Source organism: Boleophthalmus pectinirostris, unplaced genomic scaffold (assembly GCF_026225935.1).
Source record: "Boleophthalmus pectinirostris isolate CB_2022bp ecotype Guang Dong unplaced genomic scaffold, ASM2622593v1 HiC_scaffold_4, whole genome shotgun sequence".
NCBI classification, from domain to species: domain Eukaryota; kingdom Metazoa; phylum Chordata; class Actinopteri; order Gobiiformes; family Gobiidae; genus Boleophthalmus; species Boleophthalmus pectinirostris.
In genome coordinates, this window is record NW_026571353.1 from 4,502,511 (window position 1) to 4,646,689 (window position 144,179).

General features: G+C 40.0%; 4 protein-coding genes across 4 annotated transcripts in view; 2 read left to right on the forward strand and 2 right to left on the reverse strand.

Moving 5' to 3' along the window:
• Positions 1–3,933: 3,933 nt before the first annotated feature.
• Positions 3,934–33,368, forward strand: LOC110163224 (zinc metalloproteinase-disintegrin-like batroxstatin-1; the record flags this gene model as incomplete). Its single annotated transcript, XM_020928151.2, has 17 exons — positions 3,934–4,254; positions 5,548–5,610; positions 5,707–5,778; positions 6,634–6,803; positions 7,303–7,384; positions 8,644–8,777; positions 8,908–9,085; positions 18,065–18,154; positions 20,413–20,608; positions 21,823–21,928; positions 22,160–22,316; positions 23,604–23,684; positions 24,927–25,020; positions 25,807–25,909; positions 25,999–26,059; positions 27,752–27,844; positions 32,375–33,368. Coding segments are annotated over 17 exons (2,034 nt in total), but the record flags the coding sequence as incomplete, so codon positions are not given.
• Positions 28,129–31,169, reverse strand: LOC129411280 (zinc finger MYM-type protein 1-like). Its single transcript, XM_055161708.1, has one exon. It carries the CDS (start codon positions 30,711–30,713, stop codon positions 28,566–28,568), a length of 2,148 nt encoding a protein of 715 aa, XP_055017683.1. The 5' UTR covers positions 30,714–31,169; the 3' UTR covers positions 28,129–28,565.
• Positions 33,369–52,091: 18,723 nt separating the features above from the next.
• Positions 52,092–117,332, forward strand: LOC110163219 (disintegrin and metalloproteinase domain-containing protein 28-like). Its single transcript, XM_055162152.1, has 20 exons — positions 52,092–52,204; positions 59,200–59,288; positions 59,364–59,440; positions 78,848–78,926; positions 86,608–86,684; positions 89,625–89,802; positions 92,592–92,654; positions 93,757–93,828; positions 95,077–95,243; positions 96,753–96,834; positions 101,201–101,331; positions 103,696–103,876; positions 107,409–107,498; positions 108,875–109,070; positions 109,257–109,362; positions 111,579–111,735; positions 115,337–115,417; positions 115,522–115,630; positions 116,833–116,956; positions 117,106–117,332. Exons 1-19 carry the CDS (start codon positions 52,147–52,149, stop codon positions 116,916–116,918), a joined length of 2,079 nt encoding a protein of 692 aa, XP_055018127.1. The 5' UTR covers positions 52,092–52,146; the 3' UTR covers positions 116,919–116,956; positions 117,106–117,332.
• Positions 117,333–132,038: 14,706 nt separating this feature from the next.
• The window catches only part of ppp3cca (protein phosphatase 3, catalytic subunit, gamma isozyme, a), a 93,952-nt gene continuing 81,811 nt past the window's right edge, over positions 132,039–144,179 (reverse strand). The window contains exons 11-13 of the mRNA XM_055161587.1: positions 141,378–141,462; positions 138,578–138,675; positions 132,039–132,448 (exon numbers count right to left, since the gene is read on the reverse strand). Coding sequence (XP_055017562.1) covers positions 132,294–132,448; positions 138,578–138,675; positions 141,378–141,462 — 338 coding nt within the window. The 3' untranslated portion in view covers positions 132,039–132,293. The remainder of the gene's footprint in view (positions 132,449–138,577; positions 138,676–141,377; positions 141,463–144,179) is intronic.

A 144,179-nucleotide genomic window follows, 5' to 3' on the forward strand; every position in this document is an offset into this window, starting at 1 on the left:
CCATCAGACCCTCTCCTCTCTGGGCACCAGCGACCACTCCTCCCCCATCCTCTCCTCAGCCAACTGGGCCAGATGTTCATTACAAGTCTATTTCTTCCCTCTGAAATGATATCTATTAGCAAGGAGGCCAGTTGGAGCTAAGCATGCATGGCCAGCTATTGTCTTATTGGCCCATATAGTGTAGAAAGGAGAGACAGTGTGGGGACAGATTAAAGGTTGGCACGGTTACGGTCAGCAGTATGTTAAACGTAAGTGAGATGAAGAGTACAGTGATGGGGCTAATTAGGAAATGATGGCCACAAGGAACACGTCCAATAATGTGATCTATAAAGCACAATTGGGAGTTAATGTCAGCTGGTGCAATATAGAATGGATAACTGGATTTTAAGTATAAACCATTTTGCAAGAAACCAGAAGAAATTAGTTTGACCTACTGTTATTGTTATAGAATGAACTTTTAACTTAAAATCACTATGAAGATTATGTGTTTAATCCACCCCAGTTCAACCCCAAACTTAAAATTGTAAGAATAAGAATTATTTTTTGCCATTATTCCTCACCAGATTTAACAATTTAAATGTTACACTCATAATGTCATAGTGCACCACACTCAAATCATAACTAATTTAAATGGTCACAATTAGCAAAATGTAATTATTTATTCTATAAAGATCTACTGAAATAGTTTAGCTTTTTATATTTAAGTCTTCATTGTAATGTTAAAAGAGCTGTATGTAGCCAAGGCTTTGACAAGTTTAAAAACTATCACAGTTGAAGCTGGGTTGCCAGTGCCTTAACATGGACAGGCCACACATACAAGGGACACATACAAGTTTTCCTCATTCTCTCTGTATATGGACAGGCTCACTGAGCTGCAGAAGCTGCACTAGCACTGATTTATGTTTGGCGGTAGGTGTTGGGGTTTGGGTAGTAGTAGTGAGTAGTGAGGTTTGAGAGAGTCCTTTTAGGCTTAAACCAACTGGATTTCATTCTTGGCTACTGCTTACCCAAAGAAGAAACTCATGTGAGGCTCTTTCTGCTTTCATTTTTCTATAGCCCCTCAGCACTGATGTAATGTCAGACAATCATTAATAACAATTACACAATAAACATTTTCCTTTCTTTGTATAGATGAGAGAAAAGCGAGGAGAGGTTTAATTACCCCTCTGTAGCCCTGACTCTAACTGCAGGCTGGATTTCATAAAAAGCAGCTCCACTGTCACTGTCACTCCGATCACAGGCCAATAACTGCTGGAGCTGGAATCATAATTAAACATGTTATGTACTGAACATCAAACCTCACACCAAGAATAAGACATGCAATTAATCTCTATCTAAAAATAAGATCTGAAAAAGAAAGTGTTGTGTGAAGGTTTCATAAACTCAGACAAGAAGATTATACTGTACATGAGCTGCAACTCCCAAACTTTTCCATAAGATAAATTACAGACATACTTTCATTATGGGGGTTATATTTTGAAACTTATGAAATCACACATTTTAAAGATTTAATACAAATGCCATGATTTTACTTTATTACAGTTGGAATATATGGTTTTATTTCAGTCCACCTCTGTGTTTGATGCTATACCATATACCACCAATTACTGCACATTTAAAAGGAGCTAGATAAATATTCCATATGCACTTCAGAACAGGTTTGTGGAGGTGCACCATGTGACCTTTCCAGTGGGTGGTCCAGCACCTGCTTGTCTCACATGGAAATATGATTGCCTTTGCCTAGAACGTTCCGCAGTATGGCATTAAATGAATGAACGATATCACTGAATTATAGGTTAATTAATTCTCCATTCGCTGCTGGAAAAACCTGCAAGGCCAAGTTACAGACCTGACCTGTAAACAGTTTAATGCCATGCCGTGGAAGACAAGTAGCAGACTCTCTATTAAAAAAGTTACACTGTGCACCTTTAAAGGGCCCATACTGCACTATTTTCTTATACTCATAAAACACATATCTGGTTTTGTGTTTTGCTTCTATGACACATGTTTAAACACACACATTCTGGATATTTAGGCCAAGTTCTTCTCTCAAACACCCTGTTCCACTTTGTGATGTCATATTGTAATACAGGATGCCCTCCATACACCTTCACAAGAATAATTTGGATAATTTCAGCCTTGAATTTGCTGAATAAAAGGTAAAAGGTAGCTGTTAACTTCAATCACTACATGACATCACAAGGTGGAGCAGAGCATTTTGAGGTTTGGAGATGTAGACAGTCTCATAATAAATAAGTGTGTGAATGAAAACAAAACAACTCCAGGTATGGTTTGGATGAGGTATCAACATGTCTTAAAGCCCATAAGAGTTAATTTTGCATAATAAAAGACCTTTAATATGGAATAAGACCCCACTGAGATACAATATTTTGTAATTAGCAAAGAACATTTTATTGCCTGAAATTGCCATTATAATGTCACTAATTCCACAGCCCAACTACAAACATTTCATTTCAAATCTTATAGCCAATTTTGCTTCCCAATACATCCTCTGTACTATACTGAGAGCCTTATCCCACTGACAACACAAGAAAAACAGTAGCTATTTGATACCACTTTTGCTATGACACTTTATTCTGTGTATATGTAGCAAGATTTACAATACTTGGGTTTGATGCACTCTCTCGAGGCACAAACCTTGAGTCTCGTCTTTATTGGTATAAGATTGAGTTGGTGGATGTGTTTTTCCGATTAGTGTCTTTTTGTGGTTTATCTTGCGGAGAAAGGGGTGGGTGTTATGGCTCCACGGGGGGCACTGGTGTAGGAGGAGTGATTACAGATAGTAGTGAGGCTCTGTTCTAAGTGTGTATATTAAAAGTGTCAATAGCTCTGTGATGGAACACTCCAGTGGTTATAACTGCTATATGTACAGGGACATATCAAGAAGAAAAGCTTTATTTCTCCATTCATTTCGCCATATAGTAGAATGAATTAGGAATATTACTTTGATTTTGAATGACTAATTTCATAGTTTGCTTTTTATGATAACACCATGCATTTTTTTTGTTAAATGATCAAGATAATAGATATAAAAAATAATAATAATAATAAAATACACTGGAGCTTTGGAGAATTGTATAAATTAATAAAAGTTAAAGATTTCGCCAGTTCGAACAGTGTGAGAACATGAACTGTGAACTTTTAAACCCTGCAATTTGGTCATACAGTTTGAGTTGGGGCTGAGTGAAACAATCGAAAATGTCGCACAGTGCACGCCCAGCATTAGTAAGTTCATTTAGAGCAGAGGTCTCAAACCTGTAGCTCCACCCCCTTCCAAGTAGCTCGCCAAGGGATTTCTGAATTAAACATATTGTGCTAAATAAGTAAAATGTGAATAATTAAATGTCTATTACCATGGTACATGTATCATTTTGATGCCTAACTTTGTACACTACTAAATGTATAATGGTTTATGTTTTATAGACATTTAACTGTACCTCATCTAAGGCCCTTATATGTACTAAATGTCTTGTTTCTTGTTTCGTTTTAGAAGTATTATCTGTTCCATAAGGATGTGTTATTGCACAAGTTGTAGGGAGTATTATCTGTCCATCTATAGTCTGGTGCAGTGGGTGAGTTGTTGTACAGTTGTAGGGAGTATTATCTGTTACGTAAGGGTGAGTTGTTGTACAGTTGTAGGGAGTATTATCTGTCCATCTATAGTCTGGTGCAGTGGTGAGTTGTTGTACAGTTGTAGGGAGTATTATCTGTCTCTGTATAGTCTGGTGCAGTGGGTGAGTTGTTGTACAGTTGTAGGGAGTATTATCTGTCCATCTATAGTCTGGTGCAGTGGGTGAGTTGTTGTACAGTTGTAGGGAGTGTCTCTGTATAGTCTGGTGCAGTGGGTGAGTTGTTGTACAGTTGTAGGGAGTATTATCTGTCTCTGTATAGTCTGGTGCAGTGGGTGAGTTGTTGTACAGTTGTAGGGAGTATTATCTGTCTCTGTATAGTCTGGTGCAGTGGGTGAGCAGGAGTTTGTCCAGTGTCCTCGTGTCCCTCAGAGTAAATCAGTGGCGGTCGCCCCGTCCTTCTTGTCCTTCTTTCAGAGGATACTTCCGGACGTCAGAGCAGAGGTTCCTGATTGAACCTTTAACCTCTGACCCTGAGGGGGATCACGCCGTGAGCCCCTTCAATGAAGAAGAACGCTCCACTCCGGCCGTGTGCGGAGTCACCAACACCACGTGGGACGATGACTATGAACCACCAACCAGCCGGAGCCGCTCCAGATCAGGCGTGAGTAAACCAACAGAGGTTATCCAGGTGACATCAACAGTACACATTTTTAGAACGAGAAGCAACATTATATGGGTGTCAATGGTAAGTAATGTGAAAACTCAGGGCCTGTTTACACAAGAACGCTTGCAGGTAAAAACAACAAAATATTTTATCGGAAGTGCCTTTCGTTTAGATGGTGACGGCGTTTTTGGGGTTTAAAAACGCAAAAATCTGAAACCACCCTTCAGCGTGGAAAAGTTGTCGCTGTAGATTTTCCGTCTACACTCCCCACGATGCAAAACTCTGATGAGATCTGCTCACGTTGCGTACGCGTTTACGTCACATACATACAGTACACAGAAACGACAAAATATTTTATCAGAAGTGTCTTTCGTTTAGACGGTGACGGCATTTTTGGGGCTTAAAAATGCAAAAATCTAAAACCACCCTTCAGAGTGGAGAAGTTGTCGCTGTTGCGTTTCCGTCTACACTGCCCACGATGCAAAACTCTTGTCAGATGTGCTCAGGTCGCGTACACACATGTCACACATATACAGTACACAGAAACAAACATGTCGGTCTGGTCCCGGACCTGGATCAGTCCTGGTTCAGTCCGTACGCAGTGCAAAAGTTTGGCATTGCAGTCACGGAAGTCGCGTAAACGGGAAACTGCCGTTATCTGTTCTTTTCCATTCTTCATTTAAGCACAAAATCGAAAACTGAAAAAAAGGATCGTTATCCGTTTTTTCATTTTGGTTTTGGAGACAAATAGCGAAGAAAACTGTTGTATTTTCGTTTTCTTATTTTTGGTTTTATATTGAAAAACGAATGAACGAATGATACACGGATTCACATTCCAAGCGAAGCTATAATTTCCATGGAGACAACGAGGTAGAGGACCCTTCACCAGGAGAGTTGCACAGTGCACCTTTTAAAGAACAATTTTTAATCTGTTTGTAACGTTGTTCCCTCGTCAAAAACATACCTGTAGTTGTATTTCTCTTTATTCACCTTTGTTTCAGTAATCCTATTTACGAGGTCTTCTTGCTCTAAGCTTGTATTATCATAGTTAATATTTTCCCAGATTGTTACATCATAGATAGAAATTTCTGAGCAGTTTTTAAGTCCATAAATTATTGTCAGAGTTGTTCCCGTTAAATTTCTGTCATCAAATTTAATCCATTACAACTGCAAGCTGGTCATGTTGCTTAAATGTACTGATTCATTTACATTTCTGAGACATTGCTACAAGACAAAGATTCTAAAACCCGTTTTTCCTGATAATAATGAATAATTCTTGTGTATTTTCAGGGGATCACCATTGTTCAGCAGCAGAAATACCTGGAACTGTATCTGGTGGCTGATAACAGACTGGTATGTAGTTGATTATAGGAACCTAAAATGTGTTACATTGTGTGAGTAGTGTGTTCCTTGAATTTTCTGAAGTAAGACTGTGCGGTTTTGTTTCAGTACCTGAAAATGAAGCAAGACGTGGCGGAACTGAGAAGAGAGATATTTGAAGTGGTCAACTTTGTTAACATGGTGAGTAAAACAATCAGTAAGATTTTCTCTTTCTCTTTAGTCAGTGATTAGCTTGGACTGACCTACAGCCAGTCCTCTGCCAGTAAAAAGTGTGTGATTAGGAGCAGAGTTCAGATTTTGGAGGAAGAACTTGGACTATTTTTTTATGTTCAATGACACTGATTAATAGAGGTACACAAAAATCGTACATACCTCAGTTTTGAGGTCAGTTCATTTACGGTACAGTACGGGAACAAAATGCTAAATCATTTGCTTGTTGTTTATTCAACAATTTGTTTTAACATTATGCAAACGGGAAAATAGAATAAATGCAAAGTGCTGTTTGGTTATACAAATAAGTTCAATGAAATATTCTCAAATATCAACAAATGTATGAAATATTATAAAAAATAAATTCCTTGTAAACATTAAACAAAATTTTTCACAAAGTAAAACACAGCACTAACAGTTTCAACATGAACTTTTACTCAGTATTCAGATTTTTTTTGCCCAGAAAAAACAACTTGACCACAGTGTCTGCAGTAAGTGCAGATCTGCTGACAGGGAAGGGGCGGGGGCAGAGATTCCGTGCCAGCGAAAGACAAAAGCGCTGCTTTTTTTTTGAGCTGGTAAAAAAAAAAAAAAAAAAACACTTAGAAAATAGAGCCCAAATGACCTGCCTCTTTTTTTTTTTTTTTTCTCTTGCCTCTCAGGGCTTCCGTAATTTACATATAAAGTTACATATAAATAAAAGTGAGTGGTCTTTGCTTTCATTCATTTTTAATAAGTTGTTTATTTAATATGTTTAGTTTTAAGAGACAGTGAGCTATCATTCTTCTGTGCATGGGAATCTTGAAATGTGGTGCTTTGTTCCAGGCATACAAACCTCTGCGGACCTTCGTGGCTCTGGTGGGGCTGGAGGTCTGGTCCAGAGAAGACCAGATTACAGTCACTCCTCCAGCCGGAGCAAACTTGGACGCCTTCATGAAGTGGAGGAACACAGAGCTGGTCAAAAAAAAGAAGCATGACAACGCCCATCTGCTCAGGTCTGACACATCAGCGAGCTCATTATGTAAACATTATGCAAAACTACTGTTCCGAGCTTTACGGTGTTGTCCCCTCATCAAAACTGTACTCGGAGTATTGTATTTCATTCACACTTGTTTCATTAATCCAAAATCATCTTCTTTGAACACTCAAAATTGTTAGTTTTGCACAAATTTTTGAGTCACTGATAAAAATCTGGGTTTTCCTTTGCAGTTTTTAAGCACAAAAATCATCACTGGACTCCTTCTGCGGTCAAACTGTGTTCACAACAAAAGCATTTGTTTATAGAACTGGGCTTCATTTGACTGGAGGCAAACACTATGGGTGACGTCACACTCCCTCAGTCCAATTCTGTGCACACTCTGCTCACACCGTATTGTTTACTTTGGGAAGACCCACCTTGCCTGTGTGAAGTCTTGCCCAAGTGCACAATGGCAGAAATCACAGGTAGGAGCTTGGAGCCAATCACTGACATACAGTATTATTGTTTGTTTTCAGTGGAATAGACTTTGAAGGATCCACCGTTGGACTGGCCTTCATCGGAACACTTTGCTCGGGACACTCAGTCGGAGTGGTGCAGGTAACTAATACTTTATAACAGTTATGTGCATGTCACTTACTCGCCTCCATGGAGATATTATTGATTTACTCCATAGTGTGGCATTAAACTTATCTATCTCCATGGAGACAAGCAAGAGGCACATCCAGGCTAAGTTAAGGGTCACATTTTTTTCAATATAAACACCAGTAACTGAATAAATGCCACATCAGAGGTTCATTTTGATTTTATATGAGAATGAATAAAATAAGACAGAGAGGTTTAATTTTTTCTTGGAAAATTCGACGCATCTTTGTTTCCAGTGTCTTAACCTGCAGAGGACACATACAAGTTTGTCTCATTCTCAGTTTATGGACAGGCCTCATGTGAAAACTCAGAGCCTGCAGAATTCCCTCCCTGAGCTGCAGAGGCTGCACTAGCACTGACTCAGGCTTGGTGCAGGTGCTGGTCCAGGTTTCTGTCCAATGTTTTTGTAGTCAAGAATAAATCAGCATTACAATTATTACCAATAAAAACTATATTGGATTTGAACATATTCACCTCGTTTCTGGTGGCACAGATTAGATCAGGTCAGATTTATGGAATGTAAGAAACAAAACCTGAAACCAACCTCCAGCCGTAGTGTTTCTGTCTACACTGTCCAAGACGCAAAACTCTGGTCAGATGTGCTCAGGTCACGTACATGTTTATGTCACACACAGACAGTACACACAAACAAACATCAATCAATCAATCAAACTTTATTTATAAAGTGCTTTTCATACAAAAATGCAACACAAAAGGCTTTACAGTGATTAAAAACAATCCCACATTTCCATCCACCCACTTACCCAACCCCCACAGCTGCCCGACTCCACACAACCAAACAACCCAGACACACACACACACACACACACACACTAACATGGTAAAATACATAAAATCACCTATAGTAAAATGTGAGGCTGAATACAGGTGAACCAGTTGAGAAAGCACCATCAGAGGAACATGTCTGATCATTTTCATGTGTCGGACCTTCAAGCTGCAGCCCCAATAAACTTACAGGAGGCTCCCAACAAATGTACAGAATCTGCAGAGATACAGAACAGAGAAGGATCTGCAATCACCTCTGTCAAATTCTGGATGCACCAGTTGGTCGCAGGCGAGTCAGGCGGATCTGGACGAGACCTGGAGAACCAACTTTGTGGAAGGAGTAGCTGATAACAGAACACAGATTTATGGAATGTAAAAAACAAAATCTTCCGTATGGTTCCTTAAAGCCTGGACTCTTGTCTGTGTAGGACCACAGTGACCGGGCGATAGCAGTGGGGGCGACTCTGGCTCATGAGATGGGGCACAATCTGGGCATGAACCACGACGACTCCAGCGCCTGTGTGTGCCAAGGAGACAGCTGCATCATGGCGCCCTCTCTAAGGTGAACAAGACACAATATTCATCATGAAATTAATGCTGCGTAGGCCTGTGTCCAGATTAAAATATAACTTCATGTTTTATAAAGTGTTATTGAGTATTGAAGTTATTTGAACTCTGTTTCATGTGTTTAGTTGGAACGTTCCTCGGAGCTTCAGCAGCTGCAGTGGAACCAACTATGAGAAGTACCTCCTGAACCGCAGTCCCGGCTGCCTCCTCGACAGACCTGAATACAGAGCCCTGGTGATCCCCGGTGTCTGTGGGAACGGCTTTGTGGAGGCTGGAGAGCAGTGTGACTGTGGCACTGTGGAGGTAAAACACCTTTTGTCCACTGACCAGAAGGTTCTTGGTTGAATTTCCAAATCCAACTTTTTCACTGTATTGTCTGCATTTTCTTTTCTTGCAGCATATTTTTACTCCAACTTGTAATATTTTTTAATTGAAGTAACAGTACTCTTACTTGGAGTGACAAAAAATTTCTGTGGACAATATGAAATTAATCCTTTTTTTTTTTTTTTCCGGGCACGTTAACGCGTAAATTTTGCGTTAACTAATTAATTAATTTTTTATTTTTTTTTTTTTTTTTTTGTAAACACCTGTTGCTCATTGGCTTTTCTTTTATTTTGAAAAAGTCCACCGTGTTTCTTTAAGTTTGATGTCTTTTCTTTACACTTTGTTCTCTTTTTTCTGACCACATGAGAGGCAACGTGTCCTTGCCTCTGCGGCCCGCAGCCGTGGGCTCTGAGCTTCCATGGGCTCCAGCTTTGACTGGTCTTTCTCTTTGTTCTCCTTCTTCCAGACGCCCCTGAGGCGTACAAATAGAGGTTTGCAGTGCGGTTTTTGTCGCTGCGGTCTGGTTTACATAATACTATTACAGGGTATTCACTAAGGCCCGGTAGATTTCATGATATGATCCCGCCCATAGCTCAGTCACTGATTTCCCCAGATACCACTGGAAGAAAAACTGTGATTGGTCCATTTCCATTCCATTATATTAACCCTTTGTTTCCCAAGAAATATCAGCCCAAGTTTATAACAATGATCTAGAAATTATTACTACAGTAGTGTTTATTACTCACTGAATAAAAAATATTGAAAAAATATATTAGTAGTACAAAAATTCATTCAGTATTTTTTCTTGAGCCTTCAGAATACCTTGAAGACTCTGCGGGTTCAACTCTGAAAGAAATACTGTTTGAACAACAAATGTTTGGCTCTTTCATTTACATTTCCAATAAAAGTCACTATACTCTACTTTTTAATTCATTCATTGGTTTTGCGTATAACATGCGATTAATCGTGATTAATAACACTCAAACTCATGCAATTAATCCAATTAATATTTTGTATTTTTGCCCAGCCCTACTTTATTTTGAACACTGCAGACAAAAGTAAAAGAAAATATAATGTAGTTTTCCTCATTTTTGTCTCTATCCTGTCCAGATTTAGTGCATTATATTATTTTTGGGGGTTGAGTTTAACAACCCCAGCCTCAGTTGTGAAGCCTCAGTCTTTCCGGAGTGATATTTGAAAAGAGACAGCGCAGGTTTAACCTGATTCTTAGAAAGATTCATCCGTTTTATTCGTTTTATTGCGTATGTATGTGTGTCCCCTCTGGGCACCCATAACCCCAGTAGAAATCCATGCAGTGATTTATTTGCAGAGATGGGTAGAGTAGCCAAAAATTCATGGAAGTGTAACTTCAAATACGGTTATTCAAATAGAACTACACATGTAAGAATAAAAAAGTACTTGGGAAAACTACTACTCAAGTAAGTGTAACGTAACATTTGTTTTATAGTTTGGAGGTAATTTAATTTGAAAGACAAACACTGAACAAAGCACAAAATCTGGTATTTTCAAAGGAGAGATTAAAAAATAATTTAAAAAAAAAACAAAATAAAGAAGCATATCTGAGCATTGCAAGAAACTCAAACGTTCAAATCATTTCATATCGTCAGAGTACTGTTACTTCAATAAAAATATGACTCATGTAGGAGTGAAGTACCTTTTATTTTAAAAGTAAATGTAACTGAGTCGTAGACACCTCTGACAATGATTTCTCACGGCCTGTTTACACGAGCTTGTGGGTTAAAACGAAAAACTATTTTATGAGAAGTGTCTTTAGTTTAGACGGTCACACGTTTTTGTGACTTAAAATCTGACACCACCCTCCAGAGTGGAAAAGTTGCATGCACTCCGCCGTAGTGTTTCCGTCTACACTGCCCAAGACGCAAAACTCTGGTCAGATGTGCTCAGGTCACGTACGCATTTACGTCACACACATACAGAACACACAAACAAACATGTCGGATCATTTCCAGGCATCAGACCTTCAAGATGCTCTAATAAACTTACAGGAGACTCCCAACAAATGTATAGAATCTGCAGAGATACTATTAGTGAACAGAGAAGGATCTGCAATCACCTCTGTCAAATTCTGGATGCACCAGTTCGTTGTAAGTGAGTCAGACGGATCTGGACGAGACCCGGAGAAGCAGTCGATGGTGGGACAACTTTGTGGAAGGAGTACCTGATGAAAATGGTTGCTTTAAGTACCAGCATACCCAATCAAATTCCACACACTTTTGCTTCACCGTATGCACTCAGATTTAATCTCGAAAATGCTTGTCTAAACGCGGATTAAAAAGTGAAGACAGGACGCTACTTTTGCATCTTCTGCTCAGACCGTCATCATATGAACTTAGGCTACGTTCAGACTGCAGCCTGAAGTGACCCAAATCCGATTTTTTGGCCCCTATGTTCCTGTATCTGATCTTTTAATGACAGTCTGAACCACACAGATCAGATTTTTTCAAATGTGACCCAGGACATTTGGATATGTGCTCATGGAACTGATACATATCTGATCTTTTGACATGAGACTTCAGTCTGAACGGCCAAAGCGCATTCATCCACCTACATGTTATCACACGGTGGACTTGGCTATTGTGTGGTAACAAGCACCTGTTGCAAGAGCCAATACAGCGCAACACCGACATGTTTGCTCATGGAAATAAGCCACCGAAGATGTGTTTCCTCCTGCGAGAGTGGCACAAGTAGGCACTCACAAATGTACACAAACGTTCTTCTCTTCATACGAAAATTGTTAATGAACTCCATGTCACTGAAGTGAAGCACATCACCACTCACCACTCTTGGCTCCGTCTCCACATCCACACGTTCCTTTCCCACAAAACACCACGACCAAAAACCTCGTCCTTCTCCTTCTCAATCTCCTCCTTAAAACAAGTAAGTTGTTCATGTTCTGGCTCCAGTACGAGAGGAACTTTAAAATCTCCAGTTGCTCAATGCTCACGTCCACGTTTGGACAACTTCTGTAAACACAGAGACGCTCACTGCGGTTGACGTCGTCGTGTCTCCAGTGCACATGCGGGACACTTTTTCGCCGTTTAAAGTTCACGCTGGAGATCACATACAAGTCACATTTAATTGGAAATATGAACGACCTCGCAAAAACATCGGATTTCACACAAATAATTGAGCATTAAGCCCTGCAGTCTGAACGTAGCCTTAGCCTGATATTTGAAAAGAAACAGCTCTGATTTAACCCAGTTCTTATAGAGAGAGAGCCTGTTTTATTGCATGTATGTTTGTCCCCTCTGGGCACCCATAACTCACTCCCACTCCATGCAGTGGTTTACATGTCTGTAGTTGTAAAAAGAGTATGAAAAATCTGACACTAAACGATACTAAAATTAATATCAAAACTAGATACTCAATGGTGTAGGTATGGATCCTAAAAGAGTCACATTCACAGGACAGAAATGAACGTTTAGAATGATCTTGAGCTGTATCAGAACAAGAGCACAAAGACCAGTACACACCCACGGACCACATAAGGCCACATAGTAATATAAAAGAAAGTACTACCATTTAATGTTGAAAACCACCTTCTATTGTCTAAATAAATAGTGTACATTTTTGTTTATTTTTTAGGCTAATACTTTCTAATCTGTACATGCTGAGTAATTTGTGAGGCATCTCCACAGTCCCTGTTTAAACCTGCACATGCCTGGAACTGCACTTTTATTAGAACAAGGCTCGATAGACTTGTTTATTGCACAACGCCATTATTTTATATTACGCCAAGTATTGAAGCGTTCGTTCCATGGAAGCGATTTGAATAAACAAATTCAATTAAACAAGGCTACAGTGATAGAGGACTACTGGAAACTATGCAAAGTGAAATATTAGTCACAGTTTATTATTATTATTATTATTATACACTACCCAGTACCCATAAAATACTCTTCCAACAGTGTAATAATCTGTAATAACATGTAATTATGTAGACTTTTAAGTCCATTGAGAGTTCAACTGCTCAGTACAGTCTGATTAAATGTTCTTAGGGGTTTATTGGTCTAATCTCTCATTCATCCAGAAGTGATCCACTGGTATGTTTGATTCCAAAAAGGAAAAAATAAAGGTGTCTTTCGTTTAGATGGTGATGGTGTTTTTGGGGCTTAAAAATGAAAAAACCTGAAATCACCCTCCAGAGTGGAAAAGTTGAATACGCTCCACCGTAGTGTGTCCATCTACACTGCCCAAGATGCAAAACTCTGGTCAGATCTGCTCAGGTCACACATTACGTCACATACATCACCACCATCATCGTATGCATGCAGATTCCTCCCGAAAACGCTCGTCTAATAAATAAAACGTCATATACGGTATTTTCCAGACTATAAGTCACTCCAGAGTATAAGTCGCACCAGCCAAAAAATGCGCAATGAAGAAGAAAAAACATATATAAGTCACACCAGACTATAAGTTGCACTTTTTTATTTTGTAAAATCAGAGACCAGGAACCGACATTTCATCTTGAAAGTCAAGTTCTAGAAATAACAACAGAACAGAGAACAAGAGACTGAATAGGTGTTAAAATGTTAAAAAATAAAATAAATAAAGTAACATATGAACAGTTCTTCAGACAATTATAGTATAAACAACAGAACAGAACAAGTTTACCAAACTCATGATCTCACTCCAAATCACTAAATCCATTGAATTCTTCATCCTCTGTGTCACTTCTGCGTGACTTCCAGAGATAAACCATAGATCCATGAGGTAAACAGAGCGCCGCTTATCCTTCTGTGTAGCTGGCATCAGACTCAAGCATCAGTTCCAGTTAGAATTATTCGGGCCTTTCTGAATCCCAACAGGATGTTTCTTGTAGTCATTGAAGTTCAGGTTTTGTCGATTCATCCAGTGACTTCCAGGAAAGTTTCATGGTGCATCCTCCCAGTTGCCGTGAAGTTGTGTTCTCCATCCACGCTTTCCACCAGTCCCTCACAAGTTTCTCTCTCACTCCAAACTTTCTTTCTGCTGCTCGATTACCATTTTCAACTGAATATTTCATGACTTGCAGCAGGACAGAAGCTCTTTCTGCAGGAGACATGAGCAGTAGAGTGAAGTGACAGTGGTACAGGAGGAACAGGAGCAGCAGATACTCACACACAAGACTAGAACCTCTCACCGCTTCAGTGTGAACATTTTAATATATAAGTCACAGGAAACACCCAAACCATGAAAAAAAGTGCAACTTATAGTCCGAAAAATATGGTAAACGTAACCTTAGTAAACTATTCCCATCTTAAAAGTGCACTGTGTAACTATCTGGAGGAGATGTTCATGAAATAGGATTCATAGCAAAGGAGAAATTCAACTCAAATTAAATTCAAATCAAATGTTTCGCAGCTCGTCCAAGCTTCTTCTTCAGTTCTGGTCATGCTGGTGGACACTGCTTCTTTTTACCCATAAAAGCAGAAATAAGACCAACTATGAGTACACTTTATTTAAGCTTACTTGAATACTAGCGGTTATCATGTAGCCTGAGTAATTCCTTAAATCCACTGTAGCCTTCTCAGACATAGCTCGACATTCCTTGTTTGGGAAGTGTGTCAAGTCTAAACTGTTCTATCTTCACCAGGTATCTGTAACAAGAACATTCCTCTTCTGTGCTTCACCAAAATGTGGACGTGTCTCTGCCCGTCTCTCCATAAAACCCACCTGCAGGGCACACTTCAGACCGCACACTTCTCTTTAGGCCTAGATACAAAACACCTCACCTCAGCCTATCCTAGTGTTACTGCTAAAAGCCTTATTAGTACTCGGAATGACTCAGAGAAGATGTGCCGACCAGATGGAGAGGGTGAAAGATGGATTCAACTTTTTGTTTCTATGAAAATGTCATTGCTCTGCCTGGAATGTTCCACAGCTCTATCTTACATTTATACAATTACAGGTGGTTTTAGAGCTCAAAAATACCTAGAAAAACAAACATATGCATCACGAATTTCGGGCTTCCAGTCATTGCGCAATGCGTACTGAAAAGGGTTTCCCCGTATGCATTGCGCAATTTTCTGAAAAAGTGAGCATCCAGTCTTTTCTAGTCTTTTGAACCACATCACTTTTGTTTCTGGTTCTGATATTGTCATATTTTACTTTTGGGATTCGGACATTGTAATTGTGTAGTTGTTGGATCCTAACAGCGGAAAACGGCTTGAGAAATTTGCTTGCAAACTTCATAATTGCAAAAGGGAATCAGATGTGTGTGACTGCAAACCTCTGTTCAAACTGTTTCTCTTCCCAACGGAATTTAAAAATAGTGAAAGGTGAAGGTGATGGGCAGGATTGATCCACAGGAAGAACCAAAAAGGAAAACTTTGTCTGCCTAAATCATCCTGAGTTTGCAGTGAACATTTTGTATGTGGAGCGACAACAAAAGCCAATCCCAATCCCTCACTCAAACTTGCTATGAATTTAAAAAGTCAACTTCAAAGCAAAAGGCACCAGCTGTTCACCAAGAAACACCTTCCACTGCAAAGAGACCAAGACGTGATGTTACTGTAAAACCACAAGAACAAGAAAGTGCAGCTCAGTCTGTTTGTCTTCTGCTTTTGTTCTCGTTCCACATACAAAATGTTCGCTGCAAACTCGGGATGATTTAGGCAGTCAAATGTTTTCTTTTTGGTCCTTCCTATGGATCAATCCTGCCCATCGCCTTCACCTTTCACTATTTTTCAATTCCGTTGGGAAGAGAAACAGTTTGAACAGAGGTTTGAGTCACACACATCTGATTCCCTTTTGCATTTATGAAGTTTGCGACCTTCTGAAGCCCGAGCCGTTTTCCGCTGTTACGACATCCAACAACCACACAATTACGATGTCTGAATCCCAAAACTAAAATATGACAATATCAGAACCAGAAACAAAATGGATATGGTTCAAAAAACTAGAAAAGATCGACTTTGTTAATAGACGCATCCCACTGGGAAATTAAACATGGTGGTTTGATGCTCACTTTTGCAGAAAATTTCAATGACCGGAAGTCCAAAATTCATGATGCATCTATTGTGATTGTGAGCATGGTCACCTCTCCACAAATCTGACCCCTATCTTGGTCTGGTTTGGTCTCCATGAAGACAGAAAGGTTTAGTACCGTACTGTGCAACCAAAAATGTCGCAAAATGCACATTTAAAGTTGGACTAACCAGCTAAACTCTGCCCACAACCACATTTCAAACAGAATCTTCTAAACCGGGCAGAACCTGGAGGACTAAAAGAAAAAGTAAAAAAGGAAAAGAGTGAGAGAGGAATAGGTGTGATGGGTCCAACAGATATCCACACTTCAAATCTTCAAATTCTTCTCCTAATCAGCGCAGTTCTTCGTGATGTCACATAGTACTTGGAATTGCGGTTGTGACTGGAGGCAGCACACGCTCACTATTGACCAGAAAACTTGACCAGAAAACTGTACATTCACGTAGTTTGCACTGAACCTGCCAAAAATGAGGTGCTTATGTCTAATTCAAGGTGCTGTACAAGACTTAAAAACTTGAAAAAATAGGAGTCGTTCATTTGAAACAGTTTTAATAGAGAGTTCTTCCTCACCAGTGTTGGGAAGGTGACTTTTCAAATGTATTCCCCTACAGATTACAGATTACACACCCCAGAATGTAGTTTGTAACAGAATCCATTAATTTACTTAAAGTGAGTAATGTAATCTGAATACTTTGGATTACTTGATATTGTCATGTTTTTTAAAACTACATGAATGTAGCAACACATCCTGAAAATTCTTGTTTGTTTTCTTCAAACTGGCCCTGGTTTAGTCCTGGTTTAGTCCTGGTTTAGTCCTGGTTTAGTCCTGGTTTAGTCCTGGTTTAGTCCTGTTTAGTCCTGGTTTAGACCTGGTTTAGTCCTGGTTTAGTCCTGGTTTTAGTCCTGGTTTAGTCCTGGTTTAGACCTGGTTTAGTCCTGGTTTAGTTCTGGTTTAGTCCTGGTTTAGTCCTGGATTTAGTCCTGGTTTTAGTCCTGGTTTAGTCCTGGTTTTAGTCCTGGTTTTAGTCTTGGTTTAGTCCTGGTTTAGTCCTGGCTTAAGTCCTGGTTTAGTCCTGGTTTAGTCCTGGTTTTAGTCCTGGTTTTAGTCCTGTTTAGTCCTTTAGTCCTGTTTTAGTCCTGGTTAGTCCTGGTTTTAGTCCTGGTTTAGTTCTGGTTTTAGTCCTGGTTTAGTCTGGTTTAGTCCTGGTTAAGTCCTGGTTTTAGTCCTGGTTTAGTCCTGGTTTTAGTCTGGTTTTCCTGGTTTTAGTCCTGGTTTAGTCCTGGTTTTAGTCCTGGTTTAGTCCTGGTTTTAGTCCTGGTTTAGTCCTGGTTTAGTCCTGGTTTAGTTCTGGTTTAGTCCTGGTTTTAGTCCTGGTTTTAGTCCTGGTTTAGTCCTGGTTTAGTCCTGGTTTTAGTCCTGGTTTTAGTCCTGGTTAGTCCTGGTTTTAGTCCTGGTTTAGTCCTGGTTTTAGTCCTGGTTTAGTCCTGGTTTTAGTCCTGGTTTAGTCCTGGTTTAAGTCCTGGTTTAGTCCTGGTTTAGTCCTGGTTTAGTCCTGGTTTTAGTCCTGGTTTAGTTCTGGTTTAGCCCAAAATGTGAAAACAAGAAAATACCGCCATGTAATCCATTTATTTCAACAAAGTAACTGTAATCCGATTACCACTCACTGAAACAGTGACTGTAACTGAATACAGTTACTCATAATTAGTTTTTTAATTTCTCTGATTACGTAACTCCAGTACATGTAATCTGTTACTCCCCAACACTGTTCCTTGTGCATTCTGAACATTCTAATAATTCACTGTGATGATCTTATGAGCGTTTTTTACAACTCTTAGAAAACAGTGCAGAGTTTTAATCTCAAGAGTTGCTTATACAATATATCTGTGCTGCGAACACAACCCAACTGCTTGTAAATGTTTGCTTTGTTTTGTTTGTTTTGACAGGAGTGCACCAACCGCTGCTGTAACGCCTCCACCTGTGCCTTCAGTGAGGGCTCACAGTGTGCAGAGGGAGAGTGCTGTCAGGACTGTAGGGTCAGTATATAATTATCACTGTGCAGCTACGGTTGTGTTTCAGGTGACACCACAGCGTTCTGTAGGACAATATTATTGAATACAGTTAAAATTGATATTGTTCAGCTGCAGATTTTTGTTGCATTATAACATGGTCTCGGGTTGAGTCAATAACAGAAATGATCAGGTTCCATGTTTCTGAATTCACCTGATATTTTATGGTTATGGAGTAAGAAAGCTTTCAAAAATATTTGTGCGCACAGAATAGAAATCGGTGCGTATTTGGGAAATCGGTGCGTATTTGTAAATATTTGTAAACTCTCAAATAAGTCCAGTCGTACATAAAATAAATTGTGTGTATTTTATCCCTCAGAATATGAACTGAAAAGTTACGACGTCAAGAATTACAATCACGAAATGAAAATTTACGATTACGCTTTCATCAGTACAAATACGAATTCACAGACGCGAATTTACTGTCAAAAATACATCATCACTTCACAGACATTATTTATCGAGCAGAAGAAACATCGATCAAGATCAAGACTGTGCATGTTTAAGTTTGTAGCAGAGGGTAAAAACAGAGTAATGGCACAAACAAGGAGCTACAACAGCGACCAACAAGTGGGTTCATTCAAATTTATTGTAAAAATGTTTTGTCTTGCCACATCGTATTTGGGAACCAAACGCTGCTGTGTAATATTGTGTAGAAACACCTCCTCTGAACAGGAAATTGCACATAGATCTTAGTAGAAACATAGAGGAGTCAGTTGGTGAACATCAGATATAACGTTATCACAAGGCTAATGAGCAAATATCAGCGTTTTCTGTATGTTTAAATTAAAACATTCAAGGCTACAGCCACAGCAAGCAGTTAGTCAAGTCTAAACCTTCACCTCAGCTGCATTTCTCGCATGAAATGTGACCAAAAGTTCCTTGGGACGCTGAAATGTGCCAGTTTACACCAAACGCTGCCAAACTGACAAAACATTTTTACAATAAATTTGAATGAACCCACTTGTTGATCGCTGTTGTAGCTCCTTGTTGTGCCATTACTCTGTTTTTACCCTCTGCTACAAACTTAAACATGCACAGTCTTGATCTTGATCGATGTTTCTTCTGCTCGATAAATAATGTCTGTGAAGTGATGATGTATTTTTGACAGTAAATTCGCGTCTGTGAATTCGTATTTGTACTAATGAAAGAGTAATCTTAAATTTTTATGTTGTGATTGTAATTCTTGACGTCGTAACTTTTCAGTTCATATTCTGATGGATAAAATCCACACAATTTATTTTATGTACGACTGGACTCATTTGAGAGTTTACAAATATTTATTTTATGCTCAACTACAGACAAATATGCACCGATTTCCCAAATACCCACGGATTTCTATTCTATGCGCACAAATATTTTTGAAAGCTTTCTTACTCCATACATGGTCAAGTACAATGTAATTTACAAGAAAACCTGGCCCCCCATCTGAGAGTTTGACATCATCACATTCTAGAATCTGAAACCCACCAATAAACTTTTCAAATGGATGGACAGAGGTAACTGTTCCAAATCAAAAGTGAACTCTCACACATAATGGATATAACTGTGGGTAACTTTTCAAGTGAGGGGTCAGCTACCTTGGAGTTAAAGTTTCCATGGAGATGTTGGTCTGGATTTGTTAAATTTAAACTTAAAGGCAGACCCAAAGTTATATTGTGTACTTTTTGCTGCAGTCGGGTCGTCAAAGTAAAAATAACCCTTTGCTTTGTTTTGCTGCAGCCTAAATGGAGAAATGACTTAAACGGCTTAAACTGTTTTGAAATACAACAATTATGATGCAAGTTAAGCAGTTTTAAGTACTTCATGTACTACAGTCCCTTTCCCACAATGTTACAATATATCTTACATAACTACACAACGGCAACAATTACCAGTGTTCTACAGTAGTGCGTCAAATACAGGTTTTCTTATTCTACTGCATCGACATCTCTACAGAAAAGAGCATTTTCAAATCTGAAGAAATGATGTTGTACTCAGATGGAGGATTTTGGTTGTTATAGAAATTCTCTTCCATTTGACCCTCTGTTAATGCCAGTGTCAGGAGCAGTGAGTGCAAAAACAGACACAAAGAGAATATGAATCTCCCCACACTGTCACTTACTCCGGTCTTTGCAGATGTCCATCTAGATTTGTTGGAGCATGTTCACAATCTCATGTCTCTTTGTCTGTCTGTGTGTGTGTGTGTGTGTGTGTTGTGTGTGTTGTGTGTGTGTGTGTGTCAGATCGCGGGGCGCTCTCGTGAGTGTCGTCCTCAGCAGGATGAGTGTGACCTGGCTGAATACTGTGATGGAGAGAGCGCGCTCTGTCCAGAGGACGTGTTCAGTGTGAACGGTCTGCCCTGTGACAGCGAAAAGGGATTCTGCTACAACGGACAGTGTCCCCAGAGACAGACCCAGTGTGTGAAGATGTACGGACCAGGTGAGCAACAGAGCTACTCACTGGGGACTATGGATGGGCACGATCGGTCGACTAATCGATAATTGATCATTAAGAATTTTGTCGATTACGTTCATTTCTAATCGATAAACCGAATGTAGGTTTCTGTGTGTATATGAAGCTACGTCTGACAGAGCAAAACACTGGAGTTGTGGCCTCAGTCCCACGTTTGGGCTCTGGCTCCTCCTTGTCGACACTGTTCCACTCAGTGAGTGTGTTTACATGCACATCTGTATCCCGGTTTTGTCATGGTGCATGTAAACGCTGTAGCCTGGTTACTGCAACATAAAGTGCTGCTCTAAACCTGCACATGTACGATCTCTTAAAACATCGCAACACACACACAGAACACACTCACACACTCTTCAGCATCAACATCCTCTGTCACAGAAAGAACACTCATATTCCACTGAGTCGTGTCCTTTAGTCCGACAAAATCTGAACCGCATCATCGCACAAGAGCTTTTTTCTTTGCTTAGTTTATGCAAATTACCTATAAAAGTTTTAAATTTTGTTTCAATGAGTCTTGCATAAAGCTGCATTAAACACATTCTAATGTCAAACAGGCTGATGTGGCTCTAGAGTGTTTATGGTTTATATGTTGTAAAGTTGAGTTTATTTATGCAGATTAGTAATAGTAATAATAATGATGATACTTATTATATAAAAACGTTAATGATGAATCGAAAATTGATCATTAATTCTCCCGACGATCGATTAATACAATTTCATCGTATGCCCATCCCTAATGGGAACATGAGTGAACACAGAGCAATAGTGGGAGTGACCAGAACCAGCTGCATCACAAATACATTAAATATTGTGTACATTTTTGGTCAGTAGATGGTTGAACTTCTAAAAAAAACTCCTGTTACCATGGAAATCCACCATGTTTGTGGCAGTGCAAAAGTCTCAGAGTGTTATATTAACCAAACAACGCTACAGCCAGTATTTAACACCTTAAAATCTCCATTGTCTAACATGAGGCTCACTGATTATTCTAAGAGGTGTGAAGTCACAGTCCTGAGCTCTACTGTGTTCTCTGACTGTTTTTGAGAGCCCCCTGGTGGTTGTATAACAGAACACAACCATGACATTAGAAACATTTGGAAGTGTAAACACAGTCAGGTTTCTACACTTTGAACACACAGTTTTTTATAGTTTTTTTTTTGACCGTCTTTACTGCTCTCCCTCAGGTGCCATCGAGGCTCGCTCTGGCTGCTTCGACCAGAACACCAGAGGAACTTACTACGCCTTCTGCAAACGCCCTGCAAGAGACCAGTTTATCCCCTGCCAGAAACAGTGAGGACCACACCAGCATCTCACGCACGTCACATATTGGCTTCACTATACACATACACTATTTCCTGACCTGTGTTTTAATGTTGTTTACTCATCAAAAACAAAACTCATCTCCAGGTCTGTTTGTGATGAGGAAACATTAGAACATACAGTAGATCACAAAAGAGTGTGATATGAGCTCTTTAAATCATTTTACATTCGCTGAACCTTCTTGCGTCTGTTCCTCTGCAGAGATATCTTCTGTGGAAAGCTCTTTTGTCAATATGGAAACGACAATCCCAACTATGGGCGGATGGTGCGAGTCAGCGACTGTAAAGCCACGTTCTATGACGACTACACCAGTGACTTTGGACAGGTGGACACTGGGACCGTGTGTGGAGACGGGAAGGTACGGTGTATCGAAAATGAATCGAAATCGCAGGTCTTTATTAGAAATCGCAGAGACTGGATTCAATTTCACTTATTCATAAAATCTGCTAACCTCAACACCAATCACTCGTGCTCACACTAGTCATAGGGAAGATGCAGAACTAGGGATGGGCATGATTAATCAATAATTGATCATTAACCCTCTCCAGGCAGGCGTTGCAGATTTGCAACAGCTAAATGCCAATTACCTACTTACTCCACATCTACATTTTATGAGCTTTTTTTACTCAGGAGCCTTTTTTCCCATCTATGCTGATAAACGTGGAGGATGCAGACTGTGTAAGAACGGCTACACGCAAACGGCCTGCCAGAAGTGCAAAATACTTTTGTTGTTTACAAAGGATAAAAATTGTTTCTTGCACCACACAAAAAAGTGATGTTGTTCTGCCACTGTAAAGCTGTTACACTGAGCTTTATGTTTTCATTGTTATGAAAAGTGGTAAACACATAAAGTTAGTGTTCATATCATTTTCGGTCTTCAGTGTTAATTTACCACACCAGACCAATGGCCAAATCTGAAACATCCCAGAACGCACTGGATGTGAAGGTCTCTCTCAAAAAAAAAGTCAGGATTGTATATTACTGCCCCATATGATAATTTTTCCCAAATATCAGATTTTTTCCTGTTACTAAAATTTAATTTGAGCCTGAGAGGTTTAAGAATTTCATCGATTACGTTCATTTTAATCGACAAACCGAATGTAGGTTGCTGTGTGTAGCGTAGGGTGACCAAACGTCCGTGTCTGGGGACAAACAGGGGTGTGTACATGTGTCTCTGCATCAGAAAAGGAGCGAGACACAAACAGTGGGTCAGTCTGCAATGTACCGAAGCACAAATGCATATTTAACGATGACTTGTACAAGAAATCCCACGCTTTCTGTTCCGGTCTGGACAGTTTATTTATGCAGATTAGTGCAGATAGTAATAATAATGATGATCATTTTAATTTTAATTAAGAAAATTTAATTGAATGCCCATCCCTAGTCAGAACACTAGCATGCTAACAACACACCAGACAATAGATTTCCTGATAATAGCAATGCTTTTGAACTAGACACAGACGGCACAAAGCAGTCTCATTGTGATAGTTAAAGGTTCTTTTATGATGTACTGTACACTGTACCAGCACATTTTATTAAAAAAAAAAAAGCCTCTTTAAAATAAACTCATTCCTATTAACTCAAAGCCACATAAACTCATGTATCATTATTTATGTATGATTGAAACCTGTGTTTTATTTTGTAGGTGTGCAGTGAGAATGAGTGTGTGGACTTGGAAATAGCGTACAGGAACACCAACTGCTCTGCCAAATGTCCAGGACACGCGGTGAGGACATAGTCCAATACAATCATTAGATTTCTTTCTGCAGAGTTGGAATGACACTCTGTGTCTCTGTGTCTCTGTGTCTCTGTGTCTGTGTCTCTGTGTCCCTGTGTCTCTGTGTCTCTGTGTCTGTGTCTCTGTGTCTCTGTGTCTCTGTGTCCTCTGTGTCCCTGTGTCTCTGTGTCTCTGTGTCTCTGTGTCCCTGTGTCTCTGTGTCTCTGTGTCTCTGTGTCTCTGTGTCTCTGTGTCTCTGTGTCTCTGTGTCCCTGTGTCCTGTGTGTCCTGTGTCTCTGTGTCTCTGTGTCTCTGTGTCCCTGTGTCCCTGTGTCTCTGTGTCCTGTGTCCCTGTGTCTCTGTGTCTCTGTGTCTCTGTGTCTCTGTGTCTCTGTGTCCCTGTGTCTCTGTGTCCCTGTGTCTGTGTCTGTGTCCCTGTGTCCCTGTGTCTCTGTGTCTCTGTGTCCCTGTGTCCTGTGTCTCTGTGTCTCTGTGTCCCTGTGTCCCTGTGTCTCTGTGTCTCTGTGTCCCTGTGTCTCTGTGTCTCTGTGTCTCTGTGTCTCTGTGTCTGTGTCTCTGTGTCCCTGTGTCCCTGTGTCTCTGTGTCCTGTGTCCCTGTGTCCCTGTGTCTCTGTGTCTCTGTGTCCCTGTGTCTCTGTGTCTCTGTGTCTCTGTGTCCCTGTGTCCCTGTGTCCCTGTGTCTCTGTGTTTCTGTGTCTCTGTGTCCCTGTGTCTCTGTGTCTCTGTGTCCCTGTGTCTCTGTGTCTCTGTGTCCTGTGTCTCTGTGTCCCTGTGTCTGTGTCTCTGTGTCCCTGTGTCTCTGTGTCTCTGTGTCCCTGTGTCTCTGTGTCCCTGTGTCTCTGTGTCTCTGTGTCTCTGTGTCCCTGTGTCTCTGTGTCTCTGTGTCTCTGTGTCCTCTGTGTCTCTGTGTCTGTGTCTCTGTGTCTCTGTGTCTCTGTGTCCCTGTGTCTCTGTGTCCCTGTGTCCCTGTGTCTCTGTGTCTCTGTGTCTCTGTGTCTCTGTGTCTCTGTGTCCCTGTGTCTCTGTGTCTCTGTGTCTCTGTGTCTCTGTGTCTGTGTCTCTGTGTCCCTGTGTCTCTGTGTCCCTGTGTCTCTGTGTGTCTGTGTCTCTGTGTCTCTGTGTCTCTGTGTTTCTGTGTCTCTGTGTCTCTGTGTTTCTGTGTCTCTGTGTCTCTGTGTCCCTGTGTCTCTGTGTTTCTGTGTCCCTGTGTCTCTGTGTCCCCGTGTGCAGGTGTGTAACCACAGAAGTGAGTGTCAGTGTGAACCTGGCTGGATGCCTCCCAACTGTGACACAAGGGACGGAGAATTCTCAACCATTTCCACTGGTGAGATTTTTATTTAAGGATTTGATTGAATAAAAATGTAAAACTGTGAAAAAAAAATACAATACATAGAACAAGGGAAACTAACAGTTATAGAATTTTTTTTTAAAAACCACATGGTTTCTGTTGCGCAAGGAACAAATCTTTGGCTTTGGCATCAGGCCTGGCACCTGGAGATCGTCTCTACAAAGTTTTTCTAAAGGAAATACCAAGACTGTCATGTCTCAACTCTCATATTAAACCCACATGTATTATACTGAGCCTTTAAAGGTGCATTGTGTAACTTTTCTGGCAGAGGGTTCGTCAAATGCTTTTCTTCTTTGGGGATGTTATTGTTTTATCTGGAATGTTTCACAATATGACATTTCTACCTTCATGGAGACCAAACCAGACCAAGTTACAGGTCAGATCTGTGGACAGGCGACCCCACTCACAGTCAGAATGTCTTTTCTAGGTATTTTTGAGTTATAAAACCACCTGTAATTGAATAAATGTTGGGTAGAGCTGTTTAATGTCACACTGTGGAACATTTCCGGCAGAGCAATAACATTTCCATAGAAACAAGCAGGTGACAGACCCCCAAACAAAAAGTTACATCGTGCACCTTGGTACTGAAATTTTACAATGTTGTTGATTTAAGTATCTTCAAAGTTGTGTGTAAGACAAAGAGCAAATGTTAATATTCACACCAGTTCTGTTCTTTCTTTGATTTTTTTCTTGGAGTTTGTGGCCTGTAAAATCTGTTGAAATAATACTAAATAACACTGACATTCCTCGTGTGTCCTCCAGGGGTGATAGTGGGCATCTTTTTGGCCCTCCTGGTGATTCTCGGGATCATCGCAGTAATCATGTTCTTCATTTGGAAAAAACGCCAGGGCCCAGTGTTACCGACGTGAGTCTGAATCTTTAAGTCAAATCCAAGAAATACTGAAGCTTCAGATCCTCAGAATAATCCAGAATAATGCATGTTTGTGTCTACAGCTCTCAAATCCAGAGGAAGCCATACCTCACTCAGAAACCAGTGCAGCCCTCACCCCCTGTGGTAAAGATCTACAACAGTTTACAATACTAAAAAGTTTTTTAAAAGGGCCCATCTCATGCAAAATCAACTTTTCAGAGTTTTCTACCTTCCAAGAGTGATGTGTGGGTCTTGTATTTGTCGCCCAAGTGTTTTTTAGATTGATTTGGCGTTTTTATTAACAAATTGCAGTGTATTTCTGCCTCCCTCCCACGTGACAACGAACTAAAGCTGCTACAACGATGACGCGGCAGAAAGCAGAAAGTGCTTCACACCTGTCCCCCTCCATCACTCCACCACCTCCACCCTGCATCAGCTGACATTTCCCACATGAACATCTAAACAAAAGCGACTGCATAAGCTCCTGTTCTACAGCAGTGAACATGATATAATAAGTTTATCTACTAGTGTTTATTCAAATCAAATCAAACTTTATTTATAAAGCACTTTTCATACAAAACTGTAACACAAAGTGCTTTACAGTGATTAAAAACAATCCCACATTTCCATCCACCCACCAACCCAACCCCCACACAACCAAACAACCCAGACACGCACACACATCCACGCACACACACCCATGCACACACAAACACAAACACACACAAACACGGTAAAATACATAAAACCGGACATAGTAGAATGTGAGGCTGAAAACAGGTGAACCATCAGAGGAGCCGTCTACACCAGGAGCAGAGAGACGTCCACCTCCACCAGGAACCACCACATGGTCCAGGGGAGAGATGAAGCCCAAACACCAACCCTCCACCAGGAGCCCACAGGACAGAACCCGACAGCCACAGCCGACCTCCGCTCCTGATGCAGAGGCTCCTACAGAGGAAACACTGGAAATCCTAAAAATAAGCCTAAAATAAATAAATATAATAAAATATATACACTAGAAACAAGTAAAAGTATAAGATTTCAATCAAAAGCTAAATTAAAAAGGTGGGTCTTGAGCCTGTTCTTAAAAATATGAACGTTCTGCAGCCCTGAGCTCCTCCAGCTGCAGTTCCATAGACGAGGGCCGTAGTTCTGGAAAGACGCCTCTCCGTGAGTGTGTGTCCTGACTTTGGGAATGAGCAGGAGCTGCTGCCGGAGGAGCGCAGGGTCCACGAGGGTTTGTAAGGTAAAAGAAATTCTGACAGATAAGAAGGCCCAAGACCATTAAGACATTTAAAAAAACAGTAAAATAACTTTAAAATCGATTATTAAAACTTTACCAATCAATAATGTTCAGTTGATGTGGACGCGGTGCTTGAGCTTTGTGCACCTCAAAGTCCTGAACGCGCTGTATCTCCATGATGAATAAAAGTTTATTCTACCATTATCAGGGTGCACGTCTGTCTCCCCCTCCCTCCCTGAGATGGGCGGAGGAAGGGCGGCTCACTCGTCGCCTGCGTCACGTTTGGAGGGCGGAGCCTGTGCTTTCTCAGGACGGGCGGGGGGAGGAGCAATAGTCGACCTTTCATAGTTCCTGGTCTGTGACGCCTCCAAGAAATCAGTAAGATTTCAGAACTATTGTGTAATGGATGTTCCAAAACCTAAACTGTGCTTGTTTATGTGCAGAAGATACAATGTGAAAAGAGTTATTTTACATGAGATGGGCCATTTAAGTTTCGTCTTTTTTTTTTTTTTTGGACTTTCTTATTCATGTATGTAATCATTATCATTTAGCTTTTGATTTGAATTATTTAATGTGGTGCTTGTGTACAGCCTACTAAACCGAAGCCCAGATCAGCGCCTCCTCCGCCGCCGCCTGCCGTCATCAGGCCCAAACCGCAGCAGAACTTCGCAGCCGCCAGACAGGTGACTCCACACACCCAGACACAACAAACTGCAGCAAACGAATCGAATCTATAACAATAGAACACTTTTCAGCTTAGACAGCACCTAAGTCAGTCGATGCACAATTCAGTCTCATGTGAAAACTCAACCTCCAGAATCGACATTTTTCACAGCGTCCAGAAGTCCCTCCCTGTAAGGTTGTGGAACTTCTGGTTTTCTATGGCAAAATATCTGTATAAATGTCTCACATATTCTTCAGCAGCTTCATAAATCTGACAAGGTATGTAGAAATCGCAGTGGCGGGCCGTGCATTTCAACCTTAGGCCTTCAGTGACGCCCCATACATTAACTTCACCTCAATATAGGCTAGTCAAGCAGCACTTTATTTCAGGAGCATTTAAAACCATCAAGTATGCATTCACAATTAAGATTAGGAAACTAAGTTCACAGATATTGTCAAAAATAAAAAGGTGATTTAAAAATACTAAACAAAATGCCACCAAAATTACGCTGTGTGATCTTAAACAAGTCTGTCTAATAAATTGCGCAATGTCGCCGTTTCATATAAGACACCAACCAGACAATAACAAAACAAACTATTCTTTGAAAATAAAGTTAAGAGATCGTTTGCATTTTTGAGAATAGGCTATACAACAGCAAATAACTGAAAATATTGCAATGACAAGAAGAAATTGAAAATAAAATGCATTTACTCACCAACATAGTTCTCAACAGCGTCTGCTTATTTGAAAATAAAGTCGAGCCTCCTTTCTTTTCTCAAGAACACTTCAGTGGCTCTGTTGTACAGTTTATCGGCGCGTTTTAGGTCCATCAGTAAGTCCTTTTCTATGGACATGGAGGCTAATGCTGAAAGCCGTTTCTGTCCGGTCGTGTTTCTGGCATAAGTTTTAATACGCTTTAACGTTGAAAATGACCGCTCGACAGATGCAGTGGATACAGGGATAGTAACAGCCAAACAGGCCAGTGCGTAAAGTTGTCCCAAACTCTCACTCAGATTTTTGCTCCGAAGAAAATCATGAAGATCAGCTGGACTTCTCCCTTCAAAATCAACCATGGCATACATTACAGTCAGTTCTGTTTTAAGTCGGGGAAGATCAAATAATGATCCGTGGCTCTGTGTTAAGCTGGAGAAGGCTGTTTGTGGAAATTTTTTCCTGTATATCTGAAAGTGCTGAGGGTCGAGAAGGGAGAGAAACATCAGCCTTTCGTGGTCCTGAAATCGAGTCCGTGTCTGGGAAAGAATGTTGTCCAGAATGCTGGTGTGGAGACGTTGGTAGTGTGCGCGCAGGTCGTCTTGTGTCGCGCCCTGGCCTCTGCGCGCGCTTGGACCACCTGAGATGCGCACTGTTTCTTCGTATATTTCACTGAATTTGTCCCTTGCTCGCTCAACTGTGTCACAAAATTCGTTCACCCTTGCCATGCAAAATTGCACATCCAGTGATTTTGTCTGAAGTATTCCAAAAAGCACATCAGCATACTCAAAAATCCCATTGAATATGTTGAGCAAAAAACAAAACTCAAAATCACCCAGACGTGCAGTAAATCCATCGGCAGAAAGCACAGTGTCCTGATCATACTCATCATGGTGCTCCAATATGTGATCAAACAGTTCCTTCAACGCAAGTCTCTTCTCATAAACTGCATTCACCAATCTTGATGTATATTGCCACCGCGTCGGCACAACTTGAGGAAAACGCCGCTTGCATATGTTGTCTAGTAGTTTAGTGCGCTTCGGGGATCTGGAGAAGAATGCAGCGAGGCCATTCACATTGGCTAAAAAGACCTTACACTCTTTAAGCTTTGAGGCCCCTTGCATCAGTACTAAATTTAGACGATGCGCATAACAATGAATGAATAAGGCCATAGGTGCCTTTTCTTTAACTTTAGCCTGCACCCCATTCAACCCGGATGCCATTACCACTGCACCGTCATAACACTGTGCCACAACTTTGTCCAGAGAACATTCATATTCCTCAAATAAATGGAAAATAAGAACGGCAATGTCATCAGCTCGTTTGCCACTGGTTACATCCTCAAATTTTATGAAACGCTCCTTGACACCTGTGTCCGTCATATAGCGCAGGACGAGTGATAGCTGTGCCATGTTACCCACGTCAGTGGTTTCATCAACCATCACTGCGACAAAGGGGGCTTTTTTGATCTCCAGTTTGATCTCGTCTCCCATCACTTCAGCAATAGCATAAATTAGGTCATTCTGTATTTTTCCTGATGTCCCAGTAAACACCCTGTTAGTTGTCAGGTGGTAATGCAAGTCTGCGTCATGTTCTGCGAGAAAAGAAAGAAGTTCCACGTAGTTACCTCTATTTAAGGACTGGGCGCCTTCATCGTTTCCCCTGAATGAAAGTTCCTGTTTACCCAAAAACATGACACAATCCATCAGTCTTTTTAATATCTCCCTATTTTTTTTCACTTTTTCGTTGTGGAGCTCCGTCTCCCGGCGTACTTGTTCGCTGAGCTGCAGATCTACTCGAATGTCCCCAAACGTTTTTAAACGCACCGTAGCTTGTAAGTGCCCAGCCGTGCTCTGATGCTTCGTTGCTGCCTTGGTAAAACAACTTAAGTTGGCAAACCCAGTGTGGCTCCAAACACCAAATCGATCAGTTGCAAGCAATAGGCATTCCCAGCAGTACAATTTGCAGCGTTTCTCAGAGGCTGTAAGCCACGGGTACCGTTCATAATTGGTTGTCTGAAAATGTCGGACAAACCCTTTTCCTTGCTGGGATAGGCTAGCTAGCGCAGGGGTTAAGCGACCTCTTCTTACGATATCCAACTTTTCCTGAAAGGGCCGTCTTGAAAATGGCGTGGAAAGTAGATCTGCAACCAGATCAATGTCTTCTCCTTCGGCCATTATGGGTTAAAAATACAGCTGGCTCTTGAATTTCCGTGTTTATTTCAATTCTCCAGATTGCCGCTTGTCAGGCCCTAGCAAGTGCTAATCCAATCACCGAACGCGCACGGGTCGAGTTCAGCGTAAGACCTTCTAGCTAGCCTTGGTACGCAGAATCGAGATCTGATTGGCTATTGCAACCTGACTGTGCCCGTTCACTTACAGTGCACAGGGGCCTGCTCTGTTTATTCTGAAGGTCTCAAGCAAATTTAATTTACTTGACAACACAAGCTAGCTGAAATATAATTGGTTAAAAACTCTACCATAAAAAACACTATTGGAAGCCACTCGACTAAGTGGAAATAATATGACGTAAAGAATACAGAGAATAGAGAATCATTTTGTTTACATATTTATGAAAATAAAATAACATAAATTTACTTTTCTTGAGCATGTTTAGGCCAGCAGAGAAGGCCTTGCTGGCCCTGACGGCCCACCACTGGTAATAAGTAATTCATTAATAAGTAACTTGTGAACTCAGACTAATTTAAGAATTTAAATAAAAAATCAGTTTCATGATGAGTAATTAGCAGATTAGATTAGTGCAGTTTGAATGTTCACAGATTACACGTCTCACCTTTAAACTGCACAAATCTCTCTGTTTATGCTCATATGGACATCATGAAATAGATTTTTAATTGTAATTCTTGAATCAGTCTGAAGTGAGGATGAACAAATTCCTTCTGTTTTATTCATGACCATAACCTTAATTTTGTTCAGTGTGTCACTAATGCGTCGTCGTTGTTCTATTTTCATCTTTCTTCCCTTGATAGTTGTGGATAAATTCTTGATGTTAGAATGGCGAGGAGAAAATTCAGTTTGTCGACTGGACAAAAGTTAGTTTGGTTGAAGACGTTTCGCAGCTCATCCAAGCTGCTTCTTCAGTTCTGGTCAGAATGCTGGTGCCAGAATGCTTCCTTTTAAATAAGGAAGGATATAATAAAGTGTCACCAGCGTCTGACCAGAACTGAAGAAGCAGCTTGGATGAGCTGCGAAACGTCTTCAACCAAACTAACTTTTGTCCAGTCGACAAACTGAATTTTCTCCTCGACATGAATTCTACCTGGACGACTGAGGGATTCTTCACACATCATGTAAATGTTTAGATGTTGTTAGAATGTACTTTGTGGACTTTGTTGGTTGAAGATTTGGTGATGGGGCAGATTTATGAAGCTGCTGGAAAATACACCACACATTTTCACAGATATTTTGCCATAGAAAAGCATTAACCAGAAGTTCTTCAAACCTACAGGGAAGGACTTCTGGCTGTTGTGAAAAATGTCTATTCCCTCCCTGAGCTGCAGAGGCTGCACTAACACTGACTGATGCAGGTGCTGGGGTTTAGGAAGTGACTGTTCAGATCACAGAGACATTTTAGGTTTAAACCCACTGGATTTCAGCGTTGAAACTGGCAACACAAATGAGAGACTTTTGCTTATCAAACTTATTTGGGTTATAACAGAACATGAGGGGTGACGTCACACGCTCTTAGTCCACTTCTATTATACACACTTTGCTTTGAACAGAGGAACATTTTGCAGTGTAAAGTGGTTTGACACATGAGTTTTTTTATGGAATATGGAAGAGCAGCCTGACACCCACATCATCATCTTGTTTTCCAGGCTTTGAGACCAGTTCCTCCACCTAAAGTCTGACAGCACCCCCTGATGGCCACCATAGAGACACCTGCACATTTCAAGCTGCTGTTGTAGATGGATTTTTCAGAATAAGACTGGAGAATACAGCAGAATGGACTGTTACTTTTAAAAAGACTCTTATTTTGAAAGGCACTTTTTATACTTGGACCAAAAATGGACTGTTTCTTTTTTGTTATGAGCCTTTGTTATGAAATATTGCACATGTCTAACACTGTAATGTTTAAAACGACTGAAATTATTGATATTAATATTTGTGTCTGTGGGACAAAAATGTAAAAAAAAAATGAATTTCTATTATTTTTTGTCAATATTTGTGAAGCCAGTGTTCATCTTGTACCAGGATTTTACATCGAGCTCAGAGGAAAACATAACTCCACACATTCACATTTCACTGAAAATCTTATTGCTCTCCTAGAATCCTAGAATGTTCCTGAACTTTTTTATCACCATGGAGACAAGCTGATGACGCCACCAGGCCAAGTCACAGTCCAGATCTGTGGAGAGGCGAGCATGCATTTTAAGATACACTACTGGTCAAAAGTTTTAGAACACCACACTTTTTCCATTTTTTTTACTGTTGACCAAAACATTTTCTAAACTTTTGATTGATGTGTGTCCATCTTTGGCAGATAGAACAGCTGAACACACTCGTGGCTCGTTCTTTTTACAACAAAAATCAAATATTGTTCAGAAGGTTCTTCTTAAGTCTGTTGCAGAAGTTTCCATAAATGTGGCACTTGTAGGTTGCTTCACTCTTCTGTCCAGTTCATCCCAAATCAGCTCCATGGGGTTTAAGTCTGGACACTGTGCGTTTTGGCAGAGCTTGGTCTTGTGTTTTGTTCTTTTATCTTTTTTTTAACCTCTGTCTGTTCAGTTTTTACCTTTGTATAATTTCAAGTTCTTCATTGGACTTGCACGACTTGAACTGCAATAAATAACTGGAAAAATGATTAATAAATGCATTTATTTATTAATAAATGCAGAATAGACGAGGGAAATGACGTCCTGGAAAATTCTAGTCAAACTAATTACATCTCCATGGAGACCAGATAGTGGTGGGCCTGAGCAGAAAGGTTACCTACTGTAGCTTTAAAGGTGCACTTGTAGAGAGTTCTTACGGCCTGTGTCCCAATAGGTGGGTTTCACGTGACGTCACAGGCTACGTTTGTCATCACGCAAAATCAGATGGAGGGCAGGAAGTGAACTGACTGGAGGAAAATGCCGATGTGTTGTGTAGTTTACGGCTGTGCCAATTGTTCTAACCCAGAGAAGGAAAAGCGATTTTTTTAGAGTACCGAATATAGTCGTCCACAAGGGTCAGAAATGGGAAAAGCCGACAGAACAACGCCATAAAAAGTGGATTACAAACCTGTTCGCGATCGGGAGGAGCAGAATTCGCTAATGCTCGTGTCTGCAGTGAACACTTCGTCAAAGGTTTGTTACAAAGCTGAATTGTTTTTTGTGGTTTACCTAAACATAAATGAATCATTAACGACTAACGGCTAACGACGTTTGTTGACATTAAATAGTTCAGATAGAGGTCACTGCCGATACACTGCAGTTTTTCCCATAACATCTATACACATAAAATAAGAGAAACACTCACCCCGCGAAGACCAAACCATAATCATGATTTAGGCGTTTTGCACCGAGGTTGAGGACCCATCCACTGACAAAAAAAGTTCTATGCCTCCAAACTTTTGTACTTTGCCTTCATCTGTGGTCTGGTGTAGAACGATGTCTGAAGAGTTAAATAGTTCGTGATCTCCTCTGCCTCGATTGTCGGCAAATCTTTTACTTCAGTCAAAAATTCTCTCATTTTCAATAAGATCAGGGTCACGCCCAATATATTTGTCGACTAACTGCTCGTACATTTGCCTCGTTACTGGCTCTAAATCCTGACAATAAGAACTCATCTCCATATCTGTGTTCTCCAGAGTCGTGTTTGTCGGGTTTGTCTTCACTTCCTGCCCTCCACCTGAAATTCGCGCATCATCATGATCACGTGACTGAAACCCTCCAATTCGAGGGCTGCAGCCTCTGAAGGCTGGTTTTAAGGCCGCATACGTCACTTCTGGTGAAACAAGGCCTGTCCCATTTCATTTTTATGTCATGCAGCCTTCAAATGCAGCCCTAAAACCGGCCTCGTTTCCATGGAGATGGGGCCACGAACGGAGGACACACGAGTATCCTTCGCAACCTTCTGTATCCCAGCATGCACTGCACGCTACTTCTTCTATGGGAGAAAATGGAGTCCGTGAGCTCATCCACTAGTTCTGGCAGTTGTAATTTTACTTTTAAATGTAAGTACTGGGTTACCTCACTTACAACTGTGCTACATGAAACTTCAGAAACTGTTAGGGCCTGGCTCCACTGCCCTATTCCACGTATTTTGCCTTACGCGAAACTAGTTTTTGGACACGTAACTTTTACAATGCACTGGAAGTAATGAGAGCGGCTCTAAGGCACGTGTGTCATGCACGTGCAGTGGAGCAATGCCCTTAATTTACACCTGTATAAAGCAGTCGTTACAGCTACGTTTACGGCTGTTGTGGTGTTAGTAGCGTTATCCCTTACACTTGTATATTAGCGTAACTGTCATAATGTTGGATATTCTACACTGCTTATATATAATTATTTATATTCCATTTGTAAGAAAATTGTGTTGGTCTTGGGTCTTCCCCGGGGCCTCCTCCCAGTGGGACATGCCCGGAACACCTCCCGAGGGAGGCGCCCAGGAGGCATCCGGAACAGATGCCCGAGCACCCAGCCCACGTCCACCGAGACCCAGGACACGCTGGAGGGACTATGTCTCTGGGCTGGGGCTGGGAACACCTCAGGGTTCCCCCGGAGGAGCTGGAGGACGTGTCTGGGGTGAAGGAAGTCTGGGAGTCCCTGCTTAGGCTGCTGCCCCCGTGACCCGGCCCCGGATAAGCGGACGAAAATGGATGGATGGATGTGTTTGTCTTTAGGGAGCAAGGAGCAGACCACCTGGTTCATTGAATTAAGGCGGGAAAATGACCACCTCTTCACCGGGGCTAAGTTTTCAGCCAACACGTGCTAGAATAAAAACCGTGCTATATACTCCTGTTACATAATAAAACATCAAGCATAACAACTGTGTGAAAGCTGGCATTTCTGCCATTTGAAAACTGTTTTATGTTGTACATATGTGCGTAGTTGTGAATTAACCTGGGTTTCCCTGTTTATTTCCTGTGTTATTCACAGCCTGTACTTGTGTGATGATTAAATGAGGCCGGGAAGCTGCTGATCTGAAAAAGTATATTACAGTCACAATGGAGAATTAAACCTACTTATTATATATCACAGATAAGATGGACTTAACTGTTATTATCATAATATCTTCTTTATAAAAGCCCCATGAAAAATGTGAAACACAACAAAAATAAAAAAAATAAAAAGACAAAATGAAAGGAAAGTGTGCTGCATGGTTATTGAACAAATGTTTGCAGTAACAGTAGGAGATCTGTAACATGTTTCATATTATATTTCATAAAATGATAAAGATACTGTGTTTATTGTTGTGTTAACTTGAATGCTTTTGTTCTGTATGACTCAGGACAATACTGGAGAAGTTCGGCCTGCAGGACAGGGTAACACCTCTGCAGGCCAAAAAAAATCTGACAACCTCAAAAAAAATAAAAATAATAAAGTATGTACATAATCTGAATGATGCTATTTGTATTTGTAAAAATAAACCCTTGTGTTCATCATGTTTTGACCTGCCTTGTTTGCTCATTTCTTCTGTCAGAGGATTGCAAGTGCCCAGGGACAGGGGAAGGCGTTAAAGGGAAGGCGACAGCAGAGACTTGGCCCTGGTTTGTCCTCATGGATGAGGTTTTGGGACAGAGGCCTTCTACCAATCCCCCTGTCCTCATCGCCTCAATCCCTGAGGACACACCAGGGCCAAGTTCTGCCAGACAGGAGCAGGAGCAGGAGCAGGAGGAAGAGGAGGAGGAGGAGGAAGAGGAGGAGGAGGAACAGCAAGAGCAGCGAAGGAGATCAGCAGGACAGAAAAGAAAGAGGGAAGATGAACTATTGAAGCTGAACAGAGAAGATCTAAGGAGGCAGAGGGAAAGAGATGAGAGAGAGTCAGAGGAGAAGAAGGAAAGAATTGAAAGGCTGTTTAGCATTTTAGAAAGAATGGACAGAAAAGTGAAATAAATTAATGTTAAGAATTGGAAACGTAAATGTGGGTTTATAATGATTATAATAATAATAATGTAATGACTTAATAAAATCAAAAAGAGAAACACATGATCCAAAGGGGTCATAATTAGAAAGAAAAAACAATACATGTAAGGTAAAACTGAAATGTAAAGTTTATATAAATAAACCTGAGTGTGCCAGTGTTGGACACATGGCCTGAGTTTGGACTGAGCAGGGGCCCTGGCAGTGCTAATGAACCTCTGGCCGACTGCTGAGACTGAGGTCCTGGTCTTTGTCTTCTGGCTGCTGAGTGGGGCTCTCACACCGGGTGCTGTTCCATGGGCTGGGTTTGCAGGGCTGGCTGGGGCAATAGATGACTGCCATGTGACTCGAGACACATGAGAAAGAATAGTAATAGTACTACAGCATATTACATTACATATGTTTAGCTGTAATCTCCTATAAACACTTTCCATAAGGTTTTGAAACTGCTGCAAGTATAAATACATACCTAGACATAATCCTGGTCCCTCGGAACCTCCTCCAGGGCAAAGACCTCAGCAGACAGATGGTCACGCCACTGTGCTCCAGCAACGGCCTCAACATCATTCTCCCCCTCATCCTCCACTACATTGGGCTCTGGCTCGTCCTCCGGGGCCACGATGTCTCCTGCCCCAAGACAGATGTTGTGGAGGACGGCACAGGCGGTGATGACCTGGAAAAGAAAGAAAGAATAATCATCTTGATGATTTACTGTTTCATAATTACAAATGACAGGATATTACATGATAACACAATAATTACATTTCACTTACATGTGGTGCAAAGGTGTGGTGGACCTCCAGCGTGTGCATAAAGTTTGCCCTAAATCTACTTTTCATCATTCCAAAGGCACGCTCAATAATAGAGCCCTGGAATGATGCAAATTGAAACGCTGGGCTCCCACACCTCGCACTGGCCGTTTGTAGGGAGTGATGAGGGGGAGTGGATGCTGGAGACAGGAGTACCCACCATCTGCGAGGATGAAGTGCCCTGGAGGAGGATACAGTCCCTCTGGTAGAGAGGACGGTGCTGAAGGACCCTCACGTCGTGTCCAGAACCAGGCCTGCCCACATAGATGTCTGTGAAGCGGCCCTGATGGTCAGACACAGCCTGCAGGATGATGCTAGGAAAAAGCTTCTATTCCTACAGCACTGACCATCAGAGCCGCTGGGTGACCTGATTCTGACGTGGCAGCCATCTATTGCCCCGGCAGCTCTTGCAAAGGCCCTGTGCCTTGCCAGCCCTGCAAACCCACGGGTCACTGCCTCGAGGTCTTCTGCAGTGTTGGGGAGGTGGATCACCCGGTGACGTAGGGCCACCACCTCCCCGGTGACCCTGTGGACGATGCGGTGGACAGTGGAGCGGGGTATCCCAAAAACCCTGGAGACCACCCGGTATGATGTCCCACCTGCCAGCCAGAAGAGAAAGACCACGACCACAATCTCAGCACCCCATCCATGTCTTCGGTTGAGGTTCAGGAGGTTCATTAGCACTGCCAAGGACTCCCTGCTCAGACCAAAGTCAGGCCGTGTGTCTTCATTGTTGAAAACCCTTTCCAGCACTGGCACACTCAGGTTTATTGTACAGTGTCTTCTCCTTGTCTGGGGGAGGGTAATGTGCAGTTATACCTAAACAATAATAATAATAATTCATTGTAATCTATTGTTATTATTAATGCTACTACCTCCATAAATACATTTTAATATACTAGTGGAAGGAGTGGCATGGCATAGAAAGTAAACTGCCCTCTAGTGGTAACAAAGTTTAGCCACAGGTAGAATTAAACCTGGTCCCAAAAAACGTAAGTATTTAATATCCCACTGTAGTTATACAGCTGACAACTCCAGTTTATAAATATAAAAATGATTTTGGTTACTTAGCAGCCCTGATCAGGTGCAGATAATCTTCTTAAATAGGGGGAGGTGGCTGCAGGTGAGGTGGGCGTAGACCTGCCCCACCAATCACGAGTCAGAGCTCCTGCAACAGGAATCGAGGGGTTCCACCAAAATAATTTAAAGCACACAATATAAATGACAAATTAAGGCCTGGGGCTGTATCAGTGTAGTTGCACTGACCTGCTTGTCCACAGAGAAAAACATGTGCCGGGTCCTCCACCAGAAAAGTTCTATAGTGCATCCTGGAAATGATCAGATTTCAATTTTTCCTGAAAATCTTTCTGCGGTTGTTTTAGTGCAGAATCTCACTTTGCATGAGAAAAACCATGTGCTATTTCAGCTCGATGCTGCATTATAATCTTCATTGGTGTTTTTCAGGCTTTGAGATCAGTCCCTCCACCTATAGTCCGACAGTGCCATCTGCTGGTCAACTATTAACACTTCCCCTCATATTTCAAGCCATTCCAATTTCAATAATAGACTGGAGAGAGTACAGCAGAATGGACTGTTACTTTGCCATTTAAAAGACTCTTCATTTGAAAAGCACTTTTTATACTTATACACCAAAACTCCATTGTTCCTTTTTTGTTATGAACCTTTGTTACATGAAATATGACACTGACAAGTTTTTGGTTCAAATCTTGAACCAGGAGGATTATGGATCATGAAACCAGAGGGAACCCATGTCCCCAGATTAGTCTGGATTTAGTCTTGGTCTAGTCCAGGAGGTACGTGGAAAGTCACATGTTCTTCTGACTAAAACAGTAAAGACCATGTTCGTTCTTTCTTTTGTCCAGCAGATGGCAGCGTTGTCTTCATCTAAAAACAGATGATACACTGATAAATACTACAGCTTGAGACATCATTTACACCTAAAGCCCCACTGTGTAACTTTTAGGGAAAAAACAGATATGATCTGTTTATTTTGGATGTTTTGATGACAGTTACAGCGAGAACCTCCTCCTGCTCGTTTCCGTGCTGTTTCTTTTGGCTCCGTGGGGAATGTTCCAAAGTCTGGTTTCTAAAGTATCGTTTCTAACTTTCTGCTTCCGCGGAATCCTGCAGGTGACGTGCCACCTCCAGAAGGTTACCCATTGTTGTTTTAATAAAACATTAGACACACTATGCAGAAACAGAACTGTCATTATTGAAAAAAAAAAAAAAAACATTCACAATTTCACAATTACTGACACTACAAATGAATCAAATTGATAAAGTGCTTTAAAATATCCAACACTGCAGTGCACTCGTGTGTGCTACAGCAGGACAACACCGTGATAGAAAGACTTTTCTTACTATTCTCTTTATCACATCCATTGCTTTGGGTTAGTAATTTAATATTGTAGGACAGAGGTCGTGACTTTGACTCGAGTCAGACTTGAGTCACTATTTTTAGGTGAAGAGACTTGACTTGATAAAATAGACTAAGACTTAGGACTCGACTTGAACTTGAAGATCAATGACTTGACTCAGACTTGAGGCCTGTGACTTAAGCACTTTTAAATCTGAATTCTTTCTATTCTGATTAATGATTCACACTAAGACTCTGGTCAAGACATTTAAAAAGCTGCTGTATGATACCAGTAAATTCTTGTTAAACTGTGGATAATTTTATGATTTTTTGGTGGGAATTGTTGTAAATATACATAAGTTTTACACCAAATCAAGAAAAGTTGCAATTGCAAAGAAAAGCTGAAAAATATGTTGAAAATAATGGGAAGTAGTGAGTTCTAAAACATAGACACATAACATCACATTAGGGAGATTTCTAACTAAACGCTGCAATTTACACAAAAAGCACAATGTTTCTGATACTTGACTATATTGTTTAAATACAATAAAAGGTGTTTTCTTATGTTTTGATTGATCAAATAATAATTTCTGTTTATATTAGAGGAGTTTTGGCCCAGTGAATAACATGGTGTTCGGTGACAGCTGTGGAATTCCCTCATTTCTAATCAGGAAGTAAAATGGTAAACCAAAAAAAAAAACTTTAGGAAAATCTCAAATATAAAAGATCCTAACTGTGTTTTTGTAAATTGGGTAGTGTAACCTGTCATAGGTACTTTAAAAAGGTGTACTGTGTAACTTTTTGGTGGGGAGTCTGTCACTTGCTTGTTCTGCCTGGAATGTTCCACAGTGTGACACTAAACAGCTTCACTTTACATTTATTCAGTTACACAAGGACATAGGTTTGGTCTCATCTTTGGCAGGGACATTATCAGCAAAAACCAAACAGCACATCTTTATAAGAAACAGTAAAATGGGAGAAGAAGTTGTGTATATGTTTCATGAATTCTTTCCAAAAACACAGAGTCTGGGCAGGTCCAAAATAAGAGAGATGGTTTCATTTTTCAGTTTGCAAAATGTACAGTTTGTGTCCATCGCTGTTCTAAGATGATTCTTTAGCAGATATCAGTGATGTAGAAGTGTGTCAGATATTTGTGAGGTCTTGTCTGTACATTTTTCCATAGAATATTGTCAGTAGAGTTGGGGTCTCACAGCGCACGAGCAGGGCTTAGAGATGCGTGGATTGCGGTTACAGCCGCAGTATCCGAGGCTAAACCGCGGGTCGGGCGGATGACATGACGAAAAATTATATTTTAATTAAATTTAGGCGGGTGGCGGTTTAACTACTCAAATAAAAAAATATTATATTATATTATATAGCCCAGGGGAGCTCACACTTTTTCAGCATGTGAGCTAAACGACCAAATCAAAATGATCTACCTAATACAAAGCCAAACAAACTGCACTGAAACACTCTGTGCCCCTTTTTTGGACCCTCACCCACAGTTTTGAGAAGCCTCTTCTTTAAGAGAACTTCCTCTGGCATTTTACACAAAACTGTGAAAAAAGTGAAGGAAGATTTTTAAACCTGTTTTTTAAAGTTCCAAACTGGAGTTACATTCTTTTCTGGTTTTGCAGTGATATTTACCAGCCTCTGCACATTTACCAAACCAAACACACATCGTGACAAACACAGATGCATTTGTGCACTTTTGTTAGACAAACTTCAGCCAAATGTGGCAGTAGGTCTGTTCTGTAGATCCGCTCTATGCTGTAGACCTGCTTTGTGCCAACACTGGAACACAAATTTAGACTGGTTTTTGCTTCACGTTTGGTCTTGCTCTTCTAATAAGCCGCACTGTGGGAGGGGCTTGTGTTGGCTGTACGCAGGAAGGAGCGAGAGCGTGAAAAGGCGAGGGGCGGCGTGCTGACGTGAGGCAGATGGACAGGTAGGATGTTTAGGAAGTTGAACCTGCCCTGTGATGCACGCTGGTACACGAGGGCACACGCTGTCGCAGACGAGCCGTGCATAGGGAGCGTGTGTGTTTGTGATGCACCGTAGAGCCTCCGCGAGTTTCAAATGAGCGCACAGGCTGCACTGAGACGCCCCACACGCTCCTGCACCCGCTACAAGTTTATTACCAACAGCATGAAATATGATCACACTTGTTGAGTGTCAGACCTTGAGTGAGAGACAAGACTGAGTCCAAACGCAAGCCTTAGACGAGACACGGCGATCTACCCACACGACCTTGGCGATCGACTGTTAGATCGCGATCGACGTATTGAGCACCCCTGATATAGCCTATATTGTTAAATATTGTTACCTACCTCCAGAAAAACGTCATTGCACAGTCTATGCTTGTAGTATAGAAGTAAGAAGGTTAAAAAATAGCCTAGTCGGAAAACGTTAATTAATTTATTAGCTGTGCAAGACAACCAGGCAAGTTTGGGGTTGTTACGGACAATTAAGAATGTGAATACATGTGAATGGGTCAGTGGGACTTTGTTTGGCACGTTGGCACATAGCACTCACTTTTTCGGTTCATTCGCAGTCGTTTTTTGGATGGGGTTGGAGGTTTAAGAGCGCGCCTATTACGGTATACAGTGTTTGCTATATGATTGTTCTAAAATTAATCGGCGGATGGAGGGTGAGTGCGGTTTTGAAAATTGGATTGGTCATAACCTTGGGTGCAAATGGATAGTGGTTGAGTTTTGTGTTGTGGTTGCGGATGAAAAAATAGCCCATCCGCGCAGCTCTACTAGGGCTCTGTTTGGGAGGTGCACTTGTGGTGACAGTTGCTCTTTTTCCGCGGCGGCTCATTATAAGGTGTTACGACCGAGCTCGCTAGGGTCGGGAAGTAACAAAAAAACAAGGTGGAGAATGGAATAAATTAAGTAATGTTTAATTAACAGGGATGTAAAAGGGTAAACTAAAATACAGGCCAAATCAGGGGTGCCAAACATATGGCCCGGGGGCTGGATCCGGCCCCTCGGCTGATTTTCTTCTAAAATATTTTAATTACATTTTCTATTAAAATCTTGGTAATTTTCTGTGGTGTTTATCACAGCAGCATCTCCAGCGTCTCTGTACGTGGCCCCTCCCACCAGAGCAGCACAAATGAAGACTTGTCTCTTTCCAAACGCTCTTAAAGGACGATCGTTTTGACTGTTTGTGCAGGATTTTCCAAGAAAAATTGACTTATTCCTATTTACATACAAGTTCATGTTAAAACATTGTGTTGAAATTGTATTTTTCTTAAAGTTTCAGGTTGTTCATAATATTATAATATTTTGTAAAAGAAAGAGTTCATCAATTAAGAGATTTCTTTAATAGATTTCTCTCTGTTTCTCTGCACAAATATTTGAACTTATTGTTATTTTTGGGGTTTATATGTCATGAGTTTTCTGATCCGGTCTCTTTGAGATCAAAGTAGTGTGGCAAGACCGGCTTTGAGGGTCTAGGCTGCGGGTGCTCTTCCTCTCGTTCCGTGGCGCTGCGCTGGTGGACTATTTAAGCGCTCCCTTCTCAGTCGTTCCCCCTTTGGCTCACACGCTCTTCTGGGCCTCTCCTTCAGCTCAGGTAACTTCCATTCGTAAGTTCCATGCACGTTACATCCAAATTTCCAATCACGTCTCCTTTTAGTGCCACTGTTTGGCCGCTGCTTGGCCGGTGCTCCTCACCGCATCAGTCTCTTGCTCCTCCGAATCACAGAGCACCTAGTGTGCGCTTTCATCTCCGCTGACAAGGTAATGCACGCCCGATACTCCTCCACGCCCAAACTCTTACCGGTGTCTCTCTTTAGCTCCACGGGTGAGCCGAGTGAGTCCCGAGTGCGCTTGGCTGTGCGAGGCGTGTCCCTTCAACCGCGGCGGCAGGTAACCAAAATCCTACTATAACGTGCTACCTGTACCAAACAACTCTTTAAATTGTATGTTTATAGCTTGTGCCGGTCCATGTTGTTTGGACCAGGTCTGGAACCAGTAATTCTGTGTAAAGTTACCTTTGATTCAGCCTGGGATTGCGCACTGTCACTTCCAACCACGGTATGTGTTTAGCCCAGAATCTTGTACTGCAGCCTCAGATTTTAATCCCAGCAATTCATTTTCTAGGTGTCAGCGTGGGCCTGCAGCGGCGTGAGCACACCGCCTCTGCTGTTTTTGTTTTGTTTGTCGTTTCTGGTTTTGGGGTTTCATTCTTTGTTTTGTTTGAACATCTTGCACCTGTTTCTCCCACTGTAGTGTTTTCCTGGTTTGCCCATTTTTATGGATGTAGCTACTTTTAAACAACCTAAATCTGTGTTTTAAAACAGAGAAAATAAAGATTGTGTAAATGATGGGACCTGGCTCTCTCCCTCACTTTGATATGCTTACCTGTGTGCCTTACATTTACTCTATTTCCCCAAACTAGATTGAGGTGGCGTTGTTGCAACAATTTATCATAAAATTTTACATTCCCAAGTGTTAACCCTCATGTCGCCACAGTAGGTTGAATACGGCCCCCGGACCAAAATGAGTTTGACACCGCTGGGCTAAAATATATAAACTATATAAATCTAAACTAAGAAATTAAATAATAGGATTAACATAATAAGTTTTGTGTCAAGAAAAACAGGTCATACAGGTTTATACAAAAATGAGTGATTAAACTAAGGGGGACACAAAACTAAATCACAAATGTCCCGAAGTAAAAGCACATAAACCCACAAACAGGATCGCCAAAACCAAAAGGCACAAAACAGAACAAAACTAAACAATGTACTAGTCCAAAAGGAGTGACTGACACAAAAGAGACACACTGAAACAAACTATGGCAGACTGGACAGACCAGCAGCCCCCAACAGGTGTGGAGCATCAACTTAAATAGAGAGTTTGGAAAAATATCAGAATACATTTAAATTTTTGTTTATTAAAATAAAATGGCAAGTAATGGTAGAGAGTATTTTGTCCTCCCCAAATATTGGTTGTGACATGTCCCCACCATCCGTCCATCCATTTTCTTCTGCTTATCTGGGGCCGGGTGATCCGGTACACTTCCCATGGGAGGTGGCCAGGAGGCATCCGGAACAGATGCCCGAGCCACCTCAACTGGCTCCTCTCCACGTGGAGGAGCAGCGACTCTACTCCAAGCTCCTCACCCTATCTCTAAGGGAGCACCCAGCCACCCTGCAGAGGAAACTCATTTCAAACACTTGTATCCATGATCTTGTCCTTTCGGTCACTACCCAGAGCTCATGACCATAGGTGAGGGGAGGAACATAGACTGACAGTAAATTGAGAGCTGAGCTGAAACCACAACGGTCCGATACAGCGACCGCATCACTGCAGACGCTGCACCGATCCGCCTGTCAATCTCACTCTCCGTCCTCCCCTCACTCGTGAACAAGACCCCGAGATACTTGAACTCCTCCACTTGAGGCAAAGACTCTCCACCCACCCGAAGAGGGCAAGACACCTTTTTGTGGTCAAGAACCATGGCCTCAGACTTGGAAGAGCTGCTCCTCATCCCAGCAGCTTCACACTCGGCTGCAAACCGCCCCAGTGCACATTGCAGGTCTTGGCCTGATGAAGCCAACAGGACAACATCGTCTGCAAACAGCAGAGATGAAATCCTGTGGTCCCCAAACCCCTGACTGCGCCTAGAAATTCTGTCCATAAAAACAATGAACAGAACCGGTGACAAAGGGCAGCCCTGGCGGAGTCCAACATGCACCGGGAACAGGTCTGACTTACTGCCGGCAATGAACACAGCTCCTGCTCCGGTCATACAGGGACCGGACAGCCCTTAGCAAAGGGCCCCGGACCCCATACTCCCAGAGCACCCCCCACAGGACACCACGAGGGACACGGTCGAATGCCTTCTCCAGATCCACAAAACACATGTGGACTGGTTGGGCAAACTCCCATGAACCTCGAGCACCTGATGGAGAGTGTAGAGCTGGTCCAGTGTTCCACGGCCAGGACGAAAACCACACTGCTCCTCCTGGATCTGAGGTGTCCCCAATGTCCCTGTGCAAACATACACCCTTGCAAACACAGGTGGTTTTAGAGTTCAAAAATACCTCAAAAAACAGACATCCTGACTGTGAGCGGGCTCGCTTCTCCACAGATCTGACCTGTAACTTGGTATGGTTTGGTCTCAATGAAGAGAGAAAGTTTAACACCATACTGTGAAGCATCCCAGACAAATCAAAAACATCTCCATGAAGAAAAGAGTTTGATGGACCCTCCACCGGAAACGTTACACAATGCACCTTTAAGTAATGCTAAAGCCACACCACAAGAGCGTACTCCAATGTAAACACAGCTGAGCATGTTGCAAAACGTGTCAGGTGATACTTCGCAGCTGACGTCAACAACATTCCCTGGGGGTGTGATTCTAACTGTAAGCACTAATCTGTCTGAGCCTTTGTTAGACTTTAATCCCAGTTTTGTTTTAACACTATCTGCACACTCATTTTGATCACGCACTTCTCAAAATCTTTATTTATTTATGTTTATTAAGGACATCACAATCGCATTAGACAAGCCAGATGCATTGCTTTGAGTGTTTTAGCACAAGTGCTAGTTTTCAACACCTGTCCATATAAAAATATAAACTACATGCATAAAAACAGAAAGTACAAGACACATAAATTACATACAGATAAAATATATACAGTAGATTTTAGTGGATGCAGTTTTGACTGGAAACATACAATAACTTTAATTTCCTTTTAAATTTGTTGTAGTTGGTTTCCAATTTTAAATGAGCTGTTAAACCGTTCCACAGACTAGGCCCTTTAAAAGAGAACGAGGACTGACCAAGAGTCGTCCTGTACCTAGGAACAATCTGTTATTTAGATCCATTTTGTCTTTTGGAGGAGTTTTCAGACCATCTTAAAACTTTTTTGTCAGTGTTAACTCATGTGTGCATTGTATCACCATGGAAACTGCTGAATATTCTGCCGTACACGTAAATACAGAATGAAAATGTGTTGTTTAAATCCATTTTGTGCCCAGTTTTTCTTGAGTTTTCCAGACAATCTTAATTTTTTTTTGTCAGTTGAGCTCATTTGGGTCCGGGACCTTTTTTCTGTAATTTTACATTCCTGTGTTAGAGCAAAAAGCAGTGTATTACAGTCATTTGATCATTTTGTAACGTGTTACTCCCAACACAGGAGATTCCGTTACAGTTACTGTTTCAGTGAGTGGTAATTAGATTACAGTTACTTTGTTTAAATAAATGGATTACATGGTTTTCACATTTTGGGCTAAACCAGGACTAAACCAGGTCTAAACCAGGTCTAAACCAGGTCTAAACCAGGTCTAAAAGCAGGATTAAACCAGGACTAAACCAGGTCTAAAAGCAGGATTGAACCAGGTCTAAATCAGGTCTAATTCAGGTCTAAGAGCAGGACTAAACCAGGACTAAACCAGGACTAAAAGCAGGACTAAACCAGGACTAAACCAGGACTAAACCAGGTCTAAAAGCAGGATTAAACCAGGACTAAATCAGGTCTAAACCAGGATTAAACCAGGACTAAACAATATGACACTACCAGTAGTGTGGACATAATTGAAGGCAGCAGTGATCTCATAAAAATCATTTCTCTATCAATAATATTTTTAATTTGATTAAGGAAAGACTAGACTTTTTATTTTCTTTTAACAGATAAAACATCTTATGTTCAGATCTTCATCTTTCCTTCTCTACAGTAAACAAAAGTCTGTTCATGGAGACTTGGGCTCAACAGACAATTTGAAGAGAACAAACAAGAGTTTTCAGGATGTGGTTGTTACATTCATGTAGTTTTAAAAAACATGACAATATCAAGTAATCCAAAGTATTCAGATTACATTACTCACTTTAAGTAATTTAATGGATTACGTTACAAACTACATTTTAGGGGATGTAATCTGTAATCTGTAGGGGAATACATTTTAAAAGTCACCTTCCCAACACAGGCTTCATCCTGCTTGTTTCTATGGAAATGCTGTTCCTTTAGCTACAATTTCCCCCAATATCCCATAAAAAAAATCCATGGAAGACTGTACCTCAAAATAAATGAAAAGTTAATTTGTACAATACACATTCTATTGTATCTACAACATCTATATATCTGTAGAAATATGTCTCGATACGATATATTTCAAATCGATTCAATACGGTTCAATGTCTAAATCATGGCTGTGACACTAAAATATTTAGTTAAACCACGTCTTGTGCAAAGTTCACATGAAACACAAGCAATTTAATCATCAAAACAGTGAAAATGTGTTGCATAAATGAGTTTTCTTCCTCTAAACAAGCAACAAAACTGTAACTGTAACAAAATCATTGAGTAAAATATACCAAAAAATACTCTTGGTGATATATCGATACAGCAGCTCACGATATCAATACTGTTTCATCACATTAAACAATACGATATATCGATATTTTTGCACAGCCCTAATGGAAACTGCAGAATATTCTGTCATTCATGTACATGTAGAGTGAAAATGTGCTGTTTTGAGTTCCAGAAATTTTGTGTTTTTTGTATTTTTTTTGTTTTCCAGAAAAAACTTAAAACTTTTTTAACAATTTTACATTTATTTTTTTGAAAAGGAGCAGTTTATTCATTAAAGATATAACTAGTGTGACCAGTGTCCTAACCAATATACGGGACATACAAGGTAAATGAAAAGGATCGAAATTGAGCGATTTAGACTTAGACTAGTTTTTCGGTTTGCGTTTGTTAAAACCCTGACACACGCACTGGACACTGGAAGGTGGTGCTGTTGACATTAGCACTGTGCAAAACATTGGCCTCTCACGGTACAGAAAATGGGGAATTTCTTGTACAAATCATTGTTAAATGCGTATTTGTGCTTCAGCATGTTGCAGACTGACAGACTGACTGTTTGTGTCTGCTCGCTCCTTCTGAGTTACAGAGATGCGAGAGACGCCCAGTTTAATGGCCCAATGAAAGATCATGAAAACCTGAACATTTGCATCACTTATTAAAAAAAAAAAAAAAAAAAAAAAAAAAAAAAAGACCCAGACGGCCAGGACAGAATGTGAAAAACGGACATGTCTGGAGAAAAACGGACGTTTGGTCACCCTAACTTAGACAAACTTGACTGATCCACAAGGGAAATGATTTGGACAAAGTAGCTCACACATCGAAATGTTAAAATAAATTCATTCATTCCTAAAAGTCATCTTATGTTCTCTGCTTCCTTGTCCAGACACATTACCACTGATCGTTACTTTACTTTAAAACATTTCAAATCAACATATTTCATTTCAGTCACAAATATGAATCAATTACAAACAGAAGTCTTCACTTTTATGCACAACAGCTTAGTTTTTAGTGTCTTTGCTATAGGGTATGCTTTGTGTCACCATGGACATTTCTCAACATACATCTAGAACAGCCCCAGCGCGAGGTCATTGCAAAGGATCAATAGGCTTCACGGTGGTTGGAGATTAAGTTTTGCTTTGCTTTTGTTCAGCAGCTAGAATTTCTACACTGATATTCACATTCATAACACACATTCACCACGACAGGGAGACAACGCTGGGCGAATTACACCAGGATCTGCTGATGGATCATGGACGCCTGGACTAAGGATCAGTCTCAAGTGTCGTCCGTTTGTTTCACTTAATGCTAATTATAGGCGAGTTTCAGCTGACATTATTGTTATTAAAAGCCCGCGTTGCATGTTGGGAAATATTTTGGTCAGAGGCAAGAAACAGGATAGCATAACCTCGCGTATTTATCCCCGATAATGGTAAATTCCTGCTGCATTATCGGATGCACAAATAGAAGCACGGAAGAAGGAAAATGTCTTTTTCGTATTCTGAGTGAAAAGAACCACTAACGGTGAATTAAACGACTTTCAAACATTCACAGAGCAAACGTAGAAGATCCTAACAAACCGTGGACTCCAACAAGTTCAACAACACATCGAGACTCTTGGAGGTTTTCATCTTTTCTGCTGTGAATGGCCCAGGAGTTTCCACCAAGTCATTGTGGATATCACCCAAGTGAATATTTGTCCATTTAGTTGGAGATTCTGACCAGAAATTTGGTTTGGTCCACCTTTTGTAGGGGTTAAAAAGGGTGATTTGGCGTCCGTCAATGCTTATGACCAATTTCTGGTCAAATGGATTGATAAGGGTGGATAAATAACCGGGATCAATACCCTTTACGTGCTTTCTCGCTCCGTCCGTCATGTTGAATTAGTGTTTCTTGCCGCCGACCAAAATACTTCCCAGCATGCAACACGCACACTTTTGTCAACAATGAAACTCGCCTATAATCCAGTGCAATTTATGTATGAAAATAGACGAGAAAATTCAACATTATTGATACTGTGCCTTATAATCCTGTGCGCCTTATAGACGGAAAAATAGGGTACATTAAATGAATGAAAAGGCTTCATGGCGGTTGGAGTTGAAGTTTATTTTTTGCTTTTGTTCAGCAGCTAGAATTTCTACACTGATATTCACATTCATAACACACATTCACCACGACAGGGAGACAACGCTGGGCGAATTACACCAGGATCTGCTGATGGATCATGGACGCCTGGACTAAGGATCAGTCTCAAGTGTCGTCCGTTTGTTTCACTTAATGCTCCTTATAATCCAGTGCAACTTATGTATGAAAACAGACGAGAAAATTCAACATTATTGATACTGTGCCTTACAATCCTGTGCACCTTATAAACCGAAAAAATAGGGTACATGCCGCCTCGTCCCTTTTCCAGACACATTAACACTGATCGTTACTTTAAAACATTTCAAATCAACATATTTCATTTCAGTCACAAATATGAATCAATTACAAACAGAAGTCTTCACTTTTATGCACAACAGCTTAGTTTTTAGTGTGTTTGTTATAGTGAGTGCTTTGTGTCACCATGGAAATTGCTGAACATTCTGCCACGCACATACATCTAGAACAGCCCCAGCGCGAGGTCATCAGTGTTTGAAGTAACGCGTTATAAAAGTAACGAATTACAGTAATGCATAGCTTTTTGCTGTAACGCAGTAATGTGGCATTACAGGGGGAAAAATAGTCATTTTAACCTGGATTGAAGTGGTGGGTTTTCCTTCGTACAAATTCGCTAAAATCACTGCGATATCAGCAGCGGTGAAACGCCATAGACACGGCCACGTAGACTGTCAGTTAACCGAAAGGACCGACGCTAGACGCTGGTTTAGACCTGGTCAGTTCTGGTTTAGACCTGGTTTACAGTCGTCCGAAGTGCTGTATGTTTGCAAGTTTTCTCCCTGACAAAATCCACAGCGTCGACGAAACTTTCTGCACCGACAAAGGCTCCTGCGCTCACACCCAAAAGACAGAGGAAGATGTAACCATCGCACAAAAAGTTGGACTTCTGGACACGCTGAAGAAGGTAGAAGTTACACACTGTAGCAGAGTCCTGCACCGGGTCAGGTGCCCACAAACAGTTGCTGAAATCAGAACCGCGAGCCCCCGCAGCAGGGTGTCCATAAAGTGCGAGTGGGCGACAGCCGCTCTTACCTCCGTGAGGTACGGAGCAGAGCCGCTCCTTTCTACTGCGGTCTCCTAGTACAGTTCCGGTTTAGTCCTGGTTTAGTTCTGGTTTAGACCTGTTTTAGTCCTAGTTCAGTCCTGGTTTAGGTTTAGTCCCTCTTCAGTCCTGGAATCCCAGTCCTAGTCCTGTTAGTCCTGTTATAGTCCTGGTTCAGTCCTGTTAGTCCTGGTTAGTCTATAGTCCTTCAGTCCTGTTTAGTCCTGGTTTAGTCCTGGTTCAGTCCTGGTTCAGTCCATATATGGCGCAAAAGTTCAGCATTTTCACAGTTATTTTGGTGAGAGTAACTTAAAGTAATGCAATAGTAATGTAATGCCTTCCATTTTAAATGCAGTAATATTGTAATGTAACAAACGACTTTGAAATGACAGTAATTAGTAATAAATAACGCATTACAGTTTTAAAGTCACTTGCCCAACAGTGGAGGTCATTGCAAAGTATCAATAGGTTTCACGGTGGTTGGAGTTGAAGTTTTCTTTTGCTTTTGTTCAGCGGTTAGGATCTCTACAGTGACACCTACATGGCAGAAGCTGGTACTGCACTCAGACGTTTTGTGACCGGGCTTCCTCTGCTCTACACAACAACGACATCTCCCTCGTCATGATCTAAATCAGGTTGTACAGAGATTGCAATACCAAACATGTTGACATCTCATTCATTCCAGTTCGTGTTGAGACCAGCTTTTGTTCTGATTCACGTGACACAGATTAAGTAGAGGAGGGTGGTTCAGCAGGTGCAGCAGGCTGTGGGTTAAATTCCCTGTGCGCAGAGATCTGTCACAGCTGGACGATGTCTGGAGGACGAGTGCTTTTGTGGACACTGATCCTGAACGGGCTGCACGTCTCAGGTGAGTGAAATAGACTCTAGAAAATATTTGAGTGTTGAAAAATGTTATTTATTTGCTACAACAACCAAGATTTTTATAGTTTTGTGGTATGTCTGATTTGGTTCAAGATGTGTGCATTAAGAAAATATATTTTGAAAGTGTCAAATAATGTAAATCCAAACTATGTATATATATATTTTTTAGTTTATATGGACACAGTTATCAAATGTAATATATGTATTTTACTTCACAGATAAATGATATGTTTTTTATAATAGGAGAGGAGAGTACTGTTAACTGACAACTCTCAAGTTTGTGTAACTTTTCCAGTGGAGGGTTCGTCAGATGTGCTTTGTCAGGGATGTTCTTCAGTATGACATTTCTATCTTTCTATCTTCATGGAGACTGAACCAGACCAAGTTACAGGTCAGATCTGTGGAGAGGCGACCCGCTCACAGTCAGAATGTCTGTTTTTCTAGGTTTTTTTGAGCTATAAAACCACATGTAATTGAATAAATGTAAAGTAGAGCTGTTTAATGTCACTGTGGAACATTCCAGGCAGAGCAATGATACATCCATAAAAACAAAAGTTGCATAGTGCACCTTTAAACCATCTTTTTTTCATAGAGACAGATGTAATTTTGTGCTGAAGTTGTGAATTTTGCAGGTTTTCATGTTTATGTTGAGACGTTCACTTCAGCAGATGTTGCGAATCATAAACCAGGTTCTAACACGTAGAACGTCTGACAGAGCCATAGATTTCTTATCTGGTCTCCTTGTCAGTGCGAAACCATGGGTTTGTTACACTGTTGAGACATCACATTAAAAAAAAAAAAAAAAGAACAGTCAGCAGTTTTTGGGGAAACAAATAAAAAATCTTACATCACAAATATTTTGTGGTGTTATAATAGTACTGTTCACTGCCCTTATCTTTATAATTAATTTATTTATTTACATTTTAGGTAAACTTGCATGCTTTGTGTTCACAAACTGCCAAAATAATGATTTAAAGTACTACGTGAACCTATCACACTGTCTGCAGTTTTAAGCTGCAGTTCTACTGTCTCAGCTGCTGCACTTCTACTACCAACTAGGATGACCAGACGTCCCCAAAAAGTTCCTGGACAGTCCTCGAAACCCGGAATCCCAGCTGCAGCCCTAAATGTCCCAAAAATGACACTCACACAGAATACTGAGAAGTTATTTTCTGCTAAACATTAAAAAGTGTTAGAGAGTGAGAGAGAGTCGAGTGCACTCAGCCCCTGACGGCTTTTAAGTAGCTGAGTTCAACCCCGGCTACAATCGATCTATTTTATTTATTTATTTATTTATTTCTACAGTTAAGCGTGAATCTGCACTGACAATAATAATCTACTTTTCATTCACTGGACATGGCTGGTGAACAAGAACCCCAACACACAGCTAAAAAACAAAAGCATCAGTGCAGGTACCAGGAGGAGAGGGTGGGGAAGGACCTGTGCATTATCAAAGCTCTAAGCGATGAAATGAAACCATTCTGTAGCTCGGGAGCCACTAGTAGCTCTGCACCCCCTTCCAAGTCACTCGCCAAGGGATTTCTGAATTATATGCATTGTGATGAGTAACAATTTTTTTATTAATTAAATCACTATTACCACTGTAAATGTATAATTTTGATGCCTAACTTTGTGCACTAGAGATGTAACAATAACTGAAATATTGTGCTATCGTCAGTGTTGGGGAGTAACAGATTACATGTACCCGAGTTACGTAATCAGAGTACAAATTATGAGTAACTGTATTCAGTTACAGTTACTGTTTCAGTGAGTGGTAATTGGATTGCAGTTACTTTGTTGAAATAAATGGATCACACTACGGGATTTTCCAGTTTTTACATTTTGGGCTATATCCCTTTTTTTCCCCTTTTTTTTTCTTCATAATTGCACTCATTGTCGGACACTGAACCAGGTCTAAAACCAGGTCTAAACCAGGTTTAAAACAGGTCTAAAACAGTTCAAAAACAGATCTAAACCACGACTAAACCAGGACTAAACCAGGACTAAACCAGGATTTAGCAGGACTGAACCATGCCGCATGGACCATGTCTCCTCCTCTTCTATCAGTAATGTTTTTTAATTTGGTTCAGTAAAGTCTGGACTTTTTATTTTCTTTTAGCAGACAAAACATTTTATGTGAAGATTTCCTCATCTTTGCTTCTCTACAGCAAACCAAGTAATCCAAAGTATTCAGATTACATTACTCACTTTAAGTAACTTAATGGATTCCATTACAAACTACATTTTGGGGTATGTAATCTGTAATCTGTAGGGGAATACATTTTAAAAGTCACCTTCCCAACACTGTATATCGTATCGTCTAAGTTCTCACAATAATATCGTGGGCCACAGAATATATCAAATTACAAGTCTCTTTGCTTAAATGAAGAGTTATGCAGCAATAGCTTAAAAAAAAGACAGAGGGAACTACACAGACCATGATCCTTTGCTCCATTTCACTGTAAACTACAAGAAAAAATAACATTTCTAAGCACTTTTGAGTTTTAGTTCTTTGGATTAAGTCTTGTCATGACATTTTAAGAGGAAAAAGCAACATATTAATAGTTTCGTTTGTTACCCTCCACAAAATTTCACAATAAATATCGGACCATCATTTGATATTGTTACATCCCTAATCATGAGCCTCTCCAACATATCATGAACTTTCCCTCGATATCGCAGTAAATATCGTACCGTGAGGTTCATACCATGGCAATATCGTATCGTGAGACTTGGATATCGTTACACCCTTATTGTGCACTAATAAATGGTTTAAGATTTATATTGTGGTCTGGTCAAAATGGTAACGGAGGGAAACAGGGGCAGATTTTTGACATTCAAATGTCACTTCCATATCCTTAACAAACTGGTTTGAATATTTGCTTCATATAGTTTTCTACCATATGGTACAAGATTAGGTTGAAAAACCTCTGACTTTTTGACTCATGAGATTTTTTATTAAGAAAGGTCATGGGAGGGAAAAGTAACGGAGGGAAAATTGTTCAACAAGTAGAAGGTGCAGGATTTTACATCATTTGTCGACTTTTTTTCTTCCAAATATTTTAATATTACTTCAAAATGAAACTAAACTATTTCGATTAAATATGTCAGTCCTTCCAAGCAAATTTTTATAATTTTAAATTTTTTATTATTATTTTTTTTTAATCCTGTACCTTCATCAACAGTTCAAAGATCAAATAACACAAGATATGATGAAATACATCCATTTATTTGACATGATTTGCAGGTCTTTGAAATTTGGGAAATAATTTTTGTTCCATGTTTCATACATGGTCTGTTTAAAACATATGGAACTTTAGAACCAAAAATGGTACAGAAAAAAGGTCAACAGTTTCATAAACTAGAGTACATATGTATCTGTTCAATACATTTTTATATCAGATGCATTCACTTGAATTTTTAATCTGCTGTTTACTTCTGCCCATACTTAGTTTCTTGCACCTGCTAAAATGAGTAGCTCTAGTGTATTTGTTTTGTAAAGGTAGGTCACTGGAGGAAAAACCCTGCTGTAAAGTGTGTAGAAAAGAGTTTGTCTATGTACAGTACATTAGTGAGTCAGCATTGATCATTCCATATGACATACAGAGAGTCCAAAGTGTCGCAAGTGTCTACCAGGAAATAGACACTTGGTAACAACAGTGACCGGTTGGGGTTTTCCTTTGTTTACTGTAGCATTTAGTCGTACGTGTCTGTATCATGTATTAAGCCTGTAAACAGAAACTAACCGCTGGTCTCACGAAGGCGGTTCGGATGTCTATTTGTTTGTTATTTGTTTACAGTAATCATGTGACTCAAGATTTTCCATAAGTGACCTCACTATGAAGTCATATTGAAAACATAACCACAATACACAGATCAACAAATACTGCATCCATCTTGCATAATTTACTCACTCATACTTAGTGGTGAAATACAAGTGTAGCCACAGCTGCCCTGGGGCTGAATCACAAAGATGAGGCTGCAGGTTTGCCGTCGAACCGCACAAAGTCACATACGCATTCATACTTAGACAAGGTGGTTGAAGTGTCTTGCCCAAGGACACAACATGGCACTACAACCTTCTAAACCACCAATTGAAATATAGTAAGTGATCACATTTTTATACAACGCTTTTCCACCTTCAAGGCAATAAGGAGCCACTCACCCCTTCACACACACACACATTCACACAGCAGTGTACACAGACACTGGGAGCGAGGTGGGTTAAGTGTCTTGCCCAAGGACACAATGGCAGCATTTATCTGTGGGAGCTGGAATCACACCAGCCGATCTGACCAATGATGTTTATGGTTGAGCGGGATTCAGTGGACAAACGCTTTACCAACTGAGCTGCTGTCGCCCAAATTAAGCCACAGTATGTAACATTTTGGCCATAATAGACCTAAATACAAGCATGTTTTTGTTTGTTTTTTTCATTATGGTTGTGTTTACTGATCTGAAAAACATAAAAACATGCACGCTTACTGTGTGTGGGCTTGTTTCCATGGAAACTACACCAGCGTTGTTTCACTGGTTTCCTGTTTTAAGATTTTATTATTTGTTTTTAAAGCTTTGAATGGACTGGCCCAACAGTACTTCTCGGACCTCATCCAGATTTACACCCCTGCACGCTCTGAGGTCCGAGGGCCAGCTCCAGCTCGTGTGGAGCCTAAAACAAGACTTAAAACCAGGGGGGACAGGGTTTTCTCTGTGACCGGCCCCAAACTCTGGAACACTCTTCCTCCCACGTCCCAACAGCCTCACAGTGGAGAGTTTGAAGTTTCATCTTATGACCCACTTTTACTCTCTGGCTTTTGAGTTGTGTGCTCCTCTTTGCCTTTTATTAATTTTATCATTTATTTATTTATTGTTTTTATCTATTATATTTTATTTATTTATTTATTGATTGTTAACAGATTTTTTATTATTATTCGTGTATCTATTGATTCTATTAGTTTCTTTTGTTTGGAACATAATTCTGCAGACTTTTTTGAGTTAAATGTTTTACATTGCTATGTGAAGCACTTTGGAAGTCTTGTTTATAAAATGTGCTATCCAAATAAAGTTGGATTGGAAATGTTGTTCCTCTTTTGGCTATAATCTTCTAGCCAGGCTGACTCCACCTAGTGCCTCTGCTCAATTTCATTTCTCTCCAGCAACTAGATCAGGAATCAGAATACTCTAGACTGTTTGCAAGAACCCTGGAAGTGCGTGTCCGGGCACCAGCCAATCAGCAAACAACCATATATTCAGTAGAGCCCGACCGATAAATCGGTTGGCCTATATTATCGGCCGATATGCTTGCTGATAGGGGCCGATATTTCACGTGGGCATGTCATACCTCGTTAAAAAGTTTAGACTCTCTACATTATGTTCATTTAATCCAATTTAACAGACAGATAAATGTCCTAATATGTGGCTCCGCATCAGTATTTATCTACGGAGTCATTTGTCAGTGTGTGTGTCCGTACTGTCCCTGAACACACCACAGAGTCATGTGTGTTTGTTTACACCTGCAGACATAGTTCCATGTGCAACACTGAGATTATTTTCTTTTTACGGACAATCGGTTTGAGTCTGGATTAAAAGGACTTTTATTAGTTCAGACTTGTGATGTGGGAGGAGCCTGTGTGAGCGCTGAGTGTTGGAAATACATCAACTTTGAAGCTAGTTTTGTTTCGTTTTGATAGGTTAGCTATTAGCTGCTGTAGCTCCCCCACATAAATAATCTGTTTTCTATTGGTCTATTGTAAAGTGATTATATTGGCCGTATATTTGTTACTGGACCTGCATTGATATGTAAATGAGCTGTGAATACTTGCGCATATAATTAATTACCGCGGCGCGCAGCATTTACGTCTAAAGGCTAATAGCGATAGTTTATTTACTCTCTAGTAGTGATGGGTCGGTCATGAACGAAGCGGCTCTTAGAGTCGGCTCTGTGAAGTGAATGACGGGAGCCTGATCCTTATTGGGAGTCGTGTTTTCTCTTTCTCTCACTTTTTTCTCTTATCACGCCGCGTGCAGACTCGTGGTAGTTTGACAGCACCAGCGGCTAAAAACGAAACTTTCAAAAATCTGCGTGTGCATAGGAGAGAAAAAAAGTACATATATATATTCAGCATAAAATAAATAAACCAGGACTAATCTTGGGGTCGAGAGGGAGAGAGATAGAGACCGAGTCCGGACACTCAGTCCTGGTTCAGTTCTGGTTTGGTCCTGTTTTACACATGGTTTAGATCTGTTTTAATCCTGGTTTAGTCCTGCTTTAGACCTGCCTTAGACCTGCTTTAGTCCTATGACATATCATGTAAAGAGACAGAATAACAATAAATGTTGCCTAAATAAACCCAGTTTAAAATCCACCAGAGCCAAACCTAAGGTTTTTTTTTAATAATTCAAGACTTACAGTGAATTTTTACATCACTAAATATATCGGTGATTATATCAGCTATCAGCAGCTCCAACTCCCATTATATCGGTATAATATCGGCAACAACAAAATCCATATCGGTCGGGCTCTAATATTCAGTATTGGCAACGATTCCCGAGATCGAGGATTTAAAGCCTGAACAAAGAGAATGTTTGGTGAATTTTATCAAGGAGAAAGACGTTATTGTCCTTCTTCCTGCGGGATTTGGGAAAAGCTTAATATACCAGTTAGCCCCGTTAGTGGAGCATTACGTATGTCACGACCAAATAGCAGCGATTGGTTAAGTAAAAAAAGTACCCGCCTACTGTCGAGTGAACGAATCCTAATGCTGCGAGGTCGGCTGATGAATCAGGCTAATCATTTTCCACAGTATGGTATAAAAGTATCTATCTCTGTGGAGAATGTTCTGAAGTATGGATTTAACTTTTTATTTCCATGAAATCATTCAAGTAACATGTCATATCCACAAAGTTACATACTGTACCTTGAAATGCATCACATAAAAAAGCACCTTCATAATATTATAATATGTATGTTATTGTCCACAGTGAGCCATGGTCTAAGGCTGAACGTGGAGCAGGACTATGAGGTGGTGCGGCCGCTCAGACTTCACACAGTCAACAAGAGAGACGCAGAGGTGACACTGTGAACATCCATCAATGCAATGACAAATAAATGACATTTTATCAGACGCTGTGTTTGTGCTCCTCAGACCCACAGACCACACAGGGTTAAATACGCTGTGACGGTGAGAGGACAACCACTGGAGCTGCACCTGGAGAGGAACACGTGAGTTACTGCTCTACTTAACAGATCGTGTATTTGGTAACACTTTATAATAACTACACCTTATTTAGCCTTAATAAAGCATGAAGAAAGACTTAATTAATAATAATTCACGCTTAGTAACTACCTGAATTACTACCTGAATTAGCACTTAACTTGCACTTAATTCACCTGTGCTGTAAATAGTTACTCAATACTTCTTAATTACTCATGAACTAACCATTTGCATGTTTACAAATGTATATTTAAGTACACATTTGAGCATTTATTAATGATTAGTAAGCTATGAGAGAATGATTTACTAATAATACAATACAATGATAATTCAGGCAGCTGTTAACTGTTAGTTAAGTCTTTCTGAGAACTTTTCTAAAGTGAAGACTAATTATGTTTATTAAGCATTTGTTAAGGTTAGGGGTGGGCGATATATTGATATTTTAAATATATAGTTTTTAAACTTGATTTTGTTCGCTCGTGTCTCCTTCACTCGTCACTGTCGCCGTGAACGCCGACAGTTGGTGCCAGTGAAAAGCTTCAAGCACCACGAACCTTTTCCACCATTTACAGACAAAACCATCAGCAGCACATCCTCATATTCCACCGAGTCGCGTCCTTTAGCCCGAAAGAAGCTGAACGAGTTGAGCTGCAGGAGAAGTGCTGTGTATGCAAATGAACCATGCGCTTTAAGTTTGGTTTCTGTAAAATGTAAACACACGTGCGCAAAACTACATTAAACACATTATTATCTCAAAATGGCTGATGTGGCTCTAGAGTCGTTATGCTTTATATATTGTAAAGTTTAGCAATGTAAAGTTGTTTTATGCAGAAGATTTTAATGAATAATCTGTTGCAGTGTCACTTGTATAGATTAATTTAGTTTCATAAAGGGTACAATTCAGGGGGACTTTCCAGCCAGTACAACTTTCCAACTGGTTCCCAGTGACTCAATACGGAGATTGTGTGTGTGATATGGCTAAAATTACATTATAATAATTTTCTGAACACTCCTTTCAAGTGGAGTATGTTTAATTCATATGAATATGGTATTAAATGTGTCTGTCTCCATGGAACTTTGCATAATATGTGTTCTTTAAGAGATACTAGAAAAAACACTACACTACAGTTTGCAGTAATATTTTTACTTATTCAACACAAAATGAATATTTTTTTTGATGTATTGAGTTTTTTCAGTCGCAGGAGAGATGATGTCCTTCTCTTCACCACAGATGTTGGGTCAGTTTAGTGTTTTGAAGGTCCAGATGTGGTAGACCTTCTTCTAAACGCAGTAATATGTTGGAGCCATTTTGGTTTTCTGAAGATTGACCTGCTCGTGCTTGTTTTCCGAATCTTAAATAGTCTTGAAAACAGCACCCGGAGACGAAGTGGAATCAGCCTGCCAAAGAAAGACCTGGAGGCTTTCTGGGTCAGTTGGATAATTTCAGCTTCTGTAGCTTCTCCATCCTGGAAGAGCTTCTCTATGTCCTCCAGTATTTCACCATAGTCAGGCAGGTCCTTTTTCAGTCTTTCTAAAATTTCTTTGTCTGTCTCCAGTGCATCTTTTTGGATTTTGCAAGCATCAACTTTGCCTTCTCTTGGGAGGTCAGAGGATATCCATATTGTTCCAACTTCTATTTCTCCTGGAAATTCTGGAGATTCTGGAATCCCTGTATCTCCAGTGGTGGGCAGATCTTTTGCAGACTTCTCAGATCCGCAAAATGACACCTCATCTGGAGATCTAGTGATACATTTGCTGGTGTCGCTACCACTAATAGATCCAATTGAGATGGACGGACTTGCTATGAAAACAATGTTGTCCCCCAAATCCCAGGTGTTGTCATCTGGTTTAGGAAATAATAAATCCATCTCAGTAATTTCTTGGTTGGTCTGTTGTTGTGTTGGTTCAAACTCAGCCTCAGTGACCCACATTAACTCGTGTGAGCCTTTTTTGTGTAGTCATCACCATCAGGTAAGTGCTCCATGGTGATGAATGGGTGATCGAGGGCTTGCGATGGCAGGATCCGCTCCTCCGCGTCCAGTTTAAACATTTTACTGAGCAGGTCATGAAACTGCTCCATATCTCTTTCCTCTTGATGGGAGACAAACATTCTTGAACCTTTAATAAGCTGCTCCAGGTTTGTCGCTGAAGGCTTGTGAAGTGTCATTTTAGAATTCATCCCAGTTGTCTTCCTAATCTCCTGCAGAGTTTTAAGTCTCCACGTGGAGTTTTCCTGAACAAAATACATGGGCGTGTACAACGCCTCGTTCAGGAGCTTCTCTGGTGGAACCCCAAAGAAATGCACAATCTTGTTCAGGAAGTCAAACTCAGAAAAGGCAATGAAATCTGTGCTTCGGACAAACCAGTGAAGGAGACAGCAAGCCACACCCCACATGTCAACAGCCTCCCAAAGTGGAAGACCCAAAGTTACTTCTGGGGCACGGTACGAAGTTGGCTGCATCACCTGTCCAGTTAGATCTTGTCCTGAGTACACTGCCAATCCAAAGTCTATTAACTTGACTTTGAATGGCCTCTCCTTGTGGTTCACCAGCATAATGTTGTCTGGTTTGATGTCCGTGTGCATTACACCAACACAACGTAGACCGTGAAGAGCTGTCAAGAGCTGCTTCGCCATTGGTCTTATTTGGCTCAGCGTGAAACTCTTGATCTTTAGCCAGAGATTGTAGACACTTACGTCTAGCATCTCAAAAGCAAGAGACCCACAGCCATCACAGTCAAAACAGTCAACCAGTTTGACTAGATTGAAGCTGTCTGGGTCTAGCTCCTCCTTGATGTAATTCAGCATCTCCATCTCCCAGTGGAAATTGTTGGAGAAGGTGCCATCATCTTTGAGGCGTTTTAAAGCGACAAGTTCCCCTGTCACTCGATCACGGCACTTGGTAACAGTACCGTAATAGCCCTCTCCGATGACTCCCAAAACCTCGTATTTGGTTTCGGGGTTGGTTTGCGCGAAATCTGTGAAATTTATTGCCGACGACATGTTGTGAAAGTGAAAGTTCACGAGCTTTGCTGAGTGTCTGCGTTCACTGGCTGAGTCTGGGTTGAAATGACCTTTACATACAGTGTGTGTAGAACTGGACTGAAAACTCCATGACAACGATGACTTTAGACTGGTGTTACGTAATCGCATTCTATCCGTTTATGCATATAGAATGGACTAATTAACTAAAATGCAAAAGATGTTTATATTTGATTTGTGTATATAAAGCAACAATCTAATCGCTATGGCAACTAGGGATGGGCGATATATCGATATTTTAAATATATCGATATGAATTCTGACATATCGTATATATCGATATAATGTTTATATTCAATTCTGATTTCGCCGCTTCACTTGTTTGTCTTCTCTCTCGTCGCCTCCGCGTGCCCTCGCCTCCCTGATTTTGTTCGCTCGTGTCTCCTTCACTCGTCACTGTCGTCGTGAACGCCGAAAGTTGGTGCCAGTGAAAAGCTTCAAGCACCACGAACCTTTTCCACCATTTACAGACAAAACCATCAGCAGCACATCCTCATATTCCACCGAGTCGCGTCCTTTAGCCCGAAAGAAGCTGAACGAGTTGAGCTGCAGGAGAAGTGCTGTGTATGCAAATGAGCCATGTGCTTAAGTTTGGTTTCTGTAAAATGTAAACACACGTGCGCAAAACTACATTAAACACATTATTATCTCAAAAATGGCTGATGTGGCTCTAGAGTCGTTATGCTTTATATATTGTAAAGTTTAGCAATGTAAAGTTGTTTTATGCAGAAGATTTTAATGAATAATCTGCTGCAGTGTCACTTGTACAATAGTGTTTGGAAACGTTGGGTTTGATCTGCAGTGGATTGTGGGATTAAACCTCAGAGCTCCTGATGCTGGAACATGGATCTGTTAAAATAAGGAACATCCTGAGCTTCTTCTGCTAAAAGAGCTCATGGTTCTGGTTCTGGTTTGGATAAGAGAGTTAATGCAAAGATGAGCTTGTGTTGAGTTGTTTTTTATTTATGAATGAAAAGAAGGAAATATGTTTTATTTCTTTTATTTTACAGTTATTATTTATTATTATTTTTTGTAATCTTAAATGTTCCTATATGAACTGCCGACCTCTTACACTTCAATTAAAAAAAATAAAAAGACCTTGTGGAATTTGGCAGATTTGTTTTTGCAGTTTTCAGTTTTAGGGGATTATTTTTTCTTGAACATATATCGAGATATATATCGTATATCGAGATATAGCAAAATATATCGAGATATATTTTTTGATCCATATCGCCCAGCCCTACTGCTTGCCATGAACATAATTTGTAAGCAGCAACACAAGAAACTAAGAAAGCTACAGAATTTGTTCAAAAATCATTCAGAATCACTTTTGGGAAGGTCTTACATATTTCAGTGAAATACATAGTTAAGATAAAATCGTGAAATGATTGCAGCACTCACTCCTACTCACCAGAGGCGAGGTGTGTGCTTCACTTGTCCACTATTCCTGATGAGTAATTTGACACACTGTATTTACTCTGTTTGTGTGTTTGAGATCACATCTTTTTTTTTTTGTATGTATGAACAGATTTGTTGAGATATATTGTAACTTGCGTGTGTGTATGATATATATACAATAAACAAAAAAATGTTTTAAATGTATATAGATTAATTTAGTTTCATAAAGGGTATAATTCAGGGGGACTTTCCAGCCAGTACAACTTTCCAACTGGTTCCCAATGACTCAATACGGAGATTGTGTGTGTGTGATATGGCTAAAATTACATTATAATAATTTTCTGAACACTCCTTTCAAGTGGAGTATGTTTAATTCATATGAATATGATATTAAATTTGTCTGTCTCCATGGAACTTTGCATAATATGTGTTCTTTAAGAGATACTAGAAAAAACACTACACTACAGTTTGCAGTAATATTTTTACTTATTCAACACAAAATGAATATTTTTTTTTGATGTATTGAGTTTTTTCAGTCGCAGGAGAGATGATGTCCTTCTCTTCACCACAGATGTTGGGTCAGTTTAGTGTTTTGAAGGTCCAGATGTGGTAGACCTTCTTCTAAACGCAGTAATATGTTGGAGCCATTTTGGTTTTCTGAAGATTGACCTGCTCGTGCTTGTTTTCCGAATCTTAAATAGTCTTGAAAACAGCACCCGGAGACGAAAGTGGAATCAGCCTGCCAAAGAAAGACCTGGAGGCTTTCTGGGTCAGTTGGATAATTTCAGCTTCTGTAGCTTCTCCATCCTGGAAGAGCTTCTCTATGTCCTCCAGTATTTCACCATAGTCAGGCAGGTCCTTTTTCAGTCTTTCTAAAATTTCTTTGTCTGTCTCCAGTGCATCTTTTTGGATTTTGCAAGCATCAACTTTGCCTTCTCTTGGGAGGTCAGAGGATATCCATATTGTTCCAACTTCTATTTCTCCTGGAGATTCTGGAGATTCTGGAATCCCTGTATCTCCAGTGGTGGGCAGATCTTTTGTAGACTTCTCAGATCCGCAAAATGACACACCTCACCTGGAGATCTAGTGATACATTTGCTGGTGTCGCTACCACTAATAGATCCAATTGAGATGGACGGACTTGCTATGAAAACAATGTTGTCCCCCAAATCCCAGGTGTTGTCATCTGGTTTAGGAAATAATAAATCCATCTCAGTAATTTCTTGGTTGGTCTGTTGTTGTGTTGGTTCAAACTCAGCCTCAGTGACCCACATTAACTCGTGAGCCTTTTTTGTGTAGTCATCACCATCAGGTAAGTGCTCCATGGTGATGAATGGGTGATCGAGGGCTTGCGATGGCAGGATCCGCTCCTCCGCGTCCAGTTTAAACATTTTACTGAGCAGGTCATGAAACTGCTCCATATCTCTTTCCTCTTGATGGGAGACAAACATTCTTGAACCTTTAATAAGCTGCTCCAGGTTTGTCGCTGAAGGCTTGTGAAGTGTCATTTTAGAATTCATCCCAGTTGTCTTCCTAATCTCCTGCAGAGTTTTAAGTCTCCACGTGGAGTTTTCCTGAACAAAATACATGGGCGTGTACAACGCCTCGTTCAGGAGCTTCTCTGGTGGAACCCCAAAGAAATGCACAATCTTGTTCAGGAAGTCAAACTCAGAAAAGGCAATGAAATCTGTGCTTCGGACAAACCAGTGAAGGAGACAGCAAGCCACACCCCACATGTCAACAGCCTCCCAAAGTGGAAGACCCAAAGTTACTTCTGGGGCACGGTACGAAGTTGGCTGCATCACCTGTCCAGTTAGATCTTGTCCTGAGTACACTGCCAATCCAAAGTCTATTAACTTGACTTTGAATGGCCTCTCCTTGTGGTTCACCAGCATAATGTTGTCTGGTTTGATGTCCGTGTGCATTACACCAACACAACGTAGACCGTGAAGAGCTGTCAAGAGCTGCTTCGCCATTGGTCTTATTTGGCTCAGCGTGAAACTCTTGATCTTTAGCCAGAGATTGTAGACACTTACGTCTAGCATCTCAAAAGCAAGAGACCCACAGCCATCACAGTCAAAACAGTCAACCAGTTTGACTAGATTGAAGCTGTCTGGGTCTAGCTCCTCCTTGATGTAATTCAGCATCTCCATCTCCCAGTGGAAATTGTTGGAGAAGGTGCCATCATCTTTGAGGCGTTTTAAAGCAACAAGTTCCCCTGTCACTCGATCACGGCACTTGGTAACAGTACCGTAATAGCCCTCTCCGATGACTCCCAAAACCTCGTATTTGGTTTCGGGGTTGGTTTGCGCGAAATCTGTGAAATTTATTGCCGACGACATGTTGTGAAAGTGAAAGTTCACGAGCTTTGCTGAGTGTCTGCGTTCACTGGCTGAGTCTGGGTTGAAATGACCTTTACATACAGTGTGTGTAGAACTGGACTGAAAACTCCATGACAACGATGACTTTAGACTGGTGTTACGTAATCGCATTCTATCCGTTTATGCATATAGAATGGACTAATTAACTAAAATGCAACAGATGTTTATATTTGATTTGTGTATATAAAGCAACAATCTAATCGCTATGGCAACTAGGGGTGGGCGATATATCGATATTTTAAATATATCGATATGAATTCTGACATATCGTATATATCGATATAATGTTTATATTCAATTCTGATTTCGCCGCTTCACTTGTTTGTCTTCTCTCTCGTCGCCTCCGCGTGCCCTCGCCTCCCTGATTTTGTTCGCTCTCGTGTCTCCTTCACTCGTCACTGTCGCCGTGAACGCCGAAAGTTGGTGCCAGTGAAAAGCTTCAAGCACCACGAACCTTTTCCACCATTTACAGACAAAACCATCAGCAGCACATCCTCATATTCCACCGAGTCGCGTCCTTTAGCCCGAAAGAAGCTGAACGAGTTGAGCTGCAGGAGAAGTGCTGTGTATGCAAATGAGCCATGCGCTTAAGTTTGGTTTCTGTAAAATGTAAACACACGTGCGCAAAACTACATTAAACACATTATTATCTCAAAATGGCTGATGTGGCTCTAGAGTCGTTATGCTTTATATATTGTAAAGTTTAGCAATGGAAAGTTGTTTTATGCAGAAGATTTTAATGAATAATCTGCTGCAGTGTCACTTGTACAATAGTGTTTGGAAACGTTGGGTTTGATCTGCAGTGGATTGTGGGATTAAACCTCAGAGCTCCTGATGCTGGAACATGGATGTGTTAAAATAAGGAACATCCTGAACTTCTTCTGCTAAAAGAGCCCATGGTTCTGGTTCTGGTTTGGATAAGAGAGTTAATACAAAGATGAGCTTGTGTTGAGTTGTTTTATTTATGAATGAAAAGAAGGAAATATGTTTTATTTCTTTTATTTTACAGTTAAATTATTATTTATGTAATTAGGGTTTTTTGTAATCTTAAATGTTCCTATATGAACTGCCGACCTCTTACACTTCAATAAAATAAAATAAAAGACCTTGTGGAATTTGGCAGATTTGTTTTTGCAGTTTTCAGTTTTAGGGGATTATTTTTTCTTGAACATATATCGAGATATATATCGTATATCGAGATATAGCAAAATATATCGAGATATATTTTTTGATCCATATCGCCCAGCCCTACTGCTTGCCATGAACATAATTTGTAAGCAGCAACACAAGAAACTAAGAAAGCTACAGAATTTGTTCAAAAATCATTCAGAATCACTTTTGGGAAGGTCTTACATATTTCAGTGAAATACATAGTTAAGATATAAAATCGTGAAATGATTGCAGCACTCACTCCTACTCACCAGAGGCGAGGTGTGTGCTTCACTTGTCCACTATTCCTGATGAGTAATTTGACACACTGTATTTACTCTGTTTGTGTGTTTGAGATCACATCTTTTTTTTTTTGTATGTATGAACAGATGTGTTGAGATATATTGTAACTTGCGTGTGTATGATATATATACAATAAACAAAAAAATGTTTTAAATGTATATAGATTAATTTAGTTTCATAAAGGGTATAATTCAGGGGGACTTTCCAGCCAGTACAACTTTCCAACTGGTTCCCAATGACTCAATACGGAGATTGTGTGTGTGATATGGCTAAAATTACATTATAATAATTTTCTGAACACTCCTTTCAAGTGGAGTATGTTTAATTCATATGAATATGATATTAAATTTGTCTGTCTCCATGGAACTTTGCATAATATGTGTTCTTTAAGAGATACTAGAAAAAACACTACACTACAGTTTGCAGTAATATTTTTACTTATTCAACACAAAATGAATTTTTTTTTTGATGTATTGAGTTTTTTCAGTCGCAGGAGAGATGATGTCCTTCTCTTCACCACAGATGTTGGGTCAGTTTAGTGTTTTGAAGGTCCAGATGTGGTAGACCTTCTTCTAAACGCAGTAATATGTTGGAGCCATTTTGGTTTTCTGAAGATTGACCTGCTCGTGCTTGTTTTCCGAATCTTAAATAGTCTTGAAAACAGCACCCGGAGACGAAGTGGAATCAGCCTGCCAAAGAAAGACCTGGAGGCTTTCTGGGTCAGTTGGATAATTTCAGCTTCTGTAGCTTCTCCATCCTGGAAGAGCTTCTCTATGTCCTCCAGTATTTCACCATAGTCAGGCAGGTCCTTTTTCAGTCTTTCTAAAATTTCTTTGTCTGTCTCCAGTGCATCTTTTTGGATTTTGCAAGCATCAACTTTGCCTTCTCTTGGGAGGTCAGAGGATATCCATATTGTTCCAACTTCTATTTCTCCTGGAGATTCTGGAGATTCTGGAATCCCTGTATCTCCAGTGGTGGGCAGATCTTTTGTAGACTTCTCAGATCCGCAAAATGACACCTCACCTGGAGATCTAGTGATACATTTGCTGGTGTCGCTACCACTAATAGATCCAATTGAGATGGACGGACTTGCTATGAAAACAATGTTGTCCCCCAAATCCCAGGTGTTGTCATCTGGTTTAGGAAATAATAAATCCATCTCAGTAATTTCTTGGTTGGTCTGTTGTTGTGTTGGTTCAAACTCAGCCTCAGTGACCCACATTAACTCGTGAGCCTTTTTTGTGTAGTCATCACCATCAGGTAAGTGCTCCATGGTGATGAATGGGTGATCGAGGGCTTGCGATGGCAGGATCCGCTCCTCCGCGTCCAGTTTAAACATTTTACTGAGCAGGTCATGAAACTGCTCCATATCTCTTTCCTCTTGATGGGAGACAAACATTCTTGAACCTTTAATAAGCTGCTCCAGGTTTGTCGCTGAAGGCTTGTGAAGTGTCATTTTAGAATTCATCCCAGTTGTCTTCCTAATCTCCTGCAGAGTTTTAAGTCTCCACGTGGAGTTTTCCTGAACAAAATACATGGGCGTGTACAACGCCTCGTTCAGGAGCTTCTCTGGTGGAACCCCAAAGAAATGCACAATCTTGTTCAGGAAGTCAAACTCAGAAAAGGCAATGAAATCTGTGCTTCGGACAAACCAGTGAAGGAGACAGCAAGCCACACCCCACATGTCAACAGCCTCCCAAAGTGGAAGACCCAAAGTTACTTCTGGGGCACGGTACGAAGTTGGCTGCATCACCTGTCCAGTTAGATCTTGTCCTGAGTACACTGCCAATCCAAAGTCTATTAACTTGACTTTGAATGGCCTCTCCTTGTGGTTCACCAGCATAATGTTGTCTGGTTTGATGTCCGTGTGCATTACACCAACACAACGTAGACCGTGAAGAGCTGTCAAGAGCTGCTTCGCCATTGGTCTTATTTGGCTCAGCGTGAAACTCTTGATCTTTAGCCAGAGATTGTAGACACTTACGTCTAGCATCTCAAAAGCAAGAGACCCACAGCCATCACAGTCAAAACAGTCAACCAGTTTGACTAGATTGAAGCTGTCTGGGTCTAGCTCCTCCTTGATGTAATTCAGCATCTCCATCTCCCAGTGGAAATTGTTGGAGAAGGTGCCATCATCTTTGAGGCGTTTTAAAGCAACAAGTTCCCCTGTCACTCGATCACGGCACTTGGTAACAGTACCGTAATAGCCCTCTCCGATGACTCCCAAAACCTCGTATTTGGTTTCGGGGTTGGTTTGCGCGAAATCTGTGAAATTTATTGCCGACGACATGTTGTGAAAGTGAAAGTTCACGAGCTTTGCTGAGTGTCTGCGTTCACTGGCTGAGTCTGGGTTGAAATGACCTTTACATACAGTGTGTGTAGAACTGGACTGAAAACTCCATGACAACGATGACTTTAGACTGGTGTTACGTAATCGCATTCTATCCGTTTATGCATATAGAATGGACTAATTAACTAAAATGCAACAGATGTTTATATTTGATTTGTGTATATAAAGCAACAATCTAATCGCTATGGCAACTAGGGGTGGGCGATATATCGATATTTTAAATATATCGATATGAATTCTGACATATCGTATATATCGATATAATGTTTATATTCAATTCTGATTTCGCCGCTTCACTTGTTTGTCTTCTCTCTCGTCGCCTCCGCGTGCCCTCGCCTCCCTGATTTTGTTCGCTCGTGTCTCCTTCACTCGTCACTGTCGCCGTGAACGCCGAAAGTTGGTGCCAGTGAAAAGCTTCAAGCACCACGAACCTTTTCCACCATTTACAGACAAAACCATCAGCAGCACATCCTCATATTCCACCGAGTCGCATCCTTTAGCCCGAAAGAAGCTGAACGAGTTGAGCTGCAGGAGAAGTGCTGTTTATGCAAATGAACCATGTGCTTAAGTTTGGTTTCTGTAAAATGTAAACACACGTGCGCAAAACTACATTAAACACATTATTATCTCAAAATGGCTGATGTGGCTCTAGAGTCGTTATGCTTTATATATTGTAAAGTTTAGCAATGTAAAGTTGTTTTATGCAGAAGATTTTAATGAATAATCTGCTGCAGTGTCACTTGTACAATAGTGTTTGGAAACGTTGGGTTTGATCTGCAGTGGATTGTGGGATTAAACCTCAGAGCTCCTGATGCTGGAACATGGATCTGTTAAAATAAGGAACATCCTGAGCTTCTTCTGCTAAAAGAGCTCATGGTTCTGGTTCTGGTTTGGATAAGAGAGTTAATGCAAAGATGAGCTTGTGTTGAGTTGTTTTATTTATGAATGAAAAGAAGGAAATATGTATTATTTCTTTTATTTTACAGTTAAATTATTATTTATGTAATTAGGGTTTTTTGTAATCTTAAATGTTCCTATATGAACTGCCGACCTCTTACACTTCAATTAAAAAAAAAAAAAGACCTTGTGGAATTTGGCAGATTTGTTTTTGCAGTTTTCAGTTTTAGGGGATTATTTTTTCTTGAACATATATCGAGATATATATCGTATATCGAGATATAGCAAAATATATCGAGATATATTTTTTGATCCATATCGCCCAGCCCTACTGCTTGCCATGAACATAATTTGTAAGCAGCAACACAAGAAACTAAGAAAGCTACAGAATTTGTTCAAAAATCATTCAGAATCACTTTTGGGAAGGTCTTACATATTTCAGTGAAATACATAGTTAAGATAAAATCGTGAAATGATTGCAGCACTCACTCCTACTCACCAGAGGCAAGGTGTGTGCTTCACTTGTCCACTATTCCTGATGAGTAATTTGACACACTGTATTTACTCTGTTTGTGTGTTTGAGATCACATCTTTTTTTTTTGTATGTATGAACAGATGTGTTGAGATATATTCTAACTTGTGTGTGTATGATATATATACAATAAACAAAAAAAATGTTTTAAATGTATATAGATTAATTTAGTTTCATAAAGGGTATAATTCAGGGGGACTTTCCAGCCAGTACAACTTTCCAACTGGTTCCCAATGACTCAATACGGAGATTGTGTGTGTGATATGGCTAAAATTACATTATAATAATTTTCTGAACACTCCTTTCAAGTGGAGTATGTTTAATTCATATGAATATGATATTAAATTTGTCTGTCTCCATGGAACTTTGCATAATATGTGTTCTTTAAGAGATACTAGAAAAAAACACTACACTACAGTTTGCAGTAATATTTTTTACTTATTCAACACAAAATGAATATTTTTTTTTGATGTATTGAGTTTTTTCAGTCGCAGGAGAGATGATGTCCTTCTCTTCACCACAGATGTTGGGTCAGTTTAGTGTTTTGAAGGTCCAGATGTGGTAGACCTTCTTCTAAACGCAGTAATACGTTGGAGCCATTTTGGTTTTCTGAAGATTGACCTGCTCGTGCTTGTTTTCCGAATCTTAAATAGTCTTGAAAACAGCACCCGGAGACGAAGTGGAATCAGCCTGCCAAAGAAAGACCTGGAGGCTTTCTGGGTCAGTTGGATAATTTCAGCTTCTGTAGCTTCTCCATCCTGGAAGAGCTTCTCTATGTCCTCCAGTATTTCACCATAGTCAGGCAGGTCCTTTTTCAGTCTTTCTAAAATTTCTTTGTCTGTCTCCAGTGCATCTTTTTGGATTTTGCAAGCATCAACTTTGCCTTCTCTTGGGAGGTCAGAGGATATCCATATTGTTCCAACTTCTATTTCTCCTGGAGATTCTGGAGATTCTGGAATCCCTGTATCTCCAGTGGTGGGCAGATCTTTTGTAGACTTCTCAGATCCGCAAAATGACACCTGACACCTCATCTGGAGATCTAGTGATACATTTGCTGGTGTCGCTACCACTAATAGATCCAATTGAGATGGACGGACTTGCTATGAAAACAATGTTGTCCCCCAAATCCCAGGTGTTGTCATCTGGTTTAGGAAATAATAAATCCATCTCAGTAATTTCTTGGTTGGTCTGTTGTTGTGTTGGTTCAAACTCAGCCTCAGTGACCCACATTAACTCGTGAGCCTTTTTTGTGTAGTCATCACCATCAGGTAAGTGCTCCATGGTGATGAATGGGTGATCGAGGGCTTGCGATGGCAGGATCCGCTCCTCCGCGTCCAGTTTAAACATTTTACTGAGCAGGTCATGAAACTGCTCCATATCTCTTTCCTCTTGATGGGAGACAAACATTCTTGAACCTTTAATAAGCTGCTCCAGGTTTGTCGCTGAAGGCTTGTGAAGTGTCATTTTAGAATTCATCCCAGTTGTCTTCCTAATCTCCTGCAGAGTTTTAAGTCTCCACGTGGAGTTTTCCTGAACAAAATACATGGGCGTGTACAACGCCTCGTTCAGGAGCTTCTCTGGTGGAACCCCAAAGAAATGCACAATCTTGTTCAGGAAGTCAAACTCAGAAAAGGCAATGAAATCTGTGCTTCGGACAAACCAGTGAAGGAGACAGCAAGCCACACCCCACATGTCAACAGCCTCCCAAAGTGGAAGACCCAAAGTTACTTCTGGGGCACGGTACGAAGTTGGCTGCATCACCTGTCCAGTTAGATCTTGTCCTGAGTACACTGCCAATCCAAAGTCTATTAACTTGACTTTGAATGGCCTCTCCTTGTGGTTCACCAGCATAATGTTGTCTGGTTTGATGTCCGTGTGCATTACACCAACACAACGTAGACCGTGAAGAGCTGTCAAGAGCTGCTTCGCCATTGGTCTTATTTGGCTCAGCGTGAAACTCTTGATCTTTAGCCAGAGATTGTAGACACTTACGTCTAGCATCTCAAAAGCAAGAGACCCACAGCCATCACAGTCAAAACAGTCAACCAGTTTGACTAGATTGAAGCTGTCTGGGTCTAGCTCCTCCTCCTTGATGTAATTCAGCATCTCCATCTCCCAGTGGAAATTGTTGGAGAAGGTGCCATCATCTTTGAGGCGTTTTAAAGCAACAAGTTCCCCTGTCACTCGATCACGGCACTTGGTAACAGTACCGTAATAGCCCTCTCCGATGACTCCCAAAACCTCGTATTTGGTTTCGGGGTTGGTTTGCGCGAAATCTGTGAAATTTATTGCCGACGACATGTTGTGAAAGTGAAAGTTCACGAGCTTTGCTGAGTGTCTGCGTTCACTGGCTGAGTCTGGGTTGAAATGACCTTTACATACAGTGTGTGTAGAACTGGACTGAAAACTCCATGACAACGATGACTTTAGACTGGTGTTACGTAATCGCATTCTATCCGTTTATGCATATAGAATGGACTAATTAACTAAAATGCAACAGATGTTTATATTTGATTTGTGTATATAAAGCAACAATCTAATCGCTATGGCAACTAGGGGTGGGCGATATATCGATATGAATTCTGACATATCGTATATATCGATATAATGTTTATATTCAATTCTGATTTCGCCGCTTCACTTGTTTGTCTTCTCTCTCGTCGCCTCCGCGTGCCCTCGCCTCCCTGATTTTGTTCGCTCGTGTCTCCTTCACTCGTCACTGTCGCCGTGAACGCCGAAAGTTGGTGCCAGTGAAAAGCTTCAAGCACCACGAACCTTTTCCACCATTTACAGACAAGAACATCAGCAGCACATCCTCATATTCCACCGAGTCGCATCCTTTAGCCCGAAAGAAGCTGAACGAGTTGAGCTGCAGGAGAAGTGCTGTTTATGCAAATGAACCATGCGCTTAAGTTTGGTTTCTGTAAAATGTAAACACACGTGCGCAAAACTACATTAAACACATTATTATCTCAAAATGGCTGATGTGGCTCTAGAGTCGTTATGCTTTATATATTGTAAAGTTTAGCAATGTAAAGTTGTTTTATGCAGAAGATTTTAATGAATAATCTGCTGCAGTGTCACTTGTACAATAGTGTTTGGAAACGTTGGGTTTGATCTGCAGTGGATTGTGGGATTAAACCTCAGAGCTCCTGATGCTGGAACATGGATCTGTTAAAATAAGGAACATCCTGAGCTTCTTCTGCTAAAAGAGCTCATGGTTCTGGTTCTGGTTTGGATAAGAGAGTTAATGCAAAGATGAGCTTGTGTTGAGTTGTTTTATTTATGAATGAAAAGAAGGAAATATGTTTTATTTCTTTTATTTTACAGTTAAATTATTATTTATGTAATTAGGGTTTTTTGTAATCTTAAATGTTCCTATATGAACTGCCGACCTCTTACACTTCAATTTAAAAAAAAAAGACCTTGTGGAATTTGGCAGATTTGTTTTTGCAGTTTTCAGTTTTAGGGGGTTATTTTTTTCTTAAACATATACCGAGATATATATCGTATATCGAGATATAGCAAAATATATCGAGATATATTTTTTGATCCATATCGCCCAGCCCTAGTTAAGGTTGGTCAATTCCAGAGAAACCATAATGCATTACTAGTAAATCATTCTCTCAGAGTTTACTAATCATTAATAAATGCTCAAATTTGTACTTAAATATACATTTACAAATGCACACACAAATGGTTAGTTCATGAGTAATTAAGTAAGAAATACTTATGAGTTTACAGCACAGGTGAATTAAGTGCAAGTTAAGTGCTAATTCAGGTTATTAAGCGTGAATCATTATTAATTAAGTCTTTGTTCATGCTTTATTAAGTCTAAATAAGGTGTAGTTATTAGAAAGTGTTATCGTGTATTTTTAGTACAACCCGATGATTCTGTGTCACTTATAACTTGCAGGACAGTACAAAATAAGTTGTACAGAATAAGTTATAATCATCCATTTATAGCTTGAGATGAAATACAGAGAATTTTGGCGTACTGTATTTTTCGGAGTCGCTTCGGAGTATGAGTCGCACCAGTCAAAAAATGTGTAATGAAGAAGAAAAAAACATACTATATAAGTCACACCGAACTATAAGTCACATTTTTTGGGGTAAATTTATTTAATAAAATCAGAGACCAAGAACAGACATTTCCTGTGCAGAAAGAACAAAAATGTGGCTGTTTGCTGCAGGTGTTCCAGTCAGTAGGAGCAAGTAGAGGATGCTCAAAACTCAAACACAACTCCAAACAAGTAGAAAAAGTTAACACATCGCACGAGGAAAAATATAGTTAAAAGGCCTTTATTTGAATGGCCAAATCAACATGTTTGGACCTTAACTGGTCTTCGTCAGGGCTTAATTAAAACAGAGCATGGGCGTGGCCTTCAAGTAGAACACATCAACCAATAGCAGGCTGGAAGTTGATTGGAGGCAGACAAAACATGTGCACAGGAACAGGACATGGTACAGGCAAAAAAAAAAATTAAATTAAATTACAACAAAAACATAAACACATTATTTAAATTAAGACTTTGATCTGTATTGTTTTTTTTATAATATAATTATTATTTATTTATTTATTTTATAATATATATATATTTTTATAATATGTTCTTTTATTTATGTTGCATTTACAACCACTGTAGGCTGATAGGTTCTCTATGTATATATTATTGCTATTATGGTTATTATTGATAATGATGGCAATAATAATAATACAAAAATAAATGATAAAAATAATAACACTAATATAAATAAAAATATAATAAAAATATAAAAATAATGATACAAACAATAAATATTAATAAATTATTGATAACAGTAATAATGGAAACATTCATGGTAATGATAATGTGTTTATGTTTTTGTCGTAATTTTTTTTTTTTTTTTTTGCCTGTACCATGTCCTGTTCCTGTGCACCTGTTTTGTCTGCCTCCAACTGACTCCACCCATGGATCTATTAAAATAACTGGATACAGTGTTGCTGCTTGTAGCTGCCTCGAGTTGACGTAGTGGCCACTCAGTGGTACTACAGTCGAAAAAATCCCATGGGCCGAGAGAAGATTTTTCTCATAGAGCGCAATGTAATCACAACCTGCTCGTGTTCGGCTGACAGTGCACCTACAACTTTCAAAAATGTCGGATTTTGTGGCGATTTTTACCTATTTTTAGATCATAAACTTTTTCTCGCTCAAAATCCTTCAGTTGTCTTAAAAAAACGCTTTATATTCGTTAGCTCCGGCTCCGCTCTCGTTCCTCTCGCTCTGATTGGTCAAAGCGATCACGTGATACACGAGCCCGCGCTCCGTGCGTGTGGTCGCGTGCATTCGCGTGTGCCCGTGGGAGAAAAGAACAATACTGCGCATGCTCGGTCGGCCCACAGCCACCGGAAGTACCTAACCGGGCTAGGCTAATCTGGGATCATGCGCCATTGAGCTCAGCCCATTGACTTGAATGGGCGGCCATTTTGGAACCTGGGGGCTTGACTCCACCCTACTATTAGTTGATGTGTTAGTTTGGTGGTAGAGTTAAGTGCGTGAAGTGCGGGAGTTCGATTGCCAGCGACAAGAGCCTCCTACTGGCCCAGACAGAGGGAGTGGAGGTGTCAGGGTTCCTGGCAGGAGTGAGTTGAATGTCGGTGGGTTCCAGACTAGAACCTGGTCTTAGCTCGCCATCGAGACCTGGCCAATTCCATAAAATTCATCAATACGCGGCTCGCTTGAGGCACTTGAAGGGCGATGGTATTTGGCTCCTGCAGCATGCGTTCACTTGTCTGTCTCTCGCGCTTCTGGGGTTCGTGCTAATATAGCTTACTGATCGGTCGCTCGAGGTCACGTGATCGAACGCACGCAGGGAGACGTAAAGTGAGAGAGCAGGAGCGAGGCAAGAGAGTTTATTGCCAACACGGTTTTGTCACCCGCATTACAAACATTTTAATTTTAATATATAAGTCACACCGGAGTACAGGAGAAGGAAACACCCAAACCGTGAAAAAACGTATAGTCTTATAGAAAAATACGGAAATTAGATGAAACTTCAGCACATTGATAACCAGTGTTGGGAAGGTGACTTTTAAAATGTATTCCTCTACAGATTACAGATTACATACCCCAAAATGTACTTTGTAATGTAATCCATTAAATTACTTAAAGTGAGTAAAGTAATCTGAATACTTTGGATTACTTGATGTTGTCGTGCTTTTGAAAACTACATGAATGTACCAACCACATCCTGAAAATTCTTGTTTGTTCTCTTCAAATTGTCTGTTGAGCCCAAATCTCCATGAACAGACTTTTGTTTATTGTAGAGAAGCAGAGACTAGGATCTGATCATAAGATGTTTTATCTGCTAAAAGAAAATAAAAAGTCTAGTCTTTCCTTAACCAAATTAAAAATATTCATAGAGAAATGATTTTTATATGAGAAATTTATATGAATATGTCCACCTACTGTTAGTGTCATATTGTTTAGACCTGTTTTAGTCCTAGTTTAGTCCTTGGTTTAGTCCTGTTTTAATCCTAGTTTAGTCCTGGTTTAGTCCTGGTTTAGACATGGTTTTACTCCTGGTTTAGTCCTGGTTTAGACCTGGTTTAGTCCTAGTTTATTCCTTGTTTAGTCCTGGTTTAGTCCTGGTTTTACTCCTGGTATAGTCCTCGTTTAGTCCTGGTTTAGACCTGATTTAGTCCTGGTTTAGCCCAAAATATGAAAACAGGAAAATACCACCATGTAATCCATTTATTTCAACAAAGTAACTGTAATCCAATTACCACTCATGGAACTAGTAACTGTAACTGAATACAGTTACTCATAATTTGTACTCTGATTACTGATAACTCTGTTACATGTAATCTGTTACTCCCCAACACTGTCGATAACATTACTATGAAAACAATATATAGTGCAATGTTCTTCTTAAGAGAAAATAAGGTGTTACAGCTCAGAATAATGGATTGCGTCGACTCCTGTTTTGTTTTAAAATGTTTTGTGTTAGAGGCGAAAAATTCAGTAACTCAATTCGGGATTTTTTTTGACGCAGTACATATGACAAGACTTTAAGTGCACATAAAAGGTACATCACACTAATTACACAAGTGCAAAAGAGTACCAAGGATACTTCACTAAGGTCCTGAAGAACACAGCTTATGAACACTAAAGGTAAAAAGGTGCAGGGAAGTGAGCACAATTTATTTTTTTTTTAGGAAAAATAAGAGTCTTTTGCTAAAACGTGATACCAATATTGACTACAAACAATAACAAAATATAATATAGGTTTGATGAAGAGGGTAAATAGGTGAGGAGAAAGAACCATGTCTAATTCTGTGTGTCTCCATATTGTATCAGCTCTGGTTTCTCTTTGTTTTTTCAGAGAATTACTCACCAAAGACTACAGTGAGACTTATTACCTTAAAGATGGCACACCTGTCACCACCACTCCAGACGACATCGTGAGTAAAGCATGTACCAAAAAATAAAAGATGTTTGAAATCTGTAAAAAGGACAAAAGTTTTAGAATGAATGTTTCTGCGCTCAGCCAAGTAGCTTCTTCAGTTCTAATAAGATTCTTGAACCACACCAACCTGATGAGATGCAAGCCGAGGATGAAGCTGTTCCCCTCTTGAATGTCACAAAAAGAAAAAGAGAAAAAACTGAAACAAAAGAAAGAAAGAGAATATTTTGCAGTATCTGTAAAAGGTTCCCCAGGACACCAGCAGTTAAGGTGAATGAGGTCCAGGACACTTGGGAGATGTGACTGGAAGCTGCACCATTCAGTCCATGAGGAGAGTATGAGGAAACACTTAAGAGAGGATGAAGAAGGATTGGCTCTGTTGCAAATATATAAAGTAAAAAATACATAGAACCAATGGAGAACTCGACTTCATCAGAACTAGACACTACACCTCTCAAGGCCAATTTACGGTCCAGCGTCAAATAGTCTGCGTCATGACTAGGGATGGGCATGATTAATCGATTAATCAATAATTGATCATTAAGAATTTCATCGTTTACGTTCATTTTAATCGACAAACCGAATGTAGGTTGCTGTGCGTATCGTGACCAAACAGGTGTGTACATGTGTCTCTGCATCAGAAGGAGCGAGACACAAACAGTGGGTCAGTCTGTAACGTACCGAAGCACAAATGTGTATTTAACGATGACTTGTACAAGAAATTCCACACTTTCCATTGCGTTCGGGACAAGTTTGAGTCAATGTACACAGTGTACAACGCAGCACATATGTTTCAGTGTCCAGTGGGAAAAGGATTTACCAGGTGAGAGTCGCTCAATGTCAATGACGAGTCCCCACCTCCCTCCCCCTGTACGGTGTCCTGGTTTTGACAAACACAAATCTGGTCACACTAACCTGTATTCACCTGAGTCATGTCTTTTAATCTGACAGAAACTGAACCGCATCAGCGACACAAGAGCTGTAGTTTTATCTTTGCTTAGTTTATGCAAATTAGCGATGTGGTTTTAAGTTTTGTTTCTGTGAGAGTTGCACAAAACTGAATTAAACACATTATAATGTCAAACGGGCTGATGTGGCTCTAGAGTCGTTACGGTTTATATGTCGTAAAGTTGAATTTATTTATGCAGATTAGTAGTGCAGATAGTAATAATAATGATGATCATTTTAATATAAAAATGTTAATGATTAATCGATAATCGATCGTTAATTCTTCCGACGATCGATTAAGAAAATTTCATCGAATGCCCATCCCTAGTCACGACGCAGAGAGTCTACATCGACGTGTACCCCCTACACAAAGCCTCTGCAACCGACATGCACCTCAGAAAGTTTCTAACTACGGGTCGAAACGACACAGACAGCAGGGGAAGCAACGCAGACGATAAGAGCTGTGATTGGTCCTCTCTACCGCCGCACTACACACATTTCCTGTACTCGGCTTTCCTTTCTTTCAATATACATTGTGAAATAATGTGCTTAATGCGCATATGTGTTTCTGCATTTTACAGAAACAAAACTTAAAACCGCATGGCTAACTTGCATAAACTAAGCACTCAAAAAAACAGCTCGCTCCTTGTGCCCTGATGAGGTTCATCTTCTGTCGGACTTAAAAAGGACATGACTCAGTGGAATATGAGTGTTCTTTCTGTGACAGAGGGATATTGTAATGGTGAGTCTGTTCTGTGGTTTGTCATGTTGGAGATGGTTCATGTGAAACTTTTCAGAGATTATACGTCTGCAGGTCACACACATAGACTGTATATATGAATGGACATACATCCTGGCCTCCTAGTGTTTTGGTGGTGAATTACTTCGCGGTGCTTAGACTTCAGCGCAGATCAAAAACAACGGCAGCAAGGTCACGGCAGCAGTGCGCGTTGAGTTGACGCAGAGCTATACTTCACTCTTCAGTGTGGTTCAGTATCTTAGGCTATGTTCACACTGCAGCCTGAAGTGACCCAAATCAGATTTTTTGGCCCCAGTGCTCCTGTATCTGATCTTTCAATGTCTGAACAACAAACATTTTTTCAAATGTGACCCAGGCAACTTGGGTATGTGCTCCTAAAACCGATACATATCTGATCTTTTGACATGTGACTTCAGTCTGAACGACCAGGTCACATTCATCCCACCTACACGTCACAAATGTCACAAATCCTTTCTACAGACGTTGCTGCCACTGCCCCACAAAACACCACAGCCAACAATCTTCCTTCTCAATCTTTTTCTCAATAAGTTGTTCATGTTCTGGCTCCGGTTCAACAGCAATTTTAAAATCTCCAGGTCTCAAGGCTGCGTCCATGTTTAGGCGACTTCTGTAAACACTGAGCACTCTCGCTGTGTGTGGTGTTGTCGTGCTGTCCAATGCTCATGCAGGACACTTTTGGGGCGTTTAAAGTTCACACAGGAGATCACATACAAGTCACATTTAACTGAAAATGTGAACGACCTCACAAAAAAATCCAAATTGTGCCTTAAACCCTGCAGTCTGTGCGTAGCCTTAGTGTAAAGAGGTGGAGATCCAGGCTTCAGATGTTCCTCCTGCTGCTACAAACGGCCAAAGAGAAAAAGATAATTTCATGGGAACAAAAACTGAAGACATTCAGAAGACTACGAAGACAACAGCAAGATGAAAAGGAAGAACAAAAGGTGTTAAGCCTGAAGAGCTGAATCCAGTTTGATCTGCTGAAGAGCAAATAAAAAATGACCATCGTATGAGATTCATGTGGAGTAATTTAAGTATTTGACAAAGTTCAAATCAATGGACTGAAACGCTTGTCTTTGTGTTTTTTCATGTGTTGATCCCTTTTTGCATCGGCCGTTGCCATAACCGTTTTCATTTATAATAGAACTATGTCCCTGTAATCCCCCACTCCCTAGAGTCACACGAACCACCCAGTCGCCCATGCAGCATGTTGAACTTTTACATATTTATTTATAGTTATAGTTCTTGAGCACTATAAACCATGACTCATTTATGGCAAAGTTATGCATGAATTCATATATTTTTACTTGGAAGTTTTAATGTTCATGATCTTTTGTATTTAATAATAACTAATAACTATTTATAACTTTAATAACTGTATTTAAATAGCACTTTTCAAACAGAGGTATGGTGACACTTTAGATTAGAGAACACATATTAATGCTAGTTAATAGTATAATGCATAATAAGTGCTTAATTACATCTTTATTATTTCTTATTTCTTACTTTATTTATTTGTAAAGGGACAGCACATATATGTAAAGATTATAGCCAACGTGGCTCATTTCCATCTTCAGTCTCTCGGCACGTTGATGTAAAATCATCTACAGGACAAAGGAAAGTACAGCAACAATCACACAAAAGTACACAACACCAGCACACACACTATACACACAACAACACACTCACTATACACAACACACTCACTCACACCACACACACAACACACTCACTATACACACACACACTCACTATACACACACACACACACACAACACACTCACTAACACACACACAACACACTCACTATACACACACTACACACAACACACTCACTATACACACAACACACACACACACACACACACAGTACACACAACACACTCAATACACACAACACACTCACTATACACACACACCAGACACACTCACTATACACACAACACACTCACTATAACACACAACACACTACACACAACACACTCACTATACACACACACAGACACACACACTCACTATACACACACAACACACTATACACACACACACACTCACTATACACACACATACACACTATACACACACTATACACACAACACACACACACACACTCACTACACACACAACACACTCACTATTAGGGCTGGGCATCATTAAGAAGTTGCCGATACGATACATACCTCGATACATAGGCCACAATACGATACATATCTCGATACAGTGAGCTTTCGATTCAATACGATATATTTCAAATCGATTTGATGCAGTTCAGTAAAAATAAAGGCTAAATCATGTCTGTGATAGTAAAAGTCTTTGTTAAACCACTTCTTCTTGTGCAAAGTTCATATGAAACACAAACATTTTAATCATCAAAACAAATGTGTTGCATAAAAAAAGTTTCCTTCCTCTAAACAAGCACCAAAACTGTAGCTCTGTAACAAAATAATTTAGTAAAATAAACCAAAAATGACTCTTAGTGATATATTGATACAGCAGCCCACGATATCGATACTGTTTCATCACATTAAGCTATACGATATATCGATATTTCAATATTTTTGCACACCCCTACTCACTATACATACAATTAGTTTCAAACAGTTCATTTGAAGTTCAAAGTCAAGAGTTTAAGAGTTAAACCAACAAGCCCTCAATATAAAAGAAAATGTAAATTGGTTAAACATGGCGACATATTTGACCATTGAAAACACAGTTTTAAAGCTTTAGAAAATGCTGCAGTGTTGAAAGTTCTCGTACATGAGCAGCTCTGTGTTCCATGTTTGAGCAGCTCGATAAGTAAAAGAGAGTTTGTCCAAACGCACTTTTCCTAAACGGCCCAGAGCAGTCGCCTCTAGAGCTGCTCTTGTTGTGCGAGCTGGAGCAAGAGATAAGTATACCAGAATTAAATCTGCATAGATTGTTTGTCCAGTTTAGGAATTTGTATTGTCAAGTATTCTGCAACGCACTTTTCCTCCAAGCGAGTCCAGCACTGTTTGTCCTTTTTCTTGCGCAGAGCTCCTACTAGAAAGCTGCTCTTGTTGATGCTTGTAAACAACTCTACAGTGTTTTGAATTTGACATTTTTTCACAAGACTCCTTTAGAGAATGAACTAGTGGAGCAAAGAAAAATGATCGCTTTCGTGTTAAAACGTTTGAATCTGAAATAAAGTGTTTTCATAATAACAGAATACCTGTGTAATTGAAAATGCGTCAGTCTTTAACCTGCGTCTGCTTCAGTGCCATTGGAATTTGAATCCCTTAGTTTTTCGCTGTTGTCTTCTTCTTTGACCTACCTTTTGCGGCTAACTGCTCCTGGATTCTTGTTGTGAACTTTTTGATATATTTGTGCAAGTATCAACAGTGATCATTTGTGGGCTTTTTGTCTAATACTTTAAGTGATTTTTTATATATAGTTTCAGCTAATTTAAGAGTAGTTTTGTTTGTCAGAGTCCAACCTGTAATGCAATAATTTAGGTGTGGCAAAATTGTAGTAATTAGTATTTATAAAGTACTTTCAATGCATTTTTGTCTAAGACCGTATTTTGCAACTACTAACCCATGAACTATTTTCTTTCCATTAAAATATTGGAGATCACAATAAATGTTTTTGTGCATACACTGAAATCTTAAGAAGCATTAATAAGTGTCTGATTAATACCAACTAATAGCTAAGTAACAGTTAATTATCATACCAGTTGCCACTTCGTTAGCCATTAATACATGCACCATGAATTTCAGACTTCGGTCATTGCGTGATGCAGACTGGGAAGGAATTTCCGAAAAAGTGAGCATCAAACCTCCATGTTTGTTTTCCCAGTGGGATGTGTCTATTGACAAAGTCGATCTTTTCTAGTCTTTTGAACCACATCACTTTTGTTTCTGGTTCTGATATTGTCATATTTTAGTTTTGGGATTCGGACGTCGTAATTGTGTCGTTGTTGGATCCTAACACCGGAAAACGACTCAAGGAATTTGTTTGCGAACTTCATAAATGCAAAGGGGAATCAGATGTGTGTGACTCAAACCGCTGTTCAAACTGTTTTCCTTCCTAAAGGAATTGAAAAATAGTGAAAGGTGAAGGTGATGGGCAGGATTGATCCACAGGAAGAACCAAAAAGGAAACCTCTATCTGCCTAAATCATCCCGAGTTTACAGAGAACATTTTGTATGTGGAGCGACATCAAAGCAAAATCCCAATCCCTCGCTCAACCTTGGTTATGAATTTAAAAAGTCAACTTCAAAGCAAAAGGCACCAACTGTTCACCAAGAAACACCTTCCACTGCAAAGAGACCAAGATGTGATGTTACTGTAAAACCACAAGAACAAGAAAGTGCAGCTCAGCCTGTTTGTCTTCTGCACCTCTCGATTAACAAACGGGATCCCACTTTTGAACAGAGGTTTGCAGTCACACACATCTGATTCCCTTTTGTATTTGGGTCTGGTCAAGCAGTAACGGAGGGAAACAGGGGCAGATTTTTGACATTCAAATGTCTCTTATTCAGAAACTAGAGGGACTATTGAAATAAGTAAAGTATCAGAATGTAGGAAAGAGTTACACTCCAACAGGGTCAAGTTAAACCTGTGATATTCTTTCAAGTTGTTGACAAAAAAATGTAAAAACTCATGTCGGTAACGGAGGGAATGAAATATGCAGCACTTTTTGGGCAATAAATCCAAACAGTGATAACTCTTGGTTCTCACTTACATATCCTTAACAAACTGGTTTGAATATTTGCTTCATATAGTTTTCTACCATATGGTACAAGATTAGGTTGAAAAACCTCTGACTTTTTGACTCATGAGATTTTTTATTAAGAAAGGTCATGGTAACAGAGGGAAAAGTAACGGAGGGAAAATTGTGCAAACAAGTAGAAGGTGCAGGATTTTACATCATTTGTCAACTTTTTTCTTCTGAATACTTTAATATTACTTCAAAATGAAAGGAAACTATTTCTATAAAATATGTCAGTCCTTCCAAGCCAATTTTTTATCATTTTAAATACTTAAAAAAAAAAAAATCCTGTACCTTCATCAACAGTTCAAAGATGGAATAACACAAGATATGATGAAATACATCCATTTATTTACATGATTTGCAGGTCTTTGAAATTTGGGAAATAATTTTTGTTCCATGTTTCATACATGGTCTGTTTAAAACATATGGAACTTTAGAACCAAAAATGGTACAGAAAAAAGGTCAACAGTTTCATAAACTAGAGTACATATGTATCTGTTCAATATATTTTTATATCAGATGCATTAACTTGAATTTTTGGCCTTGATGTTTACTTCTGCTTGACCAGGCCCATTTATGGAGTTCATAAACTTCTGAAGCCCATTTCTCGAGCCATTTTCCGCTGCTAGGATCCAACAACCACACAGTTAACGATGTCCAAATCCCAAAACTAAATTATGACAATATCAGAACCAGAAACAAAAGTGATATGGTTCAAAAGACTAGAAAAGAGTGACTTTGACAATTGACTCATCCCACTGGGAAAACAATGGTTTTATGCTCACTTTTTTGGAAAATCCTTCCCAGTATGCATTGCCATTGCGCAAATTTGTGATCCATTTATATGTGGTCCCTGAACTAAAGTGTTACCAGAGTTACAAAGTGAAACAAGTATTTTTGTCATCAGTGATCAGATGTGTAGATTATGTGAACTTTTATATATTGGATATTACTGGTTATATGAACTCATATATTTCGCAAACGATATGATTTGTTGCTGTGGGTGCGTGTGTGCGTGGGTGCGTGGTGCGTGTGTGCGTGAAACGGTGCTCTACAAATCAAATGGACGTGACTTGACTAATGACGCTGAAACTCCCACGCCCTGGTATGTTTACACTGAAGAGTATCTGTTATTAAGTAACTGTAATCTCTTAACCCTGCCTGGACTAATAAGGGATTACACTGATTACAACACTAATACCACATTGACTTTCACAGGATCACTGCTACTACCAAGGGAGGATTGTGGGAGACGGAGCATCAGAGGCGAGCGTCAGCACGTGCGACGGGCTCAGGTGACACTCCACTTTTCCTGATTAATAAACAATAATCACTGTTGGTCAAGTGACTTTAAAACTGTAATGTGTTATTTATGACTTGTTACTGTCATTTCAAAGTCATTTGTTACATTACAATATTACTGCATTTAAAATGTAAAATATTACACGACTACTGCAGTACTTTTAAATTACTCTCAACAAAAGAACTGTGCCAAGATGCAGAACTTTTGTGACGTTTATGGACTGAACCAATGACTAAATCAGGACTAAACCAGAGCTGAACCAGGACTGAACCAGGACTGAACCAGGACTGAACCAAGGACTAAACCAGAACTGAACCAGGTCTAAACCAGGACTGAACCAGGGCTAAACCAGGTCTAAACCAGAACTAAATCAGGACTAAACTAAAACTGAACCAGAACTAAACTAGGTCTAAACCAGGACTGAAGCAGAGTTGAACCAGGACTGAACCAGGACTAAACCAAGTCTAAACCAGGACTAAACCAGGTCTAAACCAGGACTAAACCAGGACTGAATCAGGTCTAAACCAGGACTAAACCAGAACTGAACTATGGTTGAATCAGGTCTAAACCAGGACTGAACCAGGACTAAACAGGTCTAAAAGAGGACCAGTGTTGTGCAAGTTCACACTTTTCATGAACTAGTTCAAAGTTCAGTTCACACTTGTTCAAAGTGAATAGTTCACGTTCATAGTTCACAATTTTAATTTTGAACTAGTTCAAAGTTCAGTTCATTTTATATTTAGGTGGGATCTGTAAATGAAAGGCTGCTTTTATTTTTCAAACTGACTTCTAGTTTACAACAACTTTACAAGATACACTGTTGGACAAGTGACTTTAAAACTGTAATGTGTTATTTATGACTTGTTACTGTCATTTCAAAGTCATTTGTTACATTACAATATTACTGTATTTAAAATGTAAAACATTACACGACTATTGCAGCACTTTTAATTTACTCTCACCAAAAGAACTGTTAAGATGCTGAACTTTTGCGCCGTATATGGACTGAACCAGGACTGAACCAGGACTAAACCAGGTCTAAACCAGGACTAAACCAGGACTAAACCAGGACTAAACCAGGACTAAACCAGGACTAAACCAGAACTGAACCAGGACTAAACCAGGACTAAACCAGAACTGAACCAGGACTGAACCAGGTCTAAACCAGGAATAAACCAAGACTAAACCAGGACTGAACCAGAATTGAACCAGGTCTAAACCAGGTCTAAACCAGAACTGAACCAGTACTAAACCAGGACTAAACCAAGACTAAACCAGGACCAAACCAGGACTAATCCTGGACTAGAACTTGGAATCTAGCACCGCCCCTGAGTGAACCCCGAGTGCGATCGGGCGTCAGCTGCGTTTATCTCGGTGGAGCGCGGACTTCTGCGTCGGTCCTTTCGCTCAGGATCACGGTCTACGCGGGCGCACCTCCGGCGTTTCACCGCTGCTGATATCGCGGTGATTTTAGCAAATTTGTATGAAAAAAAACGAAAAACCCACCATTTCAATCCAGGTTGAAAAAGCATTGTGACGCGCGTTACTGACATATGTACCAAGTAAAATAATGCGCGCGTGGAGCAGCACGTCCTGTGCGTGTAGATTTCAGAAAATAGGATCCATCCTATTTTTTGACGCTCTACACGAGCTGAGGCGCGTGTCTCCGTCAAAATCCACAGAGAGCATGTATCTGTTGTTGTATTTGTGCATTTACCATCAGCACATTGTGCTCCCTGGGCAGTTGTGGATCATGTGAAAGAGCCCAGATCCACATACACTGTTCATTAGTGCTTTGAAATTTACTTTTGAAATCCTTGCATTTGCCGTGGTCAGCCTGTACAGAAGGTAAATACAAGCAGCTAAACGCGCCCAGTCAAGTTTGATTGACTTTCCCATTGAGAGACACAAGAGCCCGTATGTTCCGCTAAAGCTGCCGGTGGAGTCGCCTTCGCGTTGACACGCGGCTGTGGTTTCGCGAGGTGAAGTGCGAGCAGATCGTCACTCGTCAGGTGAAAACAAATTCCGACGTTTAACTGAACCCCAACAGTGACGTAAGTCGTTCATCACACATAATTTGAACAAATTCACGTTCAAGTTCTTAATTTACAAACGTGTTGCGTTCAGTTCAGAGTTCACTGAAAAATGAACGTGTTCAATGAACGCGTTCTTGCACAACACTGAAGAGGACTAAATCATAGCTGAACCAGGTCTAAACCAGGTCTGAACCAGGATTAAACCACGAATAAACCAGGACTGAACCAGGACTAATTTTCCCCATTTTTTCCCCTGTAATGCCACATTACTCCCTTAAAGCAAAGTATTACAATAACTTGTTACTTTTATAAAATGTTACTTCCTACAGTAACAGTAGAGGTGGTCAAAGTACTGCATTTCATAACTTGAGTAAAAGTACAAATATACCTGGTCAGATATTACTTCAAAGTATATGTTGCTCATTCATTTTTTTCAGTTTAAAACTCTTTACCTGATTTTCACTGTCTTAAAAACAGAATTCTTTCATTTTAAATAGTTTGCAGTGGTCCAGAGTTATTTCGAGAGCCCTATTTATTCCCTTTGATGAGTTTTTTTTTAGGTAAAGCTTACGACAGCTAGCATGCTAACACACACTTCCTGACCATCTCTGATATAAAGTCTAGTTGTGGTTATAATGCATGTCTGAAGTGGAAGATGTTGTACAAACTAGTAGTCATATTCACTACAACTTCACAACGTTCAGAGGCCAGAGCAGAGTTTTGCCATCACAGTAAAGCAACAAGCATGCAAACGGGGCACTTCCTGATTCTCCTAATTTGATGCAAAAACACAGCAGTCTCATTTTTACCTCAAGAGTTGATTAAACACTACATCTGTCCTGGGGTAAGACTGTTCAAATACACGGTTAATTAACAGTTGTTGTGGCTGTTTTCAGAGGGTACTTCCGGACGTCGCAGCACAGGTTCCTGATAGAGCCTTTGACCTCTGACCCTGAGGGGGATCACGCCGTGTTTAAGGTCGCTGAACAGGAGAGCGCCACTCCAGCCACGTGTGGAGTCACCAACTACACATGGGCCACGAACGAAGAGCCACCCAGCAGAACAAGATCTATGGTGCGTACGTTTCTTTGCCTCAGTTCATGTTCATGGCATTGGTGTAGTCTCTTACAGCTGAAAGCTCAGTGTAAAGGAAATGAAAATATTGTGTGATTATTTTATCTTTTAGAAACATTTGGTCTTGTAACTGAAACTCACTGAGTTGGGAAAGACCCTTCAGTGTAAATGCTCCTGTTTCCTTGACCCTTCAAAATGTAAACGCTTCTGTTCTCTCTTGCTTGCTAAATCTTATCTGGAAGCAAGCTGGTCAGGGAGTGATCAAGACAGGTGAATATGGATGCAAATCACATCAAGCAGTTGGGTTTCAGACCTCTGTCTCTCCTATTGTTTTAACTCCACATGTGACATCGTGCTCAGGAAGGCCAATATAAACACATCTGGCCACACCTCAGTAGGACTCGTCACATTCTCACATTGAAACGTTTGTCCTCTGGTCTTCTCAGCCTGTATAAACTTGGTGCTTGTATCATTCAGGGTCTGACGTCGAGGGGACATGCTGCTTGTTGTTCTGTCGGACCTATTTCTTGCGAGAAATAAACTCTGCATCTTTGCTTCAACATTCACCAGTGTCTACAAATGGAATCTTTTTCCACAACACAATTCCCTCCCTGAGCTGCAGAGGCTGCACTAGCACTGACTCATGACTGGCTGCAGGTTTTGGGGTTTGAGTGATGACACTCCAGATGAGAGATTCATTTGGCTTTATGATCAGATAATTGAATTAGAACCAAAACACTAAATTATAACATAAGCAACTTGGCCATGATGTCCAAAGCTTTTGTAATGAAGAATAAATCAGTAAAACAGTCTGTCTAATCCAGACCTGGGCATTGTACAGCTCCCAGGCCACATAAAGCCCTTTGGTTGACTCTGACCGGCCCGTTTAACTCATTTGAAATTACACCTCATGCATGGACTCAGGGCCTATTTACTTAAGAACGCTTGTGGGTAAAAACAGCAAAACATTTGATCAGAAATGACTTTTGTTTAGACAGCGTTTTTGGGACTTAAAAACGCAAAAATCTGAAACCACCACCAGAGTGGAAAAGTTGAATAAACTCCACCATAGTGTTTCCATCTACACTGCTCAAGACGCAAAACTCTGGTCAGATCTGCTCATGTCACGTACACGTTTATATCACATACATCACCACCTAGTGTCACCACTGAGCCGCCTGGCATGAATACACAGTCCAATTCCACACACTTTTGCGTCACTGTATGTACACAGATTTCCTCCCGAAAACGCTCATCTAAACGTGGAATAAAAAGTGAAGCAGCAACGCCACTTTTGCGTCTTCTGTTCATCATATAAACAAAGCCTTAAGATGCATTGTGTTTATTTTAGAAGTGTTTTTTTAAATTACATTTTTTGTAAGGCAACCTCACTTTTCCATTGCTTAGTCATACCATAAACTCTACTGCTATTTAATGCTTTTATAAAGAAATATAATGAATACCAATAGTTAGATTCTGTCTGGCCGTGAAAATGAATGAAATGTTTTACAAATGTGTAAGATACGGAAGCCGAGAGGGGTCACAACAAACACAAACGCTGCAACAAATACAAATGCGACAACACAACAAAAAGCCACAACACACCAAAAAAAGCCACAACGGAAATGACGGCGGGACTCTATTTTAATGCAAACGCCGCAACAAATACAAACGCCACAACACAAATGCCGCAACACATCAAAAAGTCACAACACATCAAAAAGCCACAACACATCAAAAAGCCACAACACATTAAAAAGCCACAACACATTAAAAAGCCGCAACACATCAAAAAGCCACAACACATCAAAAAGCCACAACACATTAAAAAGCCACAACACATTAAAAAGCCGCAACACATCAAAAAGCCACAACACATCAAAAAGCCACAACACATTAAAAAGCCACAACACATTAAAAAGCCACAACACATCAAAAAGCCACAACACATCAAAAAGCCACAACACAACAAAAAGCCACAACACAACAAAAAAAAGCCACAACGAAAATGGCCGCGGGACTCTATTTTAATGCAAACGCCGCAACAAATACAAACGCCACAACACAAACGCAAAAGCCACAACACATTAAAAAGCCACAACACATTAAAAAGCCACAACACATTAAAAAGCCACAACACATTAAAAAGCCACAACACATCAAAAAGCCACAACACATTAAAAAGCCACAACACATCAAAAAGCCACAACACATCAAAAAGCCACAACAGAAGTGGAGGACTCTATTTTCCGACGGACCGATCAAGCGGCAAGTGAAGAAGAAGAACTACAATGTGAAAAGTAAAGGAACGGAGAAGTTGGAAACATAAATAAAAGTAATTTAGTTTTGTTTTGTTGTTTTATCATTATTCGTTTCACATTGTAGTTCTTCTTCTTCACTTGCCGCTTGATCGGTCCGTCTGAAAAGAGAGTCCCGTGGTCACTTCTGTTGTGGCTTTTTGATGTGTTGTGTTTTTTAATGTGTTGCGGCTTTTTGATGTGTTGTGGCTTTTTGATGTGTTGTGGCTTTTTAATGTGTTGTGGCGTTTGCGTTGTGGCGTTTGTATTTGTTGTGGCGTTTGCATTAAAATAGAGTCCCGCGATCACTTCCATTGTGGCTTTTTTTGGTGTGTTGTGGCTTTTTGTTGTGTTGTCGCATTTGTATTTGCTGCGGCGTTTGCGTTTGTTGTGACCCCTCTCGGCTTCCGTAGTAAGAAAACTAAAAAAAAAAAACAAGTTGAATATTTGTGACAATATGCAATAACTGAGGAAATGCGTTTGTGTTTGCAGGCTGGGTCCATCGTGTTTCAGCAGAAGTACATGGAGCTCTACCTGGTGGCTGATAAAAGAGAGGTAAGAGGGTGATGAAGATGATGAGGGCTGGGCCTGTGATATGTTTAGTATTGTAATAATGATATGCAGACTGGAATCTGTTTTCAAAAAAGTACATTTTAATGGATTTCTGTATTTATTTTGTTTTTGCTGTATGGGTGAATGTGATCTAAAAACTCAATGTATTCGATATAATTATCTCTATACACAGTGTTGGGAAGGTGACTTTTAAAATGTATTTCCCTACAGATTACAGATTACATACCCCAAAATGTAGTTTGTAACAGAATCCATTAAATGATTTAAAGTGAGTAACGTAATCTGAATACTTTGGATTACTTGATATTGTCATGCTTTTTAAAACGACATGAATGTACCAACCACATCCTGATAGAGAAGTGATTTTTATATGAGACACTGCTGCCTTCAATTATGTCCACCTACTGTTAAGTGTCATATTGTTTAGTCCTGGTTTAATCCTGGTTTAGTCCTGCTTTTAGACCTGGTTTTAGTCCTGCTTTTAGACCTGATTTAGTCCTGCATTAGTCCTGCTTTTAGACCTGGTTTAGTCCTGCTTTTAGTCCTGGTTTAGTCCTGCTTTAGTCCTGCTTTTAGACCTGGGTTAGTCCTGGGTTTAGACCTGGTTTAGTCCTGCTTTAGTCCTACTTTTAGACCTGGTTTAGTCCTGCTTTAGTCCTGCTTTTAGACCTGGTTTAGTTCTGCTTTTAGACCTGGTTTAGTCCTGCTTTAGTCCTGGTTTTAGACCTGGTTTAGTCCTGCTTTTAGTCCTGGTTTTAGTCCTGGTTTAGCCCAAAATATGAAAACCGCCCTGTAATCCATTTATTTCAACAAAGTAACTGTAATCCAATTACCACTCACTGAAACAGTAACTGTAACTGAATACAGTTACTCATAATTTGTACTCTGATTACGTAACTCCGGTACATGTAATCTGTTACTCCCCAACACTGTCTATACATATGGAAAACTATGCAAGGCTGTTTCTTTACTAAATGATGGACACAAAACTCTTCTATCTAACGGGCATCAAATCTTGGTAGATTCTTTTCTTATTTAATTCTTAATTCATGCTTTTGGTGTGACTGTGTAATCTTTGTTTTAGTACGTGAAGATGAACAATGACATAAAAAAACTGCGACAGAGGCTTTTTGAAGTGGTCAACTTCGTCAACATGGTGAGTTCATAGACTGTATATAAATGGACATAGCCGCCGCATTCGTGCATGTTCATATTAACCCACTGTACAGGATCATGGTGTTTTTATTTCAATATTTTGTGTTGGCGTGTTCCAATTGTAGAAAATAATGACTGGAATCGATCGATTGAAATCACAAAAATGTATTCCCTATTCAGTACAATTCTAATACAAAGCTCTGAGTCAAACCTCTGTCCCTGGTGGCCTTTTCTACACAGGTCTTACTTCAGGCAGTCTGAACACCTGCATCTGTCCCTTAACCCAGTATATATACATTCACAGAAATATGCAAATGATATGTTGATCAGGTTCACGCCTTGGCTCCTCCCTGAAGCCTCTCCGCTTATGGGAATGACCGGATCTATTTAGGTTTGGTGCCAGCCAGGATGTCTCCTTGTCAGCTGCTCTGTACAGAATTTCCTTAAAAAGACACAACCTACACAGCAGTTTCTTTAAGCACATATATCAGGTGTCAGTAGTTAAGCATTAATTACGTGACTTCATTAACAACATTTAAACAAATATATAATTTCAGCATTTAATAACTGCATGTGGTATACTCACGACACTTTATTATTTGTTACGGCCTTCATTTGTCAATCAATTTCTATTCGTCATATGGAACTTGGCTTCAAATTTACTCCTATAACTGCCGCCACACTCCCGTCGTCCACTTCTTTGTAGAGTCTATGGTTCATTGATCTTTTTTTTAAATGTTTTTTTTATAATTTGTCAAGTTTGAGGGATTGGATACCCAGCACATCCACAACAACACAGACATAACAAAATATAAAACTAACACGTATACAAAGAAAAGAAGAAAGAAAAAAAAGGGAATAGAAAATATGTAAATTTGATTTGACAGCCCTAAAAATGTAAATACACACATGCAAACACTGCATTGAGAAACGCTGTACTACACACCCCCTCCCCAACCCCCCCAGAGGGTCACATGGGGCAGAGGGTCACATGTTTTAACACAAAGACAACAACAAACACACAAACATCCACCATAGAACAGAAATAAATAAGAGACCAAGTTTTAAAAGCACATTCCCTAAGCCTATGTGGGTTTTAAATTGCACGTTTTGCATCGTTTTGGAATAAGGGAGCAATATTGTATGGTCAAGAAAGTCAATTTTGCATGATACATATCCTTTACAAAACAAACTGAAAAAAGTGTAAAATACTAGTTCCTTACGTATGACTGTATATTCTCGTTCCAAGGTGTACAAACCACTGCTGACCTTCGTGGCCCTGGTGGGGGTGGAAGTTTGGAATGTCGATGACAAAATTGCGATTAGTTCCAACACTGAACAAAACCTGAACTATTTCATGGACTGGAGAAACAAGAATCTGGCCAACACCAAGCACGACTGCGCCCACCTCATCAGGTCAGTCCTGTGACAACAATGCACAGACACCGGCACTTATGATAAAGTTTGAAGTGGGTGACATTTAGTGATACTGAGCTGGTGTCATCAACCTGTCCAAGATGTCATTTGGCCAGAAAAGACCCTTTTAACCTTTTTGGAGTTAAAAAGTCCAAGCTACAAGATTAAAAGCAAGGTCAAAATGTTCCAAAAGCCACTTGGCAGGAAATCAGTACAACCATGTTTTTACTTTTTTAAATTTTTTTGTACATTTTATTACACAACTTAAAACAGGTGAAAAATAAACAGGGGTTGTTTACAATACCTAAAATGTAGAAGCAGGGATATGGAGTAAGAAAGCTTTCAAAAATATTTGTGCGCATTGAAATCCGTGCATATTTGGTAAATTGGTACATATTTGGCTGTAGTTGCACATAAAATAAATATTTGTAAACTTTCAAATAAGTCCAGTCGTACATAAAATATATTGTGTGTATTTTATCTATCAGAATATGAACTGAAAAATTACGAAGTCAAGCATTACATTCACGAAATGAAAATTTACGATTAGGCTTTCATCAGAACGAATATGAATTCACAGATGGAATTTTACTGTCAAAAATACATCATCACTTCACAGACATTATTCATTGAGCAGAAGAAACATCGATCAAGATCAAGACTGTGCATGTTTAAGTTTGTAGCAGAGGGTAAAAACAGAGTAATGGCATAATAACAGGACTACAACAGCGACCAACAAGTGGGTTCATTCAAATTTATTGTAAAAACATCTTGTCTTGCCACATTGAATTCGGGAACTGAACGCTGCTGTGTAATATTGTGTAGAAACACCTCCTCTGAAGGGGAAACTGCACCTATATCTTAGTAGAAACATAGAGGAGTCAGTTGGCAACATCAGACGTAACGTTATCCCAGGACTAATTAGCAAATATAGGGGTTATAGGTATAAATATAGGTCTTGACGTCATAATTTTTCAGTTCGTATTCTGATGGATAAAATACACACAATATATTTTATGTACAGCTGGGTTAATTTGAGAGTTTACAAATATTTATTTTATGCGCAACTACAGCCAATTATGCATGGATTTCCCAAATACGCACGGATTTCTATTCAATGTGCACGAATATTTTTGAAAGCTTTCTTACTCCATACAGGGCGCTAATGGAAAATGGACTTGTTCCTATTTACATACAAGTTCATGTTAAAACATTGTGTTGAAATTGTATTTTTCTTAAAGTTTCAGGTTGTTCATAATATTATAATATTTTGTAAAAGAAAGAGTTCATCAATTAAAAAAGATTTCTGTAATAGATTTGTGTGGGGTTTATATGACATGAGTTTTCTGATCCGGCCCCTTTGGGATCAAAGTAACGGAAAAGTTACACAGTGCACTTTTAATATTTTTTGTTGTCATTGTTACACTCGGTCTCAGTGTTGGAAAAGTTACCATTTACCATTGTTATTTGACTTGTTAACTAATATGTTTGTCTTCCTTTTGACCACAGTGGGATAGACTTCGATGGCAGCACAGTTGGACTGGCGTTTGTCGGAGCCTTGTGTACAGGATACTCAGTGGGCGTGGTCCAGGTAAACAAATGATGCAAATACTTGGACACACCTTCTCATTCTGAATTGTAGCTACACACTGAAGACCTCGAATATATGGAGCAACCTGTATGCAGTTATGTAGCAAATAAAAAACTCTAAATATGTTTGATACTTTAGATTCCAAGTTTTCTAAATAGTCAGTCTTTGCTGCAAACCTCACCTGTCCAGACACAAACAAGCGCTTTGACAAAACTTTACAAGGCGAGTGGATCTGGAGACTTAGGCTACGTTTATATGATGATGGTTTGAACAGAAGACGCAAATGTGGCGTCTCGTCTTCATGTTTTATTCCACGTTTAGACAAGCTTTTTCGGGAGGAAATCTTTGTGCATACGGTGATGCAAAAGTGTGTGGAAATTGATTGGGTGTAGGCCTGTAACGATAACAGATTTTGCTTGACGATTAATTGACCAAGAATGTATTGCGATAAACGAATAATATTGACATTTTGAGACCAATTTAAAAAAATATAATGACCATGGAATAAAAATGCAAATACATCCTCTCAATGATCAATAAACTTTACTTTCTAAAGAACATTTAACACAGACAACCAAAAACAACAGGCCTAAAGAAAACAGACTTAACACAGGACTAGTCTAATGTGTCTGGCTCACAGCGAGGACTTGTTCACAAAAATGCACTTGAATAAATCATTGCTGAACCAAATACAACCAAAGTATTAAATAAAATGGATTATTAAGTCTCTGTAACAAAATTGCCCTTAAAAGTGATTTTAGTCGTTGTCTTACATTGGAATATTGTGTCTTGTCTCTCTGTGGCTGCTGCTGTGGCCTCGTCATTTTGGTCATTTAAATGTTTGTATTAACCCCCGACACATGATTCTGTTTCGCTCTGAGGGAGCCTCTGTCCTGTCTGGTATCGTGTCGGTGTCTTGTGGGATTTCAGTGGATTTTGGGTTCTCCCGGCAGCTAGAGTAGTGGTGTCACTCTATCGGGTTTGGGTTTATATTCGGCTGTTGCGGTTTGAGACATTTCTTCTCGTTGTTTGTGCGCTCGCTGCATTTGACGCATGTGGCTGTTGAGACGTGTCCCGCTCACCAGTGTTGATTCGGCATCGTGACTTGTTTTGTCACATGGAGATGAACTGTTTTGGTTCTGACAGCGACGCTTGTGTTGCAGCTTCATGTTCACTGCACAGAAAGCGGCGCTTTCTGCATTCAGACTACACGTGCATCCACTGTGTTTATCAACACAGTTCAAGCGTCAATACACTTGTTAAACGAGAAGAGTCAGAGTGATATTATCCTTCTAACATTCAGTCTCTTTTAGAGCAAGTGAGAGCGAGGAAAACAAACAAACATGTAAACAGAATTTATCGTGGCCGGAAAAGTTATCGAGCTCGTTAAAAGTTATTGTACGATTAATTGATTTATTGATTATCGTTAGATAATAGAGGGGGGTATAAATTGGGCTTAAGGCATAAAAAATGTGAAAAAACTATATAAAGGACTGACAAACCACGAAGATTTTTTTCAGAATCAACAATCGAAAGTAACAAATTATGACTTATCTCAGGTGAAAGGTATATATTTTGTTCTGAATAATACAAGAGGAGATGTCTTCCACATTTGAGAGACACATGATAGAAATAAACGGCTGTGGTTGGTTCTCAAGTTTGGTTTCAAGGTCTTTCACGATCTATGGTCCGATTCCAGAATGTAGAAGGGACGGGCTTCTCAGGCAACTGCAAACCCCTGTCCTTCTCTCTGAGGCCCTGTCCACACTAGTTTGTATTCGAGGCATTTTCTTTGTGGATGCAGTGTTCATCCACACTAATCTGACTCCAAACGAACGATCTGGTGTCTCCAGCTCCCACGAACTCATCAGAATACAAATCTGATCCGGCACTGTGTGGACACCTGAAAACTCTGATACACTGATGTAGATCTATGCGCCACGAAGTAATTCACCGCCAAAACGCTAAGAGGCTAGAATATATGTCCATTCATATATACAGTCTGTGTGTACGGCATGCAGACGTATAATCTCTGAAAAGTTTCACATGAACCATCTCCAACGTGATAGAAGCAAAGAACAGACTCACCATCAGCAGAACACCCCTCTGTCACAGAAACAACACTCATATTCCACTGAGTCGTGTCTTTTCGTCCGACAGAAGCTGAACCACATCAGTAAAACGTTCTGCAAAATGTAAACACATATGCTCAAAGCTGTGTGGATAGGGAAGGCTTGCGGACACAGAAACAACATGTGTGGGCGTAGATCATTTCCGTTACGGTGATACGGTGATACACGGATTCGTTTCAGTGTAAACGGGGTCTAAGAGGTTCACGATGAAGTCTCCTGAAATGGTTTTCACTTGTTGGACTTCTTTAGTGGAATGCCCAGAATGTGCAAAACAGTGATCAAAGTGCAGAGTGGTTATTGTGCACACATGTGGAATATGATCTTATAACTTAACAAAAAAAGGTTAAGTTGTGGTGAGTTATATTTTTTTAGAAGCTGTAGTTCCAAATAGCAGTGTTACAATGACAGAGAAAATATAAACTTGTAGGGCCAAAATTGCAAACAGAACTACAATTTTAGTTTATCTATATACCTTATTTTCCGCACTATAGGGCGCACTTACAAGCCTTTAATTTCATCCAAAAACGAGTGTGTGTCTTATAATCCAGAGCGCCTTCTATATGGATTTATTGGGGTGTCTTAGTACGACTTTAGTAAACTACAAAGCCGCTCCACTTGTAGCATTACGGCTCCCGGAGTCAGGAGCATCAGGAGAAATACATACTGTGATTCCTTTTAATATCAAAATGCACCTGTCAAGAGACACGCTCACAACACCCACTTTAAACTCAAGACTATTATCAAGGAGAACACACATTCACCAAGACAGAGAGACAGCGCCGAGCGACTTACACCACGATCTGCCAATGGATCATGGACGCCTGGACTAAGGATCAATATCAACTGTGGTCCGAGCTTTCACCAAGACCAGAATCATCACTGAACTGAACTCCAGGGAACAGTAACCACACTGACGAGAGATAATGACGAGAGGGATGTGGACGTGCTGGACGCTGGAATCACCCAACTGTTTGAACAATTATGAGTTATTGTGAATACACAAACAATTTAGCGTCTAAGACAGTATTTATTTTTTTTTATGCGTTACAATTGAACAAAGTTGAGAGTTATTGTGAACGCGTTAAATAAAGTTTGACTGACTTATACAACTGTTGTGTTTCGTTTAATGCACCTTATAGTCCGGTGCGGTTTATATGTGAAAAAAGACCATTCAATGACAGTGCGCCTTATAATCCAGAGCGCAGGTACACAGTTTTTCCCAGGATTGTTATTAGACAGTTTTCAAATTCGTTTATCATCAAAACACTTATTTGAACATGTCAGGGTACGTTTTGCACAACTCATTTCTCATAAATGTTAAAATCTCCTCTTCTCTTGTACTTGTGGATCCAGTCTCATGTTTTGACTTGTCTTGTGAAAACTGTCTCATTCCATCCCTATTGGCAATTTTGAAGAATCTAAAACATGTTTCTGAGTTTTTTGTTTCACTATATTCTGTGTGTTTATTCATAGTTTTGGTGCCTTCAGTGAGAATGTTAATAAGTCATGAATTTAAGAAAAAACATTGAAAGTCCTACATTACACAAAAAAAATCTGAGATATCAACCTGGTCCCCATGAGGCGTGGGTGGGTCAGTTCATCACCACAGAAGCAGTTTATGAGGAGTCCAGCCCATATGACATGATCATTATATCCACAATACAATGTGTGTATGTGTACAGGCCCATGAACATGTGTGTGATATTGGTCACACATGAGAATGTCTGTGTTTACTAGTGTGGAACCAAAATGTCATTTTTCATGAGTTGTGTGTATGTTAGTTGTGTGACTGTAGATCAGTGTGTCGTGTATCACCAGAAAAAGAAAAAATGGAAATAATTTTTGTTCCAATTAGAACAACAATTTAACTACACTATTCAGCTACACTGAAATAGAAAGGAACTGTCATAATTTGTGATTATCTTGAGATCCGGAGATTTTGAGAGCACTTCCGTTGCTCGAGCTCGATCCTTCACGGAGTTATGACCAAAAACACATATTTGACCTTGGTTACCTTGACCTTCAAGTGACCTTGACCGGTTTCAACCCGTATAACATCCAGTCTACCCTGGTTATGTGTGTGCCAATTTGTGTGATGATTGGGTGAATATTTTAGGCCGCAGACGGTTCAGAAATTGCTGTGCGTGTGTGTGTGTGCGTGTGCGTGTGTGTGTGCGTGCGTGCGTGTGTGTGTGTATGGAGCCTGATTCACACTGTGCCCTTTATCCTTGCAGGATTACACTGATCTGAGTTCAGCGATAGGGGCCACTCTGGCTCATGAGCTGGGACATAACCTGGGCATGTCCCACGACTCCACCTCCTGTGAGTGCTCCGGGGCCAACTGCATCATGGAGCCTTCTGTCAAGTACGTACACATCTCAAATAAAACTGTCATTACACGAAGGAATGAACACAGCTATTTCAAATATCTGAGTGTTCACAAATGTGGTGAGTTAGATGTGTTATTATTATGAATGAATGGGACATGTGAGTGTGGAAAGCGCAGACGTCTTCAAACACAAGGTGAGCACATTTTTTCTGCACGGTTCATGAAAAAAAAAAAAAAAATGAATCGTTCGTTTCGCTTATCACGGTTCGGGACTTATGCATACTGTACGGTTTCCATGGTTCCTGGCTTGTGCATTGTAGCCTCGTGCCTGTATGTGACCTGTGTTCACTTTGTGTGGAGGGTGGGTGCTGAGCGTCACATGTAGAAATGACAAGTAGGAGAGAAGAGGGCCGCCCGGAGATGGAGGATGCGCCCGTGTTACCTGGCAAAACCACAGCGGCGCGTCAACGCAAAGGCGGCTCCACCAACAGCTGCAGCAGGACGTACACGCGCAGCTCTGACTCTGTGTTTATCAACGGGAAAGACAATCAGACTTGACTGGGCGTGTTTAGCCGCTTGTATCAGGTCCACAGTGAAATTAACAGCTGAATAGACTTGTATTTACCTTCTGTACAGACTCGCCACGGCAAACGCCAGGATTCCAAAAGTAGATTTTAAAGCACTTATTAACAGTCTTTCTGGACCTGGGCTCTTTCACACGACACAGATCTGCCCCAGGAGCACGATGTACTGATGATAAATGCACAAATACAACAATAGATTCATGCTCTCTGTGTGTATTTTGATGGAGATACAAGGCTACACTCGCGTAGAGCATCAAAAAATAGGATGGATCCTATTTTCTGAAATCTACGCGTGGAGGATGTGCTGCTCCATACTCACGTCTAGAGCTCACAGTGGAGCCGCCCTCGGTCACTTTCCATGCATTCTAAAAGTTACGCTTCCAAAGGCTGCAGTTTTTACGCTCGCTGTATGCAGTGGAGCCAGGCCTTCAACCTTGCAGCCAAGAGCGCAATTTCACTAAACCAAGTATCTCGACTCCTGAGAAGGGTTTGGGTTTGGGTGGAAGGTGGTAAAATTTTTTCAGCAAAGCACAACAGCTGCCTATGTCCAATAATACTATGCTTAAAGTCAAGTCAAATTCAGTTTGTGCATGATTACATTACTAACTATAATGTTATAACTTTTTTTAATGCTGTATCTTGAATTGTGGATAATTAAGATAACATATGATGAAGTATATTTCTGGAGATTAAAGATTAAAAAGAAAAAATGACAACAAGAACCGTACCGAACCGAAAACCGTGACCTTAAACCGCAATACAAACTGAACCATGAATTTTGTGAACCATGCCACTTCTAGTGGATTGGTAAATTGTTTATGTTATAATTTGGTGTTTTGGTTCAAGACAATTATCCAGTCAGGAAGCAGAATGAGTCTCACACGATTCTCTCATTTGTGTTGCCAATTTCAGTGCTGAAATCCAGTTGATTCAAACCTAAAATGTCTCTCTCTGATCTGAATGGTCACTACCTAAACTCAACCCTGATCAGTGCTGGACTCTGGACTTTCTGAGCTTCACATCAGGCCTGAACATAAACTGGAATAAGACAAAAAACTTGTATATGTCCTCTGTCTGTAGGTTAAGACGATGGTAACTCAGATTTTGTTGTGATTGTAGTATTTTTTACTACATACTCTCCTTTTAAAGTTGCAGGTGTAACTTCTGGAGGAGGATCCATCAAATTCTTCTCTTCGTGGAGATGTTAATGCTTTGTCTGGAATGTTTCACAGTTTTCTTTTAAACATGAACTGAATAGTATCTGTATCTGAAATCATAGTAATATGTTATTAAACCTTTCTAGCTTCATGGAGACCAAACTAGACCAGGTTACAGGTCAGATCTGTGGAGAGGCGACCCCGCTCACAGTCACAATGCATGTTTTTCTAGGATTTTTGAGCTCTAAACCACCTGTAATTTAGGCTACGTTTATATGATGAGGGTCTGAACAGAAGACACAAAAATATCATTGTGTCTTCACTTTTTATTCTGCATTTAGACGTGCATTTTCGGGAGGAAATCTGCGTGAATACGGTGAAGCAAAAGCGTGTGGAACTGGATTGTGTATGCATGCCAGGCGACTCGACGGTGACGGTGGTGATGTTTGTGACGTAAATATGTACGCGACATAAGCAGATCTGACCAGAGTTTTGCGTCTTGGGCAGTGTAGACGGAAACACTACAGCAGAATGTATTCAACTTTTCCACTCTGAAGGGTGATTTCATTCAACATTCCAGGCAGAGCACTCACATCTCCATACCAACCACAAAGTTTCATAATGCAGCTTTAATCTCCATATCCATGCCTGTTGTGCAGGAGCTGGAGTATTCCTGAGACCTTCAGCACCTGCAGTCGCTCCAATTACGAGAAATACCTTCAGGACGGGAGTGTGAACTGCCTCCTGGACAAACCCGACTACCAAATCGTACTGACGCCCCCTGTCTGTGGGAACGGCTTTTTGGAGAAGGGAGAGCAGTGTGACTGTGGCACTGTCAAAGTAAGGATTTTATTTAATTTTATTTTATTTTAAGTATTTAGTTAAACTTTCAGCTTTTTTGCACATTGTGTAACTTCGTCTGGTGGAAAGTGTGGCATTAAACCTTTCTATCTTCATGGAAACCAACCAGACCAAGTTACAGGTCAGATCTGTGGAGAGGCGACCCCGCTCACAGTCAGAATGTCTGTTTTTCTAGATATTTTTGAGCTATAAAACTACCTGTAATTGAATAAATGTAAAGTAGAGCTGTTTAATGTCACACTGTGGAACATTCAATGACATGAATGAATAAATGTTTATTCAGACAGTAATATATAGAACATGAATAAAACACAAAGGTAAATGTTTCTATTCTATAATAACAGGCAAAATAAATGTCACACCGAAAGGAGTGGAAGGACTTAAATACTTATTTAACCCCACCCCTTTTTTCTACCGTCCCAAATGAACAAAGAACACATATAGACTTCTCATTTCCTGTACAATATAAGCAATAATTGCACAGTACCCACTGTTATGTCCCCTATGTCCAACAAGGGACACTACGAGTATAAAACAATCCTTAAGGCAAAGTAGGTTTGGCAAACTTTTTATTTTTAGGCCAAACATTCACCAACGTGCACAAAAAACAAACAAAAGGTTGGTGGGAGGAGGCGTGGGCCAGTTGTGCCAAATCAACAAACCAAAAAGTATAACAAAACAGGCCCTAACTGAAAACTAGGCTACAAAAAGGAAAGAAATCAAAAAGCCTAGCCTACCTGATCTAGAAAAGGAGAATTTGGAAAACTCAAAACAACAAAGGTGGCAACAACTGATAACTAATGTGTCTAACAAAGGAAATCTATGTGATGTGGAATGTACAGGGATCCCCCAACTTACCTAACCCATCCTCTAACAAAAACCTTACACACACAAAACCTGGGCTAGCAGCCTTGCCAACACACATTGTAACACACAGAGTACACAGATATAGTACAGCAGCAGCCTAGCCTAAGCAGGGACTCCCAGACTTCCTTCACCCCACACAGTCCTCCATCCTGCATATATACATATCTGCATTATATACACAAATACACAGAATTTTGCAAATTTTAATAATCAATTTTTTAACTGCCCTTTTGAATACATGTATATTTGAACAAAGTTTTAATTCTATTTTCAAGTTGTTCCATAATTTCACACCACAAACAGAGACACAAAACCTTTTTCTTGTCGTTCGAGCACGAGGCAATTTAAAATTCAAAAAGCCTCTTAAGTTATAGTTTCTTTCCCTTTTACAATCAAGTAGTTTAATATTTTTTGTTAAGTGCTTATTTTTAGCTTTATACATAACTTGTGCAGTTTGGTACAGAATCAGATCATTCAGTTTGAGTAATTTGGCGTGAATAAACAGTGGATTAGTGTGGTCATGAAATTTGACATTATAAATAATTCTTATTGCTCTTTTTTGAAGTTTTATCAATGGTTCTATTGCGGTTTTATAGTTATTCATTTGTTAACTTCTGCACAGTCTGTTAAATATGGTAAAACCAGTGAACAGTAAAGTGTGTGTAGTGCTCTGTGATCTAAGACATACTTTGCTTTATCTAATACTGCAATACTTTTTGATATTTTATGATGTATATATTGGATATGGGCTTTCCAGTTAATCTTTTCATCAATTATGACCCCTAAAAATGTATTCTCCTTGACCTGCTCTATTCTTACACCTTGTATCTGTAACTGTATTTTTGTATGACATCTCCATAGAAACAAGCAGGTGATGGACCTCCGACCAAAAGGTTACACAATGCACATTTAAAAGTATTTCTGCCTTGTTTGAATGCATTTTTCTAATTTAACCAAAAAAGTATTGTAAATTAGGTTTCGATAATAAGTCTTACTCCACAGGCCTAGAATTTAGTTTGAAAAAATACTCTCCTAAACAAAAATATTTCAAATTCAACTCAAGTTTTTGCATTTTGGGTATTACAAAATCAATGCGGATATCAACAGGTGAAGTAGTGCCTTGCTCATTGACACTATAGCAGTATGTTCTAGGTGAGGGAGGAAGAAGAGAGACGTCACAGTAATACAGGGAGGGTGTGCACACTCAGACAGATCAGGAGTCTAACCCACAACCTCCTTACTGAGACAGGCTAACCACTCTGCCAGTAGCACGGGGAGGACATGACGTGACTCTAAAGTTTATTTAAGGAATTGTCAGTGTGAGGTGTGAGGTGCTAACTTTAGCGGCGTGACTTCCAGTTTAGACTTGTGTTTGCCTTGAAGCTGTGGGTGTATGAAAGCTCTTTGTTGCATCATGACTTTGTTTTTGTATCTCTGGGGATCTTAAAAGCTGCGGGTTCTGAGGCAGGTGAAAACATGAAGCTCGGTGGACTGGTGTTGAGTTATGTCTGTCTGTTCTTATTGTGAAGAGCTGCAGCAGAGACAGAGACGGTGCCATCGTCTCCTGCTTCACTCCTGATTTTGGTGAACCTGGTAGACTTTGGGAAATTGTTCACCTTCAAGACACTCAAAGCTCTTTACAACAACAAAGAACAAAAAAAGAAGTGTCTTGCCCTCTCCGGGTGGGTGGAGAGTCCCTGCCTCAAGTGGAGGAGTTCAAGTATCTCGGGGTCTTGTTCATGAGTGAGGGGAGGATGGAACGTGAGATTGACAGGTGGATCGGTGCAGCTTCGGCAGTGATGCGGTCGCTGTATCGGACCATTGTGGTGAAGAGGGAGCTGAGCCAAAAGACAGAGCTCTCGATTTACCATCAATCTGTGTTCCTCCCCTCACCTATGGTCATGAGCTTTGGGTAATGACCAAAAGGACAAGATCAAGGATAAGTGGTCGAAAGAGAGAAAGAGTTCCCTCCACAGGGTGGGTGGGCGCTTCCTTAGAGATAGGGTGAGGAGCGCAGCCACAGGGGTAGGGAGTAGAGCCACTGCTCCTCCATGTCGGGAGGAGTCAGCTGAGGGGAGGGTGTCTGTTTCAGATGCCTCCTGGGCCTTGGGTGGCTGGAACACTTCCTTCCAAGCATGTCGGGAGAAGGCCCCAGGGAAGACCCAGGACACACTGGAGGGACTATGTTTCTGGGCTGGCCTGTGAATGCCTTGGGGTCCCCCTGGAGGAGCTGGAGGAAGTGTCCGGGGTGAAGGAAGTCTGGGAGTCCCTGCTTAGACTTAGACTGCTGCCGCCGTGACCAGGCCCGGATAAGTGGAAGAAAATGGATGGATGGACCATGGGTGTGTCCAAATGTCTGGTTCACATTTATGGTCATTATTTTAAGTTCTAAAGTTTTTTATTAGTAAGATAAATTCTGTTTTTAAAAAAGAATTTAGAAAGACGAGAATGGAGAAAGGAGAATGTGACTAGATGAATTCATTTTCATCATTGAGATGTTGTGAGATTGGGAGACTTTGAAGTAATCCAAGGCATTGGATACACCGAAGCTCCTGAAACATCCTGAGAAGTTTCTTACCCCAACACTTTTTGTCTAAAACCTGCAGATTCATATAATGCTCTGAAATGTTGTTTGTTTTGACAGGAGTGCACCAACCGCTGCTGTAACGCCTCCACCTGTACCTTCAGCGAGGGCTCACATTGTGCAGAGGGAGAGTGCTGTCAGGACTGCAAGGTCAGAACCACTTTATTACAACAGACTTATAAAAAACATTGTCCTCCAGCATTTCACCTGATGAACCCAACCAAACTCTCTGGCTTTGAACATCGCGTGAGTTGTGTGCTCCTCTTTGTCTTTTATTGTTTAGTTTTATTGCTTTTATTTATGGTAAAGGAGAAATTTAATCAACTGGACAAACGTTTATTTAGGTCAAAGATGTTTCCCAGCTCATCCACCCTGCTTCTTCAGTTCTAGTCAGACACTGGTGGACACTGCACTCCACTGAAACTACCGTATTTTCCGGGCTATAGGGCACGCTCCCTCCAACCCCATCACAAATCGACTGCACGCCACACAATCCAGAGCGCCCCATACACGAATCCACTCGGGTGTCCCAGCACGACTTCAGTAAACTACAAACACACACGGAGCAGACAGTGACCGCACAGCCAAAAACACCCACAGACACACTCATCACTCCACGCCGACGAGGAACGAACCGAAAAAGCTAGTCCAATGTGCCACTTCTAGACACGACTGAACAACTGAGTCACTGTGAACACGCCGACAATCCGCTGGTCCCAGACACACCCTCCCTACACGCCACAACTGAACAAAGCCCAGAGTCACCGTGAACGAACAAACAAACAAAACCACTCACCCATCACACTGTTGGGTTTCCTTTAAAGTCCGGTGCGGTTTATTTGTGAAAAAAGTTTGAAAACAGACCATTTAATGACAGTGCGCCTTATAATCCAGAGCAACTAATAGTGCGGAAAATACTGTACTCTGTGAAATATTTTCGACCTAAATAAACAATTGTCCAGATGACAAATTGAACTTTCTGCACACATTCATTTATTCTTCTGAGTCTATTTTACTGTTTTTTGTATTTGTTTTTACTTAGTTGTTTTTATTGTATTAAATTGTAAATGTTGTTATTTTTTTTTTATTTTTCTGTGTGCAGCACTTTCAATTCATTCATTCAAATCTAGCCAGGTTAGGTGACTTGAATTTAAAAAGTTTTATTAAAATTTCAGTAAATTACACTTAAAATATGAAAATACATCTTGCTACACTTAAAATAAGAAAAACGACAACTCTTTGCTCTTAAAAATAAGAAACAAAACCTAATGTTGCTTGAATTAAAAAACACACTTATTCCGTTGGTCGATCATTTTACTTGTCAAGCCGAATCTCCTCAAATAAAGTCAAATGATCTTTGTTTAAGTCATTTTAAATTAAAATGCTTTTTGCAGCGTTGGAAACAGTTTTTGTTTGGATTGATAAAGATACATGTGTGTGGAGAAGCTCCCTGACTTGTGTTGTGTGTGTGTTGTGTGTGTTGTGTGTGTTGTGTGTGTGTGTGTGTGTGTGTGTGTGTGTGTCAGATCGCGGGGCGCTCTCGTGAGTGTCGTCCTCAGCAGGATGAGTGTGACCTGGCTGAATACTGTGATGGAGAGAGCGCGCTCTGTCCAGAGGACGTGTTCAGTGTGAACGGTCTGCCCTGTGACAACGAAAAGGGATTCTGCTACAACGGACAGTGTCCCCAGAGACAGACCCAGTGTGTGAAGATGTACGGACCAGGTGAGGGCGCTATGGCTTTGTTAGACCAAAACCAAACACTTTACACATAAGGACAGTGCACCTTTAAGTCGGTGCTTGATGAGAGAATATGAGAGATCAGATGTCGTCTTCAGGGCCATGATTTCTAGTATCGGACGTTTCTATTGGTCACCCCAGTTTGAGTGTGTTTTTGTGTGTATGTTGCAGCTGCCGTAGAGGGAGGTGCCAACTGCTTTAAAATCAACACAGTGGGAAAGTACTACGGATACTGCAAACGACCTTCAAATACCCTGTACATCGCCTGTCCTCTACAGTGAGTCCAAAGCATGTGGCCTTGTATATTTATTGTGTGTTAAAACTGCATAACGCATGACTCCAACATGTTTAATGTGCTGTTACCGTGGCTACAAACTGACATGTCTCACCTGTGAATCTGAAAAGCTTTCCCCTGTCTGTAAATGTGTCAAGTGCCTACGTTCTACCATGCATCTACAATAAAAACCCGTCCTGGCTCTAGTGGCCACTCCAGGTACTGCAGCTCCAGAAGCTTGGACCCAGAAAGAATTCCCCATAGAAGCACAATGTATTTTGGGGGGAATTCAAACTGTCCGTGTTGGACTGACAGGGCATCCACAACTTTCACAAAGGTCGGATTTTACAGGATTCTTTTCTGTTTTCACAACATAAAATTTTTAACATTTTTAAATCCTCAAAGCTCCTAAAAGTGATCTTTGTACGACTTAGCCTCGCTGTTCTGAGCCACTCTCACTCTGATTGATCCAAAAACACTCGCCCAGATTTAGGAAGTATTGTGAAAGAGAAAATTATTTTCTGGCCCATACATCAAGGAGCTAGTCTGATTCATCAGCCGGTTTCACTTTGTGGAAACCGTCTGACCTCGCAGCTTTAGGATTTGTTCGCTCAACAGTAGGCAGGTACTTTTTTCATTTAACCAATCGCTGCTATTTGGTCGTGACGTATGTAATGCTCCGATAACAGGGCTAACTGCTATATTAAAGGTCGTATAGAGGATTTTTTAAGGGAAGTGAAATACAGCGACAGTCCACCACCTTCCTCCTCCACACCTCCCTCAGTAGAAACACTTCCTCCTGCTTCTTTACTCTAGAAATCACGTTTGTTTACAGCCAGTGCGCGTTCAGAATTACTGTTGAAGTGACCTGTCTAGAAATAATTTAGCGACCGACACGTCAGTTTTTAGACCTTTCGTCGGCTTCAGTCGCGCCATCGCTGGAAGGAACCTCCAAGAATCACCTCAGTTTGTCTTCGCTCCTCTTCCCCTTCTCTTCTTCTTTTAGCGACCTCAAAAATGGACTTTCGTTTGCGGTGAACTGGTAGTGGATTCGCGCCTGCCATTGCAACAAATTTTGTGTGAATTTTGAGGAAGCTACAGTTTGAAAAATCCTCTAAGAACCGCAGCATAAACCGTGTAATCCCTGTGTGTTGGCGAGTCAGCTACACTAGAAACGTAGGGAGTTTGACTGACAACCCAACAGCCAATAGATAAAGAGGTAGCCTCGTTATATATTGGCTGATGTTTATCTGGCCTCACTACATCCACAGTTGATAGATTTTTATTCTTTTTTTTTTTTTTGGTCATCATAATTACAAGGCTGCTATGTCTCTGTAATGGTGTTTTAAACTTTCAATGACAATTTGAAGCTAAAAAAAATCCTCCATACAACCTTTAAGCTTTTCCCAAATCCTGTACGAAGAAGGACAATCACATCTTTCCTCTTGATAAAATTCACCAAACATTCTCTTTGTTACGGCTTTAAATCCTCGATCAACGGGAATCGTTGACAACACAGAATGTTTAGCTCTTTGCTGATTGGCTGGTGCTTGAACTCACACTTCCGGGGTTCTTACAAATCGTCTTGTTTATTCTGATTCTTGATCTGGTCGCTGGAGAGAAATAAAATGGAGCGGAGGCACTAGGTGGCGCCAGCCCGGCTACAAATGAGCACAGGCCACTGAAAACAACACAACGCCATCTTGAGTTCATCTTCAGATTTGATACAGAACAGTGATTTGGCTGGACTAGTTATAATAAAGCAAGTTAATGGATCTAGTCCCCGATAGATAGATGATTACATTAAACATTCGTCATATACTTTTTAGATATTTCATGACAAAGTACTCCATATTGTTTTTTTGTTTTTTTTTCATCATATTTATTGCATATATACATACAAATCATTATAAACAAATGACTCTAAACATATAAAAAAAAAGATAAACAATATACACAAAGATTACAAGACACAGGGGCAGTTAAATGATTCAGATTGATCATTTCAGTTCTTTATAAACTGATAACATGTTTAAGGTAATATTTTAGATTGCATTTGAATTAAATATATTAGGATCAGTATTGTTCCATAAATAGTGAAAACTGTGTCTTGCCGTCCATCTGAAAATCTGAAAACGCACAACAGTTAACCACTGGAATCCTCACTGACTGTGGTATAAGCCGCACAGTAATGCACATGTTGGGTTTGTCTTTCACAGGGACATATACTGTGGGAAGCTCTTCTGCCTCGGTGGAACTGAATACTCGATTTACGGAGGATATTTAAAAGTCGGCGACTGTAAAGCTACGAACTTCCCAGACTTCACCAAAGATTACGGACAAGTCGAGACTGGGACAAAATGTGGAGCAGAAAAGGTGAGAAAGTAGTCAAAGTTGTAGTACTAGTAGTAATAGTAGTAGTACTTAGCCTGTGATTTGGTTTTAGAAAGTACTGCAGTCACTGAAAATCACTGTTGGTCAAGTTACGTTAAAACTGTAATGTGTTATTTATGACTTTGTTACTGTCATTTCAAAGTCATTTGTTACATTATAATATTACTGTATTTAAAATGTAAAACATGACACAAATATTACAGCACTTTAAAGTGACTCTCACCAAAAGAACTGTGAAGATGCAGAACTTTTGTGACGTTTATGGACTGAACCACAACTGAACCAGGAGGATTGAATCAGGGCTAAACCAGGTCTAAACCAAAACTGAACCCGGACTGAACCAGGACTAAACCAGGACTAAACCAGGACTGAACCGAAGACTAAACCATGACTAAACTAGGTCTAAACCAGGACTAAACCAGGACTAAACTAGGTCTAAATCAGGATTGAACCGAGGACTAAACCAGGATTAACCAGGTCTAAACCAGAGCTGAACCAGGACTGAACCAGGACTAAACCAGAACTAACCCAAGTCTAAACCAGGACTAAACCAGAGCTGAACCAGGACTGAACCAAGACTAAACTAGGTCTAAACCAGGACTAAACCAGGACTGAACCAAGACTAAACCGAGGACTGAACCAGGTCTAAACCAGCTCTAAACCAGGACTAAACCAGGTTTAAACCAGGACTAAACCAGGTTTAAACCAAGCCTAAACTAGGACTACACCAGAGCCGAACCAGGTCTAAACCAGGTCTAAACCAGGACCAAACCAGGACTAATCTTGAACTAGAACTTGGAAGATCGTGCCTTGCTCGATCGGGCGTCAGCTGCGGTCCTCCCCATTTAGCGTGGAGTTCTGCGTCGGTCCTTTTGCTCGTGGTCACCCAACAGTCTACGTGGGCGCATCTCCGGCGTTTCACCACTGCTGATATCACGATGATTTAAGCAAATTTGTATGAAGAAAAACCCACCACTTCAGTCCAGGTTAAAAAAGCATTGTAACGTCCGTTACTCACATTTGTACCCAGTAAAATATTAAGATTTTTTTCCCTGTAATGCCACATTACAGTGTTACAGCAAAAAGCAATGAATTACAGTATTTTGTAACATGTTACACTGCTGAAAATGAACTAGTGCTTCAAGGTTCATTGTGTAACTTTTCTGGTGGAGAGTCAGTCAAATGCTTTTCTTCAAGGAAATGTTATTGCTTTGTCTGGAATGTTCCACAGTATGGCATTAAACCTTCCTATCTTCATGGAGACCAAACCAGACCAAGTTACAGGTCAGATCTGTGGAGAGGCTTTAGTTCTCATTTGAACCTTGTATCTGGGGACATACATGTAGATATACATATGTAGGTTAAAATGCAAAATCTACATATATCATACCTTTAAGAAGTGCCTTGCCCTTGGACACAATGGCAGTATATATTGGTGATTATTTTTTATGAGCGTCCTGGTAGCTGAAGTTACAACCTTTTGAACCAACGCTGAAACAAAAAGTAGAGATGTTGGTACAAGCTTCCAAATGTGAGCCGTGATTGTTGGAATCATCGTGAATCTGTTCTTAAAAAAATGTTTGTAACTTCCATTTCAAGATGCTGGAGAACTCTGCCCAGATTCACAAAGCGTTCTGAAGCTCACAAATTCCCTCTTAAGTGACAGTTGCACCGAATTCACCAACACCAGCTACAACCACCTCCACGCTCATTTACATTTAATTTACATAGAAAATGAACATGTATTTGATTAGAAACACCCTCTCAGCTTCCAAATATGGCCAGTGTGGGTTTGGTATTTTGACACGTGAAAGTGCGAGGGAGAGAGTGACCAAGGAGGTCAGGTGAAGCGTCTACCAGGGGTGTGAAAGTCATTTTGGTTCGGGGGCCGTATCCAACCTACTTTGATCCCAAAAAGGGTCGGATCAGAAAACTCATGACATATAAACCCCAAAAATAACAATAGAGGCTTTGCACCGTCACGTGACCCCTATAGTACCTACGCCGCCATGACACCGGGCACACTATGTCATTGACTTCAGCAGTATCGGAGAAACATGGGCAGGTTTTGTTGTGTATTTGGTTGTTCTAGACGCTCTGAAAGGGATAAAACGAATAATTTCTTCACTGTTCCTCTGGAAATGACTCATCAGGAGCTCAAACAAGGGAATTATCGAAAAAAAGACGAGAATTATGGCTAGAGAACATAAACCGCGAAGAGATTTCCAATGGTACCATCAAGACACCTGAAGTTTCATCAAGGTATTTGCTATTTAAATAATTTCATAGCTTATTTAATGAGAGAAGCACATTTACTGAACTAAAATGTCATTAATTTAACCAGGAAAACCCGCACTAGTTTATGATTCAACGAACCCACACTGGGCTCCTATGATCAACATGACGCACGAGTCGAAGAGTCTGTGAGCCGAACCTCGAAAGACTCGGCCATGAAAAGATCCTCGCGAACGTTAGAAAGATCCACACGCAAAAAGTGATTCATTCTAGAAGACATAGTTGTGGATAAACAAGACAATAAAGAAAACATGGGTCCCACGACGAGTGACATGTTTATATGTGCACTGGAAGATCCAGTTTCTACTGCCACTCACACTGCAAATGTTTTCTTTTTACATTTAGTTTTAGTTTAGAACAGGCATGTCCAAACTACGGCCCGTGGGCCAAATGCGGTCCTCAGACAAACTTTTTTGGCCCTCAGGCTCCCAGGTGAATTGGCCCAAAATACCTCCCATCAATTAAAAATGATCTTTTTACTGCAACTTTTTTGAAAATCTACCTTGATAAAGCGAATATTTAATATTTAGTGTGTGGTTTTGAAGATCTTCGCATGAATAAAGAACTGACGGTTCATTCTAACATGTTAAACAAGCACATGTTTCAATTATTCACTGAACTGAGCACCAGTCTAGGGCCCTCGATCGGCCTTCTGCTTCATTTGTGTTTAGATATGTGGCCCTTGATGAAAAAAGTTTGCACACCCCTGGTCTAGAACAATCTAATACACAACAAAACCTGCCCATGTTTCTCCGATGCTGCTGAAGTCAATGACATAGTGTGTCCGGTGTCACGGCGGCGTAGGTACCGTTGCTATAGGGGTCACGTGACGGTGCAAAGCCTCTATAAATTCAAATATTTGTGCAGAGAAACACAAATCTATTACATTATTATTATCCCGCCCACAGAGGAGACAAAGCGAGGAGAGAGGATCGAAACTGCTCACTGAGTCCAATAAAGTTAGATTCTTTTCTCTGACATCTGCTCCTGAAGCCTCCCTCAGGTTTACTCCTTCCATTTGTGTTTTTTTTTTGGGGGGGGACTCCACTTAATATGACACATTTAATCGACAGCTGAAAAATGGAGGATTGAGGAAAGGAATCAAGGAGAAGGAAAGAGAAATGAGACGCAGCCACTGTTCCTCTCTCCTCACTCTTCTCTTCTTTAGTCCCCCAACTAAACTCTAGTGCCGAGTTTAGCAGCTGGATTTATGGGTTTGGGGTGAAGTTTAGGTGTTTAGTCTCACTTTAATTGAACAAATATCAAAGTATCGTGTTTTATTTTGAAGGTGTGCGTTCAAAACGAGTGTGTGGACCTGGAGACGGCCTACAAGACGGCAGACTGCTCAGCCAAGTGTCCGGGCCGCTCAGTCAGTGTTTTTAAATACACCACTCCTTTAACATTTCACTTCTAATTCTTTCCTTTGTAAGCGACATGATAATAAATGTGTGTGTGTGTGTGTGTGTGTTTCAGCTGTGTAACCACCGGGGGGAGTGCCAGTGTGAACCGGGGTGGATGCCTCCTTACTGTGACGTAGAAGACAAGGACTTCAGCTCTGCCACTGCAGAGACTCTCAGCCCTGGTTGGTCCAAAATGAAGATTTATTTCTAGATTTATTTCCAGTTCATACGGAAGCCCTGAGCGACGAGCACAAAAGAACAAATCTGTGCATCATCTGAGCTCCATTTTCATTTTAAGCTTGCAAATATATACACTTTTCTGGACTGACATGTCCGTTGTTTTTCCCGGTATCTGTTGTAGCCTCTTCCAGTTTGGAGGTTACAGCCCCGAGTGTCTGATCACCACAGGCACCACTGATGCCTTCACTTTCCAGGCTTTCTCCCGCTCCTCCTTGAGCCCCTGGTGTTTCTCTACGAGAAATACGAGCTGTATTTTTCCTCTACCAGAGGCCTGGTAGTTTGTTCACCATCACCATCCTGTCAGTCTGTATCTGAAGTCCCACAGGATCTTGGCTCGGTCGTTCTCCACAACCTTTGGAGGTGTTTCCCACCTTGATCCTGGGGTCTCCAGCCTGTACTCTGCACAGATGTTTCTGTACACTATGCCCGCCACTTGGTTCTGTCGCTCCATGTTTGTTTCCCTGCAGCATCTTACACCTGCAGTTCTGTGCTGGACTGTCTCAGGAGCCTCTTTGCACAGTCTCCACCGTGGGTCTAGTCTGGTCTGGTGTGGTAGATCTGGGCCTCTATTGCTCAAATGTTCAGGGTCTGCTCCTGAGCTCCAGGATGAGGCTCTGTGTGTCCTTCAGACCAGCTCTCTCAAGCCACTGGGAGGATTTCTTGATATCAGTCACTTCAGGTCTTTTCCGGTGGTTCGCCCCATGTAGGAGTTTGTCCTGACATGATGGTCCCTCCAGCTCCTCTTCCTCTGGACCCCACTGTCTGAGACATTCTCTGAGCTCCTCATCTGTCAGAGCCTTTGTCCTTTCCTTTCCTTTTTTTTTTTCATCAGCAATGCAAAAAATAAAATATCAATAAGTGTGCAATAAAAAAGAATTGTAAAAATAAACACAAACTAACTCGCCCCAAATATTTAATTGAGCCCAAATGATATATTTTGTTTTTCTCACGTGCAGCTCATGATTTCCGTAGATTTAAGGACGTTATTTTTATGATTATTGATAATGAAGTTGTCTGCTTTATCTGACCCTCTCCTCTTCATCTTCTGCTTCTCTCACCCTCTAACTCCTCTTGACCTCCATCTGTACTCTGTCCCTCACATGTTTGTTCATGTATTTATTTTTCTTCTTGTTATTTTCTTCAGGTGCGATCGCTGGCATCTCTGTGGCCGTGATCTTTGTCGTGTCTTGTATCATCGCTGGGATCATTTTCTTTGTGAAGAAAAACTGAAGCTGTGGAAAAACCAACATGACAAGAATATTTGACCTGTAAATATATAAACACATGGATATTAACTACTCCTCAGTTAGTAGCAGTAGTAGTAGTAGTAATAGTAGTAGTAGTTGTATTTTTGAGTATTTCAGCTGCACTGGTAAAGAAAGTCCTCTAACAGTGTGATTTTGTATTTTCTTGACAGAAGCCATCCTCTCAACAACAGATCTGACAGTGCCATCTTCTGGACAACTTTGGAAACTGCACCTCATTGGAGAAAGCTTTATTTTTTTCATTCTAGTTTTTCTTTTTTAAATTGTAATTATTTGTATTTTTAAAACAGAACAATCCAATAATAATATGAACTCATTCGATGTCACGTTTAAAATTTGAGGATGCAATAAAAATAAAAGGTGCACAGTGCGGCGTCGACTTTGTGTTTGTGCTGTTATAGTTTTTGTTGCTTAAAATCACTGCTGGACAAATGACTTTAAAACTGTAATGTGTTATTTATGACTTGTTACTGTCATTTCAAAGTAATTTGTTACATTACAATATTACTGTATTTTTAATGTAAAACATTACACGACTATTGCAGCACGTTAAGGCTGCGTTCAGACTGCAGCCTGAAGTGACCAAAATCAGATTTTTTTGGCCTCTATGTTCCTGTATCTGATCTTTTAATGACAGTCTGAACGATACAGATCAGATTTTTTCAAATGTGACCCAGGACACTTGGATATGTGCTCCTAAAACTGATACATATCTGATCTTTTGACATGTGACTTCAGTGTGAACGGTCAAAGCGCATTCATCCACCTACACGTTATCAACAAGACACAAACGTCACTATTCTGCACTGAAGTAGGCGAAAATTGTTAATGAACTCAGTGTGACTGAAGTGAAGCACATCACCACTCACCACTCTTGGTTACGTCTCCGCATCCACACGTTCCTTTCAACGGACGTTGCTGCCGCTGTCCCACAAAACACCACGACCAAAAACCTCGTCCTTCTCCTTCTCAATCTCCTCCTTAAAACAAGTAAGTTGTTCATGTTCTGGCTCCGGTACGAGAGGAACTTTAAAATCTCCAGGTGCTCAATGCTGCGTCCATGTTTGGACAACTTCTGTGCACATGCGGGACACTTTTGGGCTGTTTAATGTTCACACTGGAGTCACATACAAGTCACATTTATTTGGAAATGTGAACGACCTCACAAAAACATCGGATTACACAAAAAAAAAAAAATCCAAACTGAGCATTAAGCCCTGCAGTCTGAACATAGTAGTCTATGTTACTCTTACCAAAGTATGCTGGACTTTTATGTCATATACTGACTCAGCTGAGGTCTGAACCAGGACTGAACCAGGTCTTTCGCTCGTGGTCACTCGACCGTCTATGCAGGTGCACCTCCGGCTCGTCCCAGACTCAGAACCATAACGATGGTAGCCTTGCTTACCTTGTCATCACTGCTGTTAGTTACAACAATGATCTTGCTGACAAGTTTTGGAAAAGCTGGTGATTCCAGTGTTGTTGAAAGCAGAAGCATATCTTCAACAACATACTCCAGTAGAGTCTCCTAACCTCCTGAGGCTGTAAAATCACAGGTCATTTTGCTGGTTTGTGGTTTTATCGCCGCTGTCATCCTTCACCAGCTTCCTTGATGACTTCTAACTATGGCACCTCTGCAAATGTTTAGTTAAATTACTGGTGTTATTTGGAGAAGTGGTCAGTTCTTTGGGTTTAGCACACAAAGTGCATTTGACTACGATGTTTTCATATTCTTATTTTTAACAAACATAAAGTAACAATCATATGCCCGTGTGGAGAATGTGCTGTCTGATGTTAGATGATCTGCAGGTTCACTCATGTCTCTCTCTTCTGTCTGACGAGCCTAAAGAAAAGGAAGTGAAACATTTTGTGCCGGCGTTTCATCGCTGCTGATATCGCAGTGATTTTAGTGAAATTTGCATGAAGAAAAACAAAAAACCCACCACTTCAATCCAAGTTAAAAAAGCACTGTGACAAGTTACTCACATTTGTACCCAGTAAAATATGACCTTTTTTCACCTTTACTGCCACATCACTGCGTTCAGTGTTGGGGAGTAACAGATTACATGTACCGACATTATGTAATCAGAGTACAAATTATGAGTAACTGTACAGTACAGTTACAGTTACTGTTTCAGTGAGTGGTAATTGGATTACAGTTACTTTGTTGAAATAAATGGATTACACAGAGGGATTTTCCTGTTTTCACATTTTGGGCCATATCTCCCTTTTTTTTTTTTTTTTTTTTGGTAATTCCACTCATTGCTGGAAACTAAACCAGGACTAAACTAGATCTTAACCAGGTCTAAACCAGGACTAAATCAGGACTAAAACCAGGTCTAAACTAGGTCTAAACTATGTCTAATCCAGGTCTAAATCAGATCTAAAACCAGGACTAAACCAGGTCTAAACCAGGATTTAACAGGACTAAATCATGCCGTGTGGACGTGTCTCCTCTTCTTCTATCAATAATATTTTTTATTCAGTTCAGTAAAGTCTGGTCTTTTTCTTTTCTTTTAGCAGATATAAAACATCTTATGTGAAGATTTCCTCGTCTTTGCTTCTCTACAGCAAATCAAATAATCCAAAGTATTCAGATTACATTACTCACTTTAAGTAATTTAATGAATTCTGTTACAAACTACATTTTTTTGATATGTAATCTGTAATCTGAAGGGGAAAACATTTTAAAAGTCACCTTCCTGACACTGACTGCGTTACAGCAAAAAGCAACGCATAACAGTAATTTGTTACTTGTATAACACATTACTCCCAACACTGTTTAAAATACCCTGAAAACCATGTATTTCTACTGTGAGCCTCACCACAGATATGACCTGTAACTTGACCTAGAGGCGTCACCTGCTCGGCTCCATGGAGATAAAGACGCTCTTTAAAGGAACCGTGAGGAAGATTTAATATGAGCAAAGTGTCCCCAGATATGAGGTAAAATGTTCAAATCAAACAGCTTCACTGGTAACGATTATAATGCTGATTTATTCTTAATTATAAAAACATTAGACATGATGGACAAGTTGTTTATGTTATAATTTGGTGTGTGTTCTTTTTTTTTTTTTCTCATGCCAATTATTCAAGCAGAAAGCGTCCCTCATTCGTGCTGCCAGTTTAAAGATGAAATCCAGTGTGTTTAAATGTTGAAATGTCTCTGATCTGAACAGTCACTCCCTAAACCCCTGCACCAGTCAGGAGTCAGTGCCAGTGCAGCCTCTGCAGCTCAGGGAGGGAACTCTGGAGGTTCTGAGCGTCACATGAGACACGGCCCTGGAGGTGTGATGTTCACTGTAAACATGCTGCGTCTGAGGCTTTGACACACTTAAAGCCAGAACACAGAAACTAAAATAAACTACCCTCCAAACTGAATTACAACTGTGATAACAAACCAAAAACAAACACAGTTTACTTACTCTTTTGTGGAGTGAATGGACCGGTGCAGTTTTCCCAGGAGCTCGTCTTTGTCTTTGCTCTTCTTGACTGAATGTGTGCAGTTGTGCGTTTGAACAAACATTTACATGTAATGTACATGTCCCAGCTCAGAGGTGAGGACTTTGTTGTGACTTTGACTCAAGTCAGACTTGAGTCACCATTTTTAGGACTTGAGACTTGATAAAATGGACTAAGACTTGGACTTGACTTGGACTTGAGGCCTGTGACTTGAGAAGACTTGAGAAGCACTTTTAAATCTGAATTCTTTCTGTTCTGACTGTAATGATTCACCCTAAGATCTTGTCAAGACATTTAAATGGAAAAATGTGCATTTCTACAACTCTTATATAAATACTCATGTATAAATATACCAGGACTTTTTAAGTCTCATTTTATTTAAAATGCATATAAATTGCAAAAATCTAAAGATTTGAAAATGACTTGAAGCTCAAATCAGACGACTTGGACTTGACTTGGACTTATGGGTCAGTGACTTGGGACTCAACTAGGATTTGCCTGTATTTGACTTGGGACTTGACTCGGACTTGAGGCCTGTGACTTGAGAGGACTTGAGGTGCACTTTTAAATTTGAATTCTTTGGATTCTGTCATTATTCACTCTAAGATCTTGTCAAGACGGAAAAATGTGCATTTCTACTCCTATTTACTCTATAAATGCTCAAATATAAATATACCAGGACTTTTAAAGTATAATTTAGTTTAAAATTCATATAAGTAGCAACTTTGGTTTAAAGACTTGAAATGACTTGAATCTCAAAGCAGACGACTTGGACTTGACTTGGACTTATGGACAGGTGACTCGAGACTCGACTTGGACTTGCCTGTCTTTGACTTGGGACTTGACTCGGACTTGAGGTCAAAGACTTGAGACTTACTTGAGACTTGTAAATGATGAGTTGGTCTCACCTCTGTCCCAGCTACAGTAAACCACAAACTAATTATAATTTACAACAGGCTGATGTAGAAAGTTGTTACTAATGATGTTTTGTCCCACAATGCATTGCAACAGTTGTAACATGTAATATGTGAAAGCAAGACGCAGATGTACAAATATTGTAAACACTATAGCAATTTGTGGCGAGGAGAAAATTTGGTTTGTTGATTGGACAAAGGTTAGTTTGGTTGAAGATGTTTCTCAGTTCATCCAAGCTGCTTCTTCAGTTGTGGTCAGACGCTGGTGGACACTTCCTTATACATGTCTGCAGGGAGGAGTGTCCACCAGCGTCTGAGCAGAAGTGAAGAAGCAGTTTGGATGAGCTGAGAAACGTCTTCAACCAAATAAAAACCTTTTGTCCAATTGACAGAATTGAATTTCTCCTTTGCCTTCTTGAAGTTTTGCAAAATGGTCAAACTCCTCAAATCACTGAAGTCAAAGGTCATTGAATAAATAAATAAAAGAATATAACACAGATCGTTAAAACACTGTAATTAGTTTTATTCCTTCAAGTGATACATCTAAAAGAGCTCATGGCGTAGCATGACAAAATACAGTTTACAGATCAACCCTTTGCACAACTAAAAACAGATCAATAGAACTTCATACATTCTTTGAAATATGTTCACCTGACCTAAAGGAGGCCAGCGCCGTATGGACGACCCAGAAAAGCCAGACCTTTGAAACAGATGTAGACCAGAAATATTTCAAATCAATTCTACAAAAAAAATAAAAAAATAATAATAATAATAAATCAGGGCAAAGTCAAACATTTCATTTTTCACAAAGTTTTAAATTAAATGTTTGAAATAATAAATATCGGTAGGTAGATCTTTGGATTTTGAATGATTTACTCAAATTTTGTTCCGTGAAATAACATTGATAGTGAAATGTTAAAGATGCACTGTGTAAATTTTTACTTATTTCAGGTGTAAGAAGTTATATATTTTGTTCTGAATGACACAAGAATTATCTAAAGGAGAAACACATGATATAAAATTAGCGTTTGTGTTTGAACCGTCTCAGGTTTGGACGAAGGTTTTTCTCGCTCTGTGGTCCAATTCCAGACTCTTCTGGGTCCAAACAGAATGTAGAAGAGACTTGGCCAGGCTGACACCACCTAGTGCCTCTGCTCAATTTCATTTCTCTCCAGCGACTAGGTCAGGAATCAGAATACACCAGACCAGCGGTGTCAAACATCAGACCCTCCAAGACCTTTAATCTGGCCCTCGGCTGATTTTCTACTAAAATATTTTAATGATATTTTCTATTAAAATCTTGGTCATTTTCTGTGGTGTTTATCACAGCAGCGTCTCCAGTGTCTCTGTACGTGGCCCCTCCCACCAGAGCAGCACAAATGAAGACTTGTCACTTTCCAAACGCTCTTAAAGGACGATCGTTTGTGTGCAGGATTCTCCAAGAAAAATTGACTTATTCCGATTTACATACAAGTTCATGTTAAAACATTGTTTTGAAATTGTATTTTTCTTAAAGTTTCAGGTTGTTCATATTATAATATTTTGTAAAAAAAAAAAAAAAAAAGATTTCATCAATTAAAAGAGATTTCTGTAATAGATTTGTGTTTCTCTGCACAAATATTTGAACTTATAGTCGAGTTTCACTGTTGACAAAAGCGCGCGTTGCATGCTGGGAATTATTTTGGTCGGCAACAATAAACACTAATTCAACATGACGGACGGAGCGAGAAAGCATGTAAAGGATATTGATCCTGGTTATTTATCCACTCTAACAGCAGAGGACCCAAGACCATTTGACCAGAAATTGGTCATAAGCATCGACGGACGACAAATCACCCTTTTCAACCCCGACAAAAGGTGGACCAAACCAAAATTTCTGTCAGAATCGCCAACTACCTGGACAAATATTCACTTCGGCGATATCCACAATGACTTGGTGGAAACTCCTGGGCCATTCACAGCAGAAAAGATGAAAACCTCCAAGAGTCTCGATGTGTTGTTGAACTTGTTGGAGTCCACGGTTTGTTAGGATCTTCTACGTTTGCTCTGCGGATGTTTGAAAGTCGTTTAATTCACCGTTAGCGGTTCTTTTCACTCGGAATATGGAAAAGACATTTTCCTTCTTCTGTGCTTCTATTTGTGCCTCTGATAATGCAGCAGGAATTTACCATTATCGGGGAGAAATACTCGAGGTTACACACTGTGTTTGACCACTATCGTGTTTCTTGCCTCCGACCAAAATATTTCCCAGCATGCAACGCAGGCTTTTAATAACAATGACGTCATCTGAAACTCGCCTATAGTTATTTTTGGGGTTTATATGACATGAGTTTTCTGATCAAAGTCGGTTGGATACAGGCCCCAAAATGAGTTTGACACCTCTGGTCTAGACGGTTTGCAAGAACCCCAGAAGTTGTAGACGACACACCGACCAATCAGCTGTGAAACCATGACGTCAAACTCGTCGCATCTGTCTGTGTTCCTTTTGTGGAACAACACAACAGTAAATAAAGTGTCCAGATGGATGTAGACGAAGACAGACATTCTGTGTTGACAACGATTCCCGAGATCGAGGATTTAAAGTCGGAACAAAGAGAATGTTTGATGAATTTGATCAAGGGGAAAGACGTTATTGTCCTTCCTCTTACGGGATTTGGCGCATTACATACGTCATGACCAAATAGCAGTGATTGGTTAAATTAAAAAAGTACCCGCCCACCGTCGAGCAAACAAATCCTAATCCTGTGAGGTCAGACTGTTTCCACCAAGTGAAACTGGCTGATGAATCAGGCTAGAAGGGACTGGCTGCTCAGGTAAAAATATAATAATGTTAACTGTTTTAGTGAAATAATTCTAGTGTAACCTGCCATATGCATTTCAAACTGTAAAATAACAACTGTTGAGGTGTCCAAACAGGCCCGTCCACAGAAATCTGGGGCAAGAATCCTCACACGGTCAAAAGACAGAGGTTCCAACAGACCTGTTTATCCCCCCCCACCAACTCCCCTGTGTCCAAATATACAAAAACTGGATTATAAATATTACAGATCCTTTAAGATGGTCTACAAACGAGAAAAAAACGGTCTCTTTTGTGAGTGATCCATACAGTTGGGCGTGTTCCAGCACCAGTGGTAAGTCTGCTTGTTTTTTAAAGGGTTTGTGAGTCTGGTGGCGTTCGAAAGAAAAAAAAAACAAAACAGTCACACCTCCTCTGTGCCAAAGTCTGAGCCAAAGTTTTGTGAATATTGTAACGACGCTGCTAAAAGAGAGAAGCGTAGAATAACATTTAGTTTTAACACTGCGTCCTGTAAACACGTAGTTGATGTTAAAGAGGAGGTATTACACTTCCACAGGGGAAGAACTGAGAAATCATGAGCAGTGTTGGGGAGTAACAGATTACATGTACCGGAGTGACGTAATCAGAGTACAAATTATGAGTAACTGTATTCAGTTACAGTTACTGTTTCCATGAGTGGTAATTGGATTACAGTTACTTTGTTGAAATAAATGGATTACACTGCGGTGTTTTCCTGTTTTTACATTTCTGGGTTAAATCCCCCTTTTTTTTTTTTTTTTTCCATAATTCCAGGTCTAAAACGGGATTTAACAGGACTAAACCAGAAATAAACCAGGACTAAACCAGGACTAAACCAGGTCTAAACCCAGGTCTAAAACCAGGTCTAAACCAGGTCTAAACCAGGACTAAGCCAGGTCTAAAACCAGGTCTAAACCAGGACTAAACCAGGTCTAAACCAGGACTAAGCCAGGTCTAAAACCAGGTCTAAACCAGGTCTAAAACCAGGTCTAAACCAGGACTAACCCAGGTCTAAACCAGGATTCAACCAGGTCTAAAACAGGATTTAACAGGACTAAATCCTGCTGTGTGGACGTGTCTCCTCGTCTTCTATCAGTAATATTTTTTAATTTGGTTCAGTAAAGTCTGGGCTTTTTATTTTCTTTTATCAGACAAAAAAAAATCAAGTAATCCAAAGTATTCAGATTATGTTACTCACTTTAAGTAATTTAATGGATTACATTACAAACTACATTTTGGGGTATGTAATCTGTAATCTGTAGGGGAATACATTTTAAAAATCACCTTCCCAACACTGATCACGAGATACTTCAATCACCATGTTCTCTTTTATTGTTTTGAAAATGCAATATTCGGCAAAAACAACGTATTGACATGTTTTATACGTTTCTGTTTTGTTTTTTTACAGAGAATTGTCGTTTAGGAGCATGAGTGACGTAGCTTTGTACTGTGAACTGTAAGAAGGCCTAGGACAGATCACTAAATGACTCAAACATGCATGGCTGCCGTATACCACCACTTCATTCAGAAGATTTTAGAACACGGTAGAAAGCTCCAAAAAGTCGAGTTTGCGTAATACCTCCTCTTTAACTCTTTTTTTGGAGTAATTCAGAATCGTTTGTAAAATTTTACACCAGGAAATCAACTCATCAAACTCAAACAGCGGCTGGTGCGGTAACACAGATCCAATATTTTGTCATTTTCATAAAGATTAAGTTGCTTTAAGTGGCTTGAAACGTGATATTACAGTGTTATTCCATCATGTAGATCTCGTTTTCAGACATTTTTACTTCAAAAATGTCGAAATTTGTCCAAAAAAAGTCCCCGAAATCGAAAAGTCCCGTTGTAGTGACAGAAACGTGATACATTAAGTCCATTGTGAGAGCAGTAGTAGTAGCAGCTTGCTGAAAGGTGTATTAAATAGTCTTAGGAGTTGTGCCGTTTTCTTCTTGTGCGAAGCTGAAAATGAAAACAAATTCCAAAAATTTCCAAATTCGAAATCTGTCCGGAGACTCTTATAATCTTGCGTTGAAACAAAATCAAAGTGAAGACATCCCTTTATTCCAGATTTTTGGTTTAATCATCCTAGCTGCCTTCACACAAAACCAGGGCTGCACAATACACCAACAAAACACGAACACTTGTTTTTCTTCACTTAATCTCAAAAAAATATCTGAAACTCAAAGTGGAACTCGGTAACTTCGGTAACGTCTTTGTGCGCTATAAATACATACAATAAATAATCAAGGAAACCCGCAAGTAAAACTGACTCTGTGTCACTGTGCTGCCAAACTTCAACACTGGGTAGAGTTGAAATGAACCAAATCTAGAGTGTGCATCTGGATTAAATATATTGTAAAAAGTTTGAATTTCCTTTTTTTTTTTCTTGAAATCTAAAATGGAACTCGGTAATGATAAATAATAAACAAAACTCGCAAGTATCACAAACTTGGTGTTCGACACTGAATGGAGTTAAAATGAATTATTCATCTGGATTAAATAAAATGTAAAAAGTTTAGATTTAAGAAGAAAAAAAAAAAATCAGAATTTCAAAGTGTGCTTTTAATACGAAAACGTAAATAATAAATGAAACTTTTTTTTTTTTTTTTTTTTTTTGGAGTTTGTGTGGGGGGGAAAAAAAAAAAATAGAACATGTATATTATGATGTATATGGACAAAAAATCCCTGAATAAATTACAAATTATAAAAAAAAAAAAAAAAAAAAAAATAGAAACTTGCAAGTATGACTAGTCTTTGCCAGAATTCAACACTGGATAGAGTTAAAATGAATCAAATTTCAAATGTGCATCTGGATTAAATACATTGTAAAAAGTTAGAATTTCCTTTTTTTTCATGAAATCTTAAGTGGAACTCGGTAATGACCTTGCTTTGAATATTTTTGTGTGGGATAAATATAAATAATAAACAAAACTCGAAAGTATCACAAACTTGGTGTCATATTCAACTCTGAATAGTGTTAAAAAGAATAGTGTTAAAATGAATCAAATTAAGAGGATCCATTTGGGTTAAATAAACTGTAAAAAAAATAAATAAATAAATTCAAACTCAAAAAACTCGGTAATGACTTTGCTTTAAATATTTTTGTGCAGTATAATCATGAACTTGGTGTCATTATACCGCCAAAGTTCAACACTGAATGGAGTTAAAATTAATTATTCATCTGGATTAAATAAAATATACAAAGTTTAGATTTAAGAAAAAAATTCAGAAATTCAAATTGGAACACAGTAATGTTTCTGCTTTAAAAATGCTTGTGAGCTTTTAATACGAAAACGTAATTAATAAAAAATGAAACTTGCAAGTATGACTAGTCTTTGCCAAAATTCAACACTGGATAGAGTTAAATTGAATCGAATGTATTAATCTATTAAATTAACTGAAAAAAAAATAAATAATAATAATAATAATAAAATTTATTTGGAAACTCGGCAATGTCTTTGCTTTAAAAAAAGTTTGTGCATGATAAATAAGTCAAATAAATAAATGGAACTTTCAAGTATCTGTGACTCTGTGTAACTATACTGCCTAATTTCAACACTGAACAAAGTTTAAAAATGAATTAAATTTGAAGTAAATCTATCTGGATTAAAAAAAAAAAAAAAAGTATTTGGAAACAAACAAAAAAAAAAGAAAAATAGAGTAGAACTTGGTAACGTCTTTGCTTTAAATACATTAAATAAATACTAGACAAAACTTGCAAGTATCGCTGAACAGAGTTAACATAAATCAAATTTAGAGTATATATCTGGAGTGAGTAGTTGTAAAAACCTTTGAAACACACAAAAAAAACGTGTACTTTAGTCTTAAATGACAGGGGCGCTCTACACACAGAAAAGTGACCATAACGTTGATCTTGATCTTGATTACAGAGTTCTGCTTTGAATAAAAGTGCAAGATGCCCAAGAAATTAGACTGTTTTTAAAAATGTGTAATAAAATGTTTAAATTGCTATTCGCTTTGTTATACCATATATATTTCTATTTCTACATATTGTGCAACCCTTTAATTTGAACACAGAAAATACTGAACAAAGGTCCTTCAAGAGTCTTTGGAAACAGACGATTTTAAAATAATTCATACAAATTTCAGAATAATTACTGTTTTGATAAGAACATTTCCCTTTTTAATTTAATACATATGTCATTTACCTAAACTAATAAGAGCCAGGTTTACACAAGTGTACAGTACAAGCAAAAAATCTGAGCATTTCTTTGTTCATTTTTAAAAGTTACTGTGTACTTTCCACGTTGGTGTTAACACTGCCGTCTGTGAAGGAGAGCTGCTTCCAACTGTCTCCAAAACACAAAAACTGTCCAAGTTGTGAAATCGTTTTGTTCCTGAATTTAAGTGAAAGTGATGAAATGCTAATAAGTGAGTTCAATAAAACGCTAGGGTATGAAAAAAATTTAAAAAGTTAGAACGTAGTTGTGTTTTAATGTTGTATCGGTGTAGGATTTGGAACCTGGACTGTATCTGTGTCTCTGTATTTCGATTAGGAAGTGACCATGGGGCGATTCGGGCTCCATCGTCTCGTATTAACTCACTAATTTCACAATTTTGTCCATAAAAACGTCCGAATAATAACTCTCTAATATGAAACTGTGCTCCAAACTCGCCCCTGTGACTGCTCATCATGGTGAGCTTCATTTGACTGGAGCAGAGCGCTATGTATGAACAAAATCAGCTTCCTTTATCAATTCCAGGGTTGTCAGAAATATCAAAAATCAGGGTTCCCACTCTTTTTCACTGACAAAATGTTTCCAGGACTTTTTCATGAGCTAAAGTGAATTTTCCATGACTTTACAGCACCTACATGTGTAGAATTGTTCAGACTTTTAGGGCTAAATATGAAATGTTCACCCTTTCCACTCACATTATGGTTTGGGATTATAGTTTTTAACATTCAAAATTCTGTCAGTGCATTTATTGTCGTCTCTTTTAAACAAAAGGTGCAGACATTCAGAAATAATCATAATACCGTATTTTCCGCACTATAGGGCGCACTTAAAAGCCTTTCATTTCATCCAAAAATGACAGCGCGCAATATAATCCAGAGCGCCTTGTATATGAATTTATTGGAGTGTCTTAGTACGACTTTAGTAAACTACAAAGCTTTTCAACTTGCAGCATTACGGCTCCCGTAGTCAGGAGCATCAGGAGAAATACATACTGTGATTCCTTTTAATATCAAAATGCACCTGTCAAGAGACACGCTCACAACGCCAACTTTAAACTCAAGACTATTATCAAGAAGAACACACATTCACCAAGACAGAGAGACAGCGCCGAGCGACTTACACCACGATCTGCCAACAGATCGTGACGCCCGGGCTAAGAATCAATATCAACTGTGGTCCGAGCTTTCACCAAGACCAGAATCATCACTGAACTGAACTCCAGGGAACAGTAACCACACTGACTCAGATAATGACAGAGGGATGTGGACGTGCTGGACGCCGGAATCACCCAACTGTTTAACTCAAACACTGAAGATGAAGAATTTGAGGGATTTGTGAACGAGGAATGAACTAAAAAAGTGAGTGTAATGTGTTATTTTTAGTTACAACCGAACAATTATGACATATTGTGAATACACGAACAATTTAGCGTCTCACACAGTATTTTTTTACGCGTTACAATTGAACAAAGTTGAGAGTTATTGTGAACGCGTTAAATAAAGTTTGACTGACTTATCTAACTGTTGTGTTTCGTTTAATGCGCCTTATAGTCCGGTGCGGTTTATATGTGAAAAATTTACAAAATAGACCATTAAATGACAGTGCGCCTTATAATCCAGAGCCCCTATAGTGCAGAAAATACGGTAATAGCCTCATGAGAACTTAATAGAACGCTGTAGTTGCGTGAAAGAGATACTAAAATTCCATGACTTTTCCAAAACCTAAATGGATTTACAAATTTCCATGACTTTTCCAGGATTTCCATGACTGTAGGAACCCTGTAAAATGAATGTTGAAACTAGATACTCATTTTTTGCAAGTGTCGATACTAAAAAAGCCACATTGACAAGACAGAAATGAACCTTTAGAGCTTCTGAATGATATTGAGATGTATCAGAAAAAGTCTAAGAGAACATGAACTCATATACGCCCATGGATAATGAAAGTGTTTTTAAATGTCATTGTGATATCAGAATCGTTATCGAGTTTCGTGTCTGTTCCTTATTATTGAAATTGAGTAAATTGACATTGCTTTACCGTAACACTTGATGTAAACAAGGCCTTAAACACTACACTGAAACCTGCGCAGAACAAACTCTATTCACGCTTACGTCACAAACCAGGAAGACGTTTGGAACCATGCGATGACAACTTCCAGTGGGCTCTGTTCACGGTAGTAAGTCCGTGGATTTACGTTTCTGTGAGCAAGTCTGACAAAATGTAGGAAAAATTTGAAAATGACCCAATTTTCTTCATCTCCGTGTCAGTGTAGCAGAGGTGAGACCGACTCATCCTTGTTCAAGTCTCAAGTAAGTCTCAGGCTTTGACCTTAAGTTCCAAGTCAAATACAGACAAGTTCAAGTCGAGCCTCGAGTCACTGGCCCATAACTCCAAGTCCAAGTCATCTGCTTTGAGCTTCAAGTCATTTCAAGTCTTTAAACCAAAGTACCAAATAGTTCAGATTTTTGCTATTTTTATGACTATTAAACAAAATCTTTAAAAGCAATTTTTTCCTTTGTAAATGTCATTCATCAGAACAGAAAGAACTCAGATTTAAAAGAGCTAAGTAACAGTTATTTTGTTGTGTAGTCTGCACTGAAATGGAAGGATCGTGTTCTCTGTAGTTCTGTTTTACTGTATATTACAGTAGTATTTATATCACAGTACTTCAGTTCCAACCAAAATACCAAACAGAGGTGGGAGGGACATGTTCCATGTTCTACGGCCAAAAACCTCGTCCTTCTCCTTCTCAATCTCCTCCTTAAAACAAGTAAGTTGTTCATGTTCTGGCTCCGGTACGAGAGGAACTTTAAAATCTCCAGGTGCTCGATGCTGCGTCCATGTTTGGACAACTTCCGTAAACACAGAGCACGCTCGCTGTGGTTCACGTCGTCGTGTCTCCAGTGTCACATGTGGGACACTTTTGGGCCGTTTAATGTTCACACTGGAGTCACATACAAGTCACATTTAATTAAAAATGTGAACGACCTTGCAAAAACATCAGATTTCACACAAAAAATCCAAATTGAGCATTAAGCCCTGCAGTCTGAACGTAGCCTTAGTCCATTTTATCAAGTCTCAAGTCCTAAAAATTGTGACTCAAGTCTGACTCGAGTCCAAGTCACAATTTGGAAGTCCCAACCTCTGCATTGTATTGTTCCGTTATGTTCACCTAATCCACTTTTCCAACCAGACCTCAGTTTTCTTCATTTCCGCACTGACACACAACTCCGACTGCACTGGTACATGTGATTAGAAGAGATGAGGCCAAATTCCAGATGATTCCAAACAGCACATACGCCTGCAGTCTTCATTTTACCTCTGATCACATTTACTTCAGTGGGTTTGATCACAGTCGGTCGAGTCCAGTGTCGGGAACTACACCAGAAGTCTTCATCACATCTTTCAAAACGTCATCCTGTTTTGTGACGTAAGCGTGAACAGAGCCTGTCCTCTTGTGCCTAACATGATCTGACAGGAGCAAAAGTGGACCGTGTCAAACTAATATATTCAAATTTCTTACCAAAAAACACATGAAGAACAACAATTGAAAAACAACTAACTTCTTAACCTTAACTGTAGTTATAAAACCTCTCTTTAAGTTAACTTCAGTGTACCGTACACATTTGAACAAAGCAAAAACGAAACAATTTTCTTCGCTAACACAATAAAACTAGTACAAGTCCTTCAATAAATAATACGTTGTTTTTTTTTTTCGATAATCTTAAATAAAGTCATTTTGAAAAGCTGATTTTTTTTCCCCAAAATATTTCCAACAAAGCTTCCAACAACGGATGACGATGTGTCCTCTTCAAATTTTTCACCAAAGCAAAAAAGAAAAAAGTGGACCAGTTTTAAAAGACTAATAATTAATATATAAACGAAGCCTAGTAGACGTAAGAATCGTTGTAAAATTTGAAGATATTGTGGAATTTTTGGGATGTTTTTCCTTATCCGTCGGTGCCGTTCTTGTTTGCGGAGTTGAGCATGTTGGGGTCGGGTTGCTGGCCGTCTTTGCGCGGGGGCATCCTCTCATTGATCCGATCCAAACCGCGAGCTTCCTCAAAATTCCGGATCTTCCTGGTCGGAGAAAAGCCTTGGATAGCTGTGGGGAAAAGACAGAGAGATTTTGAGACACTTGAGACAGTAACTCACTTGTGTTTAGTTACTACAAGGATGGAGAGGGAGGGAGACGTTTAAGACAAACTTCTACTCCAAAAATATAACGGTGCAACATCACGATAGTGTTTGTTCCCCAAGGAAGTAGAAATGTGACACAATAAGACACATAATTCTAGAGTTCTACAGACAAACGATGGTGAAACGCACAGTGGACTTGTATAGATCTGTACAGTAGTGACACGACTGACTGACTTGACTTTAAGACTAAAGCAGAGTCAGAGTCTCGGACACACCACAGTTTGTGTCTACAGAGGATTCAACGTGTTCATGTTTTTGACAAGTGGCCCCACATTTTTGTTTCATTTTAATTAAAAAAGTTTAGGTGTTAATTACTCAAAATAATTAAAAAGCCTTAAAAACTTGGTGGCACCAGGGGCCGGCCATCCTAGAGACAAAAGTCTGGATCTTAAGAAAAGGAGCAAGAAAAGTTCAAATAATGTAAGTCTTATTATAGAGTATTATTACTCCAAATAGTTCAGTGTAACTACATTCTGCCCACCTCTGTATGTATAATAGTATATGATAATGTGGTACAAATACTTCACTGTTTAACAAAATGTAAATACACAAAGGAGAGTGTGACAATCACACACTAAGTGATAATTGAAACACTACACTGTGATAAAATGACAACAAACTGACAAAAGGGCAACAAATACAACACAAGCACAAGAGTACTGCACAGAGTACTGCACAGTGTACTGCACAGTGTACTGCACAGAGTATTGCACATGGTACTGCACAAAGTACTACACAGTGTACTGCACAGTGTACAGCACAGTGTACTGCACAGAGTATTGCACATGGTACTGCACAAAGTACTACACAGAGTACTGCACAGTGTACAGCACAGTGTACTGCACAGAGTATTGCACATGGTACTGCACAAAGTACTACACAGAGTACTGCACAGAGTATTGCACAGACAAGTAAAGTACAACACAGGGGTAAAAACACCTGAGGCAGAGAAACTTACGGTAATGTCCCGAACAGCCAGGGAAACAGAAATGACAAATCAACATTTGAAAACACTTTTAGGACACAGTGAAGTCACTACACCAGAAATATATTTTATATACTATATACACTATATATGTACTAGTATTTATATAACAAGACATTTCCAAATAAGATGACACCTGAGACATGTTCACACAGTGTCACAGTGTCACACAGTGTCACACAGTGTCACACAGTGTCACACAGTGTCACACAGTGTCACACAGTGTCACACAGAACTTTTTCATGAAGGAGATGGGGCCGGATCATCTCTAGAGTTACTCCAGACCTCACATCTACAAACTTTATAAACTCAGTTAAACATTTGTACTTTTGATTTATTTTGTCTTTTGTCTGATGGTCATCGGGCCTGAAGTTTTGCCTTCATCATCTTTACACTTTTGAAGTGTAATGTAACTTTTCTAGAGGCCACCACTTGCTTGTCTCCATGGAGATGTTATTTCTTGAAGGTTCCGCAGTACTGCATTATTGGCCTTAAAAACTTATCTATCACCATGGAGACACACAGGTACATATTTTCGTATTTTCAAGTTCAAATTATTGGAACATTACATTCAAAGTGATATCTCAGTGGAGAGAAGCAGGTGGTGGAAAGTGTAAATACTTTTCTCCAGTAGCACAAGTGCAGATGCACTGAGCTCCACACTCTTTACACACAGACCACACTGCTCTTGCATTATCACACTGGATAAAGGCTCATTAACTGTAGAGAGTTTTGAGAGACTATGAAACACTGCTCAGATTAAACATAAATAAAGAACAATAAGATGATTTTGTATTTACAGGAACAAAAGTGACAGTCACACTGAGTGCCCAGAGCAGCAGCAGGACAGAGCAGCCACAGTAAATGCAGTAACAGGATTAACCCTAAATACCCTGTGAGGGATGTCCCAGGTCTTATCTTAGCTGTGTCTTAGAGGCTTTACTGTTGAGAGGGGAGCCCCATGTGACTGAGCCCAGGGCCGGAGCTCTACACTGGGCTGAAGAGAACAGGCTGGCTCCATACGGAAGTGTGACTCTGTTCAGTCACACAGGGACAGATCAGTCTGATAGTGGATAGTAAGAACATAATCTTTAGTCTTACTCAATTATTTATCTGATTCATTTATATTTAATTTGGTGATTTACACTGGGAAAGGATTATAGATGCTCAAAGTCTGTGCGACATGATGAAAAATATAATAAAAAATTATCATTTTTAATGAAATCGCCAAATTTGGGATTTGATTGTCTGTTTAACACCACTGTATACTCAAAGAAAGACACTTTCCCCATGCACTCCTCTTATTGGTCAGCCTCTGTGATGTTCTGAGTGAGTGACAGGTGGATTCAACCAATCACAGAGAAGGATTAACTTTTAAAGGCAGGGGATGACCTATGCTACTTATTAAAGGCAATATTTAAAGTGCACAGAGAGTAAGATAAAAATCACATTTCTAATCATTTTCAGACACACAGAACAAAACACTACAACGACAACACCAGAAAAACATCCACTAACACGCTAGTATTGTATAAAAGAGACAGTGACACAACACCACAGACAGGGGGCGCCACAGCGTACCTTGGGCTTTGGCGGCTTCAACGGTTGCTTTGATTAATGAAGGAGAAAAAGCAGTCAGCAAAAATACAGCGTGTAAATGTTACGGTACATTAAATTAGAAGAGCATAAGGGAGACGAGTGGGGTCCAGCTACAGTAATAATATTCACTTAAGTCTTTTACACCTTTAAATATTCAAAAATAAGAAACAACATCTACTTCTATTAAAAACTTGCCCAGTGAACAATTGCATGATTATTAAATGATATTTACACACAGTAAAATCCTCCTCAGGTGAATGTGGGTCAGTGGGATTATACGGTGTATTTCTCCCTCGGCAGCCAACTTAACAGCTGACGTTGCTTTGTTTTTAGCTCTATGGCACAGCGCGGTGTTGTGTGCTCTTTAAACCAAACCTAAAACACATTTAAAGGTTCTGTGTTACACAAAAGTGACTCTTGTGAGCTTTAAGTCATGTTATAATGCTGTTACCTCCTCAAAATCAGACCTGGAGTTGTGGTTTGTTTCATTCACACATGTTTGAATTAGGGACGGGCATTCGATTAAATTTTCTTAATCGATCGTCGGGAGAATTAACGATCGCTTATCGATTAATCATTAACGTTTTTATATCAAAATTATCGTCATTATTATTACTATCTGCACTACTAATCTGCAGAAATAAATTCAACTTTACAACAAATAAACCGTAACGACTCTAGAGCCACATCAACCTCTTTGACATTATAATGTGTTTAATGCAGATTTGTGCAACTCTCACAGAAACAAAACTTAAAACCACATGGCTCATTTGCATAAACTCAGAAAAGAAAAAAAAAAACAGCTCTTGTGCGCTGATGTGGCACGACTCAGTGGAAAACAGGTTAGTGTGACCATATTTGTGTTTGTCAAAACCAGGACACCGTACGGGGGGAGGGAGGTGGGGACTCGTCATCGACATTGAGCGACTCTCACCTGACAAAACTTTTTCATGTTTTTCGGTGTTCTGGTGAGCTTTTTCCCACTGGACACCAAAACATGTGCTGCTTTGTACACTGTGCACATGGACTCACTTGTCCCAACCGGCACAGAAAGCCTGGAATTTCTTGTACAAATCATCGTTAAATACACATTTGTGCTTCGGTACGTTACAGACTGACCCACTGTTTGTGTCTCGCTCCTTCTGATGCAGAGAGACACATGTACAGACCTGTTTGTCCCCTCACACGGACGTTTGGTCTCACTACACTACGCACAGCAACCTACATTCAGTTTGTCGATTAAAAATGAACATAATCGATGAAATTCTTAATGATCAATTATCAATTAATCGACTAATCATGCCCATCCCTAGTTTGAACGTTCTTTATTATTAGTCTGTCTACATCTCCAAAGCTCTAAATGCTCTGCTCCACCCTGTGATGTCATGCAGTGGTAGTTTTCAAGTGAACAGTTCCTTTTACCTTTAGTTCAGTTCAGAGATTGGCAATTCCAGGACTGAAATCATCTAAATCAGACCTGAGCATTGTGCAGTTTTTGGTTGACTCTGACCGGCCCGTTTAAGCTCAAAAAAAAAACCATATTTTATAATTTTTACCTCATGCCTGGACTAAAGCTGATTTGCTTTTATTTTAGAGCATACCTGCAAACTTGTCGCCTTTTGGCTACAATCGCCTTTTTCTTGGTCAATTGAGTCATCGAGTTTAAATAGAAACAATAAATCCAAATTGAGGTTTACATGGAAAACACGTTAAATTGTCTTTATTTAATTCCGAATTAAATAATGTGTGCGTTTATCATCAGCACAACCTGCTCCTGGGGCAGATCTGTGTCTTGTGAAAGAGCCCAGCTTCACAAAGACTGTTAATTATTGCTTTAAAATTTCCTTTTCAATCCCTCGCTTTTGCCCTGGTCAGCCTCACCGTTGGGCAAGTGACTTTAAAACTGTAATGTGTTATTTATGACTTGTTACTGTCATTTCAAAGTCATTTGTTACATTACAATATTACTGCATTTAAAATGTAAGGCATTACATTACTATTGCAGCACTTTTGCGCTGTATATGGACTGAACAAGGACTAAACCAGGACTGAACCAGGACTAATATTGGACTAGAACTTGGAAGCGCCTTGCAAACAGGGTGTCTGCGCGGCCTTGGTTCGCCCCATGGAGCATGGAGTTCTGCGCTGGTCCTTTCGCCTACAGTCACCTGACGGTCTATGTGGACGCGTCTCCAGCGTTTCATCGCTGCTGATATCACGGTGATTTTAGCAAATTTGTATGAAGAAAAACCCACCACTTCAATCCCCCGCCCACCGGACACTGTCACCTTTTTTTCTCTGAGGAGTTTGCAGGTCTGTTAGAGGCATTTTCTTAAATGACATATTTTGTTGGGCAGCCTCACTTTTTCATTGCTTAGTCAGAACATAAACTCTTCCCAGTCTGAGCAGCTCGTCAGATCAATGAGATTTACGGCTTTTTATAAAGAAATATAATTCATTTTCATATTAATATTAAGTATTTTGGCCCTCCACAATATTTTCTGTTTCTCATGTGGCCCCATGGAAAAAATAACTGCCCACCCCTGATATAATGACTCTAGTGAAGGTGTATGGAGGTCAAAAACACAGTGGAACACTTCTTGTACTACCACGTGACATCACAAGGTGCGTTTTCAAAAAGTTCAATAGGACACCTTTAATTGTACATAAAGAATAAAACTGTGATAGTATTTTTGTTCTTCTAGTTTTCAGGTCCAGTTGAGTTTAAAGGTTCACTGTGTAACTTTTTGGTTGGGGGTCCATCACCTGCTTGTTTCTATGGATACACCATTTAAATTACTCTGCCTGGAATGTTCCACAGTATGACTTTAATCATCTCTACCTTACATTTATGAATTACAATTACAGGTGGTTTTATGACTCAAAAACAGACATTCTGACTGTGAGCGTGGTCGCCTCTCCGCAGATCTCACATGGAAATAGAAGAGTTTAATATCATACTGTGGGACATTTCAGACAAAGCAATAACATCTCCATGGAGACAAGCAGGTGAGGAACCCTCCACTAGAAAAGTTACACAGTGCACCTTTTAAGTTCAAATCTATAGACTCTGTAGCTGGAGCAAAGCTGTGGCATTCTCTGTAAAGGTCACTGAAGAGGATTCCCAGCATGCTTTGTGGCGGGGGAGGCCCAGAGTTGACCTTTACATCAGAGGGTCAGGTAGTACTTCCAGGTGACAGTGACCTACGCCAGCTTAAACGCTTTGGACAGCCCCGTCGAAAAGCAACCGGGCCTGAGTCTGGACTTTGATCGAGCCTCTTCAAAGGAGCATGGAGCTTTTGTGGAGTACAAGCACAGACTGTACAGAGCCCGAGAATCAACTCCAAAACAAACAGCGCAGGAAAACAAAACTGTATTTTTTATGTAACACAAACACTGAAAGAGTAAAGAGAAGAGTACAGGGTTTACAGAAGGGACTGGAGGCCTCACCTGTCTGTAGAGTCTGCTTCCCTCCGGACAGGACCCCCAGAGGAAGGGTCCCGGTGGGAGTCAGGCCTTTGAGCGTCAGCACACTCTCACTCTCCTCCCTGAAGGAAACACAAAGGACAACTGAGATCAGGGACTGTAAAGGAAGAGGTTTTACTCTGATCATTTAGTGACAGGAAGAAGACAATGAAGTTAAAGCAACAACATAGAAGCAGCGAGCTCATTTACAGCGAGTTTTACTCTGGACCTTCAGTGTCAATAACCCATCAAGACTATAGGTGGACCACACTGACAAAAATGAGTATCTCAGTGTTCTTTAGGACTATCCCTCAAGCACGGCCTGGGTTTGCCCCTGGAGGAGGAGGCCTCTGGGAAAAATAGGCGTCAGGTGCAGGTTGGGGTTGTTGTGGCAAAAATTATATATCACTTGAAGATAAATAATGAATCCATTTGCAAAGCCTGGTGAGTTTTTGGAAAATAGACCAAGTTTTATTCTTGTTACAGCAGATATGGACAGGGCCTAGTCCTGCCCTGGCCACAGCCCAACAGCCTCCAGCAGCAGTATGTCCCTACTCCATTCTTCCAGAATCTCTCCCCCAGTATCTGCCCCAAGTATCTGAGCTCTGAGTATTTATACAGAAATACAAGTTACATACATATCAAAGCAGAGTGACTTTGGTTTCAGAGGCTGGTGCTAAATGAACAAACAGTTGAGGACAACAAAAGGCTTCCTGAAGGAGGAGACAGTTGTGTCTGATGAACATTTACACGTGTTCATGACTGGTCTGAGTTTCAGGTAGAAATCACATTCATTTACACAAAGACAGATTGAAAGAAATCTTTCCACAATCTAAATTTCTATCACAGGGTCATAGGGGCAGAGGGGTTGATAGGCTTTGGGTGCAGAGGGGGTTATAGATGCAGGGGGGTCACAGGGGTCAGGTGCAGAGGACAGAGTGGAGGTTGAAGGTGGGGGTCCCCAGACACGGCATCTTAGAAAAATTCTATGTAATAGTCACATTTTGCTATAATCGGGCCAACCAATCCTTGAAAGGTCTGTAAACCAACTTTAACACATGTTGTGCATTTGACCCGATTATTTATAGGGATATAACATCAGATCATGTTTTACGTTACAGTTTGACCCAGTGCTGCCTGTTTAATGTAGTGATTGAATGTCAACTCAAAGTGCCCCCAGCCACAGCCAATCTTGTCCTGGTTTCAAATTGGGTCACTTTCCCTTTTAGCAGCAGATGTTGTCATATTTATACGCCCGAGTAAACCCAGCTAAACTTGTCAACACACATTTGTGTCCGCAAAATCTACTTCAAAGACTTCGTGCGTTTGGACTTTGACGGACTCATCTGAACATGGTGCATGATACATGCCTCTCTGTGTCCTCATTCTGGCTTATGTGTTCCATATATATATTATATATATATATATATATATATATATATATATATATATATATATATATATATATATATATATATATATATATATATATATATATATATATATATATGTTAACACCTTAAAACACTGGATTATTCCATCACTTAAGTTTAAATCTATGTGTAGATGACAGTAACCACGAGCCTGACTCATCTATCTGACCTCGCAGCATTAGATTTCATTCACTTGACAGTAGGTGGGTACTTTTTGTCATTTAACCAGTCGCTGCTATTTGGTCGTGACGTATGTAATGCACTGCTAACGGGACTAACTGGTTTATTAAGCTTTTCCCAAATCCCGTAGGAAGAAGAACAATAACGTCTTTCCCCTTGTTAAAATTCACCAAACATTCTCTTTGTTCCGGCTTTAAATCCTCGATCTCGGGAATCGTTGCCAACACAGAATGTCTGGCTCTTCACTGATTGGCTGGTGCGCAGTCTACAACTTCCGGGATTCTTATAAATTGTCTAATGCAGGGGTGGGCAAACTACGGCCTGGGGGCCATATGCGGCCCTTTAATTTTTTTAATCTGGCCTGCCGAACTTGAACAAGAATTTAAACAAGAACAGGAACAAGAACAACAACTACTACTTCTACAACTACTATTACTACTACTATCACTATTACTATTATTTTCAGTATTTTAAAAGTCATTTCAGTAAATAGTAAATACTGTGGGATTTGAAAGACAGATATTTTGTTGTAATGTTTTGTAATGATTTTCAATTATGGGAGGTTTGAGTAACATGGGATATATTTTCTACATATCCCATCTTATTTTTTCTCTTATCAGGTGGATTACCAAAAAAACTCAATCCTGGTTTGGCCCTTCTGTCAAATTTTAGAACCCTTTGTGGCCCATGAGTCAAAAAGTTTGCCCACCCCTGGTCTAATGTATTCTGATTCCTGACCTAGTTACTGGAGAGAAATGAAATTGAGCGGAGGCACCAGTCAGGCTACGTAACCACTGGCAAACTCCAGGAAATAAGGAAATGTGGCTTCTAAATATTATAAAGAGGAAGGAAAAAGATGTTAATTAGAGAATTCAAATTTCTACAGCGATGGAACCCACCTGGACGACTGAGGAATCGCATAGATATCGTTGTTTTTTCCCAATAAGAATAATAACCCAATATTTTTTTGTAATCCATCAGAAATGTGCCAAAAAGTGCCTGTAAATGGACTATATAATGACAAAATATGCCGTTATATTCAATGTTGAGAACTACAACACTAGTTTGTATTTCAGATGTTTTTGGAGCTCTCGAGTATCCTGCGTAACCAGCCGTTCAACAGTCTGATCTCAAATGTAGGGCAGAGCGTTGAGTGTTTGAGAGACACGGACCTGAGGACGGCAAAGACCCGCGCCATCTTCCCCACGGCGCGGATCTTGTTGCGGATGACTTCCTTGCGGACGGCGCTGGCTCCTCCTGGGAAACAAAACCAGGGAGGGTTAGGGTCTGCTCAGCTGTCTTCACTCATGCATATTCCACAACTGTACATGAGAAAGTGTACAGGGGAAAGCATTAGAACAAAGATAAAAAACATGAGAGGCAAGGTTCCTATACACAATTCATATCTACAGCATGTCTGAGGATTCATGATCTACAATTTCATAATCTCAGATGGTGGAAAAGAAATATCTAAACGGAAATTCGCAAATACTGAACCATATCAGTACTGGTCAAGGATTTGGTCCAAAAACCTGCAATATTAATTTAATGTTTTTCCAGCTGACAACACTCACACCTTTAGAGTTAAATAAAGGCCCCACTTTCTGAGGCCATTGTGAATAAATGATGTCACTTCTATTTATACTGACAGAGAGTGTTTTTTCATGTGGCTGGAGATATTAACCATAAACCAGGTCAACAAATCTGCAATCTGACAGTTAAACACAACTATACTATTCTGACCTGTCCTCCAGCTCAGTGGCTGTGTCCACTGTACAATATTTTCGTCTTATCAAATTGTTGGACGTCACACTACATGATGTGGGGGATTTAAGTTGTGCACACAGCAAAAAGATGCACATTATCAGCAGTGTTGGGGAGTAACAGATTACATGTACCAGAGTTACATAATCGGAGTACAAATTATGAGTAACTGTATTCAGTTACAGTTACTGTTTCAGTGAGTGGTAATTGGATTACAGTTACTTTGTTGAAATAAATGGATTACACGGCGGGATTTTCCTGTTTTCGCATTTTGGGCTATATCCCCTTTTTTTTTTTTTTTTCTTTGGTAATTCCACTCATTACTGGAAGCTAAACCAGGTCTAAACCAGGACTAAACCAGGACTAAACCAGGACTAAACCAGGACTAAACCAGGACTAAACCAGGTCTAAACCAGGACTAAACCAGGACTAAACCAGGACTAAACCAGGACTAAACCAGGACTAAAACCAGGTCTAAACCAGGACTAAACCAGGACTAAACCAGGTCTAAACCAGGACTAAACCAGGACTAAACCAGGTCTAAACCAGGACTAAACCAGGACTAAACCAGGTCTAAACCAGGACTAAACCAGGTCTAAAACCAGGACTAAAACAGGACTAAAACAGGTCTAAACCAGGACTAAACCTACTAAACCAGGACTAAACCAGGTCTAAACCAGGACTAAACCAGGACTAAACCAGGACTAAAACAGGACTAAAACAGGTCTAAACCAGGACAAAAACAGGACTAAACCAGGTCTATACCAGGACTAAACCAGGTCTAAACCAGGACTAAACCAGGACTAAACCAGGACAAAAACAGGACTAAAACAGGTCTAAACCAGGACTAAAACAGGACTAAAACCAGGACTAAAACAGGTCTAAACCAGGACAAAAACAGGACTAAAACAGGTCTAAACCAGGACTAAACCAGGACTAAAACAGGTCTAAACCAGGACTAAACCAGGTCTAAACTAGATCTAAACTAGATCTAAACTAGATCTAAACTAGATCTAATCCAGGTCTAAACCAGGACTAAAACAGGATTTAACAGGACTAAATCATGCTGCGTGGACGTGTCTCCTCTTCTTCTATCAATAATATTTTTAATATGGTTCAGTAAAGTCTGGGTTTTTTATTTTCTTTTAGCAGATAAAACATCTTATGTGAAGATTTCCGAGTCTTTGCTTCTCTACAGCAAATCAAGTAATCCAAAGTATTCAGATTACGTTACTCACTTTAAGTAATTTAATGGATTATGTTACAAACTACATTTTGGGGTATGTAATCTGTAATCTGTAGGGGAAGACATTTTAAAAGTCACCTTCCCAACACTGACTATCAGTGAACCAAAGTTTGCTGGAGTGTCAAGTTTACATGCAAAAATGCCATTAGACCTATTTACTGTCTTTAACCCTTTTTTGTACATTTGTCCTCGCCTGGATTTTTTTCTTACTTGTGCTATTAAAACTCCCCCTTTTACCCCCTAATGAAGTGTTATACATCCTTTTTTTTACTACAACCTGTTATTTCACAATCTGCTGCTGTAGTTGTGTCATATGGCTGTAAGAAAAGCGACAGGACAAGAAATACACCTGAAAATATGTAAATAAACAGAAAATAAAATTCACACTCTTTCATACAAAACTCACAGCAAACATGTATAAACAACCTATTGGACATAATGCTGCATTTAGGGCCTTAGCTACAAAAGTGCAAAATATCAAGTCTGTCCGTAAACTCAAAATATCCTTATGGCCTCATGATTTCTGGCATCCTCTTGTCAGTCATGGAAACAGCTGGTGTCAGGTCCAGGACACAGAGACACATCACTCCCTGCATTTCCATGGGATTTATTACATTTGGATTTGGACATTTGGACTGAAATAAACCTGAAAATAAAAATAGCAAGGGATGCGCAATTACGCAGACCAAGATGCGTACTATGCCATTTATTTGAGAAATATCTGCACTTAGAGCGACTTTTTCAATTGTGACGAACACAGACGCTCAGAGCATCGACTATTTCGACTCACTACACTCTTTGGCAAAGTTTATGACAATCAAAACGGTCGGAGAGCATGAGTTTGGCGGATCAAAGTTCCTATTGAACAATCGTTTTCCCTGTGTCATCACGCAGTGTGTGTGTGACGTAGGATAATATCGGAAATCTGCTCAGAAAACTGCAGCTCTTAGTTTTTCAAGGGGAT

Bases quoted from the DNA above. Each gene is read 5' to 3' on its own strand.
- LOC129411280 (XM_055161708.1), bottom strand. From the start codon at position 30,713: ATGGCCGAAGGAGAAGACATTGATCTGGTTGCAGATCTACTTTCCACG.
- LOC110163219 (XM_055162152.1), top strand. From the start codon at position 52,147: ATGTCTGGAGGACGAGTGCTTTTGTGGACACTGATCCTGAACGGGCTG. The intron at 52,205-59,199 runs GTGAGTGAAATA...TATTGTCCACAG, and splicing joins GAACGGGCTGCACGTCTCAG to TGAGCCATGGTCTAAGGCTG. The intron at 101,332-103,695 runs GTACGTACACAT...CCTGTTGTGCAG, and splicing joins ATCATGGAGCCTTCTGTCAA to GAGCTGGAGTATTCCTGAGA.